Source organism: Halichoeres trimaculatus, unplaced genomic scaffold, assembly GCF_033239565.1.
Source record: "Halichoeres trimaculatus isolate MK-OKI-2021-1 unplaced genomic scaffold, fHalTri1.1 fHalTri1_scaffold_14, whole genome shotgun sequence".
Classification (NCBI taxonomy): Eukaryota; Metazoa; Chordata; class Actinopteri; order Labriformes; family Labridae; genus Halichoeres; species Halichoeres trimaculatus.
In genome coordinates, this window is record NW_027437192.1 from 34,465,207 (window position 1) to 34,593,704 (window position 128,498).

Here is a 128,498-nt window from a genome sequence, read left to right on the forward strand (position 1 = left end):
ATTTGATTATTATTATTATTATTATTATTATTATTATTATTATTATTATTATTGTGATTACTATTATTATTATTATTGTTATAAATAATAATAATTTTATTATTATTAATAATAGTTTTAGTTAGCTTCCTGATCCACACTCCATACCAGTTGTTGGTGGTAATGCACCAAAGCGTTGTTTGCCAACCGCCATAAAACGCCAAGAAGAAGAAGAAGAAGAAGAAGAAGAAGAAGAAGAAGAAGAAGAAGAAGAAGAAGAAGAAGAAGAAGGAGAAGAAAATAAAAGAAAATAAAAAAAGAAGTCCCTACATAAGAGGCAAGTATACAACACAAGTGGAGGAAGTATGGAACTTTATCGCTTTCAGACACACCCAGTCTGCACGCACAAGGCTTCACTATTACCTGTTTACTTGAACACGTCGTCAGGGCTGTCTGCCTATTCAGGAAATGAATGGTGGTGCGGTTTCCTATAGCCGTGAAGGCATCGTAAGGACTGTCTGCTGAGTGGTGGTGCGGTTTCCTATAGCCGTGAAGGCATCGTAAGGACTGTCTGCTGAGTGGTGGTGCGGTTTCCCATAGCCGTGAAGGCATCGTAAGGACTGTCTGCTGAGTGGTGCGGTTTCCCATAGCCGTGAAGGCATCGTCAGGACTGTCTGCTGAGTGGTGCGGTTTCCCATAGCCGTGAAGGCATCGTAAGGACGGTCTGCCGGGCAAGGACACCGACACGGGCAGGAATGACACTTGTGTAACTAAGCTCAGTGCTGGTTAGTGGGGTTGACCAAAAGGTGAAGGACGGACAGAAGATGAACTGAGGAGCTCTGCAGCCTCCCTGACCCTGTGCTTTCTTCTTTCGAAGGTAAGCTAAGCTACAGGGACGTTTGACAAGCCGGTGCTAGCTGCTACAAAGCTAGCCTAGCTTGCTAGCCGCTACCGTTTAAAATTGATGGCAGAAGTGCTAACAGTGTGTAGCTAATGCCAACGTTCCACGTCTGTTGTCATGGGTCAAAATTTGTTTTAAATGTGTTCATGTGTCTGAATATCACCGAGTCAGAGTAAACCAGCGGTATCAGGTTAATTATTCCTGTGAGACTTATTAGGTTAATGGAGGCAGGGAACATGAAGTATGACCACACACACACACACACACACACACACACACACACGCACGCACGCACGCACGCACGCACACACACACACACACACACACACACACACACACACACACACACACACAAATGAATATGCTGACCCTCTCTGTGCGGTCACGTAAAGGCATCAGACAGATATCATATTATTGTTGTTATTTATCACCTTACCGTTCACACAACACAGCACAGGCTAACATTGAATTAACAGTGGGGACTCTGAAGAACTGCAAACCACAATGATACGCATCATTACTGATCTGAGGCCAGATGAAGCCCTAAACTTGGACATGACCTCCATCAGACTGAGAGAAGTTGTGATTTACCTGAAGGTGTTCATGCACAGGCTATCAGCTGCGAATGTGAAGCAGCCCTCAGTCAGCTGTCTCCTGCCTGTCTGATTATGAACGTGTGGTCAGCTGGAGGTCATGTGCTGGAGGACTCTGAGGCTACGTTCACACTGCAGTCAAAAGTGGCCTGAATCTGATTTTTTTGGCTCAAATGTGACCTGTATCTGATTTGTTTCTGACAGTGTGAACAGCACAAGTCGCATGGAATCTGACCTTTTCAAATCTGATTCAGGCCACTTTCAAATGTGGTACTGAATCAGATACATATCCAGTTTTCTTCAGTGCGACCGAGGTCTGAACAGCCAGGTCACATTTAATGCGACTTTGACATCATTCTACAGCAGGAGTTTACCTCAGGGCAAATGTTTTCAAAGTCACTTCATGGACAGAACATAATTAGAGGTTAATATAAAGGTGATTGTTAAAAAGTGTATGCTTTTTTTAAATAAAGAGTTTTAGTTATTCATCCAGCTACAAGCTTGATTAAACGATGCATAAAAGGATGAGTGATGAGGAAAGTGAGAGAGCACTGGGACATCGACTGGCGTCTCCATTACACACACAATAAAGGATAAAGGTGAATGAATCGTACGTTTGTATTATGATATCTAACAAATTAAGTTCATTAACACTGCGTCGACTTTTTGAATGGATTAATCAGGCTAAGATACCAGTTTACAGGACGCAGAGACACCGATGATCCACTGCTGTCCATCTCATCCGTGCGTATTTGCGCGCTGCTGTACTTTCCTATGAGACAGCGTCAGTCAGAGATGCGTCTGCTCCTGTCTGATCTGCCCCAGACAAACTATGAAACATCAGAACAGATGACAAAACTAAGTTTTTGCCTCTTTGTTCACCTGTTCAGCGCACTACGCTCTGAGCTGTAGCAGGGTCAATGGGAGAGACTCCGTTGCAGGAGAGACCCCGGTGTGGGAGAGAGTGTCCACCATAAGGTTTATAAGAAATAAAATAAAGCCATAATTACTTTAATAAGAGCTCGCTCTAGGTGAGCTGTGACATCAGGTTTTGCGTTATAGAAACAAACTTTCCTGCATTGTGAAGCACAGTTTTGCTCTGTGTTTGTTCCTCTTCACACCATGCTGTGCGTGATGTCATTAATGTTAAACTGAGCATGCGTGTCACTTCTGAAGCGTGAGCTGTTCACATCACAGTCTGCAGTCAGGTCACATTACAGGTGTTATCTGAACGGCCAAACACAAAAATCGGATTTGAGCAATAAATTGGAATTGAGCATCAACGGCTGCAGTCTGAACGTAGCCTCAGAGACAGACACCCTTCAGGATCACACACACTGACTTTGTGCACACAACACCATATATCCATATCCATTTTGAATTTAAAAATGAAATCTAGGAGAGAAGCTGGAGGAGAGCAAGGAAAACAGTCTGAGTTGGATGATACAAAATTTGTAACCTGTAGATACTGGTAAAAATTAGAGTTACTTACATTAAATATCTGGGTTAGTTGTTCGAAAGATGCAAACAAATTGTCAATATAAAGGTCAGAGATTCTGCTCATTCCCTTTTTTTACAGGTTGATGAAAGCTTTATCCATTAATGACGGGACAAACATGGTTATTTGACAGGGGGGCAGCAAATGAGAGGTCAGTAAGTTTAAAGGAGCGTCTGAATTGATTCCATATCTTAAGTGAGTGAACCACAATAGGATTTGAGGTCAAAGCTGAAATGGGCTGGCTAAATGGGAGTTTAGAACAGTGTAAAGCCTCTAAGGAGGAAGATGTAATAGACGCTGCTTCCAGAGTTTTCCAACTGGGAGTTGAGGTACCATTCCTCATCCAATACTGCAGAGCTCTGATATTAGCTGCCCAGTAGTAATACATAAAATTGGGAAGTGCCAATCCACCCTGAGAGCGAGGTTTCTGCAATATATTTTTCTTAATCCTGGGATGTTTTTTATTCCATATAAAAGAAGAAATATGATTATTTAAATTAGAGAAAAAAGATTTGGTTAAAAATATCGGCACACATTGAAGCAAATATAGAAATCTAAGGAGTATGTTCATCTAAATGACGTTAATTCTTCCCCCTAAAGAGAGAGGTAAGAAGTCCCAACGCTCAAGATCCTGTTTGAGACTTGATAAGAGGGGTGGGAAATTAACCTTGTATGAATCTTTAAAATCCCATGTAACCCATATACCCAGGTACCTAAACTTTGTTGAGTTAATTTTAAAGGGGGTTGACGCATAGTATAACTTATCCACTGGGGTCATGGGCAAAAGCTCACTTTTTTGAAAGTTTACTTTATATCCAGATATTGCTCCAAATTTTTTAAGTAAGGTTAACACTTCTGGTAGGGTAGAGAGAGAATCTGATATATATATGTAACAGTATGTCATCTGCATAGAGTGAGACTTTATGTTCCAAACCTCCCCGATGAATACCCTTAATAAGGGGGTTTTGTCTCAAAGCTAGTGCAAGTGGTTCGATCGCCAGAGCGAACAAAAGCAGAGAAAGAAGACATCCCTGCCTCGTGCCTCTGTGCAGCTCAAAATATGTGGATAAATTATTATTTGTTCGAATTGCTGCCACTGGAAAAGAGTATAAAACCTTAATTCAGGTTATGAATTTAGGGCCAAAGCAAAATCGTTTTAAGGTCTCGAAAGATAGTCCCACTCCACCTGATCAAACGCTTTTTCGGCGTCTAATGAGAGTATCACTTCAGTGTTTGCTGAATCAGGCGAGCAGGACTATAACGGATATTGAACAAGGGTCTGACATTGGAAAAGGAGAAACATTTTTTAATAAAACCTGTCTGATCAGGTTAAATAATAGTAGGGGTGACATGCTCTAGCTGGAGAGCCAAAACTTTGGCAAGAATCTTCACATCTGTATTTAATAGAGAAACAGGGTGGTGTGAACTACATCTAAGGGGATTTTTGTCTTTTTTAAGAAGTAGAGAGATGATTGCTTGCCACATAGTTGGGGGTAATGACTTTGAGGAGAAAGATTCTTCAAATACTAACCTTAACAAAGGGGAGAGCTCAAGTGAAAATATCTTAAAATCAGTGGAAAAGCCATCCAGCCCTGGAGATTTGCCACCTTGCATTGCCTTAATTGCAGAAGATATCTTAGTAGTCGAGATATCTTTCTCTAATTCCACAACCAATCCTGCATCTACAGTTGGAATATTCAAAGAGGAAAATAAGTCATTTATAGCAAAAGGGCTACTGGGGGATCTGGAGTGTATAGTGATTCATAAAATGTTGTAAAACAGTCATTAATTTTATTATTGTCCGTACATTTTTCACCATTGTCATTGTTGATAGCAGGAATACTTTGATTAGCAGTTTTTTGGCGCAGCTGATGGGCAAGCAGTCGACCAGCCGCCTCTCCATGCTCATAGTGGTTATGTCTTGATTTGGAAATAAGATATTCTGCCTGACTGGTAGATAAAATATCAAACTCTGTCTGTAGCTCCATTCTCTTTTTTAGAATACATGCAGAAGGGGAGTGACTATGAAGCATATCTAAATCTAGTATCTTGTCTGTCAGTTTTATTAGGTGTTCAGTGTCTTCCTTTCTTTTGTGAGCGCAATAAGAGATTATCTTGCCTCTTAAATAAGCCTTCAATGACTCCCATATTACAGAAGGTGACATGCCAGGGGTCTGATTGATTTCCAGGAACAGTCTAATTTCAGATGATAAGAAAGTGACAAACTTGTTGACAGACAAAAGTAAAGAGTTAAATCTCCATGGGTGGTAGGTAGACTGTGTGTTAGGGATTACTAATTTCATAGTTAAAGAACAGTGATCTGAGATTACTGTAGCACCATTATCACAGCTGGTGGCCAGGTGTAAAATTCCTTTATCCAGAAAAAAACTATCTATTCGTGAATAAGTTTGGTGGACCGGAGAATAATAGGAATATGCCCTAGATGTGGGATTATGAAACCGCCACAAATCAGTCACACCATAGGTCTTAAGAAAACCCTTAATAACATGCACAGATTTGGGCTGGGATGTCCTTGTTGAAATGCTCCGATCTAATAGGGGGGGTGAACACAGTTGATGTCACCACCGAGTATGAGATGGTGCGATGCCAAATCAGGTAGTCGAGAGAAAAAGCTAGTCAAAAAAAAGTGGGTCATCCCAGTTTGGGGCGTAGATACAAGCTAAAATAACTGGAAGTGTGTAAAGTTTCCCAACCAAGATGACATAACGTCCAGCTGCATCTGTTTGTACATTAACTGCAATAAATGGTATATGGTTGCTAAACGAGATGGCTACTCCTCTTGATTTAGAATGAAAATTTGACTGATAGACCTGACCTGGCCATCTTCTATTGAGACAAGAACTGTCAGATATACGTATATAGGTCTCCTATAGAAACACAATATCTGATTTTAGCTGTTTTAAATGTGAGAAGATCTTCCTAGATTTAACTGGGTGATCAAGTGATTTCACATTCCAGCTTACAAAATTCACCTGGCAACCATTAACTCTGCTAGTACTTTTAACACTGGTCATAGCAGGACACTGAGAGATTATAAACCATGCATTTACCCCAATACATTAAGACATAATTACAAATAAAAAAATAAAAAAAGACAAACATAAAAAGAAAAGTCTGGCAGCATGAATCTATGAAACAAAGAAGACCTGTACCTTCCCACCCCTTAACACCCACTCGAACAGGGTGATTACTACATCCCTTAGATAGAACAAATCCACACTTCTGGTGCTTATAGTGGGGAACGACCATAGAGTTACTTTGGCTATTTCGGTCTTCACTGCTTGTAATTCGCTCTTCAAACAGTCTTTGGCGGGAGCATTTTTCAGTTCCAACTTTATCACGGCCAAAATATCAGCCTTTAAGGAAAGCAGAATTTCTGACTTGAGCTCTGAGATGTCCATCTCGCTAGCGCCAGGTGAGGGAGGGGTCGCCTGCTCCGGACTCTTTGCGACACCCTGGCTCGAGGAGGTGTTAGGCCTTGTGTTGGAGGATCTGGTGAATCTATATTTTCGCAAGTTTGATGCTATCTTTTGCACTCCAGCAGGATGCCTTTCCCTATAGGTTGATTCTACCGCTATATGTGTGTTTTTTTGAAAGAAATGCACAGTTAAAAACGATTGAAGAAAGAAGCTTTGCGGGAGCTCATGCAAACACTTCTTACTCCATGGCTGGCAAACCACGCTCCTTCTGTGGTGCCAATTTTTGTGAGTGTTTATGAGTTAAGAAATTATGGATGGGTATCGAATTAGGTACCTTTATAAGTACTGACCAAATTCTGCCAAAAGTACCGTGCACCGATTCACATAAAATCAAAAAGTACCATGTTTAGGTACCTAAATGCATCCTTTTGACTGTGAGGGAGAGGAAGAGTAGGAGGTTTTCCATACTGGACATGAAAATAGCATTACAAGGTTATATATTGAAGAATAAAAATGTCAAATTGAAACAAAATTAGATTTTATTATTACACAAATAGATATTTTTTTTTACCACATAAACACAAAAAAGTACTGAAAATTGGTACTGTTGAGTACCAATACCGGTTGCCAGGTACCAGGCATCGGTACCAAAATCATTTCAAATGTGAAAGGTACCCATCCCTGTAAGAAATATTTATTTGTTTAACGATAAAATCTGAAGTTCTTCCATTTAATATATATTTCTCTCTCAATACATAAACTTCAAACGCAGTGTTCATGTTCGGTATGGAATCATCACCTACTCTTCCACTCCGTCACTGTCACAAGGATGCCTTTAGGTATCTAACACGGTACTGTTTGGTGGTGCGTGAATCGATACTTGGTACTTCAATACTTCAGTCAGAACCTTTTGATTATACATGAATCAGTATCAGGTACTTTTGACAGAATTCGGTTGGTACCTACAAAAGTACCTAACTTGGTACCCAACCTTAGTCAGTACCTTTAAAAGTATCTAATCCGGTATCCATCCCAACCTGAGACTGCTTCAGGGTAGGGCTGCACAATATGGCCAAAATCTAATATCTCGATATTTGGAGGCTATATCTCGATACACGATATATATCTCGATATTCTGATTTCTGCTCTAGATCACCATATCAATTTTAAATCCAACCCTTTGAAGTATAAAATGACAACAGTAAAATGATTTAAGCAGACTTTTCAGTTGGATTTTAAAATTTTGAATGCAAAAAAGGGGAAATCTCAATCAGGTAAAGTTTAGCAAACCTTTTATTTTAAACCAAACATTGTGTAGTTGCATAATTTTAGTTCCAGTTAAATAATTCATTCAGAATCATTCAACTGGCTGATTATATACAATGATATAATATAATGTAATATAATAAAAGATATAATATAATATAATATGTTATACAATTATATTATATCATATTATATTACACTTTGAAAATATCCTGAACTAAAGTTGGAGATAATGTTACTTTTATTTCCATAAAGCAGCTACATGGATAATGTTGGTCATGCTGAAAGGACTCCAGTGACTTCTGTCTTTGAGCCTGGGGTCTGTTTGAATTCTATTACATTTGGGTTTGTCTTCAGTAAAATAGCATCCAACTCATCTGCCGTCATATTTCGAGCAGTGCTCAGCTGAGTGCCGTAATTGAACGGCACTCAGAGAAGGGGGGCAGAGTGCGCATAAAAGCCAAAGTGAAACTCAAAAACATGTCGCGTTTGTTTCTTGTTGTGGAGAGTTGGGAGAGAATCGGGGATCATATGGGCAGCAAAGCAAGCCCAAATAAACAACTACACTCTAGAAAACAAGCCCTGGGAACTCACAATCCGCAACTGATACAACATGTAAGCGACTTGCTTCTCTCCTCTCCTAATACTAAAACATGCATGCGCAGGAGAATTTTTCTGGGTGGGCGGGGGAGCATGGTGCTCGATGTGAGAGGAGCAGCAGAGAGTGAGACAAGCAAATCACCGAAGAGAATTACGTTCCGACTTTTAAAAACATCTAGGTTACTGTTTGTACTTGATGATTGCGATATGTGCAAAAACCTGCGATACATCGAGTATATTGGTTATATCCCCCAGCCCTACTGCAGGGTATCCTGAAGTGTTGGAAAGATCAATTTTACCCAGTGTTTGAAAGGTCAGGAAGGACTTGAGTGTGTCTTCTGTCACTCAAGTCAAACCATTCTGTGCTTGTGTTTGACTCACACTGGAGGTTCTATTGGAAAGGGGGTGGGCTTTGAACCTCCTCACTAACAGCCATCAATCAGCCGTCAATCAGCTGATGTCAGTATCCTCTAAACTGCTGAGTTATAAAACAGTACACCTCCTGTACAGTGTGCGCTGTTAGAGACATCAGCTGCTCAGAGGGCAGACGGTTTTGGTCCCAGGCTATAAACACGTTTATCTCTGCTGTGAAAACTCTTTTTTGTCTCATGACAGTGAAGTGGACTCAGGACGAACTGCAGCTTTCAGCACTTCTGCATGTTTTAGATCAGAGGTTGCTGCTTGGTTTGGTTAGCTCTTAACCATAGCAGAGAATCATCTGTGTAACATGAGAGTTTCCTCCTCACACACTGTTCCCACTGAAACCCCTCAGTGTCCACACTCAAACTAAAGTGCCTGACCAAGCCCCGTTCCCTCTTCTCTTTGCTCTTAGGTGTGTCCTGGTCTTTCTGCTGGATCGTCCAGACCTCTGAGGTCCGAGTGGTTGGTCCAAGCCCCCAGCTGTGTTCTCCTGTGGGTGCTGTGGGTGATGGTCAGCTGGTGACAGAGATTGCCTCGGCCCCTGTGCTGAATGGCTGTGAGCAGAGGGGGCGTGGCCTTCTGGGTGGGTTGTGTACGCCGCCAATGCAGACGACAACCCACCTGCGGACAGAGCTGGAGTGTCAGCCAGGTACAGTCTGCTGCTCCATCATACAGGACACACACAGAACTGGACTCAGGCGTCTTTCGCTGCCTGATCTAATCCTCCCACACTCTCTGTTCATACAGCTGACACACTGGCAGCAGATCCGCCAGGCCCAGCCCCTGAGCAGTGCATCCTGGGCCCTGTTGCCCCCAAACAGCCTGAGGTACCAGAGGAATAAGCAGCCCCTGCTGTCCCACCCGTTCCACCATGCCAGCCAGCCTGAGAGGGGGGGTTGCTGGGAGGAGTGCTGGGAAGAGTCTCTCAGTGTGTGTGTGCTGGTGCCACAAGGTGAGTCAGATGGCGTGCACAGCCTGCTGGAGATCCCTCTGTTCAGTCACAGCAAGCTCAGGGATCTGCTAATCCCTCACCGGTTGTACGACTTCTCCTTCCCCCTGACCACGGTGGACGGCAGACGAGAGGATGACATCAACGTGGACAGCTTCAGGAGGGACAGTGTTTTAAAGCGAGAACATGGATGTTTCAGGAGTTTGTTTGAAGCAGAGAGGTGTCCTGCCCCGTTTATGTACGGCTCCCACTTTTACTGTTTCCACTGCCCGGGGACTGAGCCAGGCTCTAAGCCAGGCTCTGAGCCAGGCTCTAAACCAGGCTCTGAGCCAGGCTCAGGTTCTAGACCTGGCAGCAGCCTGAAATTAGCACAGGAAGCTGGACTTAGTTGGCCAATGGAGCTGCCCCTGACCTCTCTGTGCAGCCATGCAGAGAGAGCTGAGGAGGAGGTGAACCCCCCAGGAGACCAGGAGGGAGAGGAGAAATTGGCCCTGATGTACGAGCGGCTGAGGGTAGAGGTAAGAACGTTTCACTGCTAGAAAGCCGGTCTCCCATAATGCTTACAGAGCGTAGGTAGCAGCAGCAGACCTGTGTGCTCAGGAAGCAGCGATCAAGGATAATTCAGCACTGTGAGCTCTCAATGACAGGACAGCCTGATGGAGGAAAACAATGCTGCACTGTAAAATACTGAGCTTTTCAGTACCCTCTGCTAGGGTAAGGTTAGGATATATTTTGGCTTCGGTCACTTCATATCCCCCAGATTATTACCCCCCCATTACATCAGGAGTGATTGGAGATCTACACAAAAGGAAACTCAACCTTTTATTGAGTGAATGAAATAAAAAATGTACAAACACAAAAGTTTAATTAAAGCTGCAAGCAGCGTTAGGCGGGTCCTTGCCCCGTCGCCCTCTTGCAATCTCACCCTCACACCGGTCGCTACATACCCGTCTGTCATGCCCTTTCTTTACCTCTGCCAAGGTTTCATCTGTGTGTGTGTGTGTGTTTAAAAAACATAGCATTTTCCCTCCTTCAGTCAGTCACATGACCAGCTGCGCTAAAGTCCAAATGAGTGTGTGACATCATCACACAACTCCTGTGGAGGGAGTGAAATTCACAAAAGTGGCACAATTTTAGCCAAATCGCAGTAAAAATATGATATTTTTGTAGGACGTTTAGTCAGGAATCCATCCATGTCATTTTGTCACATGTTTTGAGCATGTTCAGCTGTTAAAAACATAGTATTTTGCCTCCTTCAGTGGCTCACATGACCAACTGCACTAGGTTCCAAATGAGTGTGTGACATGATCACATAACTGCTGCAGAGGGAGTAAAATTTACAAAAGTTTTGGAAACAACTGCTCATAGATGGTCGAATTGTCACCCACTGTCTGTCAAAAAAGCTGCAAGCAGGTTTGGACAGGTCCTCGTGCTGTCGCCGGTCACTCCTGCTGGTCTGTCATGCCAGTTTTACCTCCAGTGTGAAAGTTTGAGCTCTTTTTAATCTGTGTGTGTGTGTGTGTGTGTGTGTGTGTGTGTGTGTGAGAAAAATATAGCATTTCCCTCCTTCAGTGAGTCACATGACCAGCTGCACTCTCCTCCTAATGAGTGTGTGACATCAAAGAACAGCTGCAGCTGCACGGTATTTTCAACACCAAATCAAATGTATTTCTCTTTGTGCCTCAGCAAATGATGTACTCAGATAACACAAATCAACGGTTACAGCCTACAGCTGGTCATACAGGTGGTCTTCTGTGGTCCAAAACTGATCATTTCAATCAAACCAATTTCAGCTGCATAGGAAGAAGATTTCAGTTTGAGGACTGATGGTTCGGATCAGGGATCTGGTTTATGAGATCCCTGTAGTTCTAAACTGACCCCTTGACTCCAAACTGTCCTCTGCTTTGTGTAGCTCCCTGGTTTCTTTGTGAGGACCCATGACTACAGCATGTACTCCAGAGACCTGGAGTTCATCAACAGCTTCCTCAACACCAAAACCAGGTGAGCCAAGTCCACACATCAGCACCCTGAGGCCCTGAACCCTAAACCCAGGCTTGGCATCTGACTGTTGATGACTCATGCTGCATATCAGAGTTTAATCTAACTGACTGCCCCCTGGTGGCTGAAGACAGAGATAAACAGTCCATTGACACGCTCCCCCTCTCTCTGCCGTAGAGGCCTGGTGGCGTACCAGCTGACCCTTGCGCTGTGGCGTTTCCTGTTTCTGTGTTACTATGCCAACGCTCGGCTGGAGGTGCTGAAGCTAACCAAACACCCAGAGGATGGGACCATCAAAGCCCGCTGGAGGATCAGAGGCCTCCCCTTCCACTCTGTGCTGCTGCGCTTCTATCGCAGAGACAAGTCTCACCTGTACAGGTAACACATTCATGTTTGTGAAGCTCTGCATGCTGGACTGTGTTTCTTTTAGCAGAATGTGTAACCCAGCTGTGTGTGTTTCTGGTGCAGGTCTTTTGATGCCTTCTCCACCTTCTACATCAGACAGAACGGACTGATCCACTGTCACAAACTGGAAAAAGTGAGACCATGATTAACTCATGACTGCCATTGACGTCAATCGTCAGTTCAATTACAACTAGTCTGGTGGAGCTTGTCAGTCAGTATCAGGCTTGTAAACTACTGTGGGTGACAGCGGTGTGCTCTTTGGATGAAAGATCAGCATAGACATGAGAAAAAGATGTGAGATGACAGAGACATGGCTAGACGCTACCAGTCAGAAAAGTTCAGGCAGCTCGTCATCACTTGTGTCACAACAGATCAGAGAGAAAGAGTGGCGCCATCGTGAGAAAAGACAACGGATATCATGGAGAAGATCAAAGGATGGAGCGCCCCAGAAGAGCGTGATCCAAAAAAGTACATTTTCTGTTTTTTGAACGAAAAAAGAAGAGAAACATTAAAAAAGAGGCCACTCTTCTTTTGGTAGTTTTGGTGTTTACATAGTCATAAAAAACAATATTCTGTGGGTCTTGAAAGATCGGTCAGATGCTCTGAATAACTGGCAGCTGATGAGTTATGGTGACTGCTGAACTTCAAACTGTGGGGATGGGCTCAGTGCGCGTATGGTCTCAAGGCTGTGTTATGCTTTCTACGCCAACGTGACGCACGGAAATCAGACACACGAAATCCACTTGAAAGAAAGCGTGAGGCTTTCATGCTTTTTAACACCCCATGCAGCATCGGTTGGGGGTCCATTCCCATACTGCAGGGGGTGGTGTATCACTAACGGAAGTCTATCAGAGTACTGAACGAGTGTCAAAGAAGTTTGCCTTTGTTTACAAAATGTCAAATCTGTCCCAGAGTCTTTTAACCAATTTCTTTTATCTGCCGAGAGTGGCCGCAATTTCACGCCATGAATAAATTACCACTCAGTTATCACGGTGATCTCTGTGTGAAGAGTCATACAGATGCCTGTATTTCTGCACTTCCACCATTAGGAGATCCCATTCTTCTGCCATCTTGTCTGCGCTTCTCGGCAGGTTAAACATTTTCTATTGTGTGCCGCGGGGAACTTTTCTGCATGAAAGGGACCGCCTGAGGAACTGTAGGTGCGAAAATGACCTCATTCGTCCACATGAAGTTGCGCGGTCCCAGCGGACGCGTCAAGCACAAATCAGCCTTCCGAGTGGGGATGGGCTCAAAGTGTGGCTGGTTTCTTGGTGGGGATGGTCTCGGGGTGGGAGTGGTCTTATAGTGAGAACGGTCTTAGAGTGTGGATGGGCTCAGATTGGGGATGTTTATGTTCATGATAAGATTGCCCTGTGTTTGTAGAAACAGCACTGTCAGTCACTTTCACTCCACTGTTAGCAGCCTGGTATTACAGCAGACCAAAGTCCTGTTTCCACCTAGCAGTCTGATTTAGATCAGTACAGTTTGGTACGGGTTGGCTTGGTTAAGCCTGGTCCTGTTTGTGTTTCTATAAACAACTGTGCCCCCTTATGGTAGGTGCTGTGTAAGCGGGATACCAATGGCTGCATTAGTTACATAATAGTGTGGCGCCATAGCAACAAATCCAACAAAGAAGAAAAACATAGTGACACAGTAAACACAGAGCAACGATGGGAGAAATCCAGCAATTGGTCCTCTGACTGGCATGTGTCTCTTTGTTACAAAGAACAATCAAGCTTTGTTTCAGAGAGGGCTGTGTGCCACCAGGAGAAATACAGCAGCTGCTGTCATATAGGAAGTGACGGTTCTTACCACCAATCAACAGACTGCAGTGTTGAAGCTCCACTTTCTGGGATTGGATCAATTTAGTCTGGCACCCCAATGGAAGTGTCCCCAAAAGTGGGACGGGCTGTCTCGGTTGTTAGAGGATCTGTCCAGGGATTAGTCGGGAGAAATGCCATAAAATGCGTGCCATGCCGAGACCAACCAAGCTAGACCACTTGGTGGCAGCAAGGCTTAAGAGCTGATCCAGACCTGATCCATGTCTGCCTATAAGTGTAAGCAGCAGTAGCCACCTTCTCTTTAGGTGTGGTTCCAGGTAACGGATGCTGGTTTGGAGACCTCTGGTTTAGCTTCTGTGTCCGTGGAGTAGAGGTAGACCGATATATCGGGCCGATATATCGGGCCGATATTTGGACATTTGTCTCTATCGGCCATTGGCCGTATTTTCTTTTAAAAAGCCGATTTTTGATCCGTTGTATAAAATGACGCAATTTTTGATCAGGCACAAAAAAGATGAGCACCTCAAACTTGTGGAACTACTTGGATACATTACATACTTTTGTTCAAATTATATTAATAAGTTTAAATTTCTTTTTTGACATTTTAAGAAGAGTGTGAATGTTTACTACTGCTTGGCGTGGAGTTTTCATGGGGCAGGGATCTGGTCTTTCCTGCCAATGTAGATGAAGGAGCTTTTGACAGCTTACTCTCTCTCTCTCTGTAGATGATGCCAGCTCAGCCCCCATTGCTCCCTCGGGTGGGGTCTCTCCTGGCTGGGGCTCTGGTGGCTCTGGGGATCCAGGAGCATCGCCCGGCTCTGAACCTGCTGCCCCCACTGCTGTCCTCCCTGAGACAGAGCAGAGACTGACTCCACAGTATCAAGACCATGAGACTCGTTCATCAACATAGGAACAGGCTAGCGTGAAGCTAACATGAAGTTACATGTTGTGCCCATACATTAAACACAGAGCTAAGAGTGCAAACAGTGCCCCCTGTCTGTAAGTGGACATCATTAAATCCAAACGGTGATGGAGGCTAACATGGACACTGAGCTGTGTGCTGATTGGATGAACAGCCGCCTGATTTGTTGTAGTCTAATAAAGTTTCCTCCTTTTAAAGGGTTCCTCTGGTAATGTGTGTTAAAGTGAGGACGTCAGAGGACTTAGACTGTGATTTTCTGTTCAGATCTACAGCTGCAAACACTAATAGACATGTACCAGAGATGTACTGGAGAGAGACACCGAAGGGGGTGCTGCTGAGTCTACAAACCTGTCAGTGCAGAGTCTGAGAAAACACAAGAGGATAAGGTGAACATGTTGGACACAGTACATTAATTCTAACATTATGAAGTAATTAACAGGTGGATGCCATTCTGTGATACACTCACAGAGCTACACACAAGTGTAAATCTGTGAGTGTATCACGGGATGGTCTGATGACATGTGGGCCTCCATGGCCCAACCCCCCATCAGAAAAGCTGAACATGGAGTAGAGAGATGAGCTCTAAAGCGATTAAGGAGTGTTTGTAGGAGAAGAAGCTCTAAGAGACAATCTGATGCTGAATGAAAGCTAGGTGATCATCACAGCCTACCTGTACAGATGTGAACAGTGTGACCTTGATCACAGACCTGAATAAACCTGTCCTGTCATGGCTCAGACTCATCTCAATAAATATTCAAGGTGTGAATGTGACCTGGTCTACAGACCCTGGCTGAGACTCACTTCTTCATAACAACCAGAGCAAGATGCATGCTGCAACCCAGACACACCAGAGGACTGTCTGCTCCTTCAGAGTCTGCTGCTTCAAAATCTGCTCCCCTTCACTCTGCCCCTTCAGAGTCTGCCCCTTCAGAGTCTGCTCCCTCTGGGTCTCCTCCCCCTGGCTTTTCTCTCTCTGGGTCTCCTCCTTCAGGGTCTGCTCTCACAATGCTTCAGTCCCGTGGTCTCCACCTGTAGAGCTGCAGTAACTTACCTGTGTGTGTGACATCTGGATGTGTGAAGTAATAAAGTTGTGATCACAATCAACAGTGTGTCAGAGATTTATGAGTCAAGGGCTGATAAACTTGTGTGTGTGTGTGACTATGTGACTGTGTGTGTGTGAGTGTGTGTGTGAGTGTGTGTGTGTGTGTGTGTATGTGTGTGTGTGTATGTATGTGTGTGTGGGGGGGGTTGTCCTGCTCATTACTGGGTTACGAGCATCACACACAGATCCTCACTGAAGCTCAGAGCAACCTGATGTTCAAACACTCAATTTAACCCCTGCTGGTGATGCACCTTTATTTTACCAACAAACACACATTATTACACACACATTAAATCTCTCTCTCCCTGTACACACACACAAACAAGTAGGTCCAGCTCACAGGAGCTGCTGGCCCACTGCCTGTGTGAGCCTGTGCTTTTTCAAAATGTTCCAAAGTTTAGAAACACCAAAAACTAAACCCTAAAAGCTTATTAAACCCTTGACTGCTATCATGAAAGCCCAATGAGTGTCTGCAGTGTTTTTTGAGCGTCTAAATTAAAAACAAAACAACCCCCCCCCCCCCCCCCCACACACACACACACACACACACATTTGATCCATCAAGGAATGTGTTTTGTTTCCTTTTCAGTGACCCCACAGAATTGTCTCTGAGACCCCTCACAGGGCCCTGAGCCCCACGTTGGATACCACTGTTACTTGAACCTGTCTACATTAAATCCAGACACAGTCACCAAGTTAAAGTACATTTATTTTTTTATTCACTCAGATACATCATGAAGGTTACACTGACTGTAAAGGGTAGTTCCCATGGGCCTGCTGCCCTATTTGACATTAGCACACACCCATACAGGCACATTCACACACATATACATACACACTAAACACAAGTAGGAGATATGTTGTTTTGATATGATCTGTTATGTTATGTTGAGTTAAGGGGTTCAAAGGATATCTGTAACTTATTTTGTATGTAAGAATTGGTCAATCAGTTTAATTATCATACTCACTTCTCTTCTGTTAATAACATTTCTCCATCAGTGTATCTTTTTAAGATGCTATAAGAAGGATCTGTTTCAATTGCACTCCCTTGCCACCTTGAGCCCAGAGTCTCCGCACACAGTCGTAAATTACTTTAAGCGAGGTGTGTGTTTGTTTTGAAATAAAATGGAGATCAGAGCTAAACAAATTTTCTTTGTTCAAGACAACTTTTTACTGGATATGATGCGCTGAAGTAAGAACCTTATCAGGACAGTTACGCAGCAATACGGTTTGAAATGTGACATCACGCAGACATAGCAGTTGGCTACGTTAGCAACATTGTCAGCCCTGTGCTTCGAGGTATCTGAAGGATAACATGACAAGTAAACACTGTCAGTTTGTCTGTAGTTTAGTAGCCGTTAATACGCAGCTGGCAGCCCAGTGCTCTGAGACATGTCCTGTATTGTTAGTAAATCCTGGTTAGCTATGTCCTGCCAGTCATCTACCAATCAGAGCTAACATAACCTCACTCTTCATTTTAGTGATAGACTCTCAAGTTTGAACAGACCACTGCAGAATAACTGCTGACTGTGGGTTGGAGTCAACATTAGCACAAACAGTTTAGCCCCTGTGTTATAGAGTGACACAGCCCGAGCCAAAGGCTAATTAGCCTTTGGCTCGGGCTGTGTCACTCATTGCTCGTCTGTTCTTTTTCTGTCTGACTGTTTGGCTCTGTGTCCACCATCACTACAAAATTAATCACAGAGGTCTTTTTCAGCAGAGAAAAACACAGATGTCTGTGTTTTCTCTCTTTTCTCTACTAAACTTCACACACACACACACACACACACACACACACACACACACACACACACACACACACACACACACACACACACACACACACACACACACACACACACACACAGACAGCTCTAAAAAAATAGTGTAGGAACACTGGTCAGACGACTGACACTGACAAAGCTATGACATCACTTCCTGTTTACAAGGTACATCAGCTCTCATTAACGGACTGATTTGATCCGAGTAGAGGAAAGACGATCCAGAAATAATCAGTTTCTGGATCGTCTTTCCTCTACTGCTGTTTGCATCCCAGAGACTGAGTCCACCCTCACAGGGTCTGAGAGCAGAGGTCTAATCCTGGGGTGCATCCCAAAGCTCTAAAATTCCATCCTTCCTTCCTCCACTTGCGTCGTTCACTTGCGTCTTAGTCCCTCCCACCAGAGATGCATGGGAGAGACGCGAGGAAATGAAGAGAGGAGAGAGGAACGGAGGAGATTTGTTTTTTAGAGCAATGGGACATCCTCTCCTCCAGAGCGTCACATGAAGCTACGTGTTTCAGTGATGACGGCATCAGCTGATCACCTCTGGATCATCTGTCAGTCAGCTCTAACAGCTGTTTGTGCGTCTGCATATGTGTGCTGTAATAACTCTGATCAAACAGAAACAGTAACAGAGCTTTTTCTGTTCCTTTAACCAGTTAAACACAAACGTTACCATGAAGAAAACCTGCTCTCTGTTTATTCTGTGTGCTGTTTAGAAGCTCACGGATCACTTTACAGGTAAAATGCGTAATTATTAGATTATTTATTAACTATTTAGCCTTTATCTAGAATGCATTTGATTGTGAACTCCTAAGACTTGTTAATATAACCAAGTTTTTTGTGTCTCAGGAAGATATATGCTGTAAATGCAGCACGTTCTTCAGTGTCAAATTTCTTTATACCCTCTTTCCGCCCACTTTTTTGCTTCGAAAATCCTACAAATCTAACCTGATTTTCACTGTTCAAACTTCAAAATGTGCGGCTCATTCGGGACACTTGCGCTATGACTTTACATGTCTGTTTCACTAATACTTTAAGAGATACTTCACATTTTTCATGATTATGGCCCCATAGAGATGAATGAAGAACTTTCAAAATTTTCTCCCTTCAGGACATTTTTCAGCCTGCTTCAAAGCCTTGTCATTCAGCCATACATTCAGCTAAAAATGTCAAAGTTCAAAACATTCAGCTATCTTTCAGCTTTATTCGCTGGGTTTTAAATTCTTCCTAGCATTCTTAGATTCTTCACAGTGACTGGACTGAATGTTTCAGCTTAGAGTGGGAGATTCAAATGACAGAGTGGGCTGAGGGGAGACAAAACCTGGGAACTCTTTGGAATTACTGTCACTTTGACCATACTTTACGCCCCGTCAACACATATAAGGTATCAAAACATAAGTAATCTTGTCATGCTTCTGACAAAGTGGTTTTCAAAGCAAAAGGATGGAGCACTTAATCACAAAACGGCCAACTATCAGGAAAAGTCAAAAAATGGCCCCATCCACTCCAATGTTAATTCCTAAGGAGTTTTCTCAGAGATCAGTGAAGGATCACTCATCGGTCTCTCGCTGTCATGGCCACATTTCTGGGTCTAAAAATATGAAACTAACATGGACAGCTTTCTCTGGGTCTCATGTTTCATATGGTCAAGTCATTTTTCTGATCACACCTATGGTTTTGTTATAACTGCAAGCAGCCTGAGACTATGATTTCAGTGGTCCAGTCTTAGGAATCAACAGTCTCAATTAGCTCTCCGATGGCAGTTGGTAAATAATCACCATAGCAACATATGGCTTCAGATGAGCCTCAGTTGACAGGCTTAAATGATTTAAAACACACACAGGACAAAAAGTATCACACTTTAACAGTATTTTCAAGGTCAGACTTCCATTTTCCCTATGTCGGCTCATTATCATTACATTACTTTTTTATTACAAATTTTTTTCAATTTTAAATCCAGTCCTTTAATTTTTGAATTGATTAAGTCAATCACACCTCTAAATTCATATATCCATTTCTTTGATTTACCCATTAATTTCCTTTCATCCAAGGGTTCATGACAGGCTAACTCAGCATCCTGCATTAGCAGAGATCAGCACAAGCTTTTCAAACTTTTTCAGAGATATCTTCAGTCATTCATCTCCAGCATTCTGCATTAGTAGTTCAGCGCAATCTGCTTGAGCTTTCTGCATTCACAGTGCAGCTTCTTCAAAAATTGCTTTTCTAGTATTTATTAGATTTCCGTTTTCAGAATTGATCCTCCATTTTATCTATTTCAAGATGGTTGTGTTCTGTATTTTGTGCTTTAAACTAACAACAGACCCTTTGTAATCCCAGATTTCCTATCTACTCTCTCCAGCTAGTCTTTCCTCTCTCATTATACTCTGTTGTGTTTGTGAAGTTTCGTGCAGAGAGGTCAGAGCCGCTGCAGCATCTTATCAGACAGTGATATCCCAAATGAGGACATGCCTGTCAATTCCGCAAAGCCTGCTCTTGTGTTTCCTTGATCATAGCTCCTCCAATTGGTCTCCTCTCTCTTCTCTCCTCCAAGCACAATTATCGCTTTGGGACAGCATTCAAAATGGCGCCTCAGAAAGCACTTTCGGTGCCGCAGAGGAGAGAAGAAGGCATGATTTAATCGCTTTGAGAAGCACCTCTGGTCTACTATCCAGAGGGGTCCACTGTCAGCAGCTCTGAGGGAAGTGGCTGAGGGGCCGTTTAGACGACAAGGGTTTTAGGGTGAACACAAGTGTTGTTGTGTTTTGGCCATGGAAACAGCGTTTTAACTGACCTAAAACGCAAACTTTTGAAAACAGACTCCAGAGTGGATTTTTTTCTTAAACACACTAGCCACCATTGCCTTGTAAACAGCAAGCTGGTGTTTTCAGTGGAAGCGCCAACACCACACTCCACTTTGCTCAAGCGCATCCAACAGTCCAACTGTACTATTGTTACGATCATGGCAGACTATCATGTTGTGCTCATGCTGCTGAATCTGCTGAATCTGCTGACTGTCTTTAACAAAACGAGCATCTGTTGCTCCACTTCAGCTCTTAGCATTCACCAATACACCAGATGATCAGCCCAACTCTACTTCAGTGGAGATCTACCAAAAGCGGCTTCTGGACAAGACAGTTGTAGCGCCAACTACAGGCCAGGCATGCTTACTACAGCGTTTTCAGTCCCTCAGCATTTCCATGTAAGCACAGTTTATTTTCACTGCGTTTTAGCGTTTTCTGATGAAACGTTGTTGTGTTAACAGGGCCTGAGCGGGGCCCCACAGCTCAGGGTTTTTAGGGGATAATAAGGTATGGACCTGGTCTGGCTTTTCTCTGGATCAGGAGTGTTGCAATCAGCGGAGGTCTAGGAGTCCTCAGCAGAAAAAGCTTGGTGTGTGTTGGGAAATCTCATGGAGCTGTAGTCTGGATCCTCTCTGACTCGCTCACTGATGTCACTCTTCACCTGCGAGGCATGGGAGAGAGAGAGAGCAGTTTAACACTTGACACACCTGAATTCAATTCAATTCAAAGAACTTTATTTATCCGTTAGGAACTTTGTTTGGGCACAGTATCAGTGCGTGTACAATACAACATGCATTCAAACAGTCAACCTAAAAATACTGATAAAGGACAATTAATTAAAATGAATGAATGAGTGAATAAATACAGCTAATAAAAAACAGTTGATTAAAATACAGAAGGTATATAAATAGGTGATAAAAACAGACCTTAGTCATAGGCTCCTGCAAACATACATGGAGCAGGCTTTCATGAGCTTATTCTAGAAGTGCAAAGTTACAGTGTGCAGATACAGACAGGTCAGGCATTCATGAGCTGGATGGATGTGGGTATGAAGCTGGACATGGCTCTCTTGGTCCTGAATGTCAGAGATCTGTATCTCTTGCCTGAGGGCAACATGTTGTAGTGACCGTGCAGTGTGTGCGTGGCATCTGAGGTTATGTGTGTACCTTTTAGTTTAACCCTTCTGTTGTAAATGTTGGTGAGTGAATCCTGCTCCAGCCCAATTATTTTACTGCTCAATGTTATGATTTTGTTGAGTGGGCTTCGATGAATATTGGATAGTTAACCAAACCAGGCTGATATATTGAAGGTGATGACAGATTCAATGAAGCATTTATAGAAAGCTGTCAGGACTGATTGGTGAACCTGGAACCTACGCAGCTTCCTCAGGAAAAAGAGGCGCTGCTGGCATTTGGAGAAGATGGTTTCACTGTTTAGGTGGAAGGTGAGTCTCTGATCAATTATTGTCCTGAGGTATTTGAATGAACAGCAGCTTCCCTTTCCAGCAGCAGAGGGCGCTGCTTGGCTCTAGTCACCTGTGCTTCAAAGGACAGCTGACTATCAGAGATAAGGCCCAGGCTGCAGGCCTCCTCTCAGACATTACTCTATGGAGCACTGGAGGTTGAGGAGAGGGTATCTGCAGTGTTAGCCCTGGAGCCAAAGGGGATAACTATGGGTACTTCAGGTTTGGAGTCACTGAGTTGTAAAAAAATATATGCACATCCATTTTTTGATGTCAGACAGACAAGACATTGGAACTATCTATTGGTCCAGGCATACAGGTGAGTGTCATCAGCATAACAATGGAAATCAAGACCATGAACCTGGATCAGGGGTCTGCAACCTTTACTTTCACAGGAGTAATTTCACCTCACCTCACTATGATTAAAGCCATTCCAAAGCCACATAATCAACTTGTTCTTAATAAACAATAAAGACTAAAGAGTGTATAAAATTCTACAGATAGTTAAATGTAGTGAATAGTTATCTAAAAGAGAAGTTTAAGTAATTCATGAAATTGTACATGTGATGTCTATGTTTTTAATTTTTGATAAAAAAAGAATAAAAATAAAACATGGAAATTTTAAAAAAGTAGCAAAAGTTTAAAAAACTGTAAAACATTAAAAAAATAAATTAAAATTTTAAGTATTAAAATTATCAACTTCAGAGGGGATCTACCAAAAATTAAAAGTATTAAAAATAATTGAAATGTTGCAAAAAAAAAATTGGAAAATTTGTAACATTTTCAAAAAATCTTGAAATTTCAAGAGTTAAAAAAGGTAAAAAATAAAAATAAAAATATGAAATTTAAAAGAATTGCGAAATTTTAAACAAATTTTGAAATTGAAAAACTTACCACCATATAGTGTTGTCAGGATACCAAATAGTGATTCGATACAATACCTGCCTAAAAAATGTTGGTACCGATACTTAATTGATACCATGGCAAAACCTAAATCATCAGATTATAAATAGAATAAGCATCTTGAAGGGAGAGCTGCCTCAAGTGAGTCGATGCTAATTTTTCTGACATGTTTGCGTGTCTGTGGGGCTTAGGGAGATTTGTAAATTGTGCTAATATTTCAGAAAAAACACACACACATACATGCACACACACAAAGTTTTATAGATTATATGCAGAATCAGTTCCTAGAGGGAACCTGAACTCATTTATTATTCTCAAGAATAATTCAACTAAATAGAAAACCAGAAAATAGTAATTGTTGTACAGAAATGAGCAGATAAAACAACTCTGCCGGACTTTGACATCCATCTATTGTTTTCATGCTCGGCACACTGGAGTTTAGTTCACACTCTGTGTGAGGCACTGAAAAATACCCTTTTAACATGAATACTCTAAAAAAATGGACCGGTGTCATTTCAGCTCTTTCACAGATGCAGCACTTTAGTGTCTCCTATAGGTTTCTAGCATCGTGTCAACCCCACGCAGCTCTGTGACTCAGGGCTGCGTGTGCTCCACGCCGATCATGTGTTTATGACGCTGATTATTTGTCGTATAAACTATGAGTCGTGGTGAACTGAACACTAAGTCATTAACACTCGTTTGACTTTTGTGTTTGGGCACGTCGTTTGAATCTGTCACTCTTGCTCTTTAAGGAGGTGAGGATGCTGCTTCATCATGTTTGTAGTGTCTCCGTGTGTGTGTCAGTAGTAAGCTTTATAGAAACATTTGAAACGTGTACTAGTTTATGAAGCCGCTCCTACTGTCGGCTCCGCAAGCAGAGTTATTCCAGATTTCGCTCCGTGCACCGGCTTTTTCATCAAGCTGCGGCCGGTTCACAGTAGCACTGGGAACTTGGAGCCATGTCTGTAACTCCTTCTGTACTTTTACATACAACTTAAGAAATCAAACTGTGAGTTTGTCAGCGCGAGATCGGATAATTAAGATGCACGTTAACAACTTCGTCGGACTGAAAACGGCCAAGCATCGACACGTGAAGCTAATACAGGCTCACTGTCCAACTTCGCAACAACACACACACTTTGGAAAGGGAGCAAGTCTCCGTCCATTCCTCAGAGAGGAGAGAGGACCCAGCTCGGTGGCTGCAGACTCACAGGGTGCCTGAGTCAAAATGTCTCGATTCAGACGAAAAATTGGCTTGGAGTATCGATACTTAAAACACGTGGTATTGTTTACTTTTTGAAAACAGGGAGTATCGATACTTTCTCAGTATCAATATATCGTGCAACTGTAATAAAATCTACCCAGTTCTTTAGTCGAACAGCTCCCAAAGATCACGAGAAGAGGATCCATTTCTCAGTTCAGCATTTACTCTGGTCACAGGTAAAGTTTACAGCGCTGGTCCCAAAAGAATGAGCCCCGATATCCGGGAGCAATACGATTTTATAACAATCATTGCTACGCCCACAAGAGGTGAGTTAAACTAAACACCTGAGAGTAATTGCCCAAAAAACATGTCTGACACCACTGTCTCAACCCACAGCTGGTGTCAGTTTTCAGAGAGATGAGCTATCAAAGTGTGTGACTGTTGAATCAGAGCATGGAGCTAGGAGACTGGGTGAAAGTTAACACAGGGTCAAAGAGACCTCACAGACACAAGCTGGAGACAGAAGCTATCCTTCTATCTGCCAGATAAACATACATCAACCCTGAACATAGCATGTGACTAGATTAAAATGCTAAATTATGTCAATTATTCTAAAATTATATAACAATCCCTCTCTTGACTTAATTCTATTAAGTCAATCAAAAAAGTGAGAAAGGATTCCTAATTGGCGCATGTCTACCCTTCCAGTTACAGTCCCATAAATCGTATATTGTATACCTGCCCCCCCCCCCCCCAAACCAGGTACACTTTATCAGGAACTATTGTGGGAGAGCAGAGATGCTGACCTATATGTGATGCATATGTGTAAGCTGGTCTTCATTGCAACTACAGCGCAAGCATTCTTCATAGCACAGAGCTGTGGAAATCTCTAAGTCACTAAACATTTCAACAGTAAACAGTAAATATAGTAAATAGTAACAATTAGCAAATTTCAATTCTAAGTTAAAATCAATTTAAACCTTCTAATTCTACTATGATTAGACCTAAGAGTATCATGCTCCTAAGTGTGTGCAAGAGGGATAGAAAAGAGAGGAAAGCCACTATGGTCATGTGGTATCATTAGCATATCAGGTGTATTTACAAGGGGGCGGGGAAGAAAATACGGTCTTCTTTTTCTTCATCCTTTGGAGATTGGAAACCCGTGGAAGGAATAGTTTCTGTAGCATGTCTTACTAACTGAAAAGGTAGTGGTGCTGGGAAATTACCAATAAACAATTACTGAGTTGACAAAAGTTCTCCATTTGCTGGAAGGTTTTTCAAACCATGCTGACATAGAATTGTCTATACATCAGTTCTCAGTCAGTTCTTCTGACAGCGCTCGCTGACCATGGAAAGCCTTATTACACGAGCCATCTGAATTATTATAAATGCTATTGTCTTTGCTTGGAATGAATACACAACAATCTTGCAGTACCACTGCCCAGGCACCACCTTTTTAGCCAATGAGAAATTCTTTATTTACATTTTTCAAAATAATTGATTGATTGATTGAAATTTTCTTTTTTAACTTCAGAAAGACATTTAATTTGATTTGATTTGAGAAATATCATTGGATCATCAATGAACTTTTAGCAGTTCTTCTAAGTGAACCTTTGGGTTTGATGTTGAAGTAAATTCAAACTCTGAATTCCTTGATCAAATCTCTTTCTATTCGTGGCTTGATGAAAATAAAAGCATTATCTCTTTAATAAATACTTTGAAGGCGCCCCATCTATTTATCTGCAGCTCATTCTTCTTTTTAAAAATGTATCTTAAAAGTGTTTCAACTTTAGAAAAGGATCTGCCAAATATATTCTTCCCAAATATCTCGGCTGCAGAGTGTGTGAGTATCAGACTCGTGTTTATATCAACATGCGCCCAAGGACAAGCTGGTTTCCCTGCTTCTTATCACCCAGCCTGTGCTTCAGTGGGTAGGGGAAAATGAGAACTTATTATAAACTTAGACATATTATTAATTAACAATATTCTCTGTACTACCTATCCCCCCCTGTTTCAATAATAATTTTCTATTATTTAAACCTTTATCTTTTCAAGTGTAGTCAATCATTGTGTCAGATCTTGTAGTATGAGAAAAACTACATTAAAAATACACAGTGTGCTGATAACTAGTTAATTATTGGAATTTGAGTCCCCCCCCCAAAAAAAATCATTATTTTTCATAACTGAGATTGGTCAATATTCAACAATTTGTGTGGGGTCACCCCCTTACAGATACTATGACACACTTCCAGGATCCTGGAGGTGAACTAAATAGCTGGCAATGAAAACACAAGGCATGAGAGGCAAGTTTAAAAAAAATATATAGTTGACAGCCTTGGTAATAAATGCAGCTTCCCTCTCCTTTGGTCTGAAGCTACAGCTCACAGACTTTCTTATCTTTAATGTGAGCTCGAGGTACTCATTCCCATGTTTTCACCTCAAACTGTTTAAAACCAAACTTGCCCTCTCTGGTTCCAATAACACTCTGCAATGTTTATAGTTCCTCTTCATTTTAAAACAAAACTATAAGCTTTAAATGAAATCTTTTTTTTTTTTTTTTTTTTTTTTTTTTTAGGTGAAATCGTCCCTGACTTGGTGAAAGGGAGAAAGATTTTTACCCAACTGGTCAAAATTAACAGACTCTTTAATTTGATTTTCCCATTAGTTATTACAAAAAATCTTACAATAATTATTCTTCTTCTGTTTACAGACCACAAGTTAATATCAAACAACAGAGACAGTGCCCCTGAATGATTTAACACAGCCTCCAATGCTGTTCTGTAGACACAGCATTGCCCTTTCTCTCAAATGATAAGATATTCTGGTATCACAGTATTGTGACCTTGTAATGTACACAGCAGAGCTGTTGCTGTTGGAGGGTGGGAAATCCTCCTCAGAGAGACTGGAATCTCTACTTTCATTCCAAATAAACGGTGTTCAGATAAAACAGAAACAGGACACCCTAAAATACAGTAAATGGACTAATGTAAGCTCTCAGTGTCCTCAGGAGTTGGGTTTTTCCATTAAATATAATCTCAAAGTATTAAAACATTTTCAAAACATTAAATTTGTAAACTTGTTAATACAGGTTTTGTTGCACTGAGCAGGTCAGTATGAGAGAAATAAATATTCTCTCTCTATTTTGGGTCAGTTAGTTTAAAATCAATTAAAAATAATACATTTGCAGATGATTCATCATTTTCATGAGAAACAGTGGTTACACCATTTGAAATATCTTACCTATTTTGACATTTACACCTATACCAACTGACCCCATTTTCCAATTTATCTATTTTTTTAGTTCCAAATGAAAGGGATTGTCATCATTATGCCAATTGTAACTAAGAAATGTAGCAGTGGCTCTAAAGCCAAGTTTTCCTTTTTAAAGTCCACAGGTCTTATTGTAGTCTACAGTCGGCTGTTCTGTCAGAGTGTTGAAAGTCAGAGTCAGAATCCCGTCCTCTCAGGTCAGTCTTGACATGGCCAAAAGTCTTTTCAATCAGGTTAGGTTGGTTGTGATCATATAGTGAGTTTTTGTTTACCCAATTGCTTAATTTATTGTTAAACCACATCAGTCTACGGTTTGACACAGTGTGAGGTGGCCTCTGTCAATTTGTATATGCTTTGCCACCATTTGAGCTCATGAGAAAAAAAAAATCTTTAAATAGGCAAGGATCAGTTCCAAATAATTATATTGTCCACCATAAAAACTCAATTTTTAAACTTTAAGTTCATTTCATAAGACATCTCTTATTTATCAACTATAATCAAAGGACGGCAAAAATACATTCCCCAAACCTTATGCACCGCTAAAACACATAGCACGCACACACACACACACACACACACACACACACACACACACACACACACACACACACACACACACACACACACACACACACACACACATACACACACACACACACACACACACACACACACACACACAAAGAGTAGTCTCTTCTTATAATGTCCATTTTTCAAATTTTAACTTGTGTTTATGCTTAAAACATTTTAAAATAATAACTTTTATGTTAGTCCTCTTTTATTTTCAATGATTGATGTCCCCCCTGAGGAAGAAACATACAGAAGCAGAGTCCCTCTGAGTGACATCTGCTGTCCCACACTCTCACACACACAGGAGCAGAAAGGGAGTCAGATCGACTCACATGGAGAGATAAAGGCACACAACGAGAGGGTGAAGGTCATACACACACACATGGAGAGAGGCAGAAATTCCTTCGCACACACACCCACAGACTTTATCAACTTTTCTTATTCTTTTCTCTATAACCTGTTTTACAGTTCTTCTATAGGTTTACACATTTGTCAGCCATTTTTTCAAAAATGATGTTATTTTAAACACGCAAATGAATCTCAGTCATAACAGAGGACGATGGGACAGCGTGAACAAGCTTCTACAGTCTCCCTGGGAGACTGCGGTTCACCTATGGCCTGTCGACCGTTACCTCATGTTTATGACATCAATTAGACATTCACCCAATGTCCCTACCTAATGTGACCAAATATTTTTGACTATCTAACCCATCCCGGTCCCCACAGAACTGTTCGGGATGGAGGACTAGATTGGAAGAATTTGTGAGTCTCTAATCCTCACTAGGTTCCTCTCTTAGTCTCCACAATCTGTCTGCGAACAGGAACCACCCACACAATCAAGGAAAACAATAAGCCCCAGAACAAATACGACTAGAATAAAATTCTGAAGAAATTGCACTGTAAGTGCAGAAATCCAAAGCAGCTTGCACTAAACTGCTAATGCAGAATCCTGAAGATAAATTACTGAAGTAATATTTTAAAGCCGTTCAACAAATTCCTGAAAAGCTTGTGTTGAACTGCTGAACACAAGGGGAGAATCAGTGAGTAGTCACAAACTCACCTGAGACATATTGTCCATTACAAACCAGTGTTAGTGCAAGGAGGAATTTGAAAGGACGTGAAAAGTTATAGCCATTCCTGAATGAGCTGAATGTTCTAACGTCTGAAGGGTTCAAAAAAGTGGGTGAAAGAATAATAATAAAGAATATTCACATAGGAATATATTTTGTAAATGTATTGCTACAATCACAGCAAATACAAATCAGACAAGACCAACGGATGCAGAACAAGAACAAATAAACAAAAATCAACAACACAAACGGTTAACGCCAGAAGACACACACAAAATAACCAACATAGAATAAGAAAACAAAATAACCGGTTCTGGAGCTCTATATCGATCAAAGCCTGTACAGTTTCTCAATTAACCCTGGAGCGCTCAATTTGGATGGTTAGAATTTGCTCTTGGGCACATTTACGTCCTTGGTTGGGTCAAACCCGTTTGATGTGCACGATACATTACAACTTGAAGATTCACCCCAGTTTTCACCCCAAAAATTATTCAGGATCCAACAAAAAGGGGCAGATTTCCAGTGGCACTGGTCTCCTCCAATCTTGGTAATTATATCATTGAATAGCGGGATCACCCACACAGTACAAAGAAGACACCAAAACACAATCTCAGTCACTCCCAAAAACACAAAGACAAAACACAAAAGCATTACACACAAAATATATTTAATAAAATTTTTTTAAAAAAATGGCCAATGAACTAAATAAATTGAGACTCTGCAACTGAGCTGGGGAGTCCTACTCCACCCAAGCACTCAGGAGACCTTTTTAGGCTACAACCAACCAACGGGGAGCTACTCTAACTGAGCCGGGGAGTCCTACTCCACCCAAGCACTCAGGAGTCCTTTTTCTGCTACAACCAACCAACGGGGAGCTACTCTAACTGAGCCGGGGAGTCCTACTCCACCCAAGCACTCAGGAGTCCAAACACACTTTTATTTACAGAGGTACATTGCATGTGACCAGAAATGCTTTAAGGTTCTTAAATATTTAGTCAATTACCAATTTAATGATCAAAAGCCAGTTTCTCAGACAATTCTATAAACTTGGTTAAAGTCAATTTGCAGGAATTCTATAGAAAAGGTTTCTGCCCACCTTTTTTCATAGAGGCCTCTTGAATTGTCTGAGGACACATGCCTGTGATCCTCTCTGTCCAACTGCTCGGACCTTGAGAGTTTTGTCGTCCAAGGGTCACGGCAACAAATTGTGATAAAATCTACCCAGTTCTTTAGTCGAACAGCTCCCAAAGATCACGAGAAGAGGATCCATTTCTCAGTTCAGCATTTACTCTGGTCACAGGTAAAGTTTACAGCGCTGGTCCCAAAAGAATGAGCCCCGATATCCGGGAGCAATACGATTTTATAACAATCATTGCTACGCCCACAAGAGGTGAGTTAAACTAAACACCCGAGAATAATTGGCCAAAAAACATGACTGACACAACTGTCTCAACACACAGCTGATGTATGTTTTCAGAGAGGTGTGCTATCAAAGTGTGTGACTGTTGAATCAGAGCATGGAGCTAGGAGACTGGGTGAAAGTTAACACAGGGTCAAAGAGACCTCACAGACACAAGCTGGAGACAGAAGCTATCCTTCTATCTGCCAGATAAACATACATCAACCCTGAACATAGCATGTGACTAGATTAAAATGCTAAATTAAGTCAATTATTCTAAAATTATATAACACGACCCTCACCGTACCATACCAACTTTATTTATAAAGCGCTTTTAATAACAACCACAGCTTTTAACAGAATGCTGTACAGGTATATAGAAATAAAATGATAAACACAGATTAGAAACACAGACACAAAAAAGAAAACATAATAAAAACAATTAAAAGCAAATAAAACAAAAGAAAAGGGAATAAGATTGGGCAAAGAAACTCAGTCTCACTGAGCTTAAAAGCCAAAGAATAAAAATGGATTTTAAGATGCTCTTTAAAAGTGGACAGTGAAAGGGACTCTCTAATGTGCAGAAGAAGACTGCTCCACAACCGAGGAGCAACATTAGAGAAGGCCCTGTTAGCGGAGCACATAAGTGCTACAATCTTTCATTTTATGATAAAAGCGTGAAAAATGGCATGAACACTCTTCATGGCTCACTTGACAAGAAAATCCACAGAGCCAATTGAAATTTCAAGATGGTAGCCATTTTTCAAGATGGCCGACACCTTAGTGCAGCAGTTTAGTAAAATAATGGTTTATTTAGTGATAAAAGCTTAAGAATTGGCATGAGCAGTCTCAGTGGGTCACTTGACAATAAGCCACCCACAGTCACTGGAAATTTCAAGTTCGCAGCCATTTTTCAAGATGGCAGATACCTTAGTGGAGCAGTTAAGGTCCATTTTCTCTTAGAAATGTAAGTATTTTTTATTAAGGGTGTTTTGATGTCATTTTATTTTAGACTATGCTAAAGAACAACTTTTAACACATCAAAATACAATTATGTTGATCATAGATTAGAAAAGAGTGTGTATCTGCTCTACCAGGGCACACTGGTGATATATCACTGCTGTTAAACTCAGAATGGGGTTCAATGTCAGCTAACTGAAAGTTAGTATCCCAAATACTGTCTGATTTACCCCAAAACAGTTAGATAGCCGCACCTGAATAGACAGGTTGTGCCAGCGCAGGAGAGCCGAGCCAAGGTTAATGGAGTTGGTGTAGATGCAGATCGGATGGGATTTAAATGGCATTGGGTGGACGATCGGACTCAGTGAATGTCCCTCTGCAGTTAAGGATAGTGACCTGCAAGCTTTGGAGAAATTTGTTGTGCTAATGTATGACAGGTCCAGTGATGTCACAACTGTGAACGAAGCCAGGCTTGATCTCTTTGCCAGAAAGCAAAGACAATATGACTCGATCCCACCAACCCATGCAGCACTCACAGAGCATGCAAAACGTGCTTTATGAGGCTGGATATGTGTGGGGGCAGGCATTGAAGCAACAGCCACAAATGCTGAGCCCATCCAACTGGGGATGGGTGAAACAGGACGAGGAGTGGAAAGTCTTCTGGACAGCCCTTCCACCTATTGCAGAGAGTTGTTGGGAGTTGACCAAATGTAGGTGCACCAAGGCATGTACTGGAAGGAGTAAGTGCTTCAGATACGGACTCAGTTGCACAAGTCTATGTAGTTGCCCCTGCTAGAACCTATTTGCATGTATCTTTTGCCGAAGTTGTTCTCTGTTGTTCTCTGTTTTTAGGTGAAGGCCTATGGCTCGGCTCCCCTCGCTCTTCATTTAATTATTTTTATTTTTTTTGGTCAATAGTTCCATTGTATTGTTTCTGTCTGTCATGGTTCCGTGGCTGTATTAGCCAAAGCTGCTGCTGCATTAATCAGTATTTCTCATTAAATTATTTTGAAACACTGTCCATTCGGCACCACAACTGTGCTAATTTATTTACATTATTTTATCCCACCTCTTAATACTTGACTAATTGAAAGGCTGTTAGCTAAAAAAGAAAAAAGTTAAACGCCCCCCCCCCCCCCCCCCCCCCGATGATCGACCCAACTCTACTTGGGTTGAAATCTCCCAAAAGCGGCTTCTGGACAAGACAGTTATAGCACCACCTACAGGCCAGGCATACTTACTACAGCATTTTCAGTCCATCAGTGTTTCTGTGTAAACTATTTTTTTTCACTGCGTTTTAGCGTTTTCAGATGAAATGTTGTTGTGTAAACGGGGTCTTAGTATAGACCCCAGAAGCAGTATATACAAAGAAAAAAGCAATGGCCCCAAGACTGAGCCCTGTGGGACCCCACATGACAGAGGAGCAGAGGATGACTCTGAGCCTAAAATATTCAAACTGAAAGACCTATGAGTCAGATAGGATTTAAACCAATCTACTGCAGTTTCACATAAGCCCACTTGGTTTTTTAAACAAGATATTAAAATTTGTGGTTCACTGTGCCAAAAGCAGCAGTTAAATCAAGTAGAACCAACACAGCATAGTCACCAGAATCACAGAGGGAATATATTTCATTGAAGACTCTTACTAAAGCTGACTCTTTGCTATGAGGGGCTAGAAGCTCCCGTGGAGGCAACCTTTTCAATAAAAAACATTAAAAACTCCTCACACACTTCAGGAGAAGCTTCAAGACAGTATTTGGCAGGGGGTTAAGAACAAAGTTGATTGAGTTCTATAGCACGTCTGTTGGATGTCACAATATTTGCAAAATGTTCCCTTTTTTCCTCATTAACTGTGTTTTGATACTGACGCCAGCAGTCTTTCATCATTTGATATGACACATGCAGTCTGTCCTTCTTCCACCGCCTTTCAGCTCGGCGACATTGCCTCCTGACAGCACGGGTTCTGTCATTTGACTAGAGCTCAGGTTTAGCCTTGGACTGTCGGGGTTTCAAAGGAACCACAGAGTCCAGGGTGGTTTGGCAAAAGGACTCAAACCAGGAGCTAAGCTCTTCTATGTCCCAGGAGGAAAAGTCAGGAGGACAAGAGAGCTGATCCAAATCAGTGAAAAACTGCAGCAGAGGAAGGGTTGAACACTCGACATCACAGAACAGATGTACCACATTTAAGCTCAGTTCTTTGCAAAAAATCAAACAAAACAGACATGATCTGAAAGTCCAGAATCACATACTCTCAAGTCAGGGATGTGCAGACTGTATGAGTAAACCAGGTCCAGTGTGTATCCATGCATGTGTGTAGGACCAAGTACAGACTTTACCAGGTTAAAAGAGTCAATGAATAGATATTAAAATTCCTAACAATAAGAACATGATCATAGGTCAGCATGATCTTGTAGTGTATGGACTATTTATTCAAGCGGAGTTATAGCACCCCTTGTGCCTTACCACACCCTTTAAAGCAGAGTACGTTAGCGCAGTGATATGTGTTAAAATGGATCTTTGTAAACTGCCGTTTAGCAGTAAAGTTCATGCTAATGGAAGCTCTGTCTCCGTATTCCTTTATTCATCTTTGAAGTTGTTAAAGACACAACAAATTGGCGACGAGCACGAAGCGTCATGCAAGTAAATGATCCCGGCTGCACTGCCAGTTGAGAGAGACGACGGAGCACGGCAGAGAGGAAGAGGAGCAAAGAAAGAGAGACGCCTGAGTGACAAGCTTAACCTAGCTAACGGCTAGCTGTAGCATCAGCGCGGACATACGTAAGCATGGCTTTGACAATGAAGACTAGGAGTCATATATTGAAAGAGTTGAACTTTACGTCACTGCAAATGATGTGGATGATGAGAAGAAAGTTCCCACACTCCTCAGCCTAGTGGGTGCTAAAACGTATAACCTGCTCAGAAACCTGCTTGCCCCTCAAAAGCCAGTCTCACAGACGTTCCAAAGCATGGTTGACATATTTAAAGATCACTTGAGCCCAATGCCCCTTGTGATAGCAGAGAGATTCCGTTTCCACAACAGAAACCAGTCTAAAGATGAAAACATCTCAGAATATGTTGCTGAACTACGCAGGCTGACTCAGTTTTGTGAATTTGGAGCTGGACTCTCTGATGCCCTGCGGGACAGACTGGTTTGTGGCATGCATTGTCAAAGCACACAAAAAAGGCTACTGCCAGAAAAAGACCTTACACTGGAAAAGGCACTAGCTCTTGCAATTTCAATGGAGACCGCAGTTAAGGGTGCTTTGGAGCTAGAAAAGAAAGTGGTAGACTGTGACATAAACAAAATGACAGTGAATGACACTTGAAAACAAGAACATAAGTGTTACAGATGTGGCAAAACATCTCATGATGCAAATGACTGCTGGTTTAAGGACAAACACTGTGGTGATCAGCTCCTGCTGGAGTCTCTCCCCCTCCCTTGCTGCTGCAGAACATGGGCGGTGCCCGTTCCTGCACTCACTCCCTCACCTGCACACCTGGCACTCATTGGGGATCATCAGGGACTGCTTTTCAGGACTCCTCTGACCAGCACACAATGCCAGAGTATTACAGCTTCCAGTGGGTACAAAGGCTGCTTTTCTGAGTGTTTTGAGAAAATACTAGCTCTTTTCTAGTGAGCCGTGTCTGCTGCTAACCTTGTGTCTTTTTCTTTGTTCAAGCGCAGAACGCAATTATGCACAGACCGATCGTGAGGCCCTCAGTCTAGTGTGGGGTATTAAAAAGTTCCACCATTATCTGTATGGCCAAAGGTTCACTCTCGTGACAGATTACCAACCCCTGGTATCGATTTTTAATCCCCAAAAAGATACCTCAGTAATGTCAGCCCCCCCCGCTTACAACGGTGGACACTTTTCCTTGGAGCCCTCTCAGATGACATCGAGTTAAAAGGGACAAAACAACACGGCAACGCAGACAGTTTGTCACGCCTTCCCCTGTTAACAGAAGGAGAAAAGACCCTCCATCCAGATCCAGCAGATGTGTTCCACACCACAGTGACAAATCAGCTGCCAGTGACAAACTCCGAAATACAGAAACACACCAGGAATGACCCCACATGGTCAAAAGTGTACGAAATAACAATGCGGGGCTGGCCAGCTCATGGCGACCCCTTTCTTCCCAGACAGGGGCGTCGGTGACGCAGTTGGAGAATGTGCTTGGTCGGTGATCGGAAGGTTGCAGGTTCAAGCCCAGCTCTGGGCGACACATGGCGATGTGTCCTTGGGCAAGACACTTAACCCCAAGTTGCTCCCACTGCTGTGTCAGTGGTGTGTGAATGGGTATGAAAGGGCGTGCATGTGTTCGATGTACTGATGGATAGCTGTCACAGTAAAGATTGGATCCATCAGTGTGTGAATGTGAGAGCAAATGGGTGTGGATGGGTAAGTGTGACCTGTGGTGTAAAACAGCTTTGAGTGGTCCATGACTAGAAAAGTGCTACATAAGCTCAAGTCCATTTACCATTTACCATTTACTTTTCAACAAGATGAGACCAACTCTCAATCTGTCAGGGAACCTTGTTGTGCCGCTCTCGTGTCGTAGTTCCCTCAAAACTCAGAGCCAGGGTGTTAGAGACTCTCCATGAAGGACACCTTGGAACAGTCAAAATGAAAAGTCTAGCCCGGAGTTATGTTTGGTGGCCAGGGATAGACAAACAACTTGAGGACATCACCAAAGGCTGTTCAGGTTGCCACAGAGTCCAAAACGCACCACCACAGGCACCCCTTCACCCTTGGGAATGGCCGTCAGCACCATGGCAACGGGTGCATGATGATTTCAATTCAATTCAATTTAGCTTATTTGATAAGGAGGGACAATGTACATTCATTCACACTTTAAAAAAAAACAAAAAAAAAACTGTAAATGTACCCAAATCTAGCTACCAAGCTAATTTCCATTGGTAGTCCCCCCAGCTAAAATATAAAACCAAACAGGTTAAAAAAAAAAAAATACAAGTATAATATTTAAAGGGGTCTGTTCTTCTTGTTTTGATTCTTTTTAAGGAAAAGAAAGAACAGAGAAACATTATCATAATACAACATTTTACAATACATTAAAATCATATTTAAAGTGCCAGGTCTCTTGGATAAATGAGCAGTGAAAAATTTTCAAGAAAGGAGAGAGAGAGGTATTAAAAAAAAAAAAAGAGAGCTGGGTGGAGATGGAATGGGGCTGCAGCAGTGCAAGTCCAGGTCATATGTATTGATTTGATTATGGTGTTTAAGGGTTAATGCCAGTTATAGTATAATCAGACTGTGGGGATGAGGCCAAAAGGGGAGAGTAGAGGGAAGGCAATGAAAGAGAGAGGGAAAAAAATAGATAAATAAATAAATGGAAGATTGAGAGAAAAAAACCTAAATAAATAGATTAAAGAAGGTGATGGGTGGTCAGATGAGGATAATCAGTTAGTTACATAAATAAATAGTAGTCCAAGAAGTGATGACATGGCATCATCACCTCTTGTCCTACAACATGATTACCAGTACTTAGACAAAGTGACAAAGTGGTATTGCACAATATCAACAATGTAACATGATTATGCAAAAGGTGACATGGTGACATTTATTCGTTATCAGAGATCATGATTGCAGTTTTGTTTACTTAACAGCCACTTCTTTAGGTTTTCTTTTAGGTTTTATTTTGCAGGACAATTTAAGAACTCCATGTTCCTGGTTGCTGTTGACTCTCGTTCCAAGTGGCCAGAGGTGATACTGATGAAGTCAACCACTTCAGAAAAGACGATAGGTGCCCTCAGGTCAATTTTTGCTAGAAATGGCCTGCTGGAACAATCAGTGAGCTACAATGGACCACAGTTCACTTCAGAAGAGTTCACTCTTTTCATGAAGCAAAATGGGATCAAGCATTTAAAGTCAGCACCTCACCATCCAGCTACAAATGGATTAGCTGAGCGATTTGTGCAGACCTTTAAGAAGTCCATTAAAGCGATAGAAAGGGAAGACATCACTCTTCAACACAAGCTAGACAACTTCCTTTTTGTCTACAGAAACTTTGTTCATTCAACAACAAACCAAGCACCTGCAATGCTGTTCATGGGCAGAACTCTCAGATCCCGCATAGATCTCCTGAAACCAAATCTGCGGAGGGAAGTGCAGAATAAGCAGTTTAGTCAGTTATCAGGTGAGACTGCAAGGGACTTTGAGATTGGACAGGAAGTCCTGGCACGTGACTACAGAGATGACAAGTGGACCCCAGGCCAAATAACATCCAGAACTGGACCACTGATGTACACAGTTGACGTGGGAGAACAAACATGGAGACGTCATGCAGATCAGATTCTGGATGCGCAACCAAAAAGTGACCCATCATCATCTCCAGACACACACCTCAGTGACCCCCATCACCAACACGTCAGCTGTAAGTATAAGAACTCTTCTACCCCTAAACCGACTCCACAAGTCCAGAGATGCTATCCTGAAAGGTTCAGAGCGCCCCCTAAAAGACTGGACTTGTAGTTCGCATGTTGAGTTGTTATGACAAACATTCAAACACAAGGTGTTGAAAAAAAAAAAAAAAAAAAAAGTTGTCCTGTGTATAGAATGGATTGTTATGCATTTATTGTTATTATCCATTCAATTTAAAAGGGGAGGAATTGTAGTGTATGGACTATATATTCAAGCAGAGTTATAGCACCCCTTGTGCCTTACCACGCCCTTTATAGTAGGGTACCTTGGCGCAGTGATATGGTTTTACATGCATCTTTGTGAACTGCTGTTTAGCAGTAAAGTTCATGCTAATGGAAGCTCCGTCTCCGTATACCTTTATTCATCTTTACAGTTGTTAAAGACACAACAGATCTCAGCTAAAAGATCTGAGAAATCCTTTAAAAAGTTCATATTGCATTTGGGAGGGTGATATATAACAGCGCAGAAAACTGGGTCAGTGCAGCTCACCTCAAGTGAGGTTATATCAAGCTGGTGAAAGAAGACTGTAAGGAACTCAGCTTACATTTGTGGTCTTTTCTGTAAATGGCCGCAGTCCCACCCCCTCTCCCTGAAGCCAAAGGCGTGTTAAAATGGCCGAAATTCGCCAGTAAAAGTTCGGATAAAGCACCTGGCTCCCCAGCACTCAGCCACGTCTCTGTGATGCACAGAAAATCAAGTTTTTTCAGAACCAAAGAAATCCCTGAGAATAAAAGTCTTGTTTGCCAGCGATCTGGCGTTCACCAAACCAGCTCTGGCAGGGGCTGGAGCTGGAGCATCGGCTTCCTCCAGTTGAGGAGACTGGCACAGTGACCGGAAGTTCCCAAGATTTTCCCGGTGCAGGGTAAGTCGCAGGTGACACTGACGAGCGGACTGATAAGTCCTGCTGTCATCAAAGCCAACCAAAGACACCAGGCAGACATCAACTGGATCCAAGAAGGCACGAGGAAAAAACAGATCTATGTGATGGCCGGGAAGCATCAGGCATCAAAGCAACCTTAGGTTTGATCATCCAACCGCTTCACTTGCTACGGCGGAAGAAAAGCCTTCGCTGTGTGGGTAGCATAGGAGCCCGGTACAGGTGAGTCGGGGTTCCTGGCAGAAGCAGTGGTACATTTTCTGTCCGTCATTATCAAACAGAACCAGATGAAGGCAAGAATGTTGGAGATTTAGAGAAGCTTGAAGATGATAAACCAGCAGAGACTCATTTTCTTGAAAGATCAAAGTCAGGAACAGCAAAAATACAGACAAATGTGGCAGCGACAGACAAGCAGCCACACACACCGGCACCATCTTGCCAACTATGCATATGTTTTTTTAGATTGACAGTTTTGAAATTTGGCAAATTTTCAATTATTTTCAAATTGATAAAAATTGCAAAAAAAAAAACAAAATTTTAGAAGGAATACTTCAATTTGATAACATATATTGAGACTATCCATTGACTCATCATTTTTAGTTGTTCACTATTGCATCTTGCTACATATCAATACATAACATTTTTTCCCGATTAGTCTTTTTGTAGATGTAGTTATCTTCCCAGGGATGTAAAACTTGAGGTTAGCCACAGGTGTATGGAAAGTTGGTGGGCTGTTGATGTTGTAGGAGGTGAAGTAGAGCGGTGGCAGGCTTTATTGACAGATGGGATGAAGATTTAGTTCAACTAAATGTTAACACATGATTTTATCATTTAGTGTCAATGTCTTCTATCATCAATACCCTCTGTAAGATTTTTTTAATAATATTTTTTCAAAGCCACTGCAAAGGAGTCATAAAGCCGCATGAGGCTCCAGAGCAGCAGGTTGCAGACCCATGTTGTGGGTGATTAGCTCCAGGGGAAGCACATAAACAGTGAACGGGATGGGACCCAGAACAGAGCCCTGGGGCACCCCACAGGAAAGAGGAGCAGGCATCACCCAGCATGACAGAGAATGATCTGTTTGTCAGGTACGATACGAACCAGTGCAGAACCACTCCACTGATACCAACACTTTTTTTCAGACTGATAAAAATCACTGTGGGCCACCATATCAAAAGCTGAGGTCAAGAAAAAGTAAAATGAAGGACAGGCCAGCATCAGCTGCCAGCAGTAAGAAATTAGATTATTAGATCATTAGAAATTTGGACCAGAGCTGTGTCAGTGCTGAGAGGGGGGTGACTGAAACTGTTCAAAAATCATACTGTCATTTATAAAGACATCAGCTCAGTGGACATCAGTGGACAGTTGGTCTACAATCTTCGATTAAGAAGGCGACCAAGAAATGGGTCTGAAATTGGTCATAAGGGATGGATCAGAGACTGTTTCTTTAAGAGGGGGTAATCTATGGCATGTATAAAACATGAGGTGAACATCCCAAATATCAGACAGCAGGTAAAAACAGCTAAAAGCACAGGATCAGCCATCTGAGACACAGATTTAAAATCCAGGTGGGCAAAGGTGACACACTGAGCTTCTGTCTGCACTGAGCATCAGTATGGAGTTTACCTGTCTGGTGTATTCCTCCTGTAGCTCGGGTCTCTCCAGCTCCCACTGCAGGCTGAGAGGGGGGGTGACAGGAAGGACTCCAGCAGCTCGAGCAGCTCGACACACAGCTTCAGACAGAAGCAGATGAGGCCCCTCGCTCTGACTGGTCTGAAAGTAAGGGCTGGGGCTTTAGTGCCGTACCATTAATTAATTAATGAATTAGCCACAGAGAAGAAACAGAGTTAAAAACAATCATTTATCACAAGGTCAGGGTGACAGTAAGCTTCTCAGTGCACCACAGGTACACTGGTGGAGGTGGAGGCTGGCTGACTGGAGAATGATGGTCAAGCTGTCAGCATCTATATTGTCATGGACCGTTTTGCACTTTCCATACACTTTCTTACTTTTGTTTTCCTGATTGCTGCTGTGACTCCTGAATTTCCCCTTAGGTATAAATAAAGTATTTTCTATTCTATTCTTTCTTTTTCTTTTCTTTTATCTCTGTTCCATTTCCTACTGCTGTATTTGTATTGAGAGCAACTGAACACTTAATTCCAACTTGGTCTATGAAGTATTTCTCATTTCTGATATGGAATTATTTGTGTTTAGTTAATAACAGAACCTGTATTTCATTAAAACAGTATACTTAAAGCAACTTCTAAAAACATGAACTGACAGCTTTATGTAAAGACACCTTAGCCTAGCAGCAGAGGGAGGGTGCTATGGCTTCATGCAGCTCATGCAGCACATGCAGCACCTGCAGCTCCTAAAGCAGCTAGTGTAATGCACTGTTATTTACAGGAAAAACTCACACTCTGAAAAACTGTGTGTGTGTGTGTATATGTGTGTGTGTATGTGTGTGTATATGTATGTGTGTGTGTGTGTGTGTGTGTGTGTATGTGTGTGTGTGTGTGTGTGTGTGTGTGTGTGTGTGTGTGTGTATACGTGTGTGTGTGTGTATATGTATGTGTGTGTGTGTGTGTGTGTGTGTGTGTGTGTGTGTATATGTGTGTGTGTGTGTGTGTGTGTGTGTGTGTGTGTGTGTGTGTGTGTGTGTGTATGTGTGTGTGTGTGTGTGTGTGTGTGTGTGTGTGTGTGTGTGTGTTCTCACCTTCCTCCTCTTGGCTGGCATGCCATGCAGGTATGCGTCAGACAGGGGGGGCTGAGCTTTAATCTTCCTCTGAGAGAGCTGATCATTTCTGATGATTGGAACCCACTCCTTACAACACACATAACACACTGCTGTTAAACACACTGCTGTTTGGGGGCGCTAGTGCGCATGCGAACGATGTAGACGTGTTTTGTCAGAGCTCCTCTCTGCAACTTTTAAATGATCTCATACCGCATCTTTTATGCGCGTATACCTCCAGTATAGGCTTATAAGAACCCCAAAGAACTAAGAATCAACATGCCGAAGCCAAACATCTCGAGCAAAGCCAAAACCACTGACAGCCAAGCTACCGGAGCTAGGGCTAGCACCATCGGCAGTCGTAGCCCCATCAACGGCTCTCCCACCAATCATGACGAGCCCCCGGATAAGACTTACAACATGTGTAAGGAGCTGTGTAAAGAGGTGTCAGAGTCAGTTCTGCGCTGCTTAATGAACGTTTCGATGCCTTCGAGGCAAAGTTTCAGTCACTTGCAGCCTCTCAGGCTGAACTGCAAACCCGGATGGCTAATCAAGAGCAAGCTGCTAGCGACCTTGATGTCCGCATGCTGGCGCTAGAAGCTAAGTGCACCGAGCTGGAAGAGCGCAACACTCAGCTTCACAACAAAGTGCTTGATTTGGAGGCGCGCTCCCGGAGGCACAATATCAAAATCGTGGGGATACCAGAAGGTGAGGAGGAAGGTAGACCCACTGAATTCGTCTCCAGTCTCTGAAGATCGACCGGGCGCACCGCACCCTCCAGCCGAAACCGGCCGTCGGCGCCAAACCACGCACCATCCTTGCAAGGATCCACCACTTCCAGGAGAAGGAGTTGATTCTTCGCCTTGGCAGACAGCAGTCGATGGAATACAAGGGGGGAAAGATCCTTATTTTCCCGGATTACACCAACGAAGTCATGGCTCAATGCCGCGCCTTCAAAAAAGTGTTACAGGATTTGCGCAACGAAGGAATAAAACACAGTCTGCGGTACCCGGCCAAGCTCTATGTTTACCCCCGAGGCGGGGGGGACCCCAAGATCTTCACGGATCCGGCGGAGGCGACGAAACCTCTGTTATACAGCCTGAGATGTTGATACTGTTCATATTTTCTTACGTAAATATCTTTATTGCGTGGTACCATGTAGTTCATGTTATTATAATTTTGCGGAGATGGAGCCTGTGGTAATAATTCCTTTACTTGCCAAGTTAGCTCCTCTGAGTTTAGTATGGGATGCTATGTGCCAGGTTCGGGTGGGCATAAGGCGGGGTGGGGGGATTGTTGTGAGTAATGTTCCATGTTTTTTGATCGTGTTTTTTTTTTCTCTTTCTTTCTGCTCAAATGGTCAGTGTTTTACTTTATTTTACTTGGTTGTACGAGGGCTGTTCTGTGACACAAACTGTGCCTCTGCCCCTAATAGTTTCATATTATGGGATACACTTAAAGCCTTCTTCTTCTTCTCTTTTTTTTTTTTTTTTTTTTGGTTGCTAGGCGCTACCCAAGTAGCTGCCTGTTGCAGCAGCTCTCTCGTCTTTGTCCGTTTCTTGTAATTTCTTCGTCTCTTTTTCGTAATCTTTGTATTTGGAGTGGATCATCACTTTGTATGGTTCATTGTCGGTCACGGACACCAAGCTTTTTGTGGCTTCGACGGTATTTTTTACTACTTTTCTCCTGTGTTTATCTGGAGATCCTACATGTAACCATGGCTGCATTGTTTACATGCAAAATTAGCTATTAGCAGCCTGTAGCATGTCAATGCTAACTAGTGTAGGGCTTGATGATTTCCCTCGAGCTGAGGAGGAGGAGGTGAGGACGACGTGCTGGTTCTCGGATGTGAGCTGGGAGGTGACGACGTGGACCTGTCCTTCCATCCATCGTTGTTGGGAACGTGGGATCTAGCCCCGGGGGATGGATGAGCTAGCTGTGCTAATCCAGCAGCATCGTGCTGTTCACGGACGTGGCTGACGGAGCAGACATCAGACGCCGCGACACATCGGAGGAGCTTCGCCTGCTGTGAGCAGACAGGATCCAGGAGACAGAGACTGAACAGACTGCTGGGTAGGCTTGGTCCTGGACCCTGTGGAGGTGGAGACTGGCTGGGCTGGAGAGTGGTGGAGGAGTGGTGGACGAGATGTCGTCATCTAATTTCTTATGGACATTTTTGCACTTTCTATACTCTTTCTTACTTTTGTTTTCTTAAATGCTGCGGTGACTCCTGAATTTCCCCTCGGGGATAAATAAAGTATTTTCTATTTCTATTTCTATTTCTATTCTTAAGGGGACAAATAATTTCCTATACCAAAGGTATCAAAAAGAAATACATGGCAGAAATAGAAGAATTGGAAATGGACATTTTGAAACTAGAAAAGGAGTTTCAACTATCCAAATCTAAAGAAGTATACCAGTTATTAGTAAATAAAAAACTTCAATACAACACATTGGATACTTATAAAATTGAAAAGAATATTTTAAGAAGCAGACAAAAATATTATGAACTGGGAGAAAAGGCCCACAAAATTCTGTCCTGGCAACTAAAAAAAGAAGAAAGCTCTAGAATGATCAACTCAATTCAAACTGAAACAGGACCTGTAACATATAACCCAACAGAAATTAATGACTCATTTAAACAGTTTTACTCCCATTTATACACATCAGAACCACCAGATAACCTGAGCAATATTGTTGACTTTTTGTCCACGATTGAACTGCCCAAACTGAGCCAGGAAGAACAAAATAGTCTTGATCTACCTTTCACTTTAAATGAAATTGAAAAAGCTCTGGGCACATTACAAACAGGCAAATCACCAGGAGAAGATGGATTTCCTCCAGAATTTTACAAGGAATTTAAAGATTTACTCCTCCCACTTCTCATGGATGTCATCAACTTAGCCTGTAAAACTCAAAAACTCCCAGAATCATTCTCAACAGCCATAATCACTGTGATCTACAAAAAAAATAGAGATCCATTGAAGTGCTCTTCTTATCGACCAATATCATTGTTGAATACAGATTACAAATTGATTTCCAAGGCTTTGGCTACCAGAGTTAGCCAATACCTGCCACAGTTAATAAATCCAGACCAAAATGGCTTCATTCAAAAACGTTCCTCTGCTAATAACTTGTGCAGGCTTTTTAATCTCATTCACTTAACAAAATCTGAAACAGAACCTAGTATAGCCGTTGCTTTGGATGCTGAAAAAGCATTTGACAGGCTAGAATGGTCCTATTTATTCAAAGTATTAGCCAAATTTGGGTTTGGTCCATTATTTATTAATTGGGTTCAGACTCTCTACCATAAACCCCAGGCAAGAATCAGCACCAATGGACAGATTTCAACACCATTTCCCTTAAGCAGATCGAGTCAACAGGGTTGCCCTTTGTCTCCAGCACTTTTTGTCTTGGCAATTGAGCCATTAGCTGAAGTAATTAGACAAGACCCCGACTTAAAAGGCTTTCAGGTAGATCAAACAGTTCACAAAATTAATCTCCTGGCAGATGTTATAATTTTATACCTCAAAGACCGCGGTAACTCTCTTTCCAAATTACAGACTGTGTTGCATACATATGGCAATATCTCAGGCTACAAAGTAAATTTAGAAAAAAGTGAAATTATTCCATTGACAAATTTTGATCATTCCACCCTCCGGCGCACGAATCCATACAGATGGCCTCCAGATGGTATAAAATACCTTGGGATAGTTGTAGACAACAACCTCAAAAACCTGTACAAATTGAATTACCTTCCACTGCTCAATAAAATAGATGATGATTTACGAAGGTGGATGGGTCTACCCCTCACTTTAATTGGTAGAGTTAACTGTATTAAAATGAATGTACAACCAAGGTTGCAATATTTGTTTCAATCCCTACCAATTGCATTGCCACAATCATTTTTTAAAACTCTCAATGGATGTGTCAGACAATTCATATGGAACGGTAAAGTACCTCGGGTATCTATGGCAAAATTAACTTGGGACTATGGTTCAGGAGGACTTTGACTACCGAACTTTAAAAATTATTACTTGGCAGCTCAGATGAGGTTCATTTCATCTCTGTTTGAGGAGAAAGATGCTCCTTCTTGGATACAGATTGGACTACACTCCCTGAAAGAAAAGGTTCACACTGATTTTATATATAAGCACAACTCTGTGACAGTCAACAACAGGACGGATAACCCCATACTGAGGCATCTGGTTAAACTTTGGTATGGGGTTCATAAAGGTCTTGGATTGAAAGTTGGACTTTCACCCAGGACACCTTTAAAACAAAATGAACTCATACCAATGACTCTTGATAGTAAGATTTTGGAGGCACAATTTGGGGGGGGGGGGGGGGGGGGGAATCTTCCTTTCTTTGTTGTGCTACACATCTGTATACTGTTGGTATATTGATGTTTCTTTTGTATTTACTGAAAAACTGAAAATAAAATAATAAAAAAAAAAACCCACACTGCTGTTAAACACACTGCTGTTACATACTGCTGTTGTTGTAAACACACTGCTGTTAAACACACTGCTGTTAAAGACACTGCTGTTGTTGTAAACACACTGCTGTTCTACACACTGTTTTACTGCTGTTGTACATTTGCTGCTGTTATACACACACTGCTTTTATTTGACTGTTTCTTTGTGTGTGTGTGTGTGTGTGTGTGTGTGTGTGGGTTTGTCAGTGTGTAAGTGTGAGTCTTACAGGGGGGACAGCTGCTGCCCAGGTCTCCACCTCAGGGGCCTCCTGGTTCTGGTCCTGAGCCGGGGATGTTTCTGCAGGATGCTGAGGGGCTCCTGATGTAGCTGCTCCTCCATCCTCCTCCTTTAGGGAGTCTGCAGTTGGGGACACACTCTCCGCCATCTGGAAGGGGGGGTCATATGATTAACACCAGAGGCCCCTAGTGTTCCTGGACCTGGATTATGAAGCTGGATTTTCTCTGGGTAAGGTAACTTCAGGGTTAACCCTTGGTTTTCCATCCTATGACACTGGTTCACTTCTTACCAGGATAAATCACCACAGTAACTTATGCTGAACCGCTAGCCTGCTCTGGAGCAGGTTAAGATCTGGATCAGAGATCAGTGAATAAAGAAACACCACTTCCTGAACAATCCTGCCCATTCTTAGAAGATCCTGTCAGCGTTGGTGTGTGCATCGTGAGAGGAGCTCCTAAGAGAGAAAGAGTTTTGAGGGATAGATAGAATTCTTTAATGTCCCTGATGACATCCTGTACCAGAGATACAGATTGTCATCAGATGGACTGAGCTACATCTGCAGACTGATGGAGCCACATGTTACAAATGTTACACATCACAGTCAGGCTCATCTGAAATAATGAGGTTAATAATACTGGTCACACCAGGCAGAACTGCAGAAACATGAATTTATGGAACACAGCCACTTGTGCCATCATGGTCGTCGACAAACGTTTTTCACGGGCGAAAAAATAAAGACTGTGACAAAACATAACTGACATTTTCGTCACAAAATTGACGAGATGAAAAATGTTTGGGAGGGACGAAGGCCCGGAGTGGCTCCGGGTTGAAATGTATCACAGAAGCTGATAACACTGTCCACGGCTGCCTACACCAGCTTTGCTTTTTTTCCTCATAAACAGCTGCCTGTTACCTTTACAACATGTCCGAGCATGTGCACGAACAGCAGTGCTTGTCAGAGGATCATGAGAACAAATACAAACTTTTATTATTACACAGTCTATGGTACAAACACAATTATATAGACAGTAAGAAGAGCAAGAAAAGGCAAGAAATAACAGAAGATAAGCACCAGACCCCGGCATCTAATGGCCATATGTGGCCACATGTGCCAAACTTTTTCACCAAGACGAGCTGTGGGATGAAAAAGAAACTCTGGATGGAGAGGATGAAACGGGTAGGGCAAGATGTAAGAAAAAATATACCGCTGCCTGCAAACCCCTTTATGTAAGTTATAACATAACGCCAAATTAATCAAGAAATTGTATTATAACGTCAGTCCGGACACTGAAAGGATGACACCGATTTGTAATACAACACTATTAAACTGGCCACTGTCGGCTGGGACCATGTCAACTAACAAGTTAAAGAAACAGAGAAAAATGAAAATGAATGACTAATAACAGTCTAACCTCTCTTAGCTCACACACATCTCCGCCCCTCTCTCCCACTGCACTCTCATTCTTTTCCTGTTGCCTTCACTGACTTAACACAATGGGAACAATGAACATCCACACTCACACATAACAAGTATCAGAGCAGTTACATTACAATGTGACGCCACATAACTGTGAACGTCTCTGTCTGTAGCCCCTCAGCAGCAGCAGCAGTTACACAGGAGGAGAACTAAGAACAGTTTGCAGAACTTTGCACAATTTTCAGGACGTTTTCACAACAGTTAGGTTGTTTACATTGTATCTGACTAAAATCTTTTAATATTTTGTCGACTAAAACTAAACTAAGACTAAAAGACTAAAGACTAGACTACGACTAAAACTCTCATGGTATTAAGTCAACTAAAACTAGACTAAGACTGAAAGGTTTTAGATGACTAAACTATGACAAGACTTAAATATTGTGTGATTCAAAAGACTAAGACTAAAATATTATTTACTGGCAAAATTACGGTGTCACGGTGAGGAGTTAAGAATCAGACCAAAGCGTGCACACACTGGGTGAGGTTGGTGGGGGCTGGGCCTCAAAGAACTGAATGGAAATCTAAAACAAAGGCAAGACACTGAGGAAGAGCTCTACCCCAACGTCTGTGCTGTAATAAAGTCAAACTGAGTGATCAGAGTGCTGTCTGTTCATACTGTCTGATCATTTAATTTTGATCAATCTTGTGAATTTACTCATTAAAAGATTCAGTAACTTCCTGCCAGTACTCCTTTCTGGAATTTGCTGCAGCAGTGTTGCTTTTAGTCCTGGATGATGTGTGTGAGTACTCTGTGTTTCTGAAGAATAAGTGTCTGCTCCTTCAGCGTAAAGGAGGCTGCTCTGCAGGGTTTCTCCATGTTTGTGATTGGTCAGGCGCTGCAAACTCCACCCCTTTTATCTTTAATGTGAAAGTTCACTGATCAAGACTAGAAATCCCTGGGTTCACTTCCTGAGTAGATGTCCAGCTTCACAGTACCTCTGATCCGGACTGAGAATGTCTGGTTCAGTCAGCCCAGCTAGCAGAGAGATCCTGGATTTGTTAATCAAGCTTCAAAGAACAGGCCCTCGGTCTGCAGTGATGTGGACTCAGCTCAAAATGACAGAAAGATTCAGACTTACCTCATCATTCAAACTCTGTAAGGAGGGGTCAGCCTGCTCCCTGTCCCTCTGGTAGACCTGGGAACACACCTCAGGTTAAAAAAAGGAGGGGGGGGGGGTGAAGGTGCTGGAAGCAAAGAGCAGACCTGTGTCTGTGTGTGTGTGTGCGTGTATATCACTTATGCCTGATGTACCTGTGTGTAGATGACGTAGCCCTGGATGTGGTCTTCAGTAACTGGGTTGTGGTCAAGGATCACGTGAAGTCTGATGGACATCATACTGGTGAGCCAGTTCACCAGACTGGGATTAACCTCTGCAGACATCCTCCTCTGAACACACACACACACACACACACACACACACACACACACACACACACACACACACACACACACACACACACACACACACACACACACACACACACACACACACACACACACACACACACACTTGGCCAGTCACCAAATTTCAGTTCAATAGAGCACCTTTGGGATGTGGTGGAACGGGAGATTCTCATCATGGATGTTCAGACAACAAATCTGCAGCAACTGTGTGATGCTATCATGTCAATATGGACCAAACTCTCTGAGGAATGTTTCCAGGACCTTGTTGAATCTATGACATGAAGGAAATCAACTTCGTGCTGTGCATGTGTTTGCACTCATATGTTTATTTCTTTATTTCCTAATGTTTTCTGTTTTTTAAAGTTTGAGATAAATAAATAAATAAATAAATATAAATAAAGTTTTAAACAGCTTTACATTGATCAGGACGGAGCTCCTCTGGGCCACAGTAGGGTGAGGAGCTTCAGGGTGAGAAAAAAAGGTCATCAAGCAGAGCACAAACCCAGTCGGGATTTGTTTACCATGAATACCATGCAAATATAGACATCTTAGCATGGTATTCTTACAACCAGCAGTGTCTCTGGCTTTATTAATTGCAACTGTGTCACCCTTTTATGTGAATTTTTCTTTGTAGACCTCATACAACTCCATGAGGAGTATTTGCTCCTCCGAGGAAAACGTCTCTGCTCTTGGTTTTGACATGATTTTGTCTTTTTGACAATCAACACGTTTGGGCTTTTTATCTAGTGCGGACGCGTGCTCAGTGGCAGCTTGGATCAGCCTGGCTTGGATCAGCCTGGCTTGGATCAGCCTGGCTTGGATCAGCCTGGCTTGGATCAGCCTGGCTTGGATCAGCCTGGCTTGAATACGCGTCTCTAAAAAAATCGTGGAGCCTCGTTAGTGAAATGAGTTGCAGCCAAGACTAAAGTGGATGCTTATTCATGAGGTTAATGACAGTTCAAATATTTGAAAATCATTGTCTATTCCTAGCAGAGTGTGTGTTAGTGTGTATAAAGTTTGTCTGTGTAGAGTGTGTGTGTGTTTTCAGAGTGTGTGTGTTTGTGTGTTAGTGTCTGTGTAGAGAGAGTGTTACTGTGTGTGTTCAGACTGTGTGTGTTCAGACTGTGTGTGTGTTCAGCGTGTGTAATACTGACGATCATGTGGTTGATGACAGTGGTCAGGGCTCTCTGCTCTCCTCTCAGACAGAACAGGTTTAGAGCCAGACACTCAAACAGTCCCTGAGTACACAGCAGCAGGAGACGGGGCCCGAATGACTGATCTATGACCAAACAACACACACACATACACACACACACACACACACACACACACACACACACACACACACACACACACACACACACACACACACACACGATAATCACACAAACTTGTAGTAGCATTGATTCTCAACAAGCTGTTCTTCACAACAACAAAGACAACATCCTGAGTGTACTGTTTGGTGTTGATGTGTGTGCATACGTTCATGCATGTGTGCGACACAGTGTGTGTTTGTGTTTGTGTGTGTGTGTGTGTGTGTGTGTGTGTGTGTGTGTGTGTGTGTGTGTGTGTGTCTTATCCTCTCCAGTTCCTTGACAGTGGGAGGTCACCGTACCCACCTTACACACCAGCCCTTCTCCTCCAGAGGTGCATGTGTGAATGCAGATATGCAAGTGTGGTCTTCATGGGTTTGAGGTGGTACATGGCTCTGCCCCCCTGAGGGACAGTCTGACTCTGGTCTAGGTGCTGAAGGGCACGGTCATGTTGGCCATCCAAACTGTGCTATGATCAAGCACAATTGCCCCCACCCCCTGCAGTGCCGTTTCCCTACCGAAGAGTACAGCCAGCGGTCACACTACTCCAATGTGAACCAGACTTTAGCAGGTGTCACATACACATGCATGGCCCGCCTACATCACCGCGAAGCGTCTGTTTACATGTCAGCACAATGAAACACAGACAACACTGCTACTTGAGAGACTTTTAGACTTATGGTAAGTCGTTGTCCAACATAGCCCTCTAACACCCGGCTTTGTTGAAAATGATTGTTGCGAGGTAGGGCTGCACGATATGGCTAAAATCCAATATCTTGATATATTTTTGGCTATATCAGGATACACAATACTGTCAATATATATATATATATATATATATATATATATATATATATATATATATATATATATATATATATATATATATGATTTCTCCTCTAAATCACAAAATAAATGTTTAGTTCAGCCCTTTGATGCACAAAACGATACCATACCGGTACAAAGATTCAAGCAGACTCTTCAGTTAAATTTTTATAATGTGAATTCTGAAAGGGGAAAATCACCACAAGGTTCAGTTAAGCTAACCAAACTTTCAAACCAAACTTTATGTAGTAACATATTTTCAGTTCAAGTTAAATATCATGCAGGTTTATTTAACTAGCTGATTATATTATATGATATTATTATATGATATTACAATATAGGCACTGTATTGAGGAAACACTCCATAAACTTTCACTGCTATGCAGATGACACTCAGCTTTACTTGTCAATGAAGCCTGAAGAAACCAACCGCTTATCTAAACTTGAAGCATGCCTCAAAGACGTAAGGTCCTGGATGAGCAGAAACTTCTTACTGCTGAACTCAGGGAAGACTGAAGTCATTGTTCTTGGACCTAAACATCTCAGAGAAGCTTTCATGAACAACATCGCCGCCTCTGACGACATCAGCTTGGCTTCCAGCACCACTGTCAGGAACCTGGGAGTTCTTTTGGATCAGGACCTGTCCTTTCTCTCTCACATCCAACAGGTCTCAAGGACGGCCTTTTTTCATCTTCATAATATCAAGAGAATTAGACACATCTTGTCTCGGAGCGATGCTGAGAAACTAGTCCATGCTTTCGTTTCTTCTAGTAGTTTCTTTTATCCAGCTGTCCTAATAAGTCTATTAGGACTCTTCAGCTGGTTCAGAATGCTGCTGCTCAGGTACTGACTTGGACTGGGAGGAGAGAGCACATCTCTCCAGTGTTAGCGTCTCTTCACTGGTTACCTATAAAATCTAGGATAGAGTGTAAATTTCTTCTTCTGACTTACAAAGCTCTTAATGGCATCGGGCCATCCTATCTTAAAGACTTAATTGTTCCGGATTATCCGTCCAGGTCACAGCAGTCTCAACATGCAGGTCTGCTCATTGTACCTCGGGTCTCTAAAAGTAGTACGTACCGGGGGAGGTCCGGGGAGCAGGTCTCAACCTTTAGGAGTAGACTAAAAACTTTCCTTTTTGATAAAACTTATAGTTAGAGCTGGATCAGGTCTGAACCAGCTCTTATTGGCCACACCAAATGCGAATTCGCGAATTTACAGGCGGGTCAGTCTGTGATGCACCATGTGAACACCCGAGTCTGGACGCTGGACTATTTTGACAAGCTGAGGGGCTGACGCGCATCACTGTGCAGAGGAAGTAGAGCACCCGCTCATTTAAAGACAGAAAGCCCAAAAGAGCAGCTGAAAAACTGAGCTGTGGTTTCCAAAGCATGACAGGAGAGTGTGTGAAATCAATGCCTGCTGCCTCTCCCTGGTAATCCACCTCCACTGGCCCTGCTTGGCTGTTCCCTGAGACCTCATCCTCGACCCCCCCCACCCATGTTCCCGGTGGTCTCCCTGGGAATAATGAAGGGGTCAAGGAAAGAGAGGACCGCAGAGAACTTCCATCTTTTCCCTGCCCCTGCCCCGCTCCTTTTTTTCCTCCTCTCTATCAGGAAGGTGTCCCTGAGGCTCTTCCATCTTTTACGACCAAACTCCACTGAGCAAAACACAGTCAGAGTCAGTGATGACCCCAGGCAAATCCAGCTGGAAACACATATTTACAGAACTTACCTTCTAAACTTGTCTCCTCAGGGGCTTTCACTCAAGCCTGCTCCTTTTTTTCTGGTCTCTGTAGAGAACACACGTCGTATCGTACAACTCTGGATGATGACATACCGCACAGATTATTTTCTCCTCCATCTTCCGGCGAGGTTGGAGTCGGAGCAGGTGGCGGTTCCCCCCCAATGTCATCAAATCAGTGATGTTGGGGGGGAATGTCACTGCTGGTTAGCTGCCGCGGCTCAGCCTCACGCAAATTTGTGTCGAAAGTTCAATATTTCAACTTGAGCGTAGAGGCGTCTGGATGCCCCAAACATGCCACGCAAACGTCCAGAGTCCAGCGCGCTGTTCGGGACGAATTGGCGTCCAAACGCATCTTTACATTGACTTTGTATGTAATCTCGACGCAACTTCACATCCAGTGTGGCCATTCCATTAGTCATGCTGCTATAGGTTTAGACTGCCGGGGGGAACTGACACACAGGGCTCCTGTTTCCCTCTCTGTCTGTCAGTCTAACTTCTAGTCTTACTGTCCTGTTATAGTTACTGACCATACACCTCTCTGGGAGGCTCTGAGTTTGTCTCAAAGGTTCCTCGGGATCACAGCGATAGCATCTGGAGTCGGCCTGCTGCTGTGCTCCTGTCCGACTCCAGATGCTATCGCTGTGGATTATTGTCGAGAATGGCCCCAGGTTTCACCTCAACTGTCGCCACAATGCCAAACTTAGGACTATGTCTGTGTCTCTCGCTCCCTTTCTGCGTGTGAGTGCATGTGTGTGTCTCCCTCTCCCTCTGTCACGCCCCCCCTCTATATTTCTTTCTCCTACTCTCTCTTCTCTATCTGTCTCTCTAACCCCAACACAGTCTCCTCAGATGTCTGTCTAACATGAGTCTGGTTCTGTCCGAGGTTTCTGCCCGTTAAAGGGAAGTTGTTCCTCTCCATTGTAACTTGCTAACTGCTGCAAAGTCCTGTACTCATGGTGGATTAAGATAAGATCAGACTCCGTATCTTGTCTTAATGTTGGGTTTCTGCTAATAACATTTTATTAACATTTACGGGTCTAGACCTGTAAATGTTTTTGTAAAGTGTCTTGAGATAACGTTTGTTAGGATCTGGCGCTATACAAATAAAGACTGATATGTTATATTATATAATATTATATTATATTGTATTATCAGTGGTGGGACTTGATTAAAAAATAAATCGAATTAATTATGCCATTTGTAATTAATTAATTGTAATTAATTGCATTTTAATCACATCAATATTCAACATCAGAAGCAACACTTTTCAAGCTCAACAGATTTTGGTAGAAGACTAAATCATTGAATATTCTCATACACAAGTTTAAACAACAAAATCCTGTTTATTTTGGTTAGAAGATGTTTTTTTTGTGGACACTACTTTCAAGTACATTCATCAGCCATAATGTGGTATATAGTGCTGTCAGGAGATAAAAAAATAATCATATTATTTACAGGATTTGTTATCAATTGATCTAATTAATCACATTTTAATCTTATATCTACTTAAGGTCCCCACATAAAGAATTTGAACTGTAGGGCATTATAAAATTATAGTGCATGACTAATCAAATGAATTCATGAAAAAGAGCAGATTTGTAAATCCTTTTTTTTTCCCAAATGGTCAATATTAATTAAAATGTCTGTGTTCCCCCAAAGTATTGGATTCAACTCCTCCCTTTCTTTGCTTTGCAGCTCGGAGTTCTCTTTATGGTGTATTATTACATATTCGTATAAACTTGTGGTGTTGCCACAGAACCTTATTTGTTTTCTGAAAACATCAAAGCTTACAGTATTTTGGTATTCAGCTGTAAAATAACACCAAACTCCTCTCTGCCATAATGCAGTGCACAGCTGATTGCTGTGACTAAACAGCAAGCAGGGAGGGGGAGGGGCAGAGTGCGCAGCAAAGCGAAAGTGCAAGTCAAGAATGTGTTGCCTCTGTTTCTCTTTTTGCAGAGCTAGGAGAGAATCAGGCAGGGAACATACAGGCAGTAAAGCAAGCCCAAATACTTTAGAAGACGAGCCCCAAGATCCACATCCTGCGACTGATGAGATGTGCAAGTGACTTTTTTCTCTCCTTTCCTAATACAAAACATGCATGCACAGGATAGTTTTTCTGGGTGGGCAGGGGAGTGTGGTGCTCGCTGTGAGAGGGGCACCAGCAGAGCAGCAGAGAGTGAAACGATACATCTCACTTGCAACAACCCACCATATATCGACTATATTTGATATATATATCGCACAGCCCTATTAAGAGGTGCACTTGCAGCGATCATATGTCATGGATTACACATGCTGTCCGCGTGATTGTGCTTGTGCATGAAGTAAACTGTGCTAAAGCCCACCTCTCCAAAGCGTGCCAAAGCAGAGAAGAGAATCATGCTCAAGCACAGCATGGTCGTGGGCACACTGGCCATTTTGAAACTGCTTTAGGGCTGAAGCGTGCTTAAAAACAGTATGGTTTGCCAGTGTGACTGTGAAGGGTGAACTCCTCCCTCTACCTGAGCAGTGCAGGATGTGTGAGGCCATCTGAGTGAACTTCAGCCTGAGGAACAACAGGTTGGTCTGCACGATGTCCACTCCACCCCTGACTGTTTCTGAGGCCTACACACACACACACACACACACACACACACACACACACACACACACACACACACACACACACACAGCTGATTGGCATTATGCTTCCACAGTAGAACAGTGTGTGTTGCATTAGTAAAGGAGGTTCTTACAAAGGTGTCAGTGATGTACTCCTCCAGCCCATTAATGAGCTCCTCAGCTGCTGCCTTAACACACACACACACACAAACACAAAAAAACAATTAACAACTGAACACACTAACAGAAGGCTGGAACATGAACTCATTAACCAGTGTCTGTGTGTGCGTGTATGTGTGTGTGTGTGTGTGTGTGTGTGTGTGTGTGTGTGTGTGTCTGTGCCATCTTACAGAGATGTTGGTCTCAGTGGGCTCTCGACCCTGCAGGTAGTGTTCAGTAAAGAAATCTCTGAGCTGGGGCTGTATGCGGCTCAGCGGCTGAGCGTTCCCGTGTAACAGCAAAACCATGTCCACCATGGAGAAACTTTGGCACACCAAAGACAGAAGGTCCCCAAAAAACCCTTCAGAAGGAGAACCGGACCATTAGATCATCAGCAAGAGCTGAATCGAACCAGAAACACAAGATGCTCTATGGTTAGCTCCACTCTAAGCTCCATGATTAGCTCAATGGTTAGCTCTATGGTCAGCTCCATGGCTAGCTCTATGTTTAGCTCTATGGTCAGCTATGTGGTTAACTCTATGGCTAGCGCTATAGGTGGCTTTCTGATTAGCTCTATGGTTAGCACCATGGTCAGCTCTATGGTTAGCTATATGATCAGCTCGAAGCAATGAAGGTGGACGCTTTCCTTCAAGCTCCCTCCTCCCTACCTGCCCTGCTTTCAGCTTGGTCTGTCTCTGTCTGAACTATCAGAGCCTCTCTTTGTGTCCTATCCAAATTCCCAAATCATGGATTTGATCGTCTGGTGTCTCAAAACAATTGATCGAATTTTCTCAATGAGGAAACTGGGCAAAGGGGAGCCTGCCTGCCCTGGCAGAACGTTTACAGCCAGGTTTACGATCCACCCCTGGGAGACTTGGAGGACTGTAAGACCATATGACTGTCGATCCTTTCTGTTGAGGATGTTGAAGATGTCTACATACTTGGAATTATGATAACTGCCTTTCTGCTGTTTGGGGCTGGTGGTTTTCTGATTTATCACAGATTTCAGAAGCCACAGGCTGCAGCTTTGGCAATCGACAAGCAGCCCGTCATTGTGGGATTGTGCAGGGCTGTCAACACTCAGACTCAAGTGATATGTGAACTTAACCACAGGCAGGATAGGATGGGTAACAACTTAGTGGAGTTGTCAGCTTTGCTTGGCTGTGATGGGCCACCAAATTAGGTCATTTACAGATGACCAGTAAAACTCTACAGTAGATGGAAAATTTTAGTCTGCCTGATCCAAACAATTTTTATCTCTCTTTTGGCTCCTTTGTTTTGGCTTTGGAAGTCTGATAACGCTCTACTCTCCTGGATTGTACGCAGAATGATGCTCTACCTCCTCCAATCCCGCACCTTCCTCCTGTGAACTTGTCTCTGGATCTAACTCTTCGAGGTTGTCCCAACGGCAGACGTGGCCTCGTCACCATCAGACGGCAGACATTGTCGAGTCTGGGCGGGGATGAGTCCATGGGCTTACACACACACACACACACACACACATGAAGTTACATGGCACACACACAACCTTGGACTCAACGCCTTCTTTGGCTCTGTTACAGTTCAGCTGCAGAGGGTTGATGGGCACGTGCCCCAGTAAGGCTGCGTGCGCGCCCCTCCATGACTGAGCAGTGACATTTGTGCAAGTCTTTGAGTTTTTGTCTGTTATCATATGCTTATATGCTGAGGTGTTTTTTTTACCTCAAAGTACACCCCCTGTTGGAGTATAGTCTATAATTGACTTTTTTTCTCCCAATGTTGTTATTTTATATTTATTGCAAAGGGGCGCTGGGTAGCTAGCAGCTCCTAGGTTTATCCCATTCCTGTTTGTTTTTCCCATGTCTAAGTTTGTTTTCTTGTTTGTTTTCTTATTTGTCTTGGAAGGGTTGTCACTGAAATGAAAGTATTCTGATTCTGATTGTAAGCTCTATGCTAGTCCTATGGTTACCTCTATGGTTAGCTCTATGTTAGCCCTAAGGTTAACTCTAGGGTTAGCCCTATGGTCCACTCTATTGCAAGCTCAATGGTTAGCCTTATGGTTAGAATTATGGTAAGCTCCTTGCATAACTCTAAGGCAAGCTCCATGGTGAGCTCTATAGTAAACTACAGTCAGCTCTATGGTTAGAACCACTGTCGGCTCTATGATCAGCTCAATGGTTAGCTCTGAGGAAAGCTCTAAGGTAAGCTCAATGGTTAGCATAATGGTTAGCTCTGTGGTCAGCTTCATGGTTAGCATAATGGTTAGCTTCATGGTTTGCTATATGATCAGCTCTATGGTAAGCTCCATGGTAAGCTCTATGGTTGGCTCAATGGTTAAGTCCATGGTTAGCTCTATGATAGCTTCAGGATTAGCTCCATGGTTAGCCCCATTGTTAGCTATATGGTCAGCCACATGGTTTGTTGCAAGTCAGAACATATTAAGGCACAGACTTTAAAAAAAGTTAATGCTGTTGAAGCACAGAGTGGTAACTCTGTCCAAACCCACCCACAGCGTCTCCTGAGCCTGGGCTGAACAGGTTGCTGGTCTGGGAAAGTCTCTGAATGAACTGGGCGATACTCTCTCCGCCCCCTTGCTGAGCCCCCAGAGAGCTCATCATGGTGGACAGAATGCCCTGCACAATGCCTGTGAACAGCTCTTGGCTCAGAGAATCGCCACTGCTGACAGGCTGTGGGGCGGTGGGGCCAACAGGCCGGGGAAGGGGCAGGCCTCCAGGGGTGCCAGCAGGAGGCTAAGCAGAAACAAAAGGAGAAGATTATGAGTTATTTAAAACATGCAAGTTCTGAACATAGTCAACCTACAGAAGGGACGCTTCCTGTCTCTACCTGGGCTCACCTCCACCTGGACTTACCTGGTTGGAGTCTGACAGGTCCTGAAAGAAGCCCGGCCCCCCTGGCAGAGTCACAGTGATGGAGGGAGCAGGTCCAGACCCCGTACCCCTGCCTCCTGCTGCTATTGTCCCGCCCAAAAGAGAGCCCAAGAGCTGGGCCAGGTTCCCCTCAGCAGTGCCCTCTGCTGGCTGCATGTTGGAAAGATGGGTGGAGGTCTGAGTGGGGTTAGTAGAGGGGGGAGGAGAGGTGGAGGAGGAGTCAGAGGAGGATGAGATCATGTGATCACCTGCAGGAGTCAGGAGATGAGACAAACTGTTAAACTGTGTCACTCTGCTAAAGGATGTTCATGACATGCAGTCAGGTTTCTTTGAGTCTTCTGAGAGACGTATTGGTCAATCCTTCACAAACAGATTGTGTTTGTGTGTTCTGGAACAGAGAGTAGACGCACACCTGTGTGTCCTGGAGTCAGCAGCTGCCCCACCAGACCACTGATCATCTGGGTGAGGGAGGGAGGAGGTAGAGGGGGAGCCTGAGGAAGAGGAAGAGCTGTTTGGTAACATGCCAACATTTTAACAAGGCTTAAAAACGGTAGATATTAACACAGAGGAGGAGGGAGAGAAAGAGCCCAATGAAGATTCATGTGTTTTTTTTTTGGTGTTGACTCAGGGTGGATGTGTGTGTTCCAGCTCATTGATTAAACATAGAGATGAAACAATGAGGGTACACCCCTCTTTTAATCTTGCTCTGTGTACTTTGTGTTGGATCAGACAGCTGATCCTCTTCAGGCTCAAACTTCCAGGTCCCTTCTTCATCACTGCCTAGTTCTGCTTTAAAGGGGCTGTAAGTTTCTGAGTGATTTTCTAGAAGTCCCCCTTCTTGATATATGCCTGATCCTAATCACTTTAAAATGAGATTATCAGCACCAATATTACAGTTTAAAGGTTATTTTAAAATGCTACTTCTTAGCTTCCTGATTGGGTCAAGCAGGACCTGACTGATTTACGGCGTGTCTCTATGACAACATCACGCAGGCTGACGAAGTTTAGTTGACAGAAGAGAGATCACTTTTGTTCTCTGCTGAAAATGATTTCTGTGATTGGTTTTGTAGTGATGGTGGACACTGGAGCCTAAGCCTAAGCACAGAAGAGCAGAAGAAAGATTAACAAGAGAGAGACAGAGCACAAGCTAAAGGCTAAAAGGACTAAACTGTTTGTGATAATGTTGAGTCCAACCCACAGTCAGTAGTTATTCTGCAGTGGTCTGTTCAAACTTGAGAGTCTATCACTAAAATGAAGAGTGAGGTTATGTTAGCTCTGATTGGTAGATGACTGGTAGGACACAACCAGGATTCACTAACGTTACACATTAAAGACATGTCTTAGAGCACCCAGCTGTCAGCTGAGCTAAATATAGACAGCTACTAAACTACATACAAACTGACAGTGTTTACTTGTTGTCAGGTTAGCCTACAGATACATCGGAGCACAGGGCTGCCAATAGCACTACATTTAGCGGGCTACTACGTTTGCTTGATGTCACGTTCAAACCATAGCTCTACGTAACTGTACTGATAAATACCTTACCCAAGCATGTTGTATCACGTAAAAGTTGTCTTGAACAAAGAAAATTTGTTTGGATCCAATCTTCATTTTATTCCAAATAAACACACAACCTCGCTAAAAGTAATTTATGTCAGCATGTGTGAGACTGTTATTGTTGTTTTCAAAAACTCTAAAATCTGTCTCTAAGCTGCTCCCTCTGTTCTCACACAAAAATAAAACCTTAAACATCAGTGATGTCAAAGGAAATGTTCCCACAGGATATTTACATCCTTCATCTAGGAGACGTAACACAAGACCAGCAAGTGGCACTGTGAGACCCACGTTGATTTCATAATAACTTATCATGATAAATGAGTCTTGGTGGAACAGCGTCGTACTCTGCTCAGGTGTTACCTGACCAGCAGAGGGTACTGTTGCCCTCAGGTTGATGGTAGTTCTTCTGGTTCCTGTGGGCGGGGGGAGGCGGGGAGAAAAGGAGGGTCTGGTGATGACCACCCTGGCCTGAGTGGGGTGGGAGGGCTGTGGGGTGGTGGTCCCTTCAGGTGCTGGTCCTGATCCTGGTGTCATATGAGATGGGTCTCCACCAGAGGCTGCAGCAACCATGACAGCAGCCTGCTGGGAGATCTGATGGACGATGGCCTGCATGAACTCAGGGGGGAGACCTGTCGGGGAAGGATTGGGATGGCTGCTAAGGGTCTGTACCTGAAGCACCTGTCTGTTTCTTATGCATGAATACTTGATAGAATAACTCACCTGTCTGTGGTGTTTGCGCAGCAGGAGTCTGGCCTGCAGTGTGGGAGGCAGCAGCTGACTCACCTGTTTAAATGAAGTTTAGAGGAACAGAAAGAGGACTGAATCTTAAAACACAACCTGACTGGCAACCGTAAAGATCACGTCTTACCATTGATGTTCATCTGCATCATGACCACCGGCTCCATGGTTTGATGAGTGATTTGGATCACTCTAGGTCCTCCTGTCTCTCCCTGATGATTGGTCCCATTGTAAGAAGTAGGCGGGGTCTGGCCTACAGCCTGCTGCTCTGATTGGCCAGCAGTCTGAGGGGGTGGGCCCTCAGATATCTGTCTCCCATTAGATGCCATGGTGACAGTGGTCCCCAGGTTGATCTGTTGTAGACAGAGAAAGACTGAATGTGGTCTGAATGTTTTGCCTTTGTGAGTGAAAACCACAGATTGTAGAATTAACGGAGATAGTCTCTGTGACGTCAGCTGTCTCTTACTGAAACAGACATCTGAAGGAAGGAAGTTGTTGACAGGGGCCACATTGGAAATTGGGCGAAATTTGAGCCTCCACAATAACAAGCAGCTGAGTTAGACAAGAGTAACTCCTGCATGGCCAGCAGGGTCAGCAGAATCAGGAAGGCCAGCAGGGCCAACAACAGAAAATACTCACTCACACACTCCACCAGTTGTGGACTTACTGGGAGAGGGACATGAGGCAGACCAGCCTGGACCATGACTGGATGGGCCAGATGGGTGATTGGTCGAACCACATACAGGTGACGAGGGGGAGGAGCTGCCAGGTTACAGCGCAGGTTGCCCAGGACGACAAGGGTGTTACCAAGGAGACATAGAGCATCACCAACCAGGTTCAGGACACGCTGATCCTCCTCTCTCTCTTCAATCTAAGCAGGAAACAGAGACAGGGGAGAACTTAGGATATGAGGACAGAAGGACATGAAGTATATATGATTTAGTGAAGTGAAGGCATGAGGATATGAGAAAATGAGGTTAAGAGGACATAAAGATGTGAGGGAATGTGAATGTAAGAACATGAGGACACAAGGACAAGAGGATGGAGTAGGACTAACATGGGGACATAAAGTCATGGGGTCATGAGACATGTAGACACAAGAACATGTATATATACGGACATGAGGGTATGAAAACATAGGGATCTGAGAACTTAAGGGTTAGATATGACTGCAAACGTATATAATGACACAAGGACACAAGAACACAAGGATCGAGACATGGACAGGTTACAACATAATGTCATTAAGACATAAGCTTATTAGGAAACAAAGTCTTGAGGAGGTGAGGACAAAGACCTGAGGACTAGGGCACAAGGATATTAGGACATAAGGGCATGAAGACAGGAGGATGTGAGAATATGAGGTTATTGGGACATAAGGATCTAGGGTTATAAAGTAACAAGGACGGGAAGAGGGGAGGATTGGAGGACCATGAGGATATGAGGACATGAGGATTGCAGAAGTGTGTGTGCGTGCGTGTGTTTACGTTGTTGTTGTAGTCTGCAGAAGTCGCTGAACCCAAGATGGAGTGTGTTCTCTCTATAAATGGTTGTAACCTCTCCTCCATCCTCCTCACCTCTGACAACACATCCACAAACTCTGCAGGACTGGGGTGGCTAAGGACGGGCACACACAGACACACACACTTCACTTCAGTACATAAAAAACACAGTATGATGAAGACTTTGCATAGCGTGTGTGTGTTCAGCATATTCAGCCACTGTATCTCCTGATCAGAGCCCCCTATCTGTCTCTTAGTTCTTATCTAAACTGATAAACAGTCAAACTGGAGAACAACAGTTGTTACCCCAACCCTCAGACTTTGTTTTAGAGAGGAGTACTCGTAGGAGAGTCAGAGACCCTGATAGGATGTATCCTGAGGTTTTGTTGTAGCAGCTTCAGTGAAAGGAGCAGAGTCCTTTTAACTCTCTCTCCATATGTCTTTTAAAATTTCAGCATGACTCTCTGAGCAGCTCTTCTCAGTTCTTTAATTAGGGTTCTTGCCTGAATGGAGAGGTTCCTATTGTTTTTGCTCTGTTTCTTTCTTATTATCATTTCACATGCCAGTAAATCGCTAATTTAGACCCCCTAAACATGCTCAAAAACTCACCAATATTGGCACACACCTCACAATCACGAAAAAATTTGATATGATTCAAAACTTGATCTCTGACATCCCATAATTTCCTCTCTAGCGCCATCTAGACACAATGAAATGGCATTTTTCCCCTTTCGACAAAAATTAACTCCCCTGAAACCACAACTGTCTATTGGCTTGTCATTCGTCAAGAAGACGGAATGGACCCTGCTTTATCAAAGTTGTTGTTTCAGAAACAGTTTTTGAATGACAAGCCCCCAAAGTCAATAAACCCCAAAGAAGCCCTCTTAGCTCCCTCCATTAGTAACAATAGGAGAGAAGCCTCCAGCTTCATGCAAGCTGCTGCGTTTGGGCCTTTACACAAAAAAAGTAAAAGTCACACAGCTTTAGAAATGACATGGCTGAATTCCTGACAAAATTTACCACAAAAATCCTCTATCTGCAGGCATCCGGTTGAGCAGCCACATGGAGTAGGAGCAACATAAGCCGCGTTTCCATCAAGCAGTCCGGTTTCATTCAGTACGGTTGGCACGGTTTGGTACAGTTAAGCCTTATCCCGTTTGCGTTTCCACAGCAGAACTGTGCCCTGTGGTGGTAGGCAGTGTGTAAGCCGGATGCTGAAAGCCGCAGCTGTTAAACAATAGCGTGATGCCATAGCAGCGGGACAGTTTACCCCGCTAATAAATCGAAAACGTAGAAGAAAATTGCAACACAGTAAACAAAGAGCACAGATGGAAGACATGCAGCATTTGGTCCTCTCTGTGATTGGCATGTAGCTCTTTGTTACAAAGTGTAATCAAGCTTTGTTTCAGAGAAGTCTGTGTGCCGCCAGGAGAAATGCAGCCGCTGTCGGGGTAAGTGGTGATTCTTTTGACCAATCAACGGTCTGCAGAGTTGTGTTGTAGGTCCACCTTCCAAAAGCGGATCGGTTCAGTCTGCCATCCATACGAATAGGTCCCAAAAAGTGGGACGACTCGTCTCGGTTATTTGGGGATCTATGATAAGTCAGTGGAAACGCCACAAAATTTGCGCTGTAAGGAGACGAACCGAACCGGTCTGCTTGGTGGCAACGCAGCTATAGAGTAGCTCCTACTAACTTTCATCTTTTCACACTCCATTCCTTCACTTGAAGACTAGAAAGTGTTCTGATTTGTTGGTATCTGTTACCTTTGTGTGGGGCAATATGTAATGTGATACGGCTTCAAAAACTGGTAAATCTTTCAAAAAGTACGACTCGTCATCGACACGTAGCTAACGTAGCAGTTGATGCCGTCGCTGCACTACTTGAACAACACCGTAAGGCGCCAGATGCCGACTTCAACAAGTCTTTTAGCCTGCTGGAAGCTAAGCTTGACCAAGTACGGTTTACGGTGGAAGAACCTGGGGTCCCTTGAACTGGGGTCCGACGACCAACATGTCAGGTATTAGGAAAATATCTGCTCAGGTCTGCAGGAAGACAACTCTAAACTCAACTCAAGGTCACCGACCTGGAGGTTCCAAAGCAGATGGCAAAACCTACGTATCTTTGATGGAGTCAGGTGAACACCCTACCAAATTCTTTCCTGAACTACTGTTTGAGGAGTTTGGGAAAGACACCCTGCAGTCCCCCCCCAGATACTAAGCCAGCCCTGGGTCAACAACTGCACCCAGTCATCCCACCGACTACACTGCAACCGGATTAAAGATCTTCTCATCTGAGAGATGATGGAGACCCGATAACCGTGGTCAGCAGATCTGTATTGTAGCGGACTAGTAGAAGTCTTGACTCAGCGTGCCCAATACAGAGTGGTGATGTACAAGCAGGGACTGAATCCCTCTCTCCTTTAGCCTGCGCGGCTTCACATCACACTCCCAATTGGGGACAAGGAGTGGTAACGCTCAGTGGACGAAGCACAAAAATATGTGAAAGACCATCCTGCTACGGCTCTGTTTCCATGAGAGACTAAACTGAGTTTTGTTTTATTATTATCATGATGATTTTTTGGTTAGTTTGCTTGTTTTTTCACCCCACAGACTAGTTATACTGCATGCCGTTAACTGCTCACTGTAATTACAAGACATGAGAACCATGGGGACTCAATGGCCTGGTCAGGACATGGTTTCATTCAGTTAGCACACCGTGAGTATAGCCCCTAAAGTTATATTCTCAAGACATTTTTTAAAGTGAAACTGGTCACATTTTATCAAATATATTTTTCTTTCCTAGCACTTGGAGTTCAGTTACAAAGGACCTGTAAAAATCCCATTTGTGTGGTTAACTTGAGTTTCTCAAGAGTTTATACCATTACGCTTTCTTACTCTCAAAATATTAATACACGATCATCTTAACTTCTTAAGCTGGAATGTTAAGGGTTTAAAACATCCGGTCAAGAGGAGGAGAGTGCTCACACACGTTAAACAACTCAAAGCTGCAATTTCATTCTTTCTTTTTTTTTTTTCAATACATTTTTTTATTGGAAGAAAATTCACAGTGAAAAAGCAGTACAGAATGAACAAGAGGGCTTCCAATGATTCATTTCCCCTCCCATTTTTCATTCCTCCCACATTCCCACCCTTGTCAAAAAGAACAGAACTACCTGTGACAAATAATTAGTAAAAAAAAATAAAATAAAATAATTAACAAAGGTCGACAGACAAGTGAAATAAAGAATGTTGACATACCATTATATATATATATATATATATATATATATAATAAAATAAATAAAAAGTAAATAAATTAAGGGGAAAACCTGAGCTTTTCAAGCTTAATGGGCAATAACACCTTGGGGTTGAGGGAGCTTCCAATTAAATAGTACGAGTCGCCTAGCCAACAGGGTTGTAAATGCAAGGACTGTTCGCATGGTTTTGGAGGAATGAGGCTGCAAGGGGGAACCAAAAAGGGCCGAAAGAGGATCAGGAGAGATAGTGGTGTTATAAGCTTTGCTAAGAGTAATAAAGATTTCAGACCAAAATGTGGCAAGCCTGGGGCAAAACCAAAACATATGGGAATGGTTGGCTGGAGATTGATGGCATCTGTTACATGAGTCAGTTACATTAGGATATATCCGTGATAGCCTCCTATTAGTGAAATGAACCCTGTGTATAACTTTACACTGTAAAAGGCCGTGCTGTGCACAGATTGAAGAGGAGTGAACCAACTGTAAAACCCGTTGCCAGTAATCAACATAAAGTGTGGCTCCAAGCTCCCGTTCCCAGGAATCCTTAGGACTGATGCTGGGGTGTCAATAGTAGAATTAGTAAGGCTATAGATACAAGAGATTAACAATTTTCCGAATAAGAATAAAACGCCTTGCCTGAAAAAACAAAATAGGTGGGATTTAGGCAGATCAAATTTTGTTGAAAGCTCAGAAAAGAACATGAATGTTCCTTGATTGTAAAGGTCCCTCAGTTTAGTTATTCCTTTATCAAACCAAGTGTGGAAGGCCAAATCAGTGCAAGAGGGCAGAAACTGGTGATTATTCACAAGGGGTGCGAGGTCTGAGGCTCTATGGAGGCCCAGGTTTTTCCTTAATTGAACCCAGATTTTGACAGAGTTGTTGAGCACAGGGCTTGGGGAAAATTTCGAGGGTGTTAATGGGAGCTGAGAGCAAAACAGGGAGTGAAGGGAAAATTTAGAGGAGGACAGTTCCATAACTACCCATGCAGGGCATTCTACACCTGCTGGGTTGGTAACCAAAAATAAAAGTTTGTGAATATTACAGGACCAGTAATAATGTAAGAAATTGGGCAGTGCCAAGCCACCAAGAGCCTTTGGGAGTTGCAGGATAGATCTTCTGATGCGTGGATTTTTATTGCCCAACAGGAAGGAATTTATTAACTGGTCAAGTGATCTAAAAAAAAAGCTTCTTAATGAGGACAGGGATATGTGAAAACAGATACAAAAACTTGGGTAAGATAAAAATTTGACTAAACTAACACGACCTACTCGGGATAAAGGTAGACCAGACCATATGTCAAAGTCTACTTTACATCTTTCCAAGAGAGCAGCAAAGTTTTTGGAGAAAAGTTGGTTAAATGAATTTGAAATATGCACCCCCAAATATTTAAATCCGTCTGTAGCATATCTAAAAGGAAAAAAGGGGGTATATTTCTGGCCAAAGAGTTAATGGGGAGAAGTTCGCTCTTATGGAGGTTAAGCTTATAACCTGAATAGGCCCCAAATTTGTCAAATATTTTTAAAACCACAGGGAGAGATGCAACTGGATTAGACATATACAGATGGAGGTCATCAGCATATAATGATAACTTCTAAACTGTACCAGCTCTGGTGATGCCCTCAAACCCACCCTCCTGACGTAACCAGATAGCGAGAGGTTCAATAGGCAAATAGGAGGGGAGAAAGAGGGCAACCTTGTCTGGTTCCACGATAGAGGGGAAATGGGGCAGAGTGGAGGCCATTTATGTTAATGTAAGCAACTGGGTCTGCGTAAAGCAATCTGATTCAAGATATAAATGCTGGAAGGAAACCGAATTTTTGCAAAACAAAAAAAAGGAAACTCCACTCCACCCTGTCGAAGGCCTTCTCTGCATCTAAAGAGATAATCACTTCTGGAGCAATCAGACTGGGAGCACTGGTGATATTAAGAAGCCTCCTTGTGTTATGGAATGAGTGCCTTCCTAGCATGAAACCTGTTTGATCAATTGCTATTATATTAGGTAGGATTTGCTGTAGGCGTAGGGCGAGGATTTTTGACAGGATCTTTAGGTCAACAATTAGAAGAGAAATTGGCCTGTAGCTACCACACAAAAGAGGATCCTTATCACTCTTAAGCAGGAGAGAAATGGAGGCCTCTGACAGGGTGGGAGGCAGGTGGCTTTCAGCAAAGGATTCATTATACATGCTTTGGAGGACTGGAGCAATAGTGGGAGAAAATAACTTAAAAAATTCAACAGTAAACCCATCAGGCCCTGGGGTTTTTCCACTTTGAAGTGACATAATTGCCTGCTGTACTTCCTTCACAGAAATTTGATTTCCCAGGCCCCTACATAAATCCTCATTTAACTTGGGAAAAACAATCTTATCTAGAGGGTTGTCACCCTCCCAAACATCAGAAGGGCATTGTGAGGAGACTAAAATGAACAAAAATGTTACAAATCTTGGTAGGATCTGAGGTAACTTCACCCGACGCAGATTTTATCTTGGGGATCGATCTGGATAATGCAGCCGCACATGCCTGATGCACTAATAATCTTCCTTTGTTCCCAGTCGTAAAGAAACGTTGCTTAGTGAGGAATAACTGCTTCTGTGTTTTACTTGTGGATAATAAATCAAATTTGGACTGAAGCTGAGGGCGCTCTTTGTAAAGAGCAGGGGTCGGACATATATTTACATATTTCCTTTATGAGGGTCTCTGACTCTGCCTTTTCTGCCCTCCTCAAGGCTGAGACATATGATATAATTTGCCCATGCATAAAAGCCTTGAGAGTTTCCCACAGAATGCATCTAGAGACAACTGGAGAATCATTAGTGTCAAAAAACAAGGAGATCTGCGTGTTTAGGAAATCTTTAAAAGAGGCTTGTGGTAGTAAAGAGGAGTTAAGTCTCCACTGTCTGGAAGGTGGAACACAGCTGGGGAAGTTAATATCTACAGAAACGGGGCGGGGTCCAAGATTACAATGCTATGGTATTCACATGAGTGGATCTCTGATAAAAAAAAAAAAAAAAGTATCCAGGAGAAAGAAATCTATCCGAGAGTAAGAGCCATGGACGTGAAAAAAATGAAAAAACCTTGTCAGATTGATATTTAGCTCTCCACAGATCAAACAAACCCAAATGTGTCATATATATATATATAAAAACATACAACAAAAATGAACCTATATGAATACAACCCTCCGTCCCACCCCCCACCCACCCCTTTTCCCTCATACAAACCAAACACATCCACGTTCTCACTCCCTGCAGGATAACACCTTCTACTTCCATAACTTGCTCTACTTCTAGAGGTCAACCAGATAAACAATGTGTAAAACATACACCACGTTTTAAAGAATGACTTTAAATTGCAGAAAAACAACATTAGTGAAAACCCAAAATAGGCCAATATTAATAAGTTTGCCTCAATCATTTCTCAAGAAAAAAGCCCTCCCAGTGAGTAAACCCTGCTACAACACAAAAAGTAAACAAAGAGAGGCAGTGGGTTTAGAGGAAAACAAGTAGGCTAAATTATCTAAAGAAAATGAAATGAAGAAAAAGGAGGGGGGAAAAGTGCCAGGGAAGGCAACACTCCCCAGATTGAATGAACCCACACCCCCTCCAAAAACAATAACATCACATATGAATGGTTCCCCACAAACATTTCTAGGAAATAAACAAAGTCCCCGGCATAAATGAGTGAAAATGCAACAAGTCTGTGGCCACGGCTCCTGCAGCCTGATCAGAGTAAATACAGTCTATGTGCTTACCCGTTTACATGGATACCATGACCCTGTTGAAGGTGTCCGTAAAATTCACAGCGAGTCCACGGGGCAACAAGCAGCAACAGGAGCCTAAATCCTGATTCAAAAGAGCGGGGATGAAATATGAGGTGTGGGTGACTGCGGGAAACATTGTGCTGCGTCTCAGTCTTTGTCCATCACTCGCTGTAGAATGCCTGTGCCGCCTCCGGAGATTCAAAAGTGAAAGTTCCATCCTCGTATGAAACTTGCAGACGGGCGGGGAAGAGTAGCCTGAATTTGACTCCTTTTTGGTACAGAGCCTGCTTGATTTCACTGAAAGCGGCTTGTTTCTTTGCAGTGATGGCGCTGACGTCCGAGTACACACTGAGCGTTGTTTGCTGGTACTTCAGCTCACTCTGTCTGGCCCAACGAGGCACTTTCTCCCTCTCTTGAAAACGATGAAAGCATATCACAAAGGGCCTGGGTCTGCCTCCCAGTCCAGGTCTGGGGGCTAGGGAGCGATGTGCCCTCTCGAGCTCCCGGGGTCTGGTGAAAATGCCAGCTCTGAGGTTTTCCCGTCCCTTCTCACTGCCCTCGGGGATGTTGATGATCTGGAGGTTGACTCTCCTGACTCTGTTTTCAAGATCCTTGAGGCGGTCTTGCAGAGATTTGTTCTGGGCTTCCAACATCTTTTCCGTCTTTTCTGTACTTGTTATGCGCTCAAAGTTGTCCCCGGCTAGGTTTTCTGCAGCAGTGAGGCAGCCATTAAATTGATCCACTGTCTCCCAAAGCTGGTCAACAGAGGACTGTAGTGGCTGGATTAAAGTTGCCATGTCCTTCAGCAGCGAAGCTCTTTGTTTCTCCAGCTCAGAAATCAACAGGCTCGTAGATAAAAGGTCGGGCTGTTTTGCGCCAGGACCAGAAGCCTCCTGATCTGCATTTGTCATTTTAGCTAGTTTGCCAGCGACAGCAGTGACACCACGAGTAACAGGACAGCCTGCAGAGCTCGCTTTGGTTTTAGACATTTTACCAGGTTTCGAGTTTAAACTGTAATTCGTCACTTTGCCAAACTGATTGTGGCGTTTACAGGGATATATTAAAAGTTCTGTCGGGAGACCTCTTCTGAGCAGATACCTCCTATGTCGCCATAACCGGAAGTGATAATCTCAGCGATTTCTTTTTCACAAAAAACACACATTTAAGGTTCTGATAGCTCTCGTCTCATGTCACGGTGGGTGGGGCAGCAATTTCATTCCACTTTTCAGGCTAAGGCCAGGGGGGTCTTGGTCCTCATCAATCATAACATCCCAAAGATCACAGCCATTTAGTCTTCAACGGGGTACTCGTCAGGGTTGTCCCCCTGAGCTCACTCCTTTTTTAACCTTGCTTTGGCACCTCTGGCTATTGCTCTGCGAAGCTGTCCAGAAGTTAATGTTATCTAGACAGATGGGGTCGAACATGGGTCCCTTTACACAGATGACCTGTTGGTCTTTTTAACGTATCCAGACACATTCTTACCCTCCATGTTGTCATTGTTTTCTCACTTCGGTCAGTTTTCAGGATACAAACTAAACCTTCACAAAAGTATTTTTTTTTCCAGTAAATGAAGTTGCTTCTACTGCAGATCTCTCAAATCTTTCTTTTAAAGTTGTCAAAGGCTAATTTACCTACCTAGGCATTACAGTCACAAGCAAATATAAGGATCTTTACAAAAAAAAGGTTTTTCTTTGCTAAACAAAGTCAAACAAGGTCTGGTGCAGTGGTCACCTCTATCTACATCCCTTGAGGGCAGAATCAATTCTATCACAATGTCCATTCTGCCTAAATGTCTATACCTTTTCAATCACTTCCAGTTTTTAGACCAAAATCTTTCTTTGATCTGTTAGACTCAGTTCTCTCATCCTGTATTTGGAGAGGTAAGCGCGAATCAACAAAGTTCATCTTCAGAGATCCAAAAACAACAGGGGCTTGGCTCTGCCTAAGTTTGGACTGTATTACTGGACAGCTAACATAAGATGTCTTACTTTTTGGACTTTTTTTATGATCAGAAAGGACATCCAAGGTGGGTGGATATGGAGCTGAACTGTGTCAAAAATCTCTATTTTCTAGCCTTGCTTAGATCCTCTCTACCTGTCCCTCCACATATTTCATTTATAAATCCTGTAGTAAAACAGTCTTTGAAAATATCGGCTCGGTTTAGAAAACACTTTAAATTACTTAGTTTCTCCCGCTCTAGTCCCATCCTTTCTAACCCTGTTTTCCCACCTTCACTATTTGATCCTGCCTTTCAGGAATGGCACAGACAAGGAAACAGACATTTAAGAGATTTGTTTATTGACTACTATTTTGCATCTTTCAAACAACTATCCACAAAATTCAAGTTGTCAAAAACTCACTTTTTTCAGGTGCTTGCTGATAGATTATAGATATATTATCCACCCTCAGGTGCAAAGCTTCCCTGTAGCATCTGATACAAACTTTGTTGATGATGTGCTTCAACTGCATCCAACAAGCAAAGGGCTTCTCTCTAAAATATACAATAAGCTGATGGTTATAAGACAGGATCCCTTAGACAAAATTTAGGTTGCCAAGGAGCGGAACCTGAACTTCACACTATCAGAAAATCAGTGGGAAACAATCCTCCGGCTGGTTAACTCAACATCTTTCTGTGCACGTCACTACCTTCTACAGTTTAAAGTTGTTCACAGAGCCCACATATGAATATCTTAACTATCTTGCTTCCTGAGGTGGATCCCCTTTGTGATAAATGTAGATATTATCACATGTTCTGGGCATGCCCCAGTATTGAAAACATTTGGAGAGAAGTCTTTCAAACTTTATCACAAATCCTGAACATAACCTTGGAACCTAATCCTATGGTGGCTATTTTTGGTACTACAGAGGAGGAGATAAACCTCACTCCTCTAAAATGTCAAACTTTGTCGTTTGCCTCTCTCCTGGCCAGGCGTGCAATGCTTCTGAGGTGGAGGGATTCAACCCCGCCCACCCACAGTCAATGGCTGAAAGACCTTGTGTCCTGTTTAGACATTGAGAAGATCCGCTACTCAATTGCCGGCTGTAACAAAAAATTCGAAAAGATATGGGGACCTTTCCCCGACCACATTCAGAAACTCCTATAATTTTAAACCAGCGCCCTCCTCCTCTTATCTTTTTATCTCTTAATTTATACATCTTTGATGTATCATCAGCCCAATTTTGATACTTCTGTGCTTTTTTCTGTTTCTTCTTTACTGGTCTAGACACACGGTGAATCATTTAATTGTACTTCCATTTCACAATGTTTTTTTTTTCTTTTTTTTGCTGTAGTTGTTGTTTATTCTGCAACTATTTTTTTTTTTCAGGGTTTGTGAGGCCCTAATTCCAGCTTTTATTTCCCCCTTAACTCCAGAATTTGGTTTTCAAGCACAGTGCCATAAATCTCCGGCAGTACAGGGTTTCATGGGAAAGAGGGAGGGGGTTGTTATTTGTTTTCTGCATCTTTCTCCCATTCCAAGAATGTACTGTATTATATTTTAGAAGTATGTAAAAAAAAGGACCAATAAAAAGATTGCTGAGCAAAAATCCTCACTCTGCAGCAGTTGGCGATGATGTCACACACTGATTAGAAGTTCAGTGCAGCTTGTCATGCGACTCCCTGAAGGAAGGAAAATGCTACGTTTTTCACACAAACATATTATAAAGGGATGGAACCTTGAGGTGAAATGGGCATGAGGGGACCAGCGACAGTGTGAGGACCTGATCAATGCTGCAGCTTTAATTAACACTTAAAGATGCTATAGGGAGGATCTGTTTTTGGAATGCTTTGCCACCTTCTTGCCCAGAGTCTCACAAACACTGTCATAAATGACTTCTAGCAAGGTGTGTGTTTTGGAATTACATTGAGATTGAATCAAAACAAATTTTCTTTGTTCAAGAAAACTTTTTACGTGAAACAACATGCCGAGGTAAAGTATTTATCAGTACAGTTAAGTAGCGCTACAGTTTGAAACATGACATCAAGCAAACATTGTATTAGCCGGCTATATGTAGTGCTATCGGCAGCCTAGTGCTCCGATGTATCTGTAGGCTAACATTGCAACAAGGAAACACTGTCAATTTGTAAGCAGTTTAGTAGCGGTCTATATTTAGTGTAGCTAGTAGTTCCGTGCTCTAAGCCATGTCTGTAATGTGTAACATTAGTAAATCCTGGTTATGTCCTGTCAGTCATCTACCAAGCAGAGCTAACATAACCCCACTCTTCATTTTAGTGATAGACTCTCAAGTTTGAACAGACCACTGCAGAATAACTGCTGAGTTGGAATGAACATTATCACAAAAGGATTAGCCCCTGTGTTAGCCTGTAGCTCATGCTCTTTCTCTCTCCTGTTTCTCTTTCTTATGCTCTTTTGTCCCTTTTCTGTCTGACAGTCAGGTCCCAGTGTCCACAATCACGACAAATCACAGACATTGTTTTCAGCAGGGAAAAACACAGATCGTTTTTCTCTCTACTGAACTTCATCAGGTGGTGTGGTGTTGTCATAGAGACTTAGTAAATCAATTCAGTCCTGCTTGACCTGAGAAGTAGCATTTTAATACAACCAGTAAACTATAATATTGGTGCTGATAATCTTATTTTAAAGTGTGGATTACAATCAGGTGTTTACTTAGAAGGGAATCTTTTTCAAGATCACTTTAAAAGTCCTCACAGCCCCTTTAAATTAAGTGTTATGAAAATGGACCTGTGAGCAGAACTGGGTTTCCGTTATCCAGTAATTACCGGACTTTGACCAGTAAAATCTTCCAAAGTCCGACATGTTTTAACACCACCAGTCAAAATGTCCGGTGAAAACAACATTACAGCCGGAGACACATGTTGAAACAGGCGAAACTTAAAGACTTTTTTACTAAACAAAATAGTTCAGAGGAGAAAGATGGTGGTGAGGCTTAAATCCCGGAGGCTGCAGCAGATGATGTCTTGCCTCCTGCCGAGAAGAAAAGGAAAAGTTGGTCGTTTCGGACCGAATGGAAGCTTCTGCTGTACAATATTTATTTTAGTTAACCAGTTGAGTCAGTTGATGGCACTCATTTTATTTGATACAGCCTCTGCTTTAAAGTAAGGTTTTATAAATTTACATGCTTTGATATATTATTATATGTACGTTGTATCATTTTAAGTCTGCCCCTTAACGTCAACGTGAGGATCCATGTAAACTTAAGGGCATCACCTTAACAGCACCAAATTAGTTGCCTTAACGAATTTCGTTAGTAAATAATGTGAAGACTTGTAAAATATAACTTCCATGAGGCTATTCACTCCTGCAGTGACAGATCACCCTCTAGAGCCCAAATGTCATAGTCGCTGTCGAGGTTTGGATCCTAACTGTCACTATTCAGGAGCTGTCCACAGGACTCCGCTGTTGGACTCCTCATTATCCACTGACGCACAGTGCAGGGTTTTATAATCAGTTTCTGTAAACAGTCCACTCAGGTTGTTACACAACTTTACTTTGAAGAAAGAACAAATGTTTCTAGGACCAAATTATTTATGTTTTTAAATCGCTTTGTCACGTATAGCAATAAAGATTACATCGACTGAAAATACACCCCCACTTATTAACAGGAATAGATTTTGTTTTACAGGCTTGCTTTGCAGGTGAGTAGACTTTATATACAAGTACTGATCTTTGGGCATATCTTTGAATATGAATTCCCCTACCTACAATTGAAATATAGTCCGCAGGCCAGGGTGGGGCCCTTTGAAAAGTACACCCCCTCCAGCAGAAGCTGCGGGGGCGTAATTTGCAGTATTTATGCTCAATAAATTTAATATTTGACCAGGAAATCAAACGTTTGTCCGGTAAATTGAAAACCTGCCGGTCACGTTGTCCGGTGCCACTTTTTTATAGAGGAAAACATGGAGCAGAAGTCTTACTCTAGCCCTGTGCTGCTGGATGTTCCCTCAGTCTGAGTGGAGGTGGAGGAAGATGGAGCAGAACCGTTGTCTAAAGACTGTGACACTACAGCTCTGTCAGAAGAGAAGGAGGAGGGAGCGGAAGAGGAGGAAGAGGAGAAAGAGAAGGGAGGAGGGGGGACCTCTGGTGGTGAATCCCTGGAAACTCTCTGCAACACAGACACGCAAATAAAAGCTGAGTCACCGTTTTTATTATGCACTTATAATTAACTAACTTCAATGCACGATGGTAAATTTAGTGCTTCAGACAAAGCTCAAAATCCATCAGCAGGTTAACTTTCTGCAGATGACCTTTGACCTGTTGAATTAGTGTATGACACACACCATAATATAAGACACTATCAGCACTATGTGTGCTAGTGTGTGTGTGTCTGTGTGTGTGTTTAATGTGCTTACCTCCAGCCTGCGGATCAGGGAGTAGGCATCTCTCAGCAGGTTCACAGACAGCTGCAGCCTGATCCTGGCCTCGCTTTGTGCCGCTGGGTCCACATTAATCTGAACATCCACTGAGCTGTTACTCTAAACACACACACACACACACAGCAGATATAAGACTGGACCACTGAACCCTCTCCCATCACACACACTCACTCTCACCTGTATCTGCTGGGGGCCCATGATGTTGACGGGTAAGTTAAACGTCCCCAGCACTGCAACATTTCTGTTGCGGTCTTGTGATGCATGCTGGGAGGAGTTGGAGGCATGGCTGCTGCTGACTCCACTGTCTTCCCACCCAGAGGAAACACCTGCCCCACCTGGACCAGCCATGGAGGCCTGAGGGGGGGCTCGCTCCACCAGGTGGATCACCTTCCCATCTACATCTAATTAGACGGTGTGAAGTTACAGGATTACACATTAACAGAAAGTCCCACTGTGAGTGTGTCACAGTGGGGCTTAGGCTATGTTCACACTGCAGGCCTGAATGCTCAAATCTGATTTCTTTGTTTGGTTGTTCACATTATGTTTTAAATGTGGCCGGTCTGTAAACTGAGATGTTAACAGCTCACAGTCTTGAAGTGACCAGCATGCTTGGTTGAACATAAATGACATCACACACACAAAAGTGTTTGGTGTTCACAGAAACAGACATGGCCCAAGCATTATATACATATATGTGGGAGAGGAGTGAGGGAAGAAGTTGCAGTTGGTCTATCTTTTCCGTCATCCTTTAAAAATCAACAGAGGAACTTTCCTCCAGCTTTTGTTGAACAAACCCAATAGCCTGTTAGCTTTTATACCACCGTTACCAGTGTGTACCAGTGCCTCCGTGCCGGGGCATGTCCAGACTTTCAGAATGGGGTGTCACAATGAGGGTAGTGACATCAGTAGGGGTAGCTAGAGTGTTCATACATACAAATTATCACCATTAATCTTCTTTAACTTTACTCTCTAATTTAACAACTATGAGTTACTATGATTGTTTAACTATTTTATTCCAGTGTATGATTTCAGTATAATAATTGGGTATGTGCATTAGCCAGTCTAACAAATTTGAAGTAGTTTTAAATAAAAAAGATAGATCTCAGCATGGCTGCAAACTTTGTCACTAGACAAGGGCTTACCTAAGGTTTCAAAATTCCTGGGAATATTTTTCTTTTTTTACAAACATATAGCCCACTAAAAAGCCCCTGAGGAGACATGGAGAGGAAAAAAAAATCTCTCAGGAGCTCGTAAAACTTTCTTGATATCTCGCAAAAGTATCTCTGGATATAGCAAAACTATTTGAGATGTTGCAAAAGTATCTCAGGATCTCACAAAACTAATGGGAGAGCTTGCAAATGTTAGCCAAGTGGTGATAAGCCATATCCCACATGGTAAGTGACCATACCATGGTGTGACATGGTACGAAAAAAAACAATAACAGCAGCCGGGCTTTTTGCAGTCATGAAATAGTTCTAAAACACAGGAAGGATGTCACCATGTGTCATTCATGTGTTTTAGACTGATCTCACCCAACACTTGCACACATTTCTGGTTTCACTGAGGCCAAAAATACCTCATGCATGGTCATGCGCTCACACTTTCATATACCATTCTAGCTCCAAAACAATATGTAATTTATATAATAAACATGGTACATGCTTCGCTCATAGTCCATGACATAATACATGGGAGAGAGTTGCTCTTTGCAAAGCCCAAGACCCCAATCAGTATATGAGAACATGTTAAAGTACCCGCGTGTATGAGGGAGAGAGAGAGAGAAAGAGGGTGAGAGAGGGAAGTTTGTGTGTGAGAGAGAGAGAGAGAGAGAGAGAGAGAGAGGGTGAGAGAGGGAAGTTTGTGTGTGTGTGTGTGTGTGTGTGTGAGAGAGAGAGAGAGAGAGAGAGAAAGAGAGAGCTAGGATGAGAAAGGGAAAGAGAGTTTGTGGTTGGTGAGGCAGTTTGTCCTGACTGTATGTGTGTATTTTGTACTTGAGATGTTTTAGCCATATTAACCCTGTGTGTGTGTCTGTGTCTTTCTGTGTGTCTGTGTGTGTGCATGAGGGAGAGGGAGATGGAGTGTGTTGTTGGTTAGGCAGTTTGTCCTGACTCTGTTTATGTGAGTACTTGTGTGAGTACTTGAGATGCTGTAGCCAGGTGCACACCGTGTGTGTGTTTGGTTGATGAGACGGGTAAGCTGTGTGGTTACCATTGTGATGATGATAATGCTTCAAGGTGTGATGATGCATCGACGGGACTTTGGAACTCTTGGTCTGAGTGATCCCCAGCACTAAAGCAGGAGTAATGGGTTGGCAAGGGTCCAAAAACCCAGCATTTGTGTTGAGACTGTAGGGGCTATCAGAAAAACAATAACGTGACAATCTGAAGACTCTAATGAACACTGTGGTGTGTTTCACAAGTCGGTACAGAGAGAATTATGGGCAGGATGGCAATCTACAAACATAGTTACAAATGGAGATCAGGAGAAAGTAGGTCAGATATAATATAGAATATACATAGAAAGATATATAGAAAGAAAATGTGAAATTAAATTGCTAAAAGCAGTAAAACATGCTGAAAATGTGGCATGGAAAAAAAAAAGTGAAGATATGTAACATTGGTAGAAATTATGGTTCAAGTGTCAGCGGAAGAAGTAAAAGAAGTGTAAATAGTATTAGTAGTACAACAATAAAGTGCTGGGAATAGCAAAGCAAGCAGAGTGAGTTAAAGTAGGAGTTACGGTTCAAAAAGTGAAGTCATCATCGGCATCGCAGTCTCGTGAGACCATTGATCCCTTGTGCCTCGGGGTTAGGAGTCCAGGCAGCGTCTCCTGTGGCTGTGGAGGCCAATGCGTGAGAGGCAGACTCGGCCACAGATGTCATAGGTGTAGGTCGGTCCCGTGTGTGCTACCACCGCTGCATCATCAGCAAACAGCATGTCCCGGATGACAAGTGGCCTGACCTTTGTTTTTGCTTTAAGAAGGGGCAGGATTGAAGAGGTTGCCATCTGTCCTTGTGTGAAGATAGCAGAAGTGAAAAGAAGATCCCAAATAGGGTGGGGGCTAGCACGCATCCCTGCTTGACACCACAACTTGTTTTAAAGGGGTCTGAGGTTGACCCATCAAACTGGATGGTGCCTTGCATGTCAGTGTGAAAGGACTGAAGGATGCGGAGGAGTTTGGGAGGGCAGCCTATCCGTTCGACCAGTTGAAAGAGGCCACTCCTGCTCACAAGGTCGAAAGCTTTGGTTAGGTCTATGAATGCTATGTAGAGTGGCTTTCTCTGCTCTCTGCATTTCTCCTGCAACTGCCTCAGAGAGAAGGTCATGTCAACAGTAGATCTTGCGGCTCTGAACCCTGCCTGCGACTCTGAGTATATTTTCTCAGCGAGAACCTGGAGTCTGTTCAGTACGACTCTGGCAAAGAGTTTACCAGTAGTGCTGAGAAGAGAGATACCACGTTAGTTGTTGCAGTCACTCCTGTCTCCTTTGTTCTTATACAGGGTTATGATGGTGGCATCCCTCATGTCCTGTGGGACAGCACCTTCGCTCCAGCACAGACAGAGGAGCTTATGGAGATGGTGAAGGAGAGAAGGCTTCCCAAACTTTAAGATTTCGGATGCAATTCCGTCATTACCAGGTGCTTTGCTGCAGGCTAAGCTGTCCATAGCCTTGCTTAGTTCCTCAACTGATGGTTCTGTGTCAAGTACTTCCATTAGAAGTACAGAGAGCAGAGCTACAGAGCAGAGCTACAGAGCAGAGCTACAGAGCAGAGCTACAGAGCAGAGCTACAGAGCACTGTCCACGATTGCTTTTCATTCATTATCTACTAGACATCTATACATCTAATCCTAGACATCTAATCACCGCCTGCCAGCTTGTTTTTCAGCAAGCTAAGGCTAGTTGTGTCCACGATTGCTTTCATTCATTCATCGAGCCGGGCTCAAATCTAGACACCTATTCGCCGGCTAACCACACGCTGGCTCCTAGCTGTTAAGGCTAGTCGTTACACAGCCCTGGAAGATCGACTGGAGTACCTTGATACCCCCAGGCCCCAAACATCCAGGACATCGACTATCAGCAGCGGGCCCTGTTACTGGGGCCCCCGCCGGTGCTACATTTGGCCGCAAGCCCAACAAAGACATCAGACGGAGCTCCGAAGACTCCAAACCCATGGCTCCACTTACCTCCCCATCCTGTGACTCCTGCTCCCGCCTGGCCGGCAAAATCCTGGAACTCGAAGGACGGATCTCCACACTCTACAAAATCCAGGAAGCCGAACGTCTCATGGACACAATCACCTTTAATCCACCTCACATCGAGACCCCCGCTTCCCCACCGGACCGTCCAGCTGCTACTGCCTCTTCTTCGCCCTCCTTTCAGCCCGAATCCTGGACACGGCTCGGGGCTAAGCCTAAGTACCTCGTCAGCTCCACTCCATCCCAGCACGGACTCCATTCTTCGCCCGCTGCTGACAGCGGGAACGGGGCGCGGTGCTCCCGCAACTCCTCTCACTTTGGCATCACATTGGAAAATAAATACGACATCCTCGCCCTTAACGACTTTCCTCCTCTCCCCACTGTCTCCCGAATGACCCCACCATCATCTGGGATCCTTTCGACGGCCGTCCCTGTTCACTCCACCCGCCCCAGAAGACGCCGCTCCACACTGCAGTTCACACCCGCGCCGCCTCGGACAGCCTCTCCCCCGTCCATTCCGCTGCCTGTTGCAACCTCCTCCTCACCGTCCTCCGCCCCTCCGTCCAGGCCTGAAAGCCGTCGGTCATCTCCCCAACCGCTTTTTCCTCCTACCACTCTCATAGTGGGCGACTCCATTATCAGACGCGTACGCTTTTTCAACGCCGTCACACACTGTGTCCCCGGAGCCACGGTCCCTGACATCCTCTCCCGGCTCCCAGCTCTGTTGAAGTCTGTCCCATCTTCTGTCCTCACAATTACAGTTCACATTGGAACAAACGACACGGCGCTAAGCCACTCAGAGTTGACAAAGATGGACTTTGAAAGACTTTTTAGCGCTTTAAAAAGCTGCGGCTTGCGCGTCTTCATTAGCGGTCCCACCCCCACACTCGGTCGCGGATCACAGCGCTTCAGCAGACTCCTCAGTCTTCACACCTGGCTCCAATCTACCTGCATTTCCCACCAAATAGCCTTTATTGATAACTTTAATCTTTTCTGGAACCGGCACACACTCTTCAGTTCAGATGGCATCCACCATTCCATACTGGGCACCCGCATTTTCACTGCTAATATGCAACATGCTGTTCACTCAATTGCACCTGCGTGACTGTTTACGTTCCCCCCACACGCCCCTCCCCCGCCCCCTTCTTCTACTCCGCTATCACCACCACCAAGCACTGCTCTTCGCGAGAGCTCCCCCCTCCGGCCTCCTATGTCATTACAACTAATGTCATTATTTTCTCATCCCATTCCCGTCATCTCAGAGGAAAACATTATAAGACCTTTCCAGAAAGGAAAACGAGCTAAACGTGGAGTCGACTTTAGTGTACTCCGGCCTCTGCAGTCCACACACCCACCAAACCTCAAAATAGAACTGTTTAACACCCAATCTCTCACAAATAAATCCTGTCTTATACATGACCACATCTTAGAAAAAAACATTGATGTAATGTGTCTGACTGAAACCTGGCATCAGCCAGAAACCTACTCTGTTTTAAATGAAGCCTGTCCTCCCGGTTACAGCTACCTAGAAAGAGCCCGCAGCACTGGTCGTGGCGGCGGCCTAGCTGTAATACACTGCAGTAACCTGAAATTGACCCCCCCTGTCTCTGCCTGAATTATCCACCTTTGAATGCCTCGCCTTCAAATGCAACCCCCCTTTTCCTGTGACTGCTCTTCTAATTTACCGGCCACCCAAACCCAACCCAGCATTTTTCTCTGAAATAAATGAGCTTCTCACCTCTCTCTGTGCCACATGTGCAAATATCATTATACTTGGAGATCTGAATATTCATGTGGACATCCCCTCCTGTCACCTTGCAGCTGAATTCCTTCAATTACTGGACTGTCTTCATCTCAAACAACATGTTGATGTCCCCACACACAACAGAGGTCACACGCTTGACCTTATAATCACCAACTTTGCCCCCATCATAAATCTGTTGGCATATGATATAGGAGTGTCAGATCACAGAATAATCTCACTGGAGTTGAAATTGTCCCAACACACCAAGCCAAAACGCCAAATTCACTTCAGAAACATAAAAAACATCAACCCAGACACCATGACTTCTGACCTCCTGCAAATCCCCCCTGTAAATTTCACATCCACTACTGACGCAGTTGACTTCTACAATAACACCCTGAGCAGAATCCTGGACCTCCATGCCCCCATCAAATCACGAACAGTCACCTTCTCACGCTCTGCCCCCTGGTTCACTTCAGAGCTTCGGACCATGAAAGCAGCCGGGCGTGTACTGGAGCGGCGAGCTGCACATTCTGGACTCACTGTTCATAGACAAGCCTATCGACAACACCAAAAAGCCTATTCAAAGTCACTGAAACTAGCACGGTCACAATTCTACTCCAATATCATCAGTAAAAATCCTGGTAACTCAAAGCAGCTTTTCTCCACCATAAACCATCTCCTCAAGCCACAGACTCTCCCAAACATCAACACCACAAAAGAGCAGTGCAACAGTTTCATTTCTTTCTTCAGAACGAAAACTGATACCATCCGCTCCCTTCTCTCCAGCTCCCCTCCTATAACTTCTCCTACTGCTGACCCACAGATTAGAACTCTCCAGCCACTTTCCTCCTTTACAGATACCTCTGAACAAGAGGTTGAGGACATCATCCGCAGGATGAGACCTTCCACTTGTGCCTTGGACCCTCTTCCGACAGTACTGGTCAAATCAAATATCCATGCTCTAAGCCCATTGATCACCCAAGTCATCAACCACTCACTCCAGGCTGGTCATGTTCCATCTGCTCTTAAAACTGCTGTGATCAGACCCCTTTTAAAAAAAACCACATTAGACCCAGAAATCCTCTCAAACTACAGGCCCATCTCCAACCTCCCGTTCCTGTCCAAAGTACTGGAAAAAGTAGTTGCTGCCCATCTCCAGGACCATCTAAACTCAAACTCCATCTTTGAAAAATTTCAGTCCGGTTTCCGTTCTTCCCACAGCACTGAAACAGCTCTGGTCAGAGTCACAAATGACCTACTGATGGCAGCAGATGCCGGCACACCATCACTCCTCATCCTCCTGGATCTCTCCACCGCTTTTGACACGGTCGACCACAACATCCTCCTTCAGCGCCTCCACCACACCGTAGGACTCTCTGACTCTGCCCTGAGCTGGTTCAAATCTTACCTGTCTGGAAGAAAAGAGTATGTTTCTCTGGGGGATGCAAAATCTGAGACACACACCGTCACCTGTGGTGTCCCTCAAGGGTCAATTCTTGGCCCCACCCTTTTCATCCTATACACCCTTCCACTTGGAAGTATCATCAGCCGCCATGGAGTATCATTCCACTGCTATGCTGATGATACACAGCTCTACATTAAGACAGACCCTTTTTCATCTGCAGCCCCACTATCATCATCATCATCTTCATCATCATCATTGGCTCTGAGCACCTGCCTTGAGGAGATAAAGGCGTGGATGTCAAACAACTTCCTGCAGTTAAACAGCTCCAAAACTGAAGCCATTTTAGTTGGCACACCGCACCAGGTCCAGTCATCCAGCATAACCCACATTAACTTCTCTGGTCAGCACATTCCTCTTTATCAACAGTCACCAACCTGGGTGTAAGGTTCGACAGCCACCTTACCTTCCACACTCATATAAAACACATCCATAAGACCCCCTTTCACTTCCTCAGAAACATTGCAAAACTCCATCCTCTACTCAGTCTTTCAGATGCTGAAAAACTGGTCCACGCCTTTGTCTCCTCAAGGCTTGACTACTGCAACGCACTCCTCATCGGGACTCCTAGCAAGGGCCTACAAAAACTCCAGTACATCCAAAACAGCGCCGCTAGGATCCTGATGAGGGTGCAGAAGTACGACCATATAACACCCATCCTTCACTCTCTCCACTGGCTTCCGGTCTCATTTAGGATTCAATACAAACTCTCCCTCCTAACCCACCACAGCATCCATGGAAACGCCCCCCCATACCTAAAAGAACTTCTCAAACCACAAACCTCATCACGCCTCCGCTCTGGTAACAACTACCTCCTTCTGCCCCCCAGGACTAAACTGTGTACAATGGGTGATCGGGCATTTAGCTCAGCCGCTCCTCGCTTGTGGAATGCCCTCCCTGAACACCTGAGGGCTCCACAAACAACAGACTCTTTTAAGAAGGGCCTAAAAACCTTTCTTTTTAAAAAAGCTTTCACTGAAGGCATTTAACCTCTTTGTAATCTTGTTGTTTTTAACCTTGTTTTATTGTCGCACTTTGAGATCGCTTTGATGAAAAGTGCTCTACAAATAAAATTTGTTATTTATTATTATTATTACTGGTTGACGTTCTACATGACAGAGGGCTGCATCAGAGACAGTGTTGTCGCTTGCATAGAGCTTGGAATAGTGTTCCACCCAGTGGTTGAGTTGTTTAGGGAGGTCAGTGATAATTTTCCCGAGGCCGATTTCAGTGGAGCAGTGATGTGATGTGATGGTCCAAGAGCCTTTTTAATGCCGTCATACATGCCTTTGATGTTACCGGAGTCAGCAGCTGATTGGATGTTGCTGCAAAGCTGTAGCCAATAGCTGTTGGCACAGCGACGTGAGGCTTGCTGCAGTTTCTTTAACCGGTGACTGCTGACCTCCCGTGTTTTGCCTCCACTGCACTGTGGAGCTGGAGTTTCCTTTCCAGGGCACAAGGAGCCTGGGCAAGATGTATGGAGGCCCTGTGTTGCCCAAGCAACAGGGCCCCCCTCTCTGCCTTGCTGACGTGACCCAAAGGAATGGGAACCAATACATTTGGCGTCAGTTTGGCTGCAGGAGTTGCGAGACCAGTACTTCATGCACTGAACTGCCTAACGGAGTCCAAGCCGCGTTTTCTGTCAGGGTTTTCTCCCTTAGCCTTTTCCATTCCAGAGGATACCCACAAGGCAGGGGGGGGGCTGTTTGACCCATAGGTAGGGCAGTGGTTGTGAAGTAGTAATAGTGTTAATAGCAAGAATTTGTGTGTGTGTGAGAGAGAGAAAGAGAGAGAGGGAGAGAGAGAGCTGCTGGTGAAGCAGTTTATCCTGACACTGTGGGTGGGTGTCCTTGTGTTAGTACTTGAGACGTTATAGCCAGGTTCACACACTGGGCTCTAATTTCCTAGACCAGGCGCAAGTGCAGGCGCACCTGCCCTTCGCCGCCTTCACTGCGCAGACGGGGCATGACCGGCGCACTATGCAAGTTTCCTGCTGTGCCAAGAGAGGCACAGTCAAGGCGCAGAGGAGCGCGTCCATGCCTCCCTCCGCGCAAATGGCAGAGAGGGAGGAGAAAAGCCGTGAGTGGGTTTAACACAGCCGAGCACTGTCTTCACCAATCAAATGAGCACCCCTCCTCCCCTTTAAATGTGCTGCGGCCGAGGCGCAGCATCTGATTGGTCTGAGTGATCCCCAGCACCTTGGAAACAGTGTGCTGGAAAGACCCGGTGGCGGAGACGGTCAGAGTCGCTGTCCCTGCAGCAGGGGCGCATCGGAGGACACAGCGCGTAACCGTGGGTGGCACAGTTGGATAGTCAGTCAGTGATCGGAAGGTTGCATGGTCAAGCCCAGCTCTGGGCGACACATAGTGATGTGTCCTTGGGCTGGACACTAAACCCCAAATTGCTCCCACTGCTGCTTCAGTGGTGTGTAAACGGCATGAATGTGTTTGATATACTGGTGGATAACCAACATAGAAACCAACATACCACCAGTGAGTGGATGTGTGGGCGAATGGGTGTGACTGGGTGAGTGTGACCTGCGGTGTAAAGCAGCTTTGAGTGGTTGAAGACTACAAAAGCGCTATATAAGCTCAAGTCCATTACCATTTACCAATTACCATTTACCGTGTGGGCCAGCTCCCGGGACAGATGTAATCTGTTCCTTTGTCATTAATAGGAGAACAAAATGAAGAGACAGTTACACAGCTGGCTTATCCATTCAGAATACTTTTGATCCACCTGCACTCCTGGTTTGTCATCACCAAATAGCAGAACCTTTGGTGATATACTGTATACTCTCCCAGTGTCTCCACCTCATCCTCCTTACAATAATGTACTCCATCTTTTTAGATCATGTTAAAAATAAAGACTAAAACAGAGAAATATGGGAAATCACGGGTAAATCCTGAGTGACATACATTTATTTGGTCTCTTTTTTCTTCGTCTTTTCTCTCCTTCTTTTCTTTAAATTAAATTAAATGAGAGAAGCCAGATATATACTCAGTATCAGATGTTGAGGCTGTTTGTTTAATTGTAAGATGTGCATCAAACTTCCAGCTGCCGTCAGGTTAACTTTCCATTATGACAAACGGCTTTAATCTGACAGGAAAATTAATATAGATACAAATGTATATGCTGGTTCAGACAGTTACAATAAATAATGATTGCTGTGATTGTTTATTGCATTAAAATGTGCCTGAAACTCTGGAAACCTGCCTCTGAGGCTTTGTTAACGTGTGCGCACATGTGCGCCAACATGAATCTGCTGACACCTCCCCTGGTGCGCCGTCAACTCCCCCTGGCGCGCCGCCACACCCATCTCTGCCCAGACCGTCTATTAGCGCACGGCGGTGCGCAGCACAAAATTAACACTGCGCAGGGTGCGCCAGGCTTGCCCCCCCCCCGCGCTGCGCCACGAAATTAGAGCCCATTGTTGTGTGTGTGTGTTTGCTTTTATGGGTGGTAAAGACGTGTGTTTCTCTGTCTCTTAATGATCTCATCAGTCAGTTTACACAGATGTGTTGTTACCATGGTGATATTGATGCATCAATGGATGATCTACAAATGATCTACAAATGTAGTTATGAATGGAGCTGAAGTAAAGAAAAAGGTCAGGAATATGGTACTGCAGATTACAGGTGAATGAGGTTTTGGCTCAAATTTTGGCATTTTTCAGCTAAACAGCACACTTGGTTGCTAAAATACTACCTTTACAAGAAGTAGGAGAAGTCAGGGAACGTTTAAATACATTTGTTATTTTTCTCCAGTGAAGATTTTGGAAGTGACAATTTGTTCTAGAAAGTTGTAAGATGTTCCGCACCCTGGCAGCTTTAAAGGGGAAATTTTGTCACAAAAAGTGAAATAGATCAAAAACTTTAAGGGTAAGAGATGAGAAAAGTCATATCACAAGTGTCCAGAAGAAGCTGAATCATTTAAAATTTGATTAAGTAATAACAAACCAAAATCCGTACAGAAGAATAAAAGGAAGAAGAAAAAGAAGTGGGAGAAGGTAAAAGAACAATGTCTTACAATGCTAAATCGGCATTTCAAAATAATAAAGTAGGAGAACAATATGTTGAAATTCTGAGTCATTACCAATGATTGGGGGAAAATGGCTCCAGGGGAGGGGCTTGTTTGAAGCTGAGCCCCTAATTATTGATACGTTAATGTTGTTTTTACTAGAGGCGACCAAGTGGACCATTTAATATCTCTTATTCCGAGGCGTTGCCAAGGTAACCGGCTCTGGCCACACAACCTACAGCTATGCTGGCTGCAGCTATTAGATTAGGCCTTATAAGTGGAGGGCAGTGGGATGATTGCTTAACGTTATGTTACGTGATTTGATGTATCAAGTTCACCTGTGACTGCTTGTGTGTGCCCAGAACCGCAGACAGCCCTGTTCTTGATGGCTTTAAGTACAGCGAATTGGTCAGCTATCTAGTCTCTGAGGTGCTAGTTTTTAGATTTCTTGTAGCCTAAACTGTATTCTCTCTGACCACTAGAGCCTGTTGCATTGATTGAATAGCACAAGAAGAAGAAGAAGAAGAAGAAAAAACTTAGCAAAACTGATGTATTGGTGTCATGTAGGGCTGAACGATTTTAAGAAAAGATTGAATTAATCTGTTAATAATCTGTTTTCATCAACTTCTACTCCTAAACAGAGGCTTTGTGTTGTTGACCTGCTTACCAGCACTTTTAACATAAAGATTGTCTACAAATTTGTAAAACAGAATGTGTATAATACTTGACACAACAGATCCTGAGTCAGTCAGGAGTGCTGCAAAAAATTGCTGCTTTGGCGATCTCAAAATTGCATTGTCTAAAATTGCGATTTTGATCTGAAAACGATAAATTGTTCAGCCCTAGTGTCATGCACAAAGTTTGTGGAAGAACTTGACTGTGTGCATGTGTGTATTTATGCCAGTTGCTGTTGTAGTGTCTGTGTGAGTCTCTGTGTGAGTGTGTGCATTTATGCCGGTTCCTGCTGTAGCGTCTGGGAGATCTTGCAAAAGTATCTTGAGATCTCAAAATAGTTTTGTGAGATCCTGGTCCTCTTAGAGGCTCCGTAGCCTACAACTTAAACTAAATGAAAAAGCACAGCACAGTGCGCACCAAGCACTACAACAGACAGGGCCAGTAAAACAGTGGTCAATTGCACTATTGAAATAAAATAGAACATGCCCTCTGGCCATGATATAACCCAATCATGCACCATGCATTTTGCTCTTCTTTGATTTTCAAGTCTCTGAAAATGCTCCCAGGCAAAACTTGCCGTTGCAGGCATCGTCAGATGAGGTAGTTGCCTGTTGCTATGGCTGGGTAAGCGAGCCTGTATTACTGTACCTACAGTGAATTACTGCAGCCTGTGTTAACACTACTGTAACACTAGAATAACGGCACTTTTTTTTTCCTCATTCCCTGACATTACTAGGAGTGTAAATCACCAGTTTCATGACAATACGATACGATATCGATTCTTTGGACAACGATATGATATTTGCTGATATCAAAAAGTCTGTCACGATATGATAAGATACGATTCAGGGGCCTTTGATCGATTTAGGACGATATAATGTCCTCACTGAACACAATCAGCAACATTTCACCTGAGGCAAGAAAGAAATACAAAACAATTTTGATAGTTTTATTACTGATGTGTGGAGCGATGTGCTGACCTTTGGGTATGATAGTTTGTAGAGGATTATAGCCATCTGTATGATCTGATTATGTTTTAAAATTAAAACTGGTTAAATTCAGGTAAGGTGCTTTTTTACCCCCACAGTTACCTTATGGGTCTGACTGTTATACTGTAATGTTTGATTCTTATATCAAGTAATGATGCGACACTATAATTAAAAATTACTGATTACATCAACTTTATTATTGACCTCCAACATTTGACCATTTTCTATCAAACCAAAAATGTGAAGCTTTGATTTTAATTAAACCCAAACATTTCTATTGTTCAAAATTAGAACTATCAACTTAACTAACTAAACATTAATATTTATATATATATATTTTTTTTTACTGTGATGCCTGATAAGCACAGTTTGTATGTCAGTGTGATCAGACTTTGTTTCACTGTGTAATAGTCGATGTGGAGGAGGAATGACACTAAGCTCTCGCCGTTTGACTTTTTAACTGTATGAAATTTCATTAATCAGTGCGCTACAAAATCAAGTTATGAGATAACTCACTGCAGTCGTGTGATGATGCACTCCTGTCGTCTGTGCAGCATGCATCCTCTGCAGTCAGGTTGACCGTATCTCACCGGGATACAGGAGAGCTATTTAATGATTGGCCGATATGTCTGGCTCCTGTTTAGCTCTGTGATGCTAACAGCGTCTTGCTACACGTTCACCTACAGCGGTGTGACTCGGTGGGCGCCAAACAGTACATTTTACAGCAGAAGAAATATCAGGCGTGACGTGTCAGAGAGTGAAAAGGTTCAAATGTGTGTCTCATACTCTGAGTGCATGAGGCTTGAGAGGAAACTTCAGAACGACTCGCGGTTGGACGGAGACGGACATGAATGTCCGGTCGGGATTTCAAAATAAAGGCGTACATTAAAGACCACAATGTTGATCAATGTTTAGACTTTCCATCGATGTGATTGGATCATTGCTTAACCAATCGATGTGTCGATGTATATGGATGGATCATTATACCCCTAGACATTACCTTTCCCGGGAATCGAGGAACAGATTTCCCAGGAATCCCATCTAGGTATTAAACCCTAGTCTGAATCTGAATTGAAAATGTCGGATTCACAGTGACTTGTGCTGTTCACACTGTCAGAAGCAAGGCAGATATGGGTCCCATTGGAGCCACGAAATCAGATTCTGGTCACTTTCAACTGCAGTGTGAACAGAGTCTTACTGTGAGACACTTGTAGTGGTTAGACCCACTGCTCAGCTAACCTGCACCGGTAATAATGTGTGTGTGTGTGTGTGTATGTCCATGTATGTGTGTGTGTGTATGTGTGTGTCACTGACTGTACTCGGTGAGTTTGCGTCCATCCTGCAGCACTCTGCCCTGATAGATGAGTCTCTGTTTGTCTACTGGGATCTCCACTGAAGCTGTGATGTGCTCTTTAAACTGCTTCACTGTCAGCTGTGGAGGAACACATACACACAGAAATATCATTTAATAACTGCTCTGCCTTAACTATGGGGGCTTTTATTTTGAAAGAAAGGACAGAATGACGGATCAGGAAACATGCAGGACTGGACTATTGTAGGTACCAGGTGCACTCAGGGTTCTCCACCTTGTGTAAGGTGTCACATAATGATGGTGATTGGCTGGCCTCTGTACATGGGGGGACCTGGGCAACCTGGGCTTATTTGGCTATCACACTGATGTTAAATTGATGTTGATGATTTCCTGATAATTCACAATTAAAAGGTTTTTGTGTAGAATGGCAAACTCACGCTAAACTCTGATAGTTTCAACATAAGCCTTGCATCACACAGGAAAACTTTTTGTTTCACTCCACAGCATTTCTACAATAAGGCAATACTGGAAAATATAAAATGCAAAATCTCTGATTTCTTGCTTGTCAGGCTGTGTGTGTGCCCCTCAGAGTCTGTGCTGTGATGCCTTCCCTTCCGGACACCCTTTCTGCACATGTGCAAGTTTTGAGTTTTGTTGTAATGGTTTATTATGTGCCCATGTGCTGAGATGATTTTTTTTCCTAATCCCACACTGTGCCCCCCTTACAGGAGCATAGTCTGGTATTTGTTTTTTTTTTCTCTTCCTTCCTTTTTCATTCTTTTTTCACATCTAATGAAACGAGTGCCCCGCGCTGTGCACACTGGCTGCCCTGTTAGTTCTCTCGCTTCTGTCCTCCCCCTGTTATTTGTCTGTGCAGCATTTAGAAAACACAACAACACAACACATTAAAAAACGAGCTACAAAGACCACAACACATTAAAAAATGTGCTGAAAATACACCCCAACACAACATAAGTGTTTCCAGAGGACACTTAGAAGTGATGCACATGTCCCGCCACAATTGTTGTCCATGTGGATTTTCAGTCACAACAATAGGCTGATATTAGAATCATACGATCATCATGTCAAAAACATCAAAAACGCTTACTTTTATCTCATTTTTCAACACAACTGACCGAAAGAGAACCATAATAGAGCTTTGACTGAAAACCCATGGCAGCAACAAGCGTGTTAGAGTGTTTTCTAATGTGTTGTGGTGTTTGCTGTGCATTTTTGTAATGTGATATGTTGTAGTGTTAGGCCCTCATAGAGGGCCCTCTGGATCTACCCTTTCCTGTGACTACCCTACAGTTGAGAGTTCACAAGGGGGTTGAATCAGCAGGTACCTCTCCTGAGACACTGTAGGTCCGGCTCTGTGAGTCCAAAGTCTTGACTGTGACCTGGATCAGCCTGCTGGACTCTGACATCTTGAACCTGTATTCAGAAACAAAAATTCAGAAAACAAACATAGAGAAACATGTGATTTGAATTAATCAGAAACAGAGCAAAATGGCAGAGTGGACCAGGCTGCATCTCACATAACCTGTTCTCTTAACATGCTAACTGACAAATAACTGAAGATGCTAACCTGCTGACTGACAGATGACTGAGGATGCTAACTGACAAATGACTGTAGCTGCTAACATGATAACTGACAAAAATAAAAGGTGTAAATCTGCTCAGTGGCATAATACTGGAAAAGTCAACCTGCTAACTGACCGATGAATAGAGATGTTAATTGACAGATGACTGTAGCTGCTTACCTGCTGACTGACAGATGACTGAAGATGCTAACCTGATAACTGACAGATGACTGAAGATGCTAACCTGATAACTGACAGATGACTGAAGATGCTAACCTGATAACAAACACGCGTCACTAAAGATGCTAACTGACAGATGACTGAAGATGCTAACCTGATAACAAACACGCGTCACTAAAGATGCTAACTGACAGACTGAAGATGCTAACCTGATAACTAACACAAGTCACCGAAGATGCTAACTGACCTCTGACTTACGATGCCAACCCGAAAACTGACAAATAACTGAAGATGCTAACCTGATCATTATCACACATCACCGAAGATGCTAACTGACAACTGACTGAAGACTGAAGGTGCTAACCTGCTAACTGGCAGAATAATTAAGATGCTTACCTGCTAACCGACGGCTGACTTTAGGGCACTAATGTTGTTTTTGTTGTTGTCATAGTCTGCTAGATGACGATGTCAGGTAATCCCATTTACCGGGTGCCTAATATATTATCCGTCTGAGATGTACTGGTCTTAAGGTTCAGCGGAGAGTCTGCAATGGGTCAGGGAGAGTCCGTGGGACGTTTCAACCGCCTGGGCAGGTCATAGAAAAAGATGATCTCTGGTATAATGAATGAAAGCGTCATCTAGCTCACTGATTAGCTTCAGTTGCCCATAAAAGGCGTCAGAAGGCTCAATGATGACACGACAGGTGTCTGTTTCCCGCCTGAACGCTTTTTAATGTTTCCACTCCTCAATGAACTTACTTAACCGTTTAATTTGAGCCAAAGAAGATGATTATTACTGTTATGATACTAGCCCCGTCTAACTTTAACCTTAACTCTTCATCAGGTAAACAGAAATCACACAGCGCAGCCACATACTACTGTCTGTTTCAATAAAACTGTTGTCGGTGGACATAAAGCTGTCATATTACTGACTTTTAAGGGCGGGTTGTTTCTCCTATCCTTTCACACACTGCACTCTGTTTACTGAGGCATGTGTCAGGGGTTGTGTTCCAAGACACACCTCAGATTCTCTCTCTCTCTCTCTCTCTCTTTCTCCCCGTGTGTGTGCGTGCCTGTGTGTGCCTGTGTGTGTGTGTCTGTGTGTGTGACACAGACGTGTTGAGACACGGTGGTAAAGGTGTGGCTGTAGCTGTGTGTGCTTCATGTGACAGGGGCAGAAAGTTTCCCCGTGGTCTGTCAGAGAGTGTTTTATGTGAGCGGGCTGTTAGTGTCACCCTACAGCAAAAGGAAAGTTTAGGGACACCGTGGACCCCGTCAGACTGCAACGGGAGCGGGAGCGGGAACGAGGAGGCTCTCAGATAGTGTGATTTTCGTCTGTTCTGTGGGATCCAGGTCTTCACTGTTGGCTCGCGTGCATATGTCGCTTGTGAGACCTGTGGGAAGTTAGTGAGCTGCCATGAAGAGAAATCAAAATCTACAGCAACAACAGGTAAACACACGGTGACTTTAATAAAGCACAGTAGAGTGAGTGAGGAGTGGTGTTTGCTGACGTTATGTTCATGAAGTGTGTATGAGTATAGAAACACCTTGAAGATACAGGGAGAAGTTACCAGACATCAAAGGTGATCCTAATCTTAATCTGATAGAGACTTCAAAATAACAGGGCTGTGATCATGACTAAGATGTACAACCCTACATAATAGTATTAATAATATTAAAGACAAACATCCCTCTTAACTGAACCTCTGACTGTTTAGATAATCTGAAGTGTAATATTAATTCATGGTTTTTGTTGTTGTTATAAATATATTTTCTCCTGTGTACAGACTGAAGTGATCCATACTGAGTACAGGAAAGATTATTGATGTATTGTGTATTTTTTCAGCGCCTGTGGTTATAAAACATGTTGTTATTGGTGTTTTACAGTGAGGAACTCACCTGTACTGTGTCTTAATAACTCTGACACCATGTTACACACTCCATAAAACATGATTTTCACAGCCTGAGTTGGATGAATCTCTCAGAGTGTTGGTTAAAGCTGAATAAGTGTGGTTTAGATTTAAAGTCTGTAGGTTCTTTTATTATGAACCAAGTCTTGGTCAGGCTCAGTAGAACAGTTTTCTGCCCGCTCATGGTAAACTGAGAGTTTATTCCTCAGCCTTTCACTTGTTTGGCACTCAGAATCCTTAGTCCTGAACTCTGAATGCCATAGACCCCCCACACGTCTTAAGATGGAGGTGCTACTCTCAGCCAGGGTAACTGGATGTGACACCTCAGTTAATGATTTAACCTTTGTGTGAGTGAAGGTAAGTGTGTGTGTGTGTGTGTGTGTGTGTGTGTGTGTGTGTGTGTGTGTGTGTGTGTGTGTGTGTGTGTGTGGTGTGTGTGTGCGTGTGCGTGCGTGCGTGCGTGCGTGTGTGTGTGTGTGTGTGTGTGGTGTGTGTGTGCGTGTGCGTGCGTGCGTGTGTGCGTGCGTGCGTGTGTGTGTGTGTGTGTGTGTGCGTGTGCGCCTGTGTGTGCATGCACGTCTGAGTTTTATTTTTAAAGTTTTGCACCCTGTGGGCTGTAAATCATTCAGAGTTCATGATGTCAACAAAAGTCTGTCTTTCTGTCTGCCTGTGTGTGTCTGTCAGTCTGTCTGCCTGTCTATCTGTCTTCCTATAGAGGGATTATTAGTCTATGTTGTCATAAAGATGTGCACGTATCTTGACCGCAGAAGCAGCGTTTAGCTTCAATCATTCAGACGAGTTAGCTTAATTCTACCTGTTATCAGCATCAAAATGTAAGGTGTTCTTTGGTCAGTTTTTAGAAATGATACTATAGAACAGAGGCAATGCCTATCAAGTTTTGACCGTCACAGAGCAACCAGTGTTTTAGACATTATAGCAACCATGCTGACTGGTGACTCCAAGCCCACAGTATCCATGACTAACAGCCGAGAGTCACCAATTAAAAGGGTCACACTTTACACTGAAACACCTGCTATGTCTGCAGGTAAATACATAACTTTGGACATAGTATTCTGGTTCTTTTATTATGAACCGGGTCTCAGCAGTCTTTGTCTTTTTTTTTTGGTCTGAGAGGGTTTCTATTTTATTGACAAATGTTTACATCCTGGTCTGTCACAGTCTGGTAAGTGTCCCAGATAATGCAGTCGCGAGCATCGAGTGACAGTTGTGTCTTTAAATTGCTCTCTGGGTACACGCTGTATTTTTCCACTAAAAGCGTCTGTCCACCCAATATCTGTCCACTTGCTGATTTCTTCTGTTCACTCACTGCTATTTCACAAACCTGGGAGCCGCTTACCATCTATATAAGTGCTGGTATTTAGTTGAAAAATGTTTTTTTTCGTGGCTAACTCCTTCATGTCAGTTGACAAACAATTGTACTCCGCAGTGCTTCTGCAACCAAGTTGTGCACATCCAGTGTTGTTGAACAACAAATAATCCCTCTTTATGTCTGTTGGTGTCTATCTATTTGCCAGGCTGTCTGTCTGCCTCTGTGTCAGTCATTCAATCAGTCAGTCTGTCTTCTCTGTCTGCCTGCCAGGCTGTCTTTCTGCTTGTCTGTCTGTTTGTCTGACTGTGTGCCTGTCTGTCTGCCTATGTGTCCCCCTGTCTGTCTTTTTTTTTGTCTGTCTTTCTGTCTTTCTGTCTTTCTGCTTCTCTATCTATCTATCTATCTATCTATCTATCTATCTATCTATCTATCTATCTATCTATCTATCTATCTATCTATCTATCTATCTATCTGTCTATCTGTCTGTCTGTCTGTCTGTCTGTCTGTCTGTCCGTCCGTCCGTCCGTCCGTCCGTCTGTCCGTCCGTCCGTCCGTCCAACAAATAATCCCTCTTTATGTCTGTTGGTGTCTATCTATTTGCCAGGCTGTCTGTCTGCCTCTGTGTCAGTCATTCAATCAGTCAGTCTGTCTTCTCTGTCTGCCTGCCAGGCTGTCTTTCTGCTTGTCTGTCAGTCTGCCTGTCCGTGTGCCTGCCTGTCTGCCTGTCTGTTTGTCTGCCTGCCTGTCCACCTCCTCCTCTTTTTACTTCTTGTGAATGCTGAGCTCTTCCTCTGATGATGATGATGCTGATAATGATGATGATGGTGGTTTTGTCTGATGTGTTTCTTCATCCCTACAGCTTCTTCACCTCTGATCCATTCATCCTTCTTCCACGTGAGGTCATCTGTGGTGCTCCTCCTCCTCCTCCTCCTTCTCCTCCTCCTCCTCCTCAAACAGCAGACATGCGCAGGTTCAGCTCTGAGGGATCCCTCCTGGATCTGGACTTTCTCCCCTGGAAGAAGGTTCCCTTGAAGGGTCAGGATCATAAGAGGAAGCGGGAGTCCAACACGTCTTATCTGGAGGAAGATCAGCTAGATGGTGGTGTGGGCAGGGTGACCCCCACCGTTCTGGAGCCTGGAGTAGATGGAGGTGTAGGGGGTAAGAAGGAATTGACCAAGGAGCTGAGTGTGAGTGTGGAGGACCTGACCCAGCTCCATAAACTGGACAAGACCCACCTGAGGGTGAGCCAGATCAGCGAGGGCTGTAGGGCCTACAGCGACGGACAGCTGGCCCCCGACCATCAGAGCAGCACAGAGAGCGTGGAGAGGGAAGACCCGCCTCCATCCTCCCCCTTCTCCTCCTTCTCTAACCCGTTCAAGCCTCAGCCCAGATCCCACCACCCCAAACTGTCAGCTGCCAAACTGCACCTGAAGAGTCTGTTTGGACAGGTGAGACCCAGAGAATGGTCCTCTGGACCTGAGCCTCCTTCAGGGCCGTGATTAACTGATGTTAGTCACTGGAAAACACAGGGGTCCCTAAAGCCCCCATATTTACACTGATAGAAAGACAGGGGTCAGGTCCGGTGTTTTAGTGCGCTGTGATTGGCTGATATCAGCTGAGAATATCCACCACTGCTCTGTGATTGGCTCGTTCCCTAGCCTCACTGCTGCAGCTCATTTCTCCTCTTCTCTGTTTCAGAGTCCTCACTCCTCAAACTCCAACCTGAGTGCAGAACACAAAGACAGGTGAGCAGCTGCTGTCCTCCTCACGGTGTCACCATGTCCTCACAATGTCACCCTGTCCTCATGGTGCCACCCTGTCCTCATGATGTCCCTTGTACTCATGGTGCCACCCTGTCCTCATGATGTCACCCTGTCCTTTTGGCATCCCCTGTCCTCATGGTGCCATCATGTCCTCACGTTATCACCCTGTCCTCATGGTGTCCCCAGTCCCCATGGTGTCTCCTGTCCTCATGATATCACCCTGTCCTCATGGTGTCCCCTGTCCCCATGGTGTCCCTTGTCCTCATGGTGCCACCGTGTCCTCATGAGTTCTGTCCTTGTATGAACCTCCTCAACCATTTGACCTGTTGTATCCACATGTCTCACACTAGTGGAGCAGCTAACTGCTTTTTTTGGCTAGAATCTTTCATTTTATGATAAAAGCGTGAAAATTGGCATGAATACTCTTCATGGCTCACTTGACAAGAAAATCCACAGAGTCAATTGAAATTTCAAGATGGTGGCCATTTTTCAAGATGGCCGACACCTTAGTGCAGCAGTTTAGTAAAATAATGGTTTATTTGGTGATATAAGCTTAAGAATTGGCATGAGCAGTCTCAGTGGGTCACTTGACAATAAGCCACCCACAGTCACTGGAAATTTCAAGATGGAGAACATTTTTCAGGATGACTCCCGCCGCCATGTGGATCTTTAAATGAAACAATTCCTCATAGACGCTTATTGGGTTCCTCAAAAGGCTCTGTCAAGGAAGGTTGTCTGACTGTGTTTTGTCTGACTCTTCGCCCACGACCTGTCCAGTTTGGTAAAACCTGCCAGGAGTTGCCTCCCACTGGAATAGCTCTCAGGGTTCACTAAGGTACACAAGCTCCCTAACCACGACAAGGTAACAGTCACAAGGGAGTTTTTTTTTTTGTTTTTTTTTTTTGTAATTTTTGTATTTTTTTTAAAACTTTTTTCTTTTTTAGCTAACAGCCTTTCAATTAGTCAAGTATTAAGAGGTGGGATAAAATAATGTAAATAAATTAGCACAGTTGTGGTGCCGAATGGACAGTGTTTCAAAATAATTTAATGAGAAATACTGATTAATGCAGCAGCAGCTTTGGCTAATACAGCCACGGAACCATGACAGACAGAAACAATACAATGGAACTATTGACCAAAAAAAATAAAAATAATTAAATGAAGAGCGAGGGGAGCCGAGCCATAGGCCTTCACCTAAAAACAGAGAACAACAGAGAACAACTTCGGCAAAAGATACATGCAAATAGGTTCTAGCAGGGGCAACTACATAGACTTGTGCAACTGAGTCCGTATCTGAAGCACTTACTCCTTCCAGTACATGCCTTGGTGCACCTACATTTGGTCAACTCCCAACAACTCTCTGCAATAGGTGGAAGGGCTGTCCAGAAGACTTTCCACTCCTCGTCCTGTTTCACCCATCCCCAGTTGGATGGGCTCAGCATTTGTGGCTGTTGCTTCAATGCCTGCCCCCACACATATCCAGCCTCATAAAGCACGTTTTGCATGCTCTGTGAGTGCTGCATGGGTTGGTGGGATCGAGTCATATTGTCTTTGCTTTCTGGCAAAGAGATCAAGCCTGGCTTCGTTCACAGTTGTGACATCACTGGACCTGTCATACATTAGCACAACAAATTTCTCCAAAGCTTGCAGGTCACTATCCTTAACTGCAGAGGGACATTCACTGAGTCCGATCGTCCACCCAATGCCATTTAAATCCCATCCGATCTGCATCTACACCAACTCCATTAACCTTGGCTCGGCTCTCCTGCGCTGGCACAACCTGTCTTTTCAGGTGCGGCTATCTAACTGTTTTGGGGTAAATCAGACAGTATTTGGGATACTAACTTTCAGTTAGCTGACATTGAACCCCATTCTGAGTTTAACAGCAGTGATATATCACCAGTGTGCCCTGGTAGAGCAGATACACACTCTTTTCTAATCTATGATCAACATAATTGTATTTTGATGTGTTAAAAGTTGTTCTTTAGCATAGTCTAAAATAAAATGACATCAAAACACCCTTAATAAAAAATACTTACATTTCTAAGAGAAAATGGACCTTAACTGCTCCACTAAGGTATCTGCCATCTTGAAAAATGGCTGCGAACTTGAAATTTCCAGTGACTGTGGGTGGCTTATTGTCAAGTGACCCACTGAGACTGCTCATGCCAATTCTTGCTTGATAAAGCTTTTATCACTAAATAAACCATTATTTTACTAAACTGCTGCACTAAGGTGTCGGCCATCTTGAAAAATGGCTACCATCTTGAAATTTCAATTGGCTCTGTGGATTTTCTTGTCAAGTGAGCCATGAAGAGTGTTCATGCCATTTTTCACGCTTTTATCATAAAATGAAAGATTGTAGCACTTATCTACTCCGCTACAAGTGTTCACAAACGTGTTATTGGCCTTATTTACATTTATTTATGTCCTTGTTCCCCTCCTGTCCTAACCTTGTTCATCTACCATCCTCCTCCTGTCCTCCTCCTGCCAGAGTCCTGCATGGGTCCAATTTTCATGATCCGACCCGCCTCGACCCGACCCGGGGACGTACAAACCCGCACCCGAACCGCAAACCCGGGCATTAGCCCGATTAGTACCGCAACCCGATCCGACCCGTTGAAACACGACCCGCAGCCCGACCAGCAGCCCGACCGCAGTCCGACCCGCAGCCAACCCGCAGCCCGACCCGCAGCCCGACCGCAGTCCGACCCGCAGCCCGACCCTTAATCTTAATTTAAGTAATGATTTAGGTCATATTTTCTGAAAATTGAACGGTATATCGCCATAGTTCAGATGCCAGTGAGTAAACAACGCACCTGAATGAAGCAACTCTTCCAATAAAAGCCTGACTTCAGCTCCATCATCAACCCTCTGTGATCTTCTCACATACAACTGTGAAGTCACTCGTTTTTTACATTGAATGCTTTTCAACTTAATCTCTTAAAAGGATCTTTACATGTGCAATAGTAGACTTACTTTCTGTCCAGACTTAAGCGACGCTCAGCAGGTACGAGCCGAGATCATGTCACAACCATGGATGTATTATAAGAACTGGATAGCGTGGCTCAGCCTTCCACCATGTTACGGATTTATGAATGAGGTCCATGTTTTTTACAGTCTATGTGATCACAGCCTTACAACCAGCTTACAACTTACGTTTTTATTTTATTGTATTTATTATTATTTTATATTAATTTTGATGTGTCAAAATAAAACCCGCGACCCGACCCGCATGTTGTTTTTTCCACCCAGATCTGAACCTGGGAAAATTAAAAAAAAAAAAAACACCCGCAAATCAGCTGTTTTTGCGGGTACCCGTCCCAGTGCAGGACTCTGCCTCCTGCACTAGTGCTGCACGATTTGGGGAAAAGGTGCGATTTGCGATTAGGTGGACAATATTGCGATTGCGATTGTGCTTGCGATTTAATAAAAAAAGTTGTGTCATGATGAGTCTACAGACTTGCTCGGTTATCATGGAGAAAAATCTGAATTGCATGTGCTGACATTGCGATTGCGATAACCTCCTTTGTGATTACGTAATTGCATGTGCCGACATTGCGATTGCGATAATCGTGCAGCCCTATCCTGCACCCCTTTCATTCCCCTCCTGTCTTCCTGTTTCTCAGTCCTCCTGTTCTCCCTGTCCCCATCCTATCCTCCTCTTGTCCTTCCCTGTCCTCCCCGTTTCCTTCTACTGTCCTATTGATTCCTTCCTATTCCTCTCCTGTTCCCATCCCGTCCTCCCCCGTCCCCCTTCCATCCTCTTGTCCACTTGTTCCCCTCCTGTCCTCCTCCTATTCCCCCTACTGTTCCACTCCTTATGCCATCCTAACTCACTCTGTCTATTGTCTCCTTAGTCCCATGGAACGTCGCTCTCGGCTGCACTTCATGCGTCAGTGGAGTCAGGTGGGACACAGTAAGAAGAGGGCCATCAACAGGGAGGAGCTGGAGAAGTGGGCAGAGTCTCTGAACGCCCTGCTGTCCAGTCAGAGTGAGTCTGTAAAGGGTTTGATCCCACAGACTGTTGATAAATGTTTTTTGAGACTGAGTTTTTTTTTTTAAATCATGTTTTCATTAATATTTTCAAGGGTTTAACAGAATATATAGAAAAAAGTCAGAAGGAAAAAAAAAAGACAAAACACACAAGACAGGGCTTATATGATCATATGTTACATTGCATTACTAGTTCAGTATTTCTTTTGAGGAAAGTGTTTGAAAAGAGTTTAGGGCTAAGCATTACAATGAAGTATTATCCAACTCAGACAAATTGGGCAGGATTATCAATAAAAGGCTGCCAATACTGAAAAATTTTGTAAGATTGCCCATCAAACATTACTGGATTTTCTTCATGTGTAGTACAGCTGTGAAGTCAGTTAACCAGGTCCTGAACTGGGGCACAGTGTCAGACTTCCAAATATTTACTATCACTTTCTTAGCAATTGCCATACTATACATGATAGTGCACTGCACAGAGAGCGCCTGATCCTGGCACGCCTCACCCCAGTCATCGACCCCCAGCTGCCAAAAGAACAAGCTGGCTTCCGAAGCAGTAGGTCAACAACAGACCAGGTGACGCTTCTGTGCCACGACATAGAGGAAAGCTTCCAGGCAGGAGAGAAGGCTGGTGCTGTCTTCTTGGACCTCACAGCTGCTTACGACACTGTCTAGCTACGTGGGCTCCACATGAAGCTTCTGGAGACCATCCCAGATAAGCACATGGTGAGCTTCTTCATGAACATACTGAGCAACCGCAGCTTTCGGCTCCACACCAGCAATGGCCAAAGCAGTAGGGTGAGAAAGCCCAGGAATGGTGTCCCGCAGGGTTCAGTACTGGCACCACTTCTGTTCAACATCTACATCTACGACCTACCCGAAACAACATCACAGAAGTACAGCTATGCAGATGACCTGGCCATCTTACTCAGGAAACCATCTTGGGAAGCAGTAGAGGAGGGCCTTTCTGAGGACATGAACATCCTGTCCTCATACTTGAAGGACTGGCGCCTCAAGCTCAGTGTTGAAAAGACTGTGTCAACAATGTTCCACTTGTACAACAAGGAAGCCAACTGCAATATAAACATCATGGTTGACAATTTCCGACTACAGTCCCAGTCCTCCCCGACATACCTCGGAGTGAAGCTGGACCAGACCCTGTCTTTTAAGCAACATATCGACAGTGTCAAAGGCAAGACCACCGCTCGTGCCGCTCTGATACGGCGCCTAGCCGGTACCACATGGGGAGCCACCACCAAGACACTACACATTTCCACTGAGGCCTTGGTGTTTCCCTCCGCTGAGTACTGCGCCCCAGTCTGGAGCCGCAGCCCTCATGTTAAGAAGCTGGATACTGCCCTCAACACTGCCCTACGGACTGTCTCTGGATGCCTACGAGCCACCCCAATTAACCAACTGCCTGTCCTCGCTGGAATCGCTCCAGCAGAGGTCAGACGAGAAGTAGCCACGCTTGCCCTCGCTCGGAAGGCTCAGCAGTGTGAGTCCCACCTCCTCCGTTGTCACGGAGACACCACAGCAGACATGGCTCAAGTCCTGACGCCCCTTTGCCACACACGCCAAGGAACTGCTCCGTATAACACCTGCAGACACCTCCAAGGCTTCCTGGGTGAAGGCAAAATGGAGGGACCAGTGAAAGGCAGCACTACCATCACAACTTCACCTGCTCATTGAGGACCCAACAGATGTTCCTGGCCAGCATCTTCCCCGTAAGGAGTGGACAACCCTCAACCGCTTGAGGACCGGTGTCGGTTGCTTTGGTGCTGCAATGCAGAAGTGGGGTCTCACAGAGAATGCCCACTGCAAATGCGGGGATACACCACAGACTATGGAGTACGTGACTTCCAGCTGCCCCATATATCGGCCACCAAATGGAGATCGTGGCTTAAAAGACTTGGACAGTGACACGCTGGACTGGCTTGCTGCAACGGAGCTGGAGGTCTAAGGACATACGACAGAAGAAGGAGAAGGAGGAACACATGATTACAATAAACTGGTGATTAAATAGAGGTGTCTGGCTGTTTGGCGCTCCTCATGATTTCCTGCCATATTATGAGCTTCAAAACTCCAAATAAAAGGCATTAATATTGAATCTATTGATGTGAAAAAGAATCTAGTCTGAAAAATAGGGAGATTCTGAATAAGGTACAGAATTCTTGGAAGGGAGACCATTTTGATAGTATTTATGCAACCCATCATAGAAAGAGGGAGAATGCACCACTTGTCAATGTCTCTTATTAATTTCTCAACCTCTTCCAAGAAAATATATTTAAATACTGATTTGGGGTCTCTTGATAACACTAAGGTACTCCAGTTTATCTGTAATTTTGATGGGAAGATTGAGTAAGAATTCTGATTTCGAGCACCAAGGGGCATAAATTCACTCTTTTGCCAGTTATTGTGTATTCTGATACCTCAACAAATGACTTTGTGAGATCAGCAAAGTTGGAATTGACTGCTCAGGCTGTGAAAGGAAAATTACAACATCATCTGCATACAAGGGAAGGTGATGGCCCACATTTCCCAGCTGGATAGGCTTAATGTCAGAGTGCTGTCTAATACTGATGGCGAGAGGCTCTATAACAGGGGGCTGAGGGGACACCACTGTCTAGTTTCATGGTGTATTGAAAAGGAGTTTGATTTTTCTCTGTTAGTAAGAATGGAGGAAGATGGCTGCGCATATATTAACTGAATCCAATCCATGGAACAAATCTGTTACCAAATCCAAACTCCTCAAGTGTTTTCAACTGGTCAAACACTTTCTCTGCATCCAAGCATAGGGCGGCAACCTTATGGCATTTCTCAAATTTGTGATACCTTATGTTCATTCTTCTTCTAACATTGAAAAAAGAATACATGTTAGGGACAAGCCTGTTTGATTAGTATGGACAACAGAAGTTTAATTATTGTTTAACCTATTTGCTAATAGTTTTGTAAAAAATCTTCATGTCACAGTTTAACAAGGAAAAAGGTCAAAAAGATGAAAGTTCTGTCTGATCCCTGCACTCTTTATGTATTAAAGAGGTTTTGGCTTAGTAGAGTATTTGAAAATGTATGTGTTTCAAATGAAAAGGTAAACATCCTCAGCAGGAGGGGATCTATCCTTTTAGAGTTTTTCTTTATTATTTTTTATAAAATTCATTGCTGAAACCATCTGGACCTGCAGTCATACCAATAGGACATGATCTTATAGCATCTAACATTTCTTGGATGGTAAATCTGAGTTTATAGCATCCTGTGCAGTCTTGCTCAGCTTAGGGAGATCTAGACCTCCAAGCCAACTTGAGGCCTTCCCATTTGCTTTTGATGTATATATATTTCCCCAGACTTCGATCTAATTTTATGAATGGCTCTACTAGCCTATAAACCTCTCAGCTGCCTGGACAATATCTTTTGTGCTTTGTACCCTTGTACAAAACGTTTTTGCCTTAATTTAAACAGCTGGCCCCTCACCTGGTTAGATAAAATGGTGTTATATTCATACTTTAACTTTAGAATATTCTGTAAAATAGAAGGGTTTGAAGAGGACCTTTAAGATGTTTCCAGCTGTGATAATTAACCCTCTATCTCTAAAAGTTGCTTTTTCCTTCTTGCTGCAGTTTCAAATGAAATTGTATGCCCACTGATCACTACCTTAAAAGTTTCCCACAAGATAGAGTCACTGACCTCAAAGTTGTCATTAGTTTCCACAAATTCTGAAATCTTAGCAGACATAAACTGCTCGAATGATGCATCTGAGAGCAAAGATGGATGGAAGCTCCAGTCATACTGTTGTTTTTTGTGGTTGAAGTCGGGGGCTAGTGAGGTTGTATAGTCTAAGATTAGAATATTATGATACTTTGTGGAGATCACATTCGATATCAAACTGGAATCTAGTAAGAAATAGTCTATTCCTGAAAATGACTTCTGTCTTGGTGAAAAATGAATAATCTTTTTCTGTGGGACACTGCAGCCTCCAGGCATCGTCTAGATTCAGCATTGTGGAGGATGCAGTTAATGGTGTTGTACTTGCTGATCTGTCCAAAAAACTATCAAACACACAATTAAAGTTGCCACCAGTTATAATATGTGTGTCTGAGGGGTTGGAGAGTAAACCAAATACTATCCTGAAGAAGGTTGGGTCATCAAAATTTGGGGTGTAAACGTTCAAAAGTGTGAGATGAAACGACTTGTCACCAAGACTTATCTGCTGTCAGGGTTTCTCAGGGTGGAAACAAGCCCTAAATAGAACAGTTTTGTGGATCAAAATTGCCACTCCCGGGGCTTTACTGGACAACATGGACTGGAAAACTTGGCTAACCCAGGAACATCTTAATTTTTTTTTTTCTTTTATAGAGCTAATGTGAGTGTCCTGCAAGTAAATAATATCAGAAGAAAGGGCATTTAAATGAGAAAACACCTTGGCACACTGGTAAAAGTAATGCTGCCACCACCTACTGGAAGTAAACTAAGATGCATATAAGACTGAAGTTGTGCCAGTGTACATACATGCAGCCCAAAGAAAACAAAAATAATAAAAGTACAGAGTAAACCAGAACCTTATGAACAATACCCCCCTCACCCAACTTCACTTTCCCAAACAAGGTGTGAGCTAGGGGTGTAGGTCACCAGTTTTATGACGATACGATATCGATACTTTGGACAACGATATGATATTTGCCGATATCACCAAGGCTGTCATGATACGATACGATATGATACGATACCATTCAGGGGCCTTCGATCGATTTAAGATGATATTATGTCCTCACTGAACACAATCAGCAACATTTCACCTGAGGCAAGAAAGAAATACAAAACAATTTTGATAGTTTTATTACTGAAATGTGGAGCGATGTGCTGACCTTTGGGTATGATAGTTTGTAGAGGATTATAGCCATCTGTATGATCTGATTATGTTTTAAAATTAAAACTGGTTAAATTCAGGTAAGGTGCTTTTTTACCCCCACAGTTACCTTATGGGTCTGACTGTTATACTGTAATGTTTGATTCTTATATCAAGTAATGATGCAACACTATAATTAAAAATTACTGATTAAACAAACTTTATTATTGACCTCCAACATTTGACCATTTTCTATCAAACCAAAAATGTGAAGTTTTGATTTTAATTAAACCTAAACCTGAACTATCAGCTTAACTAACTTAACATTGATAGTTTTTTTTACTGTGATGCCTGATAAGCACAGTTTGTATGTCAGTGTGATCAGACTTTGTTTCTCTGTGTAATAGTCGATGTGGAGGAGGAATGACACTAAGCTCTCGCCGTTTTACTTTTTAACTGTATGAAATTTCATTAATCAGTGCGCTACGAAATCAAGTTATGAGATTACTCACTGCAGTCGTGTGATGATGCACTCCTGTCGTGTGTGCAGCCTGCATCCTCTGCAGTCAGGTCGACCGTATCTCACCGGGATACAGGAGAGCTATTTAATGATTGGCCGATATGTCTGGCTCCCTTTTAGCTCTGTGATGCTAACAGCGTCTTGCTACACGTTCACCTACAGCGGTGTGACTCGGTGGGCACCAAACAGTACATTTTACAGCAAAGGAAATATCAGGCGTGACGTGTCAGAGAGTGGAAAGGTTCAAATGAGTGTCTCATACGCTGAGTGCGTGAGGCTTGAGAGGAAACTTCAGAACGACTCGCGGAACGGACATGCGTGTCCGGTCGGGATTTCAAAATAAAGGCGTACGTTAAAGGTCACGATGTTGATCGATGTTTTGACTTTCCATCGATGTGATTGGATCATTGCTTAACCAATCAATGTATCGATCTATATCAATGGATCATTACACCCCTAGTGAGAGCATGGACCCAAAATGCTCACACACAGAGGTTGCTGGACCGTATGAACCGTCAAACTAAGGCTAAGCTAACATTTTAACCTCATGGCTCCCTCTCAAATGTAAGTCAAGTAAGCAGTGGTGGTCATGAGAATGTCCATGCCTTATGTAGCTGCACTGTAAGAGACACGTACCAGACAAATTCCAGGTCAGTAAATGTGTCAACAAAGTTTCTGCAAAAGCCTCAGCTTCCCGCGGCGACGACAACACCTGATCCAAGTCACTGTGGCACGCACACAGCTTCGTCGGTTATCGTAGCCTGACCTTCCACCAGCCTCCCGAATCTTCCTACGGACACAGTGGAAAGCTTCTCGTTTTTCTCATCACCTCCGCCGGGTAATGAGGAAAAATGGGAATTACCTTGCCGTCGTGGTGCAGAGGAAATTGTTGACAGGCCAGTTGCATAGCTCCTCCTTCATCTGGAAATGATAGATCCAGGCCATCATTACGTGCGGCCGCGTGTCTTTGCCAGAGGATTGCTTTCCCATATGGTAAGCACGACCAACTTCAAGTGGCTCCATGAAGTTAGCTGCAACAAGAAGCTCTGAAATAAACTGTCACAAACTCCGTGGTGCGACCACTCTCTATCTTGTCAGGGAGACCAACAATTTTGATGTTTTGACACCTGGAGTGAGCTTCCAGGTCTATCATCTTAAGAAGAAGCGCTCTGTTTTCTGCAAGAATTTTTGTGCATGTCTGCTCCAGGGTGGAAAGGCGACGGTTGTAGTCAGAGCTGGCTTTCTCTATTTCTTTTACACAGTTCCCAAGTGTCAATTAAGAAGCCTGGGTGGATGCAAGAGATACTTCTAGTGCATCAAACAAGTCAGCCATCATTTTGCTCATATTCTGCATTGCAGAAAGTACATCAATTGGCTCAGTTTCGTTTCTTGGCTCAGTGGCTAAAGCGGCGTGCTCATCCTGCTCCGAGGGTAGTTGTCCCTCATCTGCATTTAAGGCTTTATTCAGCTTCTTGCTGCGGTCAGCTTTTGTCTTTCTCATGATGAGTCGTTCAGAAGGATGCAATCTGATCCCTCCAAAAATGGACTGGATCAGTGTTTCCCAAACTTTTTTCATGGGGACCCACTTTTGTGGAGGTACAAGCTATGTCGACCCAATCCAAATCCTAATCCTAATTTTTAAATCAACTGACAAATTTATTGAGCAAAAAAAGTTCTTTAATCATGCCTCCTCATCATCTTTCATCTTCACACCAGCCAGGCCAGTGAGACATGTTCAACAAATGCATTGAAATTTTGCACATTTTTTCGTTCGCTTATACTTTGCAAATACTTTAAAACAATGGAATAAATGTATTTAACATTTCTAAATTTGATTTCATACTTTCACCAAAACACTAAATACATTTTTAACTGTGTAGCCTACTTTAACACTCAACTGTCACATCATATAGTGCCTATATACAGTATGCTTAAAATGAGCTTTCTTGCCTTATTCTTAGAGAATAAACATTCACAAATAGGAAAAACAACTGTTTCCCCAAAATTCATAACTATTTACAAGCTTGTGAATAAATTCAGCTCATTCAGCAAAACATCAAACAAAACAGAGGAAACAATCCAACATCAGGTGTAATCCTCATCAAATTACTTTTGGCCCATTTTGGATTATATTTGCCACAAATATTTTTAGGCCTACTCCAAATATTACTGTCCAGCTTTACACTTTTTTTTCCAATTACAATTTTAGTGTGACAGGTGAGCCTGTTTGCCTTTTAGACTTGTATCCCAATAAGGTGTACAAGATGACAGAGCAACACGCATATCAGGCGCAGCATCCAGTCTGTTTCGGTATTTTGTCTTATTTTTTGTGTACACAGAGAATCCCACTTCGCATTTGTTTGTGGTTGTGAAAGGGACAAGAAGCAAAATGCTAGACTTACTCAGGAAAGGATATTCTGATGCGATGCTTATCCAGAATGAGGATAATGGCATGCGTTCATGTCGCTTTTTCAGAGTGACATCACTGCACAGCTGTAACAGCTCCGCTTCTGCTGCTGGTGTCAGTCCAAGATCTAGCAGTGACTCTGGACTCTCAAAGTCAAATGGGTCTTGAATCCACCTTTTATGACTAAACATTTCATATCTCTCCTTTGGAAAATACCGGCCAAAGTTATCAGTGAGTGTGCCCAGGTGTGTCTGAATGAGTCCTGTCAGCTGTTTAATTTGTGCGACAGTGACATTGTTTTCCTCCGAGTGCTGTAAACCAGTTGAAAACATTTCGTGGAACAGCGCAGGGGGCGCAAGCCTGGCGCACCCTGCGCAGTGCTAATTTCCTGCGGCGCACCGCCATGCACTGCCAATTTGACAATTTGGTAGACTGCGCAGAGACGGGTATGATGGCGCACCAGGGTGAGGTGTCAGCAGATTCATGTTGGTGCAGTGACAATTTCGTGCCAAAACCAGTGCAGAAAGTGCGAAAAAAAAAGGCAAATGTCCGCCTGTTGGTCCTGTTTCCTCCTTTTCGCCCCAAACTCCATTTGTTCCTAATCCTTAATGAACACCAGTGACAGGGCGACTGAGCGGTTTGTCAAACAAAACCGCAAGCCGGCGTTTGTTTACAGTGGGACTCAACCAAGTGTACATACATTATGCCAAAGGGCATATTGGAGGTTAATTTTTTTCATTAACGCTTAATATGGTCTGGTAAATAAGTCAACCACGGATTTTGTATGTTATTCAAGAAAAAAGGCACAAATTTAGAAGAAGAAGTGTTTTTTTTTCCGGCAAAGCTGTTTAAATGGCTGTTTTTTCAACATTGATTCATCAATGTTACAAAAGGGTCTGCATTCCATTATCCGATTCGAGCCAACGTAAATATCAGGTTACCATGAGTGAAATCAGGCATTTGGGGTCGTGTTTATTGTGTTTCTTCCAAAGTATTATTTAATTTGCCAATTCATTAAGAGGATTCTGATGTGTTTGGATTGATGGATGCAGAAATACTAGCTTAACAGGACATCCAGTCCACTTTTTCAGTGAGTTAGATTTCGTGCTTGGATTTGTTTTGTGCAGCTGACAAGACGGGACTTCATTGCTGCATTGGTCATAAAAACAATAGTCATCTGTGGGGCCCATTTCTCGACGGGAAGATTGATATGATGGAGTCTACTTTATAAAGTCTGTGGATGGAGTTCAGGATGGGATACCGGAGCTAGGTGAGACTGACGCAGTTGATGTCCCGTCAGACAACTGCAACTTCATCCGAAGCAGCAGCAGCCCCTAGCTCGGCTCCTGGTGACAGAAGTTAACAAGAGCCCTGTTTCCACCAAGCCGTTCAGTTTAGATCAGAACGGTTTGGTACAGATTGGCTTGGTTAAGCCTGGCCCTGTTTGCGTTTCAACCGCCAACGATGCCCCCTTGTGGTAGGCGGTGTGTAAGCTGGATGCCGACAACCGCATCAGAAACAAAGTAGAGTGACGCCATAGTAGCACCACACAGTGTACCCCGCTAATAGATCCAAGGAAAAAGAGAATGGCGACACAGTAAACAAAGAGCAGTGATGGAAGACGTCCAGCATTTTGTCCTCTTTATAATTGGCATGTGACTCTTTGGTGCAAAGTGCAATCAAGCTTTGTTTCAAAGAAGACTGTGAGCCGCCAGGAAAAATGCAGCTTCTGTTGCACAGTAAGTGATGATTCTTCCTACCAATCAACAATCTGCAGTGTTATAGCTCCACCTTCTGAGAGCAGATCGGTTTAAAAAGTGGAACGGCTTGTCTGCTCTCCTACAGCCGTATTCCTCCTAATCCTGCTCTGTTCCTGGTCTCCATCTTCCCTCACAGGATCATAATCTAACACTGAGGACCATCATATGGATAGATACAGACTTTCTTCCTCTTCATTGACAGGAGTGACAGTCTGATCCATGTTGGATTATGTTAAACTACGGTAGAAGCAGCGGGACTTGATTGTGACGTCACGTTCAAATGCCGTTTTTTAACGCAGAAGTACTGAAACGTCTACAGGGGACCCTGTGGTTTATTACTTAAGGAATTTCTTTCAGGACATTATTTTTAAGGTATTTTCCAATCAATTTCTTAACAATTGTCTTTAACCTGCGATATGTCCTTTAACTCACTCACTTAGGCCCCCCTTTACATGCTGGTTCACTTCTGTGGGGCTCCTGTGTTGCGCTGTATAGTTGCACAGTTTGCTCTGAATCCTTTTTCTCTCCAGCTCATGTGCTTTGTGTTGTTTTCTCTCTCTGTGGTGGTGTGTAGCGGGTGTGTCGGTGTTCAGCGCGTTCCTGCGCTCAGAGTTCAGTGAGGAGAACCTTCAGTTTTACCTGGCCTGTGAGCAGTACAAACATTCCTCCAATAACTTCAGTCTGCAGAGGAGAGCCCGGGACATCAGCACCACTTATATCCAGCCAGGCTCCCCCAGAGAGGTACACACACACACACACACACACACACACTTACTTCACTTTACTAAATCTTAAGCTCTGTGCAGTCTGCTCTGGTTCTGGGTCTGACTGAGACCAGCTGTCAGCAAATGGGTACAGTAGAGTTGCCTCTGAATTGGAAGGTTGGAAGTTTGGGGGTTCAAATCCAGCTCCTGCAGTCACATGCTGAAGTGTCCTTGAGCGAGACACTGAACCCTGATTTGCTACCGCCATTGTTCAGGGGTGTGTGGATGGGTGTGTTAGGACTAATTGTTGCAGTTTTGGAAGTTGTTACAACATGTTTAAGTTTTATGGTTTAATTTTATTAGTGTTTTCTGTTGTATGTTGTGGGCAGTTCGATTTTCAAGGGAATGTTTTATTTTAAAAATTGCCTGTGCTTAGCTGTGGCAAACAGAGCATAGAGAGTGACAGAGTGGTCATGCAGACAGTGCATGAAGATCATGACATCTAGCAGACAGCACTGATTTATTTGTAGCCTATGAGTCTTTTTGTTTTGTTTGTGGACTAAGCTGTAAATAAATCAGTGAAAAGAAAGCCACTTGTGTCTTTGTGCTTGGAGGGAATTACACTCGGTGAACTGACAGACTGACTAACAGACACCTCTGCCATCAGTGTGTGAATGTGGTGTGGATGGGTGAACGAGGCTTTCAGTGTAAAGATATGAAGCGCTTTGAGAGGTCACAGAGTACTGGTCCATTTACTGTTTACCATTTTACCATTAAGTGAAGCTTCATCTGGACTGTCTGTGTGTCTGTGTCTTAGGTCAACCTAGACAGTAAGACTCGAGATCTGACACTGGCCCTGCTGCAGGCTCCCTCCCACACCTCCCTGAAGCACGCCCAGAACCGTATCTACTCCCTGCTGGACATGGACTGTTACCCCCGCTTCCTCCAGTCCAGCATCTACCTGTCTCTGCTGCACCAGGACTAGACACATACCCGTGGACTGAGACAAACCTGGACTCTCTAAAAGGATTTTTTTTTTAAGAGATATAAGGACTTGTGTAAAGACAAAGTCATCAGAAAGAGTTTCAGAGCAGGACTCCAGATGAACCCTGAACCTCCCTGTGCCCTGTTCCAGTCTCTGCTCAGCTTGCTCCTATTGTCCCTTGTCTCCTGACTCTAAACTGCTCCTGTCACACTAAAGTGATCCCTGAAGATGAAGTGAATTTGAATTGATTTGCCACCACTTCATAACAAAGTATGCATCTGATGCGCTGTACAGTTTATAGCAAATGCTAGTTTCTAAATCTTGTCCCTGGCCTGGCGTTTGAGAAACCAGAACATAAAATGTACATTTAGCAGCAATAAAAGGGCAAAAAAGTTCACATGATAACAGAACAGGAAAAAAACACATCAACTTCTATCATCCATTCTAAAGAGGAAGTTACAAATATGGCAGACTAAAATGCTTACAGCCTGGAGCATTCAGCAGTTGACCTTAGCAGTGAAGGATCTGAAATCTGTGTTTAGTTTGGTTTCAGTTGGTAATGAGTGAGCTGCAGGTTAGGTTGAGTCAGGCTTCTTCCTCTCAGTGTAAAACTCTTCTTCAATCATTAACCTCCCTCTCCACGGCCCACTCTAACTCTCCATTAGCCCTGCTCTGAGTTTCTCTGCTGACACACAGAGGGGGAGGGAGTAATCCTGAGGGAGCTCTGAGCTGAAAGGTCAAAGGTCAGGGGAAGAAGGAAACCTGAGCTCAGGGAACTTTCTATCTCATGAAGCCCATCACACAAAGACTGAGTGAGTGTGAACCCTCCCTTAGTGTTTTGCTCTGTTCTAGCGTGTGTGTGTGTGTGTGTGTGTGTGTGTGTGTGTTGTGATGGTGGGTGTGGCGTCTGAGTATGAAGAATAAAACCTGTTTTTCTTCCTGATCAGTCTGGCTCGGTGTTTCTGAAAAGGTAGACCCACGTTTACCTGCTTCTGCAAAGCATGCTTGGATACAGCTGGAGAGGAGGGCTCTGATGTGAGCTGAGAGACCCTCAGTTGGAGAATCCACAAGGATGAAGATCTGGGGCCTCATGTACAAAGAGTGTCTACGCACAAAAACATGGCACACACTCTTTTTGACGGCAAAGTTCAGATGTATGAAAAGTCAATCAATCAATCAATCTTTATTTATATAGCTCCAAATCATAACAAATGTTATTTCAAGACACTTTACAAAAACATTTACAGGTCTAGACCCGTAAATGTTAATAAAATGTTATTAGCAGAAACCCAACATCAAGACAAGATAAGGAGTCTTATCTTATCTTAATCCACCATGAGTACAGGACTTTGCAGCATTTAGCAAGTTACAATGGAGAGGAACAACTTCCCTTTAACAGGCAGAAACTTCAGACAGAACCAGACTCATGTTAGACAGACATCTGTCTCGACTGAAATGACAAAAGTGAAATGACCGTGGAAATGTACGGTGCCTCACAGCAACTTCATGGCTGGCGTACACACGTTTCTACAGCTGTTGACTTTTGGCGATACTTAGAGGTGATGCTGGGAAACAGTTAACACAACTAAGACACCCACCAGTCTGCAGTCACATTAGTGGATATGAAAGCATGCGCAGAGGGTTGTAAAAAATAGTGTTAACACAGTGACTGCTTTATCAGATTGAGAAGACTCTGTAAATGGTGGAATAAGAGGAGAGCACGTGTTCAGAGACAGAGAGAATTTACTGGACCACTATGCCAACTGGCTCATCAGACACTTCAGGTTCCTGAGGGTAATCCAGGCTGCAAGCTGCTACTGTGTGCGATGGGTGGCTTGTTGGTGAGTCAATTTATTTCTGTAATTATCTTAGTTTTTCTCAATTGTTTACACACATTTTCTGAAAGGATGCCTCATATTCTCAGAACTCTACACACAAATCAAAAAATCACTCACACGTTTCTCAAAACCCCTCAATTCTCCTGCAAAATGAAACTTTACATCCAAAACAGTGTTTATTCTTCTCAAAATGTTGTTTTGTCTCCAAATGACACACACAAACCACTATATGAACAAACAATTATATGAACCAGTTGAACACTGATGTGCTCAGTGTAAAACACTGTGATTACATAATATTCATCATGACTCGGGACTTTTTGTGTTCAGTGTGACACTTCTTGCAAAATATTTTAGATTTTTTTTGTTTGTTTGTTTTTTTCACTCAAAACACAAAATGACCAATGATGTTCCTTCCCCTTCTACGTCTTTTTATGAGGTTGAATCCATCCTCATCAATAAAGACAAACTGGTGCTCCACTGCAGCCACCTCTAGCTCAAGGACTCTCTGAAACACACAGGATAATATCAGAAATAGACATGGAGTGGTCACTATTGTGAAATACATTCATTATGATTCCAAAACTAAAACATGTATAATATTTACAGTTTTCAGGGTATGCATCAGTTACAGGATTTACTTGCACATAGTTATTTCACATGGAACTCTGTAGACTTGTTTCATCTTCAGAGAATTTCTTCGCAAGACAGGGTCCAGAGTGGTTAAACTTGTTCTATCAACATTTGGAAAAATGTCATCGTTTTCAAGTACTTATCTTTGGATTTGTCGTAATGTAATGGCATTATTCTCTAGGACCATGTTCACAATTTGGTTTTCCTGTTCAGGAGACAGTAGATGCTCCCGACCTCCTCTTGATGGTCGTTGTAGAGGCCATTTTAAATTGTTTATGGAAAGAAAAATAATTATAGTTTTATGTTCATATGATTTATTTTGGGTATAGAATTCATTTAAATTTATTAGCTTTAAAAATAATTAAGTGGTTAGTTTATGTTGATTCATAGTTTTATTTAGACCGTTTGAGTTGCTTGGTTGTGGGTGGAGTTTTTGTTTATTAGGGCAGTCAGTTCAGGTGTGGGGGTCAGTCAGTCTTTTGTTTCAGGGTGAGAGGAGTGCAGACCAGACGTTTTGTGACCGTGGAAAAGAAAAGAAAAAGGTCTTTATGTTGGATTTTTTTTTTTTTTTTTTTTTTTTTTTTTGGGGGGGGGGGGGGGGGGGGGATTCATGAGAAAGGAATGACAATGAGCTTCCATCAGAAAAATAAACGGATCATGGAACAGACCTGCGAGTACTGGACTTATTTTTAAAGTGGACACGCGTCAGAACAACAGCTGAGGCTCCTCTCATTCAGGTGGCTTTTAAACTCATGGCAGGGTTTGCCACTACATCTAAAAGTCACAAAACGGCGTGGGAAACTGTTGACAAGTTTTGGAATCATGCGTAATGAATGGCAGCCGCGCGCTGCGTCAGCTGATCACAAGGATGAATGAATGAAAGGATACGGAGCATTACAAAGGCTTGGAATAAAGGACAGTGACTGTGTTTCATGTAATGGTGATCAAAATCACCCAGTGACTTTTCATATGTGTTTGGTGCTCTAATGTTTGCCATTCCTATCAAATCATGACTGAAGAAAGCGCAGTGGACGCGCTCACGGGCGCGAGCGATGACGAAAGGCTGCAGCGGGATATCACCGCTAGAAGAGTAAAGTTACGGCAGCTCACTTTGAAATCTAATCAAATGGAGGATTTGTTGGGAAAAGACTCAAACGATCAAGAAGTCAAAATGAGAATGAAAGAATTCAATGCGCTACTGGAAGCGTTCAAGGAGCTCAATCAGTCCGTCCTGCAACAATTAAACAAGGAGGAGCAAATTGCAGATCAGGAGCAGTGGTTTCAACCCAAGCTGAAACGGTTTCAAGAATTCATGCAAAAGGTTGATTCATGGTTTAAAGATGTTGAAAAAAGAACTGAAAAGACTTCGACAGAGCTGGATGAAATAACGCCTCTTGACAGCGCATCAAACATGTCAATAAGGACGGCCCACAGTGCGCGTTCCGTCACGTCATCAGCGACGTCAGCGCGCCTGAAAGAGGAGGTGAGGAGAGCCGCGTTGGAAGCACAGGCAGCTGCTCTGAGGCAAAAACAGGCCTTGGCACTGAAGGAGGCACAGCTTATGGCTGAAAAGGAGCAGTTACAAATTCAAACAGCTCTTGCAGTGTCAAATGCAAAAATAAAAGTTTATGAGGCTCATGAAACTGCTGAGTGTGATGGAACGAATGAGTATTATGATGCTGCAGCCACTAAGCACAAAGAAAAGAGTGTTAATATTCAAAAAGAACCAAGTCTTATTGATGTAGTCGACTCTAAGCCTTCTGTCCAGTCCTTAGGAGCCAGACGCAAGGTACAAAGACAACATGAGTCTGCCACCACCCAGCATACAATCCCCCAACAGCTTACAAATCAGACAAATGAGCTCTATGATGTCATGAAGCGCCAAACCAGTATCACAGAAATGCTTGTCAACCATCAGCAATCAGCCCATTTACCACAACGTGATGTTCCTGTGTTTTGTGGTGACCCTCTAGAATTCAGATCCTTTATGAAGGCATTTGAACACGTTGTGGACTCTAAGACAGATAATAATGTGGACAAGCTTTTCTTTTTGGAGAAATTCACAAGAGGTGAGCCACATGACTTGGTGAAAAGTTGCCATCACATGCACTCTGGACGTGGCTACCGTGAAGCGGTGCGCCTACCATTATGGAAACCCTCTTAAAATTGCAACAGCCCTGATGGACAAATTATTGAAGTGGCCACAAATCAGATCTGAGGATGCAAAAGGCCTTCACAGCTTCTCTCTCTTTCTTGTTAACTGCAGTAATGCTTTGGAGGATGTGGATTATATGTTGGACAATCCAGCCAACATGAGGGTTGTTGTCTCAAAACTGCCATATAAAATGAAAGAGAAATGGAGAGCGTTGGCTTTTAACATTAAAGAGAAAAAACGGGTTCGAATAAGGTTTGTGGTTCTTGTAGCTTATGTGGATAAAGAGGCAAAAATGATGAATGATCCTCTTTTTGGAGACCTACAGGGTGCTGCAAGTGAAAGAAAAACACCTGTTATGATGAAAACGACAAAGAGAGTTCATCCAAGAGGAAGTAGTTTTGCTACAAATGTATCAATGTGTGATGAAGAGAAAAGCGAAAATGTAAAGAACAAAGCCGCAACCTTGTGCAACAACAATGTTCTCTCTCAGTCATGTTTCTATTGCAAAAAGAACCACACCATGTCAGAATGCAGCCAAATTGCAGAGAAATCACACAAAGAGAAATTGGAGATTTTAAGGAGGAGTGGCGTTTGTTTTGGCTGTTTGATGAGAGGTCATTTAAGCAAAGACTGCAAAAGGAGACTGACTTGCCTGGTGTGTTCACAGAAACATCCAAGCCTCTTGCACATCTATAAAACTGAAAATGCTTCTAAACAAATGAATGCAGGATGCCAAACAGAAATCACTCAACAAAAGGTTTCAAGTGCATTGGTGAGCCTAAATCATGCTCCTCCCCTACTGGGGCCGGAGACAACTGCATTCTGTCCATTCTGCCAGTCTATGTCAAATCAAAGAAAGGAATAAAGATTGTGGAGACTTATGCTTTTATGGATTCTGGGAGCTCAGGAACCTTTTGCACAGATGCACTGGCAAAGCAGCTGAATCTCCATGGTAAGGTAACTGAGATTGTTTTAAGCACCATGAATGCCACTAAACAAGTAAAAGGCTGTCTCATTAGAGATTTGGAGGTCAGTGGGATAAATGAAGACAAATATGTCGCACTTCCAAAAGCTTTCACACAAAGAAACATTCCTGTTGGAAGAAAAAATATCCCTCGTCAGGAAGAAATTGATAAATGGTCATACCTCCAAGAAGTAAAGCTGCCACACATTGATGCAGATGTAGGACTGCTAATTGGTAATGATGTTCCTGAGGTTTTTGAGCCTTGGAGAGTGATTCACAGCCAAAATGATGGACCATATGCTGTCAAAACAATCCTAGGATGGACTGTGAATGGACTGTGAATGGACCTGTCAGAGGACAGGAGGTTGGTGAGCAGCAAAGCATTACAGTGAATCGAACATCAGTTGACACCATAGAGAAAATGCTTGTGCGACAGTACAATGTGGATTTTCCTGAACATGCTTGTCTTGAAAAGGTGGAAATGTCTGTTGAGGAAAAAAGATTCATGGACCAAGTGTCAACTTCAGTGGATCACAAGGAGGGGCATTACTACATTAAGTTGCCAACAAAAGAGTCTGAAATAAAGATGCCAAATAACAGAGACGCAGCTGTGCAGCGTGCGCTTACACCAAGAAAAAGGCTCAGCAGGAACCAGGATTTTCTAAGGGAGTATACTGACTGCATCACAGGTATGTTGGAAAAAGGGTATGCTGTCAAAGTTCCAGAGACACAGTTAAAGAGGCAGGATGGCAAAGTGTGGTATATTCCACATCATGGAGTTTACCATCCGCAAAAGAAAAAGCTGCGTGTGGTTTTTGATTGTGCTGCCAGTTATCAAGGAGTGTCTCTCTACAAAAAGCTGCTTCAGGGTCCAGATTTAACAAACTCACTTATTGGAGTTCTGACTCGCTTCAGACAAGACAGTGTGGCTATGATGGCTGACATTGATGCCATGTATCATCAGGTGCGGGTTCCAGAAGAGGACACAGACCTTCTGAGGTTTCTATGGTGGCCTGAGGGTGACCTAACTCAAGAAATGGCTGAGTACAAAATGGTTGTCCACCCGTTTGGGGCTACTTCATCTGCCAGCTGTGCAAATTTTGCTCTGCGCAAAACAGCTGAAGACAATAAAACCAGGTCCTCATCTGAAGTGGTGAAAACTGTGAAGAACAACTTTTATGTGGATGACTGCTTAAAGGCAGTCAGTGATGAGAAAGAAGCCGTCGCTCTAAAGAAAGGCCTGACAGCTCTGTGTGCATCTGGTGGTTTTAAACTCTCAAAATGGACCAGTAACAGTCGTTTGCTCTTGCAATCTATACCTGAAGCTGAGCGGGCAAAAGAAGTGAGAGATCTAGATCTTGCTAAAGATGCACTGCCCATAGAGAGAGCACTAGGTGTGCTGTGGTGTGAAGATTCGGACTCCTTCAAATTCAAGGTTAGCTTGAAGGAGAAACCGATGACGAGAAGAGGAGTTCTTTCAGTGGTGAGTTCCATATATGATCCACTTGGGTTTATTGCTCCTGTGGTGCTGCCAGCCAAAATGATGCTGCAAAGGCTGTGTAAAGAAAAGATTTCCTGGGATCAAGAAATTCCTCCGCATCTCCTGCATGAGTGGTCTACCTGGCTGAACCAGCTGCCTAAAGTATCCAGCTTCCAGATAAAGAGATGCATCAAGCCGAGTGGCTTTGGGACGGTTGTAGCAGCTCAGCTCAACCATTTTTCAGACCCAAGTGAAAGTGGCTACGGGATAGTTACCTTTCTAAAGCTAACAAACGATAAAGGCATTGTTCATTGTGCTTTTATGATGGGGAAATCCAGAGTAGCTCAGTTGAAACAAACCACTATCCCACGCTTGGAGCTTACTGCAGCAGTGATGGCTGTAAAAGTTGACAAAATGATGAGGAATGAACTTGAGATTGATCTTCAGGACTCAGTATTTTGGACAGACAGCACTGCTGTGCTGAAATATATTGCAAATGAATCACTGAGGCTGAAGACGTTTGTTGCAAACAGGGTTGCAATGATCAGAGAAAACACAAATGTGAAACAGTGGAATCATGTGGATACATCTGAAAACCCAGCTGATTGTGCGTCACGTGGGCTCACAGTGGAGAAGTTTTTGGCCAGTCACTCCTGGGCTCAAGGCCCATCATTCATAAAGGATGTAACCAGGTAAAAGACAGAGAGAAATGAGTGCATTAAGCTGTCTGAGGATGACCAGGAAGTGAAAAGGTCAATGTTGGTGCTTTCGACAGCGACAGAAGATTCATGTGCAGTGGGAAAACTGATAAGTCGCTACTCCAGCTGGCTGCAGTTGAAGAGAGCTATAGCCTGGATACTAAGGGTCAAAGACATCCTGGTTTTGAGAAGTCGCGAAGGAAAGGAAACAGCTGCTACCCTTAAACCTTCCCTGAGGCAGGGGCCTTTGACAGTGGAAGAGCTGGAAAGAGCAGAAATGGAGATTGTTCGTTATTGTCAGCGGTGCAGCTTCCAGTCAGAAATATCAGCCCTGAAAAATGGAAAGCAGGTGCTGAAAAAGAAAAGTCAGATCTATAGGCTGGATCCATACCTTCAAGACGGCATACTCAGAGTTGGTGGGCGATTAAATAAATCTGCAATGCCAGAAATGTCAAAGCATCCTGTAATAATGCCAAAAGATCTTCATGCCACCCACCTGTTGTTACAGGACATACACGAAAAAACTGGACACTCAGGCAGAAACTTCATGCTCTCTCGTCTTCGTCTGCAGTACTGGATTCCCTCAGCTAATGCAGCAGTGAGGAAACTTCTGTTTCGTTGTGTTGTTTGCAGAAGAAACCATGCAAAGACTCAGGAGCAAAAAATGGCCGACCTGCCTGTAGATCGGCTCATCCCTGACCAGCCACCTTTCACAAGTGTAGGAATGGATTATTTTGGGCCTATAGAGGTCAAGAAAGGTCGGACAGTTGTTAAAAGATATAGAGTTTTGCTCACCTGTTTGACAACACGCGCTCTGCACATTGAAGTTGCTCACATGCTGGACACTGATTCATGCATAAATGCGATTCGACGCTTCATGTGTAGAAGAGGACAAGTGGCTCTCATCAGATCTGATAACGGAACAAACTTGGTCGGAGCTCAAAGAGAGCTAAGGGCAGCTCTACAGGAACTGGATCAAAACAAGATACAAAACACACTAACAAACAGAGGAATACAATGGATATTCAACCCTCCTTCTGGACCACATTTTGGTGGTATTTGGGAAAGACAAGTAAGGCTGGTGAAAAAGATTCTAAAATCTGTGCTTCATGAACAAACGATAGATGACGAGTGTCTACAAACAGTGCTTTGTGAAGTGGAGGCCATCATCAATGACAGGCCAATAACACCATCAGATGACCCTAATGATGTGGAAGCTTTAACTCCAAACCATTTACTTACTCAAGAAGCAGCCATTGCTCCCACCTGGTTTATTCAGCAAAGATGACTGCTATTCGAGAAGGAGGTGGAGACAAGCCCAATATCTGGGAGATTTATTTTGGAAGAGATGGGTAAAGGAGTATTTACCAAACCTGCAGGAGCGCCAGAAGTGGAACAAAATCAAACAGAACCTGCAACCTGGGGATATTGTGATGATCCTAGATGAAAATGCTGCTTGGAAGAGTCATACAAACAAGGAAGGATGCAAAAGGTTTGGTTCGTCAGGTCCTGGTAAGGACGAAATCCAGCACGCTAGAAAGGCCTGTTGAGAAACTCTGCCTTATCTGTGAGACCGAGGCCCAAAAGGTCTAAAAAGTTTGCTGCCCACAAAGGACTTTCTAGTGCATGCTGCAGAAAAAGAAGATACTGAAGAGTCTGTTATTATTTTGAATTACGATTTGACTAGAAAGGGAGAATGAGTTTAGCTTAAGGTATGAATGATTAGTTGATGTTAAATCAGCTTGAAATTGCTAGTGCAGAACTTTAATTAATTATAAGACCTCCTGCCTTATAATTAGGGGCCGGATTGTAGAGGCCATTTTAAATTGTTTATGGAAAGAAAAATAATTATAGTTTTATGTTCATATGATTTATTTTGGGTATAGAATTCATTTAAATTTATTAGCTTTAAAAATAATTAAGTGGTTAGTTTATGTTGATTCATAGTTTTATTTAGACCGTTTGAGTTGCTTGGTTGTGGGTGGAGTTTTTGTTTATTAGGGCAGTCAGTTCAGGTGTGGGGGTCAGTCAGTCTTTTGTTTCAGGGTGAGAGGAGTGCAGACCAGACATTTTGTGACCGTGGAAAAGAAAAGAAAAAGGTCTTTGTGTTGGATTTTTTTTTTTTTTTTTTGGGGGGGGGGATTCATGAGAAAGGAATGACAATGAGCTTCCATCAGAAAAATAAACGGATCATGGAACAGACCTGCGAGTACTGGACTTATTTTTAAAGTGGACACGCGTCAGAACAACAGCTGAGGCTCCTCTCATTCAGGTGGCTTTTAAACTCATGGCAGGGTTTGCCACTACAGTCGTCTTTCAGCTCTGCAATACTCAGAGTGAAATACTGTAAATATTGGGCTCTTCCCACCCCTCAGGTAAGATCGCAGGTAAGTGACGCATATGCTGTGACGTGGATTCCGTGAGACGGCAGACTCAGTCTAGGCGCGCTCAAAACATTCATTCAGAATTTAATACACTCGCCAATACAAACTTAATCTGTCGAAAAGTAGTTCATATCTCAACAGGGTCATTCTGGAGAAGAACGAGGAGGACCTGGCCAGCTTGACGGACTACATTGATCGGTGCTACGAAAGGATCGTCATGGGGAAGCCAAGCATGACATCAACCCCGTCCACCTCATCCAAAGCGAAGAGACCGCGCAACGGGGAATCATCTGGCGCTATCTCGCCTCCAGGTAACGACACAACTGATATTCTTTTTTCTATTGAACAGAAATTAACCACTCTGGACGGCCGGTTGAGCTTGCTGGAGGTCCTCCACAAGGAGTTCCAGGCGCTGCGCGAGTCGCTGGAGTATAGCCAACACCAGGTGGAGACGCTCGCGGCGGAGAACAATAGCCTCAGAGAGTCGGTAAAATCTCTCTCCGATGGGATGACCCGACTCTCTGCAGAAAACAAGAAGATCAAGGAAACAGTCCTTGATCTACAGGCACGTAGCATGCGAGATAACCTGGTTTTTGCAGGCATCCCCGAGCAGGCTGAGGAGGATCCAGAAGCTACGATCACAGCCTTTATCAGAAAACAGCTGAAGCTTCCCGAGGAAACCGCAAGTAAAATCTCGTTTCACCGAGTCCACCGTCTGGGAGGTAAGAGGACTGATTCAAACAGACCTTCATGGAAGGAGGCGCCCGAGCTGTAATTTCTGTTGACAAGCTGTTTGTGAACAACCAACTTTATCGCGATCCAGGTATCACTCCTTGGCTGTATTAACGTCAGGTAAATAACACTACTCACCACTCATCAACAAAATAAACATGACTAACGTACTAAGTAACCAGTAACAGATAATAGAAAGCTCACTGCTAGTCTCCAGGTGTGGGTTTATTTTTATTACTATCACTATTATTTTTTTGATGTTTCTTTTGATGTTTTTTCTATTTGAATGTTTGCGTTGTTTCTGTTTTTTCTTTCCCCTATTTTCCTTGTTTTTCCCCTTTTTCTCTCTCCTTTTCTCCCTTCCACAACTAACTGCAACATGAATATTACGAATTTTATTCTTTTATGCTGCAATAACAGCTGGGTCTTAGACAAGTACTACCAAAAACATGTCACTTATAGCACCTCTGTACTTCAAACAGCATGTGGCCACATATCAACACTCACCATGCACAAAAACACACTCACAGCATGTGGATTTAATGCACATAAACAGATACAGAATCATCACACAGGGGATTTCACTGGTACACATACGTACATGAGTGTAAAATGCATGATCACAAGGATGCATGCATACAGGCACACACATACATATATAACTGCTTGCACACATACACATAGTTTTCCTAGTTGACTTACTCTGCTAGCCGAGACATGACACCACTCAGGTTTATTTCATGGAATATACGTGGAGCTGGTTCCAGGGAAAAGAGGCTAAAAATATTTAATAAATTGAAAGATCTACAGGCAGACATTGTTTTGCTACAAGAGACTCATTTATCAGAGACAACAGTGGGTTCACTCTCCAATGCACAGTTTCCTCATGTGTATTCGGCCTGTCTCAATTCCAGACAAAGAGGTGTAGCCATACTAATAAACAGAAGGGTAAACTTCAATGTGGAAAACACAATTACTGACCCAGAAGGCAGATTTTTAATTATCACATTAACTATCCAAAGTATGAAGCTATGCATTGCTAACATATATGGGCCAAATGTTGACGACCCCTCTTTTTTTCACTCCCTGTTCACTTTACTCTATGACCACTTAGATAACACGCTCATCATAGGAGGAGACTTCAACATGGCCTTGGACTCAGGAATGGACAGGCTGAGTACAACAGGGAACCATCGGCTCTGGCAGTCCACTAAGGTTGTTAAACAATACATGGAGGATTTTGGGCTTTGCGATGCCTGGCGTTCACTCCACCCCACTCTTAAAGAATACACATACTTTTCATCAGTGCACCACTCATACTCCAGAATAGATTTCTTTTTAGTTAACAACTCAAAAATGAGCGATATATTAGAAACCAGAGTTCATCCCATCACCATCAGTGATCACGCACCAGTCTCACTGACTCTAAATGATAAGAAAATAAAACCACCAACAAGAAGCTGGAGATTTAATTCATCGTTACTTAAAGACCCTAATTTTGTCAGCTACTTTGAAAAGGAATGGTCTTTATTTTTAGAAAATAATGACCTACCAGAGACCTCAGCCTGTGTCCTCTGGGAAGCAGGAAAGGCAGTAATGCGAGGAAAAATAATTTCATTCTTGTCACACAAGATAAAGGAAGAGAAGCAGCGGACAACTGAATTGGAGCTGAGAATCAAATCACTAGAAGAAGTTTACAGAGCATCCCCCGACGAGCAAACACTGAACAGTATTAGGAAGGCTAAACTTGAGTTGAATGAAATAATTGAAAAGAAAACTCAGTTTATGCTCCAAAGACTACGCTTGGAGAACTTTGAACATAGTAACAAATCTGGCAGATACCTCGCTAATCAATTGAAGACAAAAAAAGAAAAAGCAATGATCAACTCTGTGAAAGATTCAGCTGGAAATATCACCCATGACCCTGACAGAATAAATCACATCTTTAGGGACTTTTATGAGACACTTTATTCATCACAAATTGACCCACCCGACAGCAGTATCGAAGAATTTCTGAGCAATATTAACCTCCCAAAACTGCAACCGCAACAGGGAATGGCTCTGGACTCTCCCCTCACAACAGAAGAACTCTATAAAGCACTACAAGACATGCCCAGTAATAAAGCCCCAGGTCCAGATGGTTTTCCAGCAGAATTTTATAAGGCATTCTGGACCATGCTGGGACCTACATTTTACAAAATGGTCTTAGAGATCAAGGGAAAAGGTAAAATACCTAAAAACATGAATTCCGCAAACATTACCCTACTTCTAAAACCAGGGAAAGACCCCACACTCCCGTCCAGTTACCGGCCAATATCGTTAATAAACACCGACCTCAAAATAATCTGCAAAGCCCTCGCCAGAAGATTAGAATCAGTTACTCCTCTTATCATACATCCTGACCAAACAGGCTTCATAAAAGGTAGACATTCTTCCACTAATACGCGCAGACTAATAAATCTGATTGATTATGCCACCACACACAATCTAGAATCCATAATCATCTCTTTAGATGCAGAAAAAGCATTTGACAGAGTCAACTGGAAGTTCTTATTTGCAACATTGAATAAATTTGGATTCGGCCCATTCTTTACTGATTGGTTGAAGATTTTATATAATGACCCAAATGCATGCGTCAGGACAAACGATCAAACTTCCCCAAGCTTCAATCTGCAAAGGGGTACTAGACAGGGCTGCTCACTCTCTCCCTCACTTTTTGCTATCTTTATTGAACCTTTAGCAGCTAGTATCAGACAAAACAAAGACATTAAAGGTATTCACGGTAAAAGAATAGAACACAAGACAAGTCTTTATGCTGATGATGTATTACTTTTCCTCCAGAACTCACAAACGTCTCTCGCTCATACAATCACACTCATTAAGAAATTTTCATCAATTTCTGATTACTCCATAAATTGGTCAAAAACTACTGTTCTCCCCATCAACTGTACTTTCCAGAATAATCAGGATACTAATCTAAATTTAGGGAATATTAAATACTTAGGAACAAACATTTCCCCCTGTCTTTCTGAACTAATAAAACTAAATCTTGTCCAGCTTCTTAAAACAATAGAGGATGACCTCATACGGTGGACATCCTTACCCATATCACTCATGGGGAGAGTTGCCACCATAAAATTGATGGTTCTACCCAGAGTCAACTATCTGTTCTCAATGATCTCCACCAAACCCCTTTCCGCCTGGTTTAAATCGTTAGACTCAGTCATCAATAAGTTCCTCTGGAAAGCCAAACCTCCACGTATCAGCTTAAGAACTCTACAAAAGACTAAAAACAACGGTGGCTTGGATTTGCCCGATTTTCATCTCTATTTCCTAGCAAACAGATTGCAATATATCTCAAAATGGCTGAATCCCAGCCAACTAGATGAACCATGGCTTGATGTAGAGCAAGCACTATGTGATGACCTAATAATTTCTAATCTGCCATTCATCAGCTGAACCGTTAGACATCATAAATGTTACAAAAAAATCAACATTAATTCCACTCTTACAGCCTGGTGGGAGTTCCTTAAATTAACCAAGTCTTCAATCATTCCGTGTAAGTTTACACCCATCTGGAACAACCCTGACATCCTACAAAATAAGAAAATGATCAACTTTACCCAGTGGAATATTAAAGGTATTAAACATTTTGAACATATCATTCAAAACAGAAACTTCATATCATTTAAGACACTCACTAAACAATATGAAATCAGTAGCGCCAAATTCCTAGAGTACCAACAAATGAAATCCATAATTAGCAAGAAATATAATTCTGACCAGCTGGATTTACAACTTCCTGTTGGGGTTGCTGAATTTATTAATCTTAGTGCCCCAAAACTGTTATCAAAAATATATAGACAACTAGCCAAGATAGAGGATTCCATCTCACTCCCAACAATAAAGTGGGAAACAGATTTATCTGCTAGTCTCAGTAATGACAGCTGGTCGCAAATATGTTCAAACACATTTAAAATGACTAAAAACTCAAGTTTACAACTTATACAATACAAAATTATCCACAGAATCCATTACACAGGACACAGGATGTTCAAGATGGGTCTAACACAATCAAACATTTGCTCACACTGCACCAGTAACGCACCAGATGATTATTTACATGCTGTATGGTCCTGTACACCTGTTCAGAACTTTTGGCTCCGGGTGTGTGAAGTCCTTTCCACATGGTTTAAGTGTAATATCCCTGTATGCCCCAGACTATGCCTTCTTGGGGACCTGGATGACACCTTTCTGAACTATAACTCTGCATATTTGGTCCTCACTGCCCTATGCATCGCAAAGAAAACAATCCTCTTGAATTGGAAAAGCAAAAAAAATCTGTCCACCAATCAGTTTAAGAACCTTCTATTAGACTACATCAGCAATGAAATAATGTCTGCCTCCTCCTCTAAGCACAAATCGGAAGATGTTTACACTCTCTGGTCCCCTGTGATTAGCTCCATCACTTAGGCAGGTGATAGGCAGGGATTCCGCGTCTACTGGTGGTTGGACAGGTGCTGGGAGGGCTGGGATTCCCCGGGCTTCTGGTAGTCCCATGGGGTGCCGGGCTGGGCTGTCTGTCGTGGGGGCAGCGGTGGGTCTGGCTGGGGGGGGGGTGGTGGATGGGGGTGGCCGGGGGGGTTGGGAGGGTTGGGGCTGTCCTGGCAGCGGTGAGTGGGGGCTGACGGTGGGCCTTGGACGTGGGCCGCCGGCACCAGGCTGGACAGCTGGGTTACCCCTGACGTGTGCTGGGGGGTGGGCTGTGGGCCCGGGTGCCTGAAGGCTGCTCTCTGTCCTGGGGAGGGGGGCGGCCCGGGCCAGGGGGGCATGGGCCTGCCCGGGCTCGCCTCCATGGGGACGGGTCGGGGCTTGCCTCTGGCGTCCGGTCCCTGCTCTAGAGACCATGGAGGCCTAAGTGGGAGGGGGGAGGGGGTTAACAGGCCAGAGGGTTAACCAGCCCCCACTGTGTGTGTGTATGTGTGTGTGTGTGTGTGTGTGTGTGTGTGTGTGTACTGTGTGTGTGTGTGTGTGTGTGTGTGTGTGTTTGTGTGTGTACTGTGTGTACTGTGTGTGTGTGTGTGTGTGTGTGTGTGTGTGTCTGTGTGTGTGTTGTGTGTGCTTGTGGGCAGATGGGGGTATGTTCAGATGTGTGTGTGTGCAGGTCTGTGTTTATGTATGTGTGTGAATTTTTCTAAACAATGTGATATTATTATTATTATTATTGTTATTATTATTACCATAATTATTTCTATTATTATTATTTCTATTATTATTTATATATTACTATATAATAGTATATATCTCTCTAATATACAATGGGCCAGGGTGGTCCGGGGTGTCCTTGACCCTCTGGCTGCCACGGCCCGGTGCTCTGAGTCTGGCGGATCCTGGGCCCCCCCTGCCCCGGGGGGCCCCGGGGAACAGGGGTGCCTATTGCTGCTAATAGGGCGGCTCACCCTCCAGAGGGGAGCTTTCTCCTCTCTGGTCTTACTTTGCCCCACAGCCCTCACTCCCCCGCTTATCTAGAGCATCCACACACTTAGGACCTTGAGGTGCACGTTCGTCAGGTGCGGTGGTAGAGGTCCTTAGGGACCACTTCTGCTACACCCTGATAAGACTTGCGCCT

General features: G+C 43.3%; 3 protein-coding genes and 1 pseudogene across 9 annotated transcripts; 3 read left to right on the plus strand and 1 right to left on the minus strand.

Annotated features, from left to right (window-relative positions):
- Nucleotides 1-522: 522 nt before the first annotated feature.
- cunh6orf136 (chromosome unknown C6orf136 homolog) lies at nucleotides 523-15,828 on the plus strand. The gene is made up of 7 exons (XM_074687352.1): nucleotides 523-856; nucleotides 9,110-9,346; nucleotides 9,445-10,164; nucleotides 11,559-11,647; nucleotides 11,822-12,022; nucleotides 12,113-12,182; nucleotides 14,556-15,828. Exons 2-7 carry the CDS (start codon nucleotides 9,248-9,250, stop codon nucleotides 14,697-14,699), a joined length of 1,323 nt encoding a protein of 440 aa, XP_074543453.1. The 5' UTR covers nucleotides 523-856; nucleotides 9,110-9,247; the 3' UTR covers nucleotides 14,700-15,828.
- Nucleotides 15,829-16,550: 722 nt separating this feature from the next.
- Nucleotides 16,551-92,439, minus strand: bag6l (BCL2 associated athanogene 6, like). Of its 5 annotated transcripts, none has more exons than XM_074687337.1 (24): nucleotides 92,165-92,437; nucleotides 91,352-91,439; nucleotides 90,008-90,125; nucleotides 75,783-76,006; nucleotides 75,582-75,680; nucleotides 75,147-75,334; nucleotides 62,222-62,351; nucleotides 61,402-61,605; nucleotides 60,865-61,087; nucleotides 60,717-60,779; nucleotides 60,357-60,625; nucleotides 58,852-58,930; nucleotides 58,422-58,687; nucleotides 58,058-58,301; nucleotides 55,764-55,933; nucleotides 55,548-55,601; nucleotides 55,314-55,416; nucleotides 50,080-50,204; nucleotides 48,773-48,907; nucleotides 48,600-48,656; nucleotides 46,033-46,191; nucleotides 41,311-41,418; nucleotides 40,221-40,367; nucleotides 16,551-21,100 (listed from the first exon to the last, which is right to left on the minus strand). In XM_074687337.1, the coding sequence occupies exons 2-24, from the start codon at nucleotides 91,430-91,432 to the stop codon at nucleotides 21,002-21,004; spliced, it is 3,345 nt and encodes a 1,114-aa protein (XP_074543438.1). In that variant the 5' UTR covers nucleotides 91,433-91,439; nucleotides 92,165-92,437; the 3' UTR covers nucleotides 16,551-21,001. The 5 variants fall into 5 exon arrangements, with proteins under 5 accessions (XP_074543438.1, XP_074543436.1, XP_074543437.1 ...); XM_074687335.1 differs by having other exon boundaries at nucleotides 75,582-75,704; nucleotides 92,165-92,436; XM_074687336.1 differs by lacking the exon at nucleotides 92,165-92,437 and adding an exon at nucleotides 91,769-91,876 and having other exon boundaries at nucleotides 75,582-75,704.
- On the plus strand, nucleotides 50,710-52,359 carry LOC141803237 (uncharacterized; annotated as a pseudogene).
- On the plus strand, nucleotides 91,969-112,852 carry LOC141803379 (uncharacterized). 3 transcript variants are annotated; one of them, XM_074687364.1, is made up of 7 exons: nucleotides 91,969-92,124; nucleotides 92,882-93,217; nucleotides 95,867-96,455; nucleotides 96,706-96,752; nucleotides 100,631-100,764; nucleotides 110,871-111,037; nucleotides 111,818-112,852. In XM_074687364.1, the coding sequence occupies exons 3-7, from the start codon at nucleotides 95,970-95,972 to the stop codon at nucleotides 111,983-111,985; spliced, it is 1,002 nt and encodes a 333-aa protein (XP_074543465.1). In that variant the 5' UTR covers nucleotides 91,969-92,124; nucleotides 92,882-93,217; nucleotides 95,867-95,969; the 3' UTR covers nucleotides 111,986-112,852. The 3 variants fall into 3 exon arrangements, with proteins under 3 accessions (XP_074543465.1, XP_074543466.1, XP_074543464.1); XM_074687365.1 differs by lacking the exons at nucleotides 91,969-92,124; nucleotides 92,882-93,217 and adding an exon at nucleotides 92,572-92,611; XM_074687363.1 differs by lacking the exon at nucleotides 91,969-92,124 and having other exon boundaries at nucleotides 92,854-93,217.
- Nucleotides 112,853-128,498: the final 15,646 nt, after the last annotated feature.

What these genes read in the sequence shown, in the direction of transcription:
- cunh6orf136 (XM_074687352.1), top strand. Translation starts at nt 9,248, where the DNA reads ATGGCTGTGAGCAGAGGGGGCGTGGCCTTCTGGGTGGGTTGTGTACGC. An exon ending in GACAAGTCTCACCTGTACAG is followed by an intron (nt 12,023 to 12,112) that starts GTAACACATTCA and finishes TTTCTGGTGCAG; the next exon opens with GTCTTTTGATGCCTTCTCCA. An exon ending in ACTGTCACAAACTGGAAAAA is followed by an intron (nt 12,183 to 14,555) that starts GTGAGACCATGA and finishes CTCTCTCTGTAG; the next exon opens with ATGATGCCAGCTCAGCCCCC.
- LOC141803379 (XM_074687364.1), top strand. Translation starts at nt 95,970, where the DNA reads ATGCGCAGGTTCAGCTCTGAGGGATCCCTCCTGGATCTGGACTTTCTC. An exon ending in AGTGCAGAACACAAAGACAG is followed by an intron (nt 96,753 to 100,630) that starts GTGAGCAGCTGC and finishes TTGTCTCCTTAG; the next exon opens with TCCCATGGAACGTCGCTCTC. An exon ending in AGCCAGGCTCCCCCAGAGAG is followed by an intron (nt 111,038 to 111,817) that starts GTACACACACAC and finishes TCTGTGTCTTAG; the next exon opens with GTCAACCTAGACAGTAAGAC.
- bag6l (XM_074687335.1), bottom strand. Translation starts at nt 91,432, where the DNA reads ATGTCAGAGTCCAGCAGGCTGATCCAGGTCACAGTCAAGACTTTGGAC. An exon ending in TGGGCCCCCAGCAGATACAG is followed by an intron (nt 75,705 to 75,782) that starts GTGAGAGTGAGT and finishes GTGTGTGTTTAG; the next exon opens with AGTAACAGCTCAGTGGATGT. An exon ending in AGTACATCACTGACACCTTT is followed by an intron (nt 55,417 to 55,547) that starts GTAAGAACCTCC and finishes GTGTGTGTGTAG; the next exon opens with GCCTCAGAAACAGTCAGGGG.